Raw genomic sequence first — 120,078 nt, 5'->3', positions numbered from 1 at the left:
ATCAAATCAAATGTCTGTGCGTTTAAACCATTGACAGTCCCGGTCACACAAATATCCTCCTGAATAATAGATACCAATTTACAAAAAATGTTTCTTTATGCTCATGTTGTCTAGTTAATCACGAAGCTTAAACAGGATACCACTTTATCAAACAAAGCTAAGCCCTTCACGTGTCATTGGGGTACTTTGGGTTGACAACTGACCTAAATATGTCTGTTGAAGCTATTGAGATTTCTGTCGGCCGTCAAAGTTTCAATCTTTCGAAATTCTTCTTTAGACATCTAACTAGAACTTCTATTGATTGAAGATACACGTCTTATATAGTAGGTCGCACGCTAGTTCAATCCTAACGCCCTGGGCGGATTTTAAAAGCAATGTCTGATAGCTGTTCTTCCCGCGGAATATTTGCTACTGGTTGGTGACTGTTTAATGCTATTTAAACGAACTGTAAATAACGTCTTTGTGACGTAATTATTGTGTCTTTTGTTAGAAAAAAAAGCCTTTTAACTAAGATATCTAATTTCTTTCCGACAAACAAATATGAAATTCTTAAAACACAATAAATTAGCCCTTTTGCACTAGATGTCCGGCTTTCAGAGTGTATAATTTGTCCGACCAAAGGTCAGTTTAGGAACTCCAAGCAAATCTTATTTTTTGTTCGTATTTTACCTTCGTTTTTTTCGACTTTTAAGTACACTAGAATGTTTTGTTTTTAAAGCTCAAAAAATTATCACCGTACATCTACATGTACCTACTTTGGAGCTTATGCCCTGAACGCTGACGTAATCAAGAGGCTGTCTACCTTTGGTATCGGCTCGATATAAACAAGATCCTTAACGACGGAGACATTAGCCTAGTGGCAAAGATAAGCTTCTCCGACCAGGAAGAAGCCAGAGTACCTAAGAACGCCTGTTTTTCCCCTCAAAATCCGGTCATGCCCTTCAGTTACCCTTCACCGTTGCAAGGCCATGCTATAAGAGCTGTAGATAACTGCTCCATGATAGCACCACGTGTTAACTAAGTTTCAGGAATGTACCAAGGATATTAAAACAACATTGTCACCAATGCAAAATGAGAGTTAGATACGGTCGAGCCAAGAACCATGTGACCAGAGACCCATGTTCATCAACGTTTCTTAACTTTAGGATTTTGTTTGTTTGTTTATTTAAGTTGGGGAATGTTGACGAGACTATGTGGAGAGTCAAGGCTATGACTCTGAAGTGTGCTGGCATTTCAAAATACTATAAACGTAGTTATTTCGTCGAACTAAATTTCAGAGCATTACCATTTTTTACAGATTCATTAATAGATTAATGAATCAATGCACCATTTTTTTCTATAAAACTTTTATATAGAAGTTGTATTTAGCGTAATCATAAATAAGTGTAACGCTTCCAGGGCGAAAAGCGATAACAACCGCACAAATATGTATACATATCACGTTGGCTGTTATAAAAAAAAAAAAAAAAAAAAACCAACTAACAAACAAAAAATAAACAAACATTTTGTACTATTTTGATCATTAAAAACAAAACGCATTTCTTTTATAGAAATAGTATTTGAAAACACGAATTACTTTAGTAATTCTAAACACAATAGACTTGCTAGAGTATATTTCCACCAGAAGATGTTGGTATTGTACCACAGGACAAGAATCACATTTTCCCTTGGCATATTTGCGTCTAGGCAAATATATGTATTTATTGTACATATATGAACTGTGATATTAATTTTAAACATATTTCTCTGCTTGTGATGAACCCAGCCGTTACTTTTGGTCAGGCAGCTGCGACATAAATCTCTGATGTGAAGACTACTGTTGACAATGTCTTCAGATGGATTCCAACCATTGACGGTTGTTACGATCTGTATGTTCCAGGACCTTCCTTGGTTTAGTGGTTAGCGGGTAAGGCGGTTGTGATGAATCAATGCTTAGTGTTGGTCTACTCCATAACAAGCATGGTGTTCTATCCGTTTTGAATGATTTATCATATATTACATAATCATAAAAAATGTATCGTTACCTCACGTGATTTAATAGTATAAGCAATATTCAAATATAAAGTTAATATATACAGAATCTAGAACACGTTAGATTTTCATATGACATTGATCAAACGATTTTAAAAAGTAAGTCACTATCCAAAATGTTAAGAATTAAGACGAATTTCATAAATCATAAACCTCATGCAAAACCGAAACAAAGGAAAGAACAAAGGAAAGAATCAGTTTACCGCAAGACTGGGTTTAAACCACCAGATTTATCCCAACCGATTCGCACTGAATGCTCATCAGCAAATATTCTTTTTATTCAGACAGTTCCGAATGAGACAGTTCTTGATTATTATGATTTCAGTACCCCCCCCCCCCCCCCCCCCCCCCCCCCCCCCCCCCCCCCCCCCCCCCCCTCCCGATTATGAGGTAGGATAGCTAGAGTAAATCCCGATACACAATGTGGACACATATAAATAACTTTGCCATGCGTACGTTTCTAGGTAGCAAATGACAGGTGTAAACCCCATGATAGCCGATACATAAACAAATCATTCACCTAACATAAAAGATACAAGAAAGGTATTTAAAAGGTGCATGTAAATAATATCATTTAAGTATGTTGTTTATGCAAGTAACGACATATTCGTTCGTTATTCGAAAACTAGGCCAGAGAACAAGGGAACACAGTTATCGTACATGTTTTTTTAAAGGATAATTTGATGGAATCATAAGTTGTTGAGTTAAATGAGTGTACAGAAGACAAGATATCATCACTTTTCAATGCTAAATAAGATTTAGATACGGTAGTGCCAAAAATAGAATAAACTGCATCATACAGGTGTCATTGTAGGACTCATCAGTGATGTTAGGGACATCATACAGGTGTCATTGTATGACTCGTCGGTGATGTTAGGGACATCATACAGGTGTCATTGTAGGACTCATCAGTGATATTAGGGACATCATACAGGTTTCATTGTAGGACTCATCAGTGATGTTAGGAACATCATACATGTGTCATTGTAGGACTCATCAGTGATGTTAGGAACATCATACAGGTGTCATTGTAGGACTCATCAGTGATGTTAGGGACATCATACAGGTGTGATTGTAGGACTCATCAGTGATGTTAGGGACATCATACAGGTGTGATTGTAGGACTCATCAGTGATGTTAGGGACATAATACAGGTGTGATTGTAGGACTCATCAGTGATGTTAGGGACATCACACAGCTGTATTGTCCTTGTAGGACTCGTCAGTGATGTTAGGGACATCATACATGTGCCATAGTAGGACTCATCAGTGATGTTAGGGACATCATACAGGTGTGATTGTAGGACTCATCAGTGATGTTAGGGACATCATACAGGTGTGATTGTAGGACTCATCAGTGATGTTAGGGACATCACACAGCTGTATTGTCCTTGTAGGACTCGTCAGTGATGTTAGGGACATCACACAGCTGTATTGTCCTTCTAGGACTCGTCAGTGATGTTAGGACATCACACAGCTGTATTGTCCTAGGACTCGTCAGTGATGTTAGGGACATCACACGGCTGTATTGTCCTAGAACTCGTCATTGATGTTAGGGACATCACACAGCTGTATTGTCTTAGAACTCGTCAGTGGTGTTAGGGACATCACACAGTTGTATTGTCCTAGGACTCGTCAGTGATGTTAGGGACATCACACAGCTGTATTGTCCTAGGACTGGTCAGTGATGTTAGGACATCACACAGCTGTATTGTCCTTGTAGATCTCGTCAGTGGTGTTAGGACATCACACGGCTGTATTGTCCTTCTAGGACTCGTCAGTGATGTTAGGACATCACACAGCTGTATTGTCCTTCTAGGACTCATCAGTGATGTTAGGGACATCACACGGCTGTATTGTCCTAGGACTGGTCGGTGGTGTTAGGGACATCACACAGCTGTATTGTCCTTGTAGGACTCGTCAGTGATGTTAGGGACATCACACGGCTGTATTGTCCTTCTAGCACTCATCAGTGATGTCAGGACATCACACAGCTGTATTGTCCTTCTAGGACTCATCAGTGATGTTAGGGACATCACACGGCTGTATTGTCCTAGGACTCGTCAGTGATGTTAGGGACATCACACGGCTGTATTGTCCTAGGACTCGTCAGTGATGTTAGGACATTATACAGCTGTATTGTCCTTGTAGGACTCGTCAGTGATGTTAGGGACATCATACAGGTGTCATTGTAGGACTCGTCAGTGATGTTAGGGACATCACACGGCTGTATTGTCCTTGTAGGACTCGTCAGTGATGTTAGGGACATCATACAGGTGTCATTGTAGGACTCGTCAGTGATGTTAGCGACATCACACGGCTGTATTGTCCTTGTACGACTCGTCAGTGATGTTAGGGACATCATACAGCTGTATTGTCCTAGGACTCGTCAGTGATGTTAGGATATCACACAGCTGTATTGTCCTAGGACTCGTCAGTGGTGTTAGGGACATCACACAGCTGTATTGTCCTAGGACTCGTCAGTGACGTTAGGGACATCACACAGCTGTATCGTCCTAGGACTCATCAGTGATGTTAGGGACATCACACGGCTGTATTGTCCTAGGACTCGTCAGTGATGTTAGGGCCATCACACGGCTGTTTTGTCCTTGTAGGACTCGTCAGTGATGTTAGGGACATCACACGGCTGTATTGTTCTAGGACTCGTCAGTGACTGGTGCATTCCTAATTACATGTATTCCACCTTAACTAGCATCTAAATTCGTTTAGATAAAACAACTGTTACTAATTTGCGACAATTAATGTAATATATTATATCTAAGCCGTAAGTACACACCGTTGTCATCAAGTTTAATTATAAAAACTGATATTATTTTTTTATCTTTCTTTCCGCCTTGAAATCGGGGCGGAACTTAAGATGTCAATTGGCTCAGATCGAAACAAGAAATATCTTTAAAAAAATAAACGGCATAGTTTTAATGCTGGTGGTATAATGTAAAACTGCTTGTGAAATAAATTAAAGAACTAATGTGTTATCAGCACAGGAATATAATACAATATTACAATAGTGACTGTGAGAAAGACATGTGACATTGGAACTTGAAAAGTAATCCAAAAGCAGACACATTCGGTATAAACTCATTGCATTATGAACGGACGACAGATAACATCATGTCCTTTTGGACGATATGCATGGTGACTATAGTTAAATGTATCAAGGGCGAGGCAAAATAATCCTTTATTACGTATCTTATCTACAAAATATCAGCATAGAAAATAATACGAATGACAGACAGCTAATAGAATAAAAACATACAATGACATACAAGTGTAACAAAACAATAGATAGACAGGTTTATAGAGTAAAGATACAATTATATACAAGTGTTCAATATAGAAAACAATAGACAGGGTTATAGAGTAAAGATACAATGATATATATAAAATACCGAAAAGTTAATATATTGTGGCATATAGATAACCATAGTTCATTACATATCACTAGATATCTAGATATTAATAAGAAGATTGTAATTTCAAACGTCAACAGCGTAATGTAGTAGAAAAGCAATATTATATACTGCATAATATTAAATATTTGTTTGCACCTTCCTTTGTGGTTTGGAGCTTTTAAATCATTCCATGGGCACAAACCTTTATGGTAGGCCCATGCAACAAAAAATATAACAATAATTACTGAATACTTTGTGTCATAATACTAAGGGTTCAATTGTATATACCAATTCATGTTTCGTTATTTCGTTTTGTCGCTACGATAAGACGGTGTTAAACGGAGAGAAAATACGACTTAACGATAGTGTACATTTCATAAAACTGGGAAGGGGACACTGAAATCAGAGACACCTACATTTGGTTAGTACATTTTTGTATCTATAGAAAAAACAAAACAAACCAAACAAACAATAACACTCCAGTAGGAGTAGGGACTCGTATTGTCTTCTATAAATATTAACCAGATGCAAACGACTTTGCTGAAATACAGTATTACGTTTTGGGTTTAAAAATAACAAACAAACAAACACTTCCTTATCATAGAAAAGCCGAGGGCTTCAAATAAATGACCGATATTTTTTGTTGGTATTACGATTATTCTTAAATCCCCGGCCATAAAACTCGAACTCACTATATACAAAATGTATACATCTATGGGTTAGTTTCACTAAAATTTGTAACATTGATAACGCCGGTATTTCATCTTAAGGTGCGAACTTATCAGTATGTCAACGATAATAGTACGTGTAATCCATTACATAGTAAGGTGACATGATAAGTTATCTAGAACACACCCTGATAGACTATAAGATTTGGGTTTCTGTTTCGTTTTTGATTTACAGAAAATAACTGTTCTCTATAAACTGAAGCTAAAACATCTGTTCTATTAAGGATATTAAATTTAAATTACCAAGAAACCGTTAGAAGTAGTTTTTTGAAAACATTAGAGGTGGTTAGAGTGGCAGACGAGTACGATATTTTTTGTTTTTAAGTTATAGTAATTGTTTTTGTACTTCATCGAGATTTATACACATTGTTGTTCACAGTTTTTAAAAAATGCAATAATTTAATTTCCTCCTTCCTTTTATTTATTGATTCTTTCATATGTACATGTACATTTATGTACACTTTTAGTAGATGTCCATATTAAAAGAATCAATATATTATGTTTGTTATGCTTATATGTGGTAAGTTTTCGGACCGGAAGATCTGTAATATTACCCCGAATCTGTACCAGGAATTATGAAGCATAAAAAAGACAACCCCCCCCGAAGCTTAAGATACAAAATGTATACCTGAATGCATTATGTCACCCGTCGAAGATATACTTTACCTGTTAAAGAAACAAGGCGTTCAAAGTTTGATGAGGTCACGTTCCTAAAGAGTGAGAATGTTGGAATTCCCAACAGCAAATCGATATAAATCTTGCGAGTATTTTTTCTGGCTATATTGTGGGTTTGTCCGAGTACTTAAGACTTAGTGCGTTTCCTACTGCGAAAGATAACATTTCTTATTTGATGTTAGTAAACTGATATTTATTAACAAAACCTACCAAGGTGAACTGAACGAGGAATGGATCAATATATTTTTCAATAACAACTCACGTTTTACTTCTTGATAGACCATGTCGTATTATATTTTGAGTCTGTTTTTCTCTCTTATCTTTGTATATATTCTATGTACTTATTTGTTGTCACGTGTCCGTGTATCATGCTTTTATTTTTTGTTTTATATTTGTCATCCGTGCTTTTTATTATTTTTTGTTACACTTATCAAGGGCAACCGCGGTTGATTACACTACGCTTCGCTACGCTACACTTATCACGGGTACCCACGGTCAACTGAACTACGCTATATACACTACACTTATCACGGGTACCCACGGTCGACTGAACTACGCTATATACACTACACTTATCACGGGTATAAGTACAGTGGAGCGTATAGTGTAATCAACCGTGGGTCTCCGACGATGCTTTGTATTTTTCTTTCTAATTCTAGCTTGTTTGTTTATAAAGTTTTCATGCGTACGTGTTTGATTTTCGTTCTATTTGTTCCGATATAAGCACATGTGTCTCTGTGTTCCTCTTTTGGATCAGGATGATCTATACACCAATTGTGTCCGTCAATCGTTTTGCGCCGTCTGTACTTTCTTCGCATTTCAATCTCCTTCTCAAATTCTACTGGTAGAATTTATCTGAAACTTGCCATGAATGATCCTTAGATGGTTCTGATCAAGTGTTGGAAAACTTGTGCCCAATCCCTTTGTAACAAATTGTAAATTACAAATAAAATATGTTTAAATCAATGATCAAGTGTTGTGATTCTTCGGATTAGCCCAAAATCTAAGTTGGTCGCAATTACCACCATCTTGAGAAACGCATTTCAAACTTCTTCGCTAGGTCCACTTGTGCCACTGAGCTAAAATTAGGTGAGGATATCAAAGAACGGTAGTCAACAAAATGTTGTTGTTTTCGGCCTCAACAAAACGTCAACGTGTCAGCCACAGCGGCCATTTTGTAATATGATTGCGCAATCATGGTTTCTCTGACTGACACATATTTTAGTCTAACTTTTCACATTTCAAAATTCACCTCGAGTTCCAACGGTGGGATTTATCTCTCAAACCTGCATTTAATGACTCTAAAAGGGTGCTGTGTTATTAATTGTTTGGTTTATCCTTAAATCCAAGATGGCCGCCATGGCAACCATCTTGAAAAACTCACTTTAAAACTTCTTCTCCAATGTGACTGGTGCCATTATGCTGAAAATTGATGGGGAGAATATGAAACGAGGCCGTCAAACCGTTATTGTTTTTGGCCCGTGAGGTGGCCATTTTAACGTGGTTGCTCAGTCATGGTTTCCATAAAAAATAAACAGATAAAAGAATAAACAAATAAAAATAAAAAGACTTAAATCTTTACTCTGTGTTTTACTCGTTTTTCTTATATCAGTAATTTTCAAATGTTTCCTGTGTGTAATGTTTAAATTTTTTTTTTTTTTTTGCTTTATTTCATTTGTGTTTCAGTTTCGGTATATGACATCCGTACATAAAACTGTTTAAATCGTTTATCAGAAATATTTTCAGTTTATGATAATATGATGTTGAATGCTGACATTTCGCATACGAATAAAAATGAATGAATTATTGCTACAGTTGTACATGTATCAACAATTGTTTATTGTATTCTGATTTTAGGTTACCGAAACCTCGTATCTGTATAGCTATGTAAACTAACTCTTCATTTGATGATAACGATTTCTTTCGATACGTGCGGTGTTTACTTTTCTGACGTCATCAATTATGCTGCGACATGCACCCGTCACTTGAGTTTCATACCCAATGTGGACCTTCCAATCGTCAGGATCCGACGGAAATATGTGAATCTCAAAGTAGCAGTCTACAGTGATTGTGTATACCAAAACTTTTGGAAGTTTAATGGAAATGTGATCTGAAAGAAAGGAATCCGTTCAAATTTTGTAAAAAGTCGTTCAAAAAGGACCAATCGGTAAGTAATAATGTCACAAAATGTTCTCTTGGTCAAATCAATATGTACATGTGTGTATATCTAATGTGTGATTTAATTGTTTTACTATTATTTTCTTTTTACAGATTTGAATATTGATATAAAAGAATAACAAAATGTGAGTTTTATATACACGGTATTTTACATAGATTTACACTCCCGTTGCAAGTCCATATCCTTAAACTACCAATGAAAATTGCGTTTATGAGGCCATACACGTCGTTTAGAATTTTTGACCTCTAACCTCGCATAATGTCGTCAGGTCAACACAGCTAACAAGCTTTACATGTCGCTAGCGAAGATGATAAATACACTTTGACACAGAACATACAAATAAAGAACGGATTGTTTAAACATTCATATAAGTATGAACGCATTCATTCATTCATTCATTCATTTATTTCTTTATTTCCTCCAAAATATGAAGAGTACAAATATAAGAATAAATGACAATAAAGCGCAATAAAAAAAAGAAGAAGAAGCCAAAAACATGGCCACAAATAGGTGCAAGGAATCAATATAAGGTGATAATGATATTTAAGTCATGGATTAAACATTACAGTATGTAAAAACAACAAAACTGTTACCTGAATATTACATTACTGCAAAAATAAGACAGTCTTTAATAAAGAATTCAAATAATGACGGGTCATTTTCAAATAAGTCACAAAATGATTTGCTCGGAGCACCCAACAAAGTGCATATCTGGACATCTCTGTCAGCCTGATCGAAAGACACATATACATGAACAGGATATTTATTAACCATCTCCATCAGAAGATTTTCTCGTAAGTTTGATAAGACAGACTCCCTACAGTCTAGTAGGCAATGGGCGACTGTAACATCATACGTGCCGAGCACACACTAGCTCACATAAAGGGGGGATTATCCACATTTTACCCACGGTTTTGCAAATACTATTGAATTTTTGGTGATGTTTTGGAAATGACCAGATGACAGATGGTACTAAGTCATGATGAAGTTTCCTAAATCTATCAAACTCCGAGGAACCAACAAGCCGAGATTGCCAAGCATGCAATTCCTGACACAGCAGAGTATTTACAAGAATACAGGAAATCAAATAAAAACTCTTGAATGTCATACTTGTGTAGAATATCCCAAGCATCATTAATAAAACCATAATCGGCTTTGTATACACCGAGGCGTTTTTGATGTAGTCGCAACAAAAACAGTTGCTTAGAAGCAAAGTTTCCCTTGGTTCTACACAATACCCCCCAAAAAACGAAGCTTACTTTGATCTACATACAAACGGAGAGACGTCAAGCCTAGCATACCTAGAGCCATATCTGATCTGGTCCTCAGGGGATAATTCTGAATGAGTTTAGCACAAAGGTGATGAACTGCTTCCAAGCATCGCCAATCAGAATTGGACAACGAGCACCACAGCTCACATCCAAAACAGCTTCTAGAAATTACCATAGAGAGATAGAGATGAACCCCTGTAAGAGGATTTATACTAGGACCAAATAAATTACAGTTTAACAGGGCAAAACACTGACCACGCAATTTGTTGATAACTTCATCAATATCAGGTCGACCTGGGTTTAACTTATTCAAGTAAATACCAACATGCTTAGCATTTGTCGACTCCAAAATATCATTGCTACCCAAGTACCATCTGCGGCAAGAATGTGCCCGAGTATCAAGTCTTTCGTTAAAAACAACAATTACCGATTTGGAGGCGTTATATTTGAACCTCCACTTACAACTGTATCAGTGACAAAGATCTATAAGCATATCTAGGTTGCGTTTAGTTAAGCATTGAACTGTTTTTGTATGGTATTTATGATCTATTTGAACGACAGAGCTTTGCAAGCAAACAACATAATGCGCACTACTGGAACAGCCTTCATGTCTCGTGCAGATTGGCAAACAAAATCGGCAACAAAATAGTGCTTGAAAAAAAAAACCAACAATTTATTATATTCTACATTTATTACAAACAAAGTATATGGCATGTTTTCTCATAATAAATTATTTGACAAAAATATGTATTTTTTCTCAAATTTATCTATAACAATGCTTTCAGTATATTGGCCCGGAACAAAATATTGCGCAGGTCTGTGTTGTATTACTACGCTGATACTGTCGCGTGATGCACGGCACTTAAACAAACATCAACGACACAACTCTCAAAAAGGCTTTATAGTGACAATGCCATACAAATGTAAATATAAAGATATAAGAGACATATATCATCCGCTTCATAGGACATGAAACGTTCACATCAGAAATAGTTAGTACATACTGTGAGTTACAAATATCGTTCAACAGATCGTTGATATAAACTGAATACAGCCAAGGGGAGATAATACTGCCCTGATGGTTCCCTGGCATATCTTAAACGTATTTGACATGAAACTTTGATGTATAACAACACTAGACATATCTCTGTATAAAGACATAATTACGCTTACAAATGTTCTACTGAAACCTAAACGTAAAAGTTTAATAAACAGACCGTCAAGCCAAACACAATCAAAGGCTTTTGACGCATCCAAAAAGCAAGTGAACAACTTACTATTATATTCAGCTGCGTACGCAATAGTTTCTTGCACGATGTATGAGGTCATTGTACTACTAACTTGTTTTTGAAATCCATGTTGTAAAGGATTAACATCAAACAGATCGGAAGACTCTAATCTTGCTAAAAGTAGCTTCTCGTAAACCTTTAATATAACCGGTAAAAGTGAGATTGCTCTATAACTATTAGGATCTCGTTGCAAGTCCATATCCTTAAACTACCAATGAAAATTGCGTTTATGAGGCCATACACGTCGTTTAGAATTTTTGATCTCTAACCTCGCATAATGTCGTCAGGTCAACACAGCTAACAAGCTTTACATGTCGCTAGCGATGATGATAAATACACGTTGACACAGAACATACAAATAAAGAACGGATTGTTAAAACATTCATATCTGTATGAACGCAATTCTGATTCATCTTTATTTAACAAAACACGAAGACACAGAGGGATTCATGTAAAATAAATGTAACCGACATATGCTAATACTAAACAGTGAGAATAGGAATAAAATGGGCCGTGAAGGCTCAATCGGTGAGAGCGCCGGCCACGAAACCTCAAGTGAGGGGGCCGCGATAGCCCAGTCGGTGAGAGCGCCGGCCACGAAACCTCAAGTGAGGTGGCCGCGATAGGTCAGTCGGTTAGGGCGCCGGCCACGAAACCCCAGGTGAAGATCCGAGGTGCGTCGTTCGACGCCGGTTTCCAACTCCTATCGGTTCGTGTTTCTCGGGAAGCAGAGAAACGTGCTGGTCTGTGCTATCGTGCTTGTGCATGGCTGTTCACGGGACGATAAACCAAGCAAACAAACAAACAGGAATGAAATCATGCTATGGTCACAAACCCTCAAATACCCAATTCTCTCACATTCACAAATGGAACATATATTTGTAGATCAAATCCATGATATAAAATAAGCACTACGTTTGATCCATTTAAGATAAATATCATTTGCCTTGAATCTTTTAAATCCAATCTTAGTTATAAAACAATATATCAATGTTACCACGATTCAACCTGAATTAAACAAATTTGATTAAATATTAAAATAATATTAAAATGATGAAATTGTTTGATTTTAAATGTATATTGAATTCATTTATTTGACATTGACAGTGGTTCACAAACTTGAGCTTAATACGTAAATGATAACAATATAAATGAAAGTTATTGGAGTATAAAATTGCCAGTAGACATAACAAAAGTAAATTTGGAATGACTTCATACGTAAGTGTTTAAAATAGGTCACGGTAAGAGTCATTTAAACCTCCAAACACTCACAATGCTGACACAATTAAGTCTCGTTTAGAAATATTCTATTTCCTTAAATTAAACTCGATTGACATGCCTAGTGGTTCCCTTGTCACCAACCTAGTTCTCATTTTGACCGATTTGACCTAGATTTGTATGACGGTTGTCGTCGATTTGACCTACCTTTGTATGACGGGTGTCGTCGATTTGACCTACCTTTGTATGACGGGTGTCGTCGATTTGACCTAAATTTATATGACGGGTGTCGTCGATTTGAACCAGATTTGTATGACGGGTGTCGTCGATTTGACCTAGATTTATATGACGGTTGTCGTCGATTTGAACCAGATTTGTATGACGGGTGTCGTCGATTTGACCTAGATTTGTATGACGGGTGTCGTCGATTTAACCTAAATTTGTATGACGGGTGTCGTCGATTTGACCTAAATTTGTATGACGGGTGTCGTCGATTTGACCTAAATTTGTATGGCAGGTGTCGTCGATTTGACCTAAATTTGTATGACGGGTGTCGTCGATTTGACCTAAATTTGTATGACGGGTGTCGTCGATTTGACCTAGATTTGTATGACGGGTGTCGTCGATTTGACCTAGATTTGTATGACGGGTGTCGTCGATTTGACCTAGATTTGTATGACGGGTGTCGTCGATTTGACCTACCTTTGTATGACGGGTGTCGTCGATTTGACCTAGATTTGTATGACGGGTGTCGTCGATTTAACCTAAATTTGTATGACGGGTGTCGTCGATTTGACCTAAATTTGTATGACGGGTGTCGTCGATTTGACCTAAATTTGTATGACGGGTGTCGTCGATTTGACCTAGATTTGTATGACGGGTGTCGTCGATGTGACCTAGATTAGTATGACGGGTGTCGTCGATTTGACCTAGATTTGTATGACGGGTGTCGTCGATGTGACCTAGATGTGTATGACGGGTGTCGTCGATTTGACTTAGATTTGTATGACGGGTGTCGTCGATTTGACCTAGATTTGCATGACGGTTGTCGTCGATTTGACCTAAATTTGTACGACGGGTGTCGTCGATTTGACCTAGATTTGTATGACGGGTGTCGTCGATTTGACCTAGATTTGTATGACGGGTGTCGTCGATTTGACCTAAATTTGTATGACGGGTGTCGTCGATTTGACCTAAATTTGTATGACGGGTGTCGTCGATTTGACCTAGATTTGTATGACGGGTGTCCTCGATTTGACCTAGATTTGTATGACGGGTGTCGTCGATGAAGTAGAAGACACTTACTCTCCGGATCATCCACCGGGGACAAATCTATATTTGATCGTAATATGCCTCAGTTTTACCGATTGTTGGTTGCTACGTTATCATGTCCGTATTCTCATTTTTTTCTTTCAGAAATAATGACGAAATACTTGAGGACAATGTTTTTTGTCAAAACAGAATATATATATTTTACAGTTTAAATGTTTAAATGGTAGAATCCTAGTTGTGACGTCATTTCAAAGCAATTAAAATGATATCGTAGTTTGTGGCGTCACAATGCACGCATCATGTTATACTAGGTACATTTTTTGTATGACGTCACGATTAACACATGAAGGTATACCCGTTGTGACGTCACAGTAAAGTATTCTAGTTGTTAGATAATTTGACATCACATTTGCAACTTTCATCCAGTCACTCGGCTCCGTTAGGTGTTATTATTACTCGTTTTTCGTTACTTATGTCGTGCCATTAATAGCAGAGTATTGTATTTCTTTTAATAACATAACCAAGCATAATGTTAGTATGGTAATAACGTCCATTAGATAATTTGCGTTATGAATCTTCGTGAAAGAGAACCTAGCGGAGCTGTTATTGTAGACTGATTCAATTGTGACGTCATAACTTCTTGACGTCACACGAATCGTAGCGTCAACTTAGGAAAAAGAATGTAGATAGAACATTGCACAAATGCTACAAAATGTCCAAGTTGCATTCATTTGAGTATTATAAAGATTGACAACATTCTGGAAACGAGCCTAAGAATTGTGCATGCTACCCAGCTTATGTACGATGTAAATAGTTAATATTTTACCCTAATTTTATTGTTTCATTATTAGGGAGTTTTAATCCAGAGAGAAAGGAGTGAGACCACTGAAAAATAGGATGTTCCGCAGTAAGTACATGTATCAAACACGCCGACAGGTGTTAGAATCGAGTCCTTATATGATATCACCTTCTCATGTTCACTTCTATACACACGTATTTTATAAAATACCATGGTATATTGGTTTTGAGTGTTTTTCTATCCACAACTGTGGAAATGAAGGTAGAACAAGCTCTCTACAAGATTATTAATCCAAAACAGTTTATTGATCAGCTGCATTTCATAAAGGAATAACTTTTCTAAAAATTTGATGCATGCATAAATAAGAATTGTAGAAACTTGGCAGGGAGGTTAAACTGTACCATAGTATATTGTCCGGTATTGGGAGGTATAACTGTATCGTTGTATATTGTCCGGTATTGGGAGGTATAACTGTATCGTAGTATATTGTTCGGTATTGGGAGGTATAACTGTATTGTAGTATATTGTCCGGTATTGGGAGGTATAACTTATTGTAGTATATTGTCCGGTATTGGGAGGTTTACCTGAATCGTAGTATATTGTCCGGTATTGGGAGGTATAATTGTATCGTAGTATATTGTCCGGTATTGGGAGGTATAACTGTATCGTTGTATATTGTTCGGTATTGGGAGGTATAACTGTATTGTAGTATATTGTCCGGTATTGGGAGGTATAACTTATTGTAGTATATTGTCCGGTATTGGGAGGTTTACCTGAATCGTAGTATATTGTCCGGTATTGGGAGGTATAATTGTATCGTAGTATATTGTCCGGTATTGGGAGGTATAACTGTATCGTAGTATATTGTCCGTTATAGGGAGGTCTAACTGTATCGTAGTATATTGTCCGGTATTGGGAGGTTAAACTGTATCATAGTATATTGTCCGGTATACGGAGGTATAACTGTATTGTAATATGTTGTCCAGTATTGGGAGGTAAAACTGTATCGTACTATATTGTCTGTTGTTGGGAGGTACAACTGTATAGTAGCAAATTGTCCGGTATTGGGAGGGTAAACTGTATCGTAGTATATTGTCCGGTATTGGGAGGTATAACTGCATAGTAGTATATTGTCCGGTATAAGGAGGTTAAACTGTATCGTAATATATTGTCCGGTATAGGGACGTATAACTGTATTGTAGTATATTGTCCGGTATTGGGAGGTAAAACTGTAACGTAGTATATTGTCTGTTGTTGGGAGGTATAACTGTATAGTAGCATATTGTCCGGTATTGGGAGGGTAAACTGTATCATAGTATATTGTCCGGTATTGGGAGGTTTAACTGTATGGTAGTATATTGTCCGGTATTGGGAGGTGAAATTGTATCGAAGTATATTGTTCGGTATTGGGAGGTAAACTGTATCGTAGTATATTGTCCGATATTGGGAGGTATAACTGTATCGTAGTATATTGTCCGGTATTGGGAGGTATAACTGTATCGTAGTATATTGTCCGGTATTGGGAGGTATAACTGTATCGTAGTATATTGTCCGGTATAGGGAGGTATAACTGTATGGTAGTATATTGTCCGGTATTGGGAGGTGAAATTGTATCGAAGTATATTGTCCGGTATTGTGAGGTATAACTGTATCGTAGTATATTGTCCGGTATTGGGAGGTATAAATGTATCGTAGTATATTGTCCGATATTGGGAGGTATAACTGTTTCGTAGTATATTGTCCGGTATAGGGAGGTATAACTGAACCATAGTGTATTGTCCGGTATTGGGAGGTATAACTGTATCGTAGTATATTGTCCGATATTGCGAGGTATAACTATATCGTAGTATATTGTCCGGTATTGGGAGGTATAACTATATCGTAGTTTATTGTCCGGTATTGGGAGGTTAAACTGTATCGTAGTATATTGTCCGGTATTGGGAGATATAACTGTATCGTAGTATATTGTCCGGTATTGGGAGGTATAACTGTATCGTAGTATATTGTCCGGTATAGGGAGGTATAACTGTATAGTAATATATTGTCCGGTACTGGGAGGTTAAATTGGACCATATTATATTGTCCGGTATTGGGAGGTATAACTGTATCATAGTATATTGTCCGGTATTGGGAGGTATAACTGTATCGATGTATATTGTCCGGTTTTGGGAGGCATAAGTGTATCGTAGTATATTGTCCGGTATTGGGAGGTTAAACTGTATCATAGTATATTGTCCGGTATACGGAGGTATAACTGTATCATATTGTCCGGTATTGGGAGGTATAACTGTATCATATTGTCCGGTATAGGGAGGTATAACTGTATCATATTGTCCGGTATTGGGAGGTATAACTATATCGTAGTATATTGTGTTGTGTGGTAAGGTTTAACTGTGTCTGAGTATATTGTCCAGTTTAAGGGAGTTTAACTTTGAGTATATTATCAAGCATAGGGAGGTTTCGTAGTTTATCAGAATTTCGGTAAAGAACACGTTATGCCAAACATTACTTTTGATCTAATAAAATTTTTTTTGTATAACACATTTTTTGACGTGAATTAATGTGCCTTGATTTTGCCGGTATTTAATTTAGGTTAATTAAGAGAACATATCTTCTTAAACTCCAAAATCAAAAAAATTGATATCAATGTCTATTTAATTTCAGTATTTATACAAGCCTTGCTGGTGTTACAATGCCTGTACATGGTGAATGCTATTGATTCAACTCGTTCTGCAACCACACAGAATTCATTGCCAACAACAACATCTACATCAACACAACATACAACAAGACGCCACACGACGACAACACCGACGACAACACCGACACCACACCGGCGACCACACCACACCACACCGACGACCACAACCACGACCACAAACCCACGACACACCACGACAAAACCCACGACCACACCGACACCACAACCCACGAACACACCGACGAACACCGACACCCACACCCCGACAACACCTACGACCCACACACGACAACACCGCACCTACCACACCGACCACAGCGACGACCACACAAAGACAACACCTACCAAACCCACTACCACCAGCGACTACCAAACCAGAAAACCCAACACAACTACCACCCCACCAAAGCGACAACACCAGACCACCCCTCCCACCTACTACCACCCTTTTCCCCCCCTACACCACACACTCAACACTACTACCCCACCTACACCACCCCCGACAAAACCCCACTCAACACCTTACCCCCCCACACCACCCTACTACATAACCACTACAACACCTACTCCGCACTACAGTATAAGACTACCTAACTACTAACACCTATACAACCTACTACAACACCTAAACCAATCCACTACGACAACTCTAAACTACAACAACAGTCTAGTACATCACCGGAACAACACCTACTGAACCAAACATTACCTTACTAAACACTTACTAACCACACTCTCCCACACCTACAAAGCCCTATCCACTATCTAATAGACAAACCTACCAACTCAAATCAAAAAAACCTACACCACACCTACTACACACTTACTACCATCTGTACCTACTACACACCTATACAAACCTCTACCACACCTCATCCACACCTACTACCCCAAATCCACCCACACACTCGACATCTGACTACAACACCTACTACGACACTGACTACAACACCTACTACCACACCCTACTACCACACCTACTACCACACCTACTACCACACCTACTACCACATCTACTACCACACCTACTACAACACCTACTACCACACCTACCAAACCTACTACCACACCTACTACCACACCTACTACCACACCTACTACCACACCTACTACCACACCTACTACAACACCTACTACCACACCTACTACCACCTACCACATCTACTACACTACACCACACCTACTACCAACCTACTCGCACCTACTACCACACCTTCTACCACACCTACCACATCTACTACAACCTTTACCACACCTATACGACCACTACACCACTCTACTACCACACACTACAAACACTACTACCACACCTAAAACCTACTACAAACACCTACTACAAACCTAATCCACTTACACAACCTACTACAACACCTAACTACCACCTACTACACACCAGACACATCCTCCACAACCTACTCACCCCACTACACACCTCTACCACACATGACTACCGCACCTACTACCACACCTACTACAAACACCTACTACAACACCACTACAAACACCACAACAACCTACACCAAACCACACCACACCTAGACAACACCAACAACACGGACCACCACACACAAACACGAACACACCTACACAACAACCAATCCAACACCTACACAACACCACACACACCTACTCCACAACCTACACACACCTACTACAACACCTACTACAACACCTACTACAACACCAACTACAGCACCTACTACAACACCTACTACAACACCTACTACAACACCTACTACAACACCTACTACAACACCTACTACCACACCTACTACAACACCTACTACCACACCTACTACAACACCTACTACCACACCTACTACCACACCTACTACCCCACACCTACTACACACTGACTACAACACGAACAACACCTACTACAAACACCTACTAACCACACCTACAAACACACCAACACAACACACTACCACACACACAACACTCACACACACCACACGACACAACACTACTACACCACATACTACAACAACACCTACTACAACACCTACGACCACACCACTACCACACCGACAACAGACCACAAACACCAACACAACACTACTACAAACACAACACACACGCACCACACACACACACACCTACACCACGACAACCCTACACAACACACTACACCAAACATACACACACACACAACACCACTACGCCACCAAACTACTACAAAACCTACTACAACACCTACTACAAACCACCTACACACTCGACACCAAACCTACTACACACCACACAACACCACTACCACACCTACCACCACACCTACTACCAACACCTACTACCACACCTACTACAACACCTACTACCACACCTACTACAACACCTACTACAACACCTACTACCACACCTAATAAAACACCTACTACAACACCTACTACCACACCCTACACACACACAACACACACACCGACGACAAACACCTACTACAACACCTACTACAACACGCTCCAACACACCCAACACACCCAACACACCCACCACCACACCTACTACACACCTACTACCACACAAACACAACACCACTACAACACCACACACGACACACCACACAACACTGACACACACAACACAACCACCGACACACACAACACAACACCTACTACCACACCTACACACACCACTACAACACACAGTACTACAACACAGCACTACAACACCACTACAAACCTACTACACACACTACACACCACTACCCAAACCTACTACCACACCTAACTACAACCCACCTACTACAACACCTACTACAACACCGACTACAACACCGACTACAACACCTACTACAACACTGACTACAACACCAACTACAGCACCTACTACCACACCTACTACAACACCGACTACAACACCTACTACAACACCAACTACAGCACCTACTACAACACCTACTACAACACCTACTACAACACCTACAACACACTACAAAACCTACTACAACACCTACACACACACCAACTACACACCCTACTACAACACCTATCAACAACACCACACAACACCTACTACAACACCTACTACAACACTGACTACAACACCTACACAACACACACTACAACACCTACAAACACTACAACGACCTAAACAACAACACCTACTACAACCCTACTACAACACCTACACCACCACACAAACACCACACAACACCTACTACCAACACAAACACTACTACAACACCTACTACCACACACACCTACTACCAACACTACTACAACACCACTACACACCTCACCACACAAAAACACCACTAAACACACAACACCACACAACACCTACTACACACCAACACGACAAACTACACAAACCACCACTACACAACACCGACTACAACACCTACTACAACACCCACTACAAACACCGACACAAACACCTACACACACCTACACAACACACATACACAACCTACTACAACACCTACTAACACACACAACCTACTACAACACCTACTACAACACCTACTACAACACCTACTACAACACCTACTACAACACCACTACAACACCACTACAACACCTACTACAACACCTACTACAACACCTACTACAACACCTACTACAACACCTACTACAACACTGACTACAACACCTACTACAACACCTACTACAACACCGACTACAAACCTACTCCACACCTACTACAACACCAACTACAGCACCTACTACAACACCTACTACAACACCTACTACAACACCGACTACTACAACACCTACTACAACACCGACTACAACACCTACTACCACACCTACTACAACACCTACTACAACACCTACTACCACACCTACTACAACACCTACTACAACACCTACTACCACACCTACTACAACACCTACTACAACACCTACTACCACACCTACTACAACACCTACTACAACACCTACTACAACACCTACTACAACACCTACTACAACACCTACTACCACACCTACTACAACACCTACTACAACACCACAAACTACCGAACACAACTACCATACCTACTACAACACCTACTACCAAACCTACTACAACACCTACTACAACACTACAAAAACCTACTAAACCAACAACCACTAAACACCTACAAACAACCTGAAAAAACCACACACAACACGACCAACACCACAAACACAAAACAACCAATTACCAACTGACTACAACACGAACAACACCGACCCTACAACACTACACCAACCTACAACACCTATACAAACCCACACTACACAAACACCACACAACACAAACTACACACACAACACCACTACACAAACACCACAAGCCTAACACTAACAAACACCTACTAAACCAACACGCAACACCAAACAACACTACACACACCCAAACGAACCAAACAACACCACACCACCACGACAACACCACTACAACACTCTACAAACCTACTACAACACACTACAGACCACTACACACGCACACAACTAACAAACACACAACCACCTACACAAACTACACAAACCGACCTACGAAACACCTACACAACTACAAAACCAACACCTCACAACACTAATACGCACTACACTACAAACACCTACTACCAACACTACAACACCTACTAACAGAACACCTACACAAACACAACACATACAACACCGACAAACACACCTACACCAACACGACACAAACAAACAAACGACCTACACGAAACACACTACAACGAACCAAACACGCTGAATAAAGAAGAAACACACGTACAACACCAACAACACATACTAAACACGACTACAACACCTACACAAACACCTAATACAACACACAACAACACCTACAACACTACACAAACACCAAACACAACCACTAACAACACACTACAAAACTACTAAAACACATACTACAACACACTACAACACCTACTACACACCACACTATACAACACCTACAACACACTACTACAACACCTACAACACCCCACCCTACTACAACACCTACTACAACCACACCGACACAACACACACACCTACTATCAACACCTACTACAACACCTACTACAACACCCTACAACACCCACACACACACACACAACACCACTACAACACCACTACAAACACCAAACACCTACTACAAACACCTACACACACACAACTACACCACTACTACAACACCTACTACAACCCTACTACAACACCTACTACAACACCTACACAACACCTACTACCACACCTACTACACACCCTACAACACTACTACAACACCACACAACCACCTACTACACACGACTACACACCTACTACAACACCCTACCACAACCTACTACAACACCTACTACAACACCTACTACAACACCGACTACAACACCAACAACACCACTACAACACCTACTACAACACCTACTACAACACCTACTACAACACCTACTACAACACCTACTACAACACCTACTACAACACTACTACAACACCTACTACAACACTGACTACAACACCTACTACAACACCTACCTACACACATACAAACAAACACCACTACCCACACCTACTACAAACCCAACACCACGACAACACACACAATCCCACACACTACACCAAACACTACTAACAACCCAACACCTACACCCGAGACACACCAACAAACCACCTACACACAACCACCCCTACACACCTACTACAACACCCTACACAACACCGACTACAACACCTACTACAAACCTACTAACACACACACAACAACACACACTACAACACGCAAACACCTACACAACCCAACAACACCTACTACCACACCTACTACAAACACCTACACACACCACACCCCTACTAACAAACACACACAACAACCACACACAACCACACAACACCACTACAACACACACAACACACGACAACCCACGACACTACACAACACCACGACCACACTACTACAACACCTACTACAAGACCAACCACACACCAAAAACAACAACAACACAAAAAACACCACACCACACCACGAACACACCGCACGACAAAACCGACACAACACCACACAACAACCAAACCACACCACTACACACCTACACAACACCTACTACAACACTGACTACAACACCACTACAACCGACTACAAACACCTACTACAACACCTACTACAACACCTACTACAACACCCTACACACCACACAAACACGACTACACAACACAACACAGCCGCTACACAACACCTACTACAACACAAACACAACACTACAAACAACACCAACTACAGCACCTACTACAACACCTACTACAACACCTACTACCACACCTACTACCAACACCTACTACCACACTACTACAACACCTACTACCACACCTACTACCACATCTACTACCACACCTACTACAACACCTACTACAACACCGACTACAACACCTACTACAACACCTACTACCACACCTACTACAACACCGACTACAACACCTACTACAACACCTACTACAACACCTACTACAACACCTACTACAACACCGACTACAACACCTACTACCACACTACACAACACTAATAACACCAACTACAAACACCTACAAACACCTACTACAACACCACAAAACGAACACCACTAACACAACCTACAACACCACACAAAACACTACGACAACACCAAAACCACCACACAACACCACTACAACACCACTACAAACACCTAAACACAAAACCACAAACACACCGACACAAACACCTACAAAACACACACAAACACAAACCAACACCACACAACAACTAACACACTACAACAACACCACAACAACCACACTACAAAACACCGATACAAAAACACAACAAACACCTAACGACAACACTACAAACACAACTACACAAACACACGACAACACACCACCTACACAACACCACTACAACACCTAATACCAACCTACTACAACACAACCAACAAACACCCACACACGACAACACCACGAACACACACACCACACAACACCTACACACCTACACAACACAACACCCACCATCTACCACGCACACCACTACAACCACACATACACATACTACACAAATCTACAACACACACACAACCCTACCACAACCTACCACACCACTACCACACCACGTACAACAACGACTACACACCTACCACACGCACACACACCACACCACTACAACACCACTACAACACCACACACCCACCACACCCACACACCATTCCCCACCACACGACAACACTACACACCACACCACAACCACACAACGACACTACAAACCTACAACCACCCTACACAAACACCTACTACCACACCTCCCACACCTTACACCACTACACACACACAAACCTCCACACACACAACACTACACCCACTACTAACCACCACTACAACAACCACTACCACCCTACACACCTACTACCACACCCTACACAACACCTATACCCACACCTACTACAACACCTACTACAAACACCAACAACACCTACTAACACACCTACACACAACACTACTACAACACCTACTACCACACTACAACAACCTACACAGCACCACTAACACACCAACACACCAACTACACCACACAACTACACACACACACTACAACACCTACTACAACACCTACTACAACACCTACTACCACACCTACTACAACACCTACTACAACACCTACTACAACACCTACTACAACACCTACTACAACACCTACTACAACACCTACTACAACACCTACTACAACACCTACTACAACACCTACTACAACACCTACTACCACACCAACTACAACACCAGCTACAACACCAGCTACAACACCTACTACAACACCTACTACCATATCTACTACAACATCTACTACATTTACTACAACATCAACTACAACACCTACTACCACATCTACTACCAAAATAACCACTGTTTTCAAGCCAACAAATACAATCACACTGACGCATACGAACAAATCTACTACTCTTACACACTCTGTATCCGCTCCGCCCATTACTACACCTATAACAACACTGACACCTGCTTCTCCGAAACTGACAGACAGTACTGATATAGTTATACCAAGAGGTACGTTTTGTTTCAATATTCATTTCAATAAGTTATTTTCCTAATACTTTTTTATCATGAAAATATGCCATCTCTTCTTGGAGCTGGATTACGACATTTTTGTCCTGTCTGGTTATCTATTCATCACACACTTGTCGTTATAAAGTTGCACTTACACATTATTGTTTTGCATTAAACACGTATTTAAAAGCCATGCTCACTTTTCTTTAAATATAACTAAAGACACTTAGTTCTATAGATCATGCATATTGATTGTTTGAAGACTGGATATTTGTGTTTGCCTTAAACAAATCCTTCTTAATTTCGAATATCGGGTTGTTCAAGTTTCAAGGCCGCTGTTATCTAAAGACAGTGTTTCGTAAGTATGTTTGTAATCGTTCGTCCGAGTGTACTCCAGCTGTCCGCCTATTTCACTGTCCGAAATATCAAGAAAAAATAATCGGTCTGTCAGCCAACCGAAGTATTCCACTTCCGGGACGATGAACCCTATATATATTCAGTGTCAGAGATTAAAGGTTTATGCAAAATAGTAAATTAAACAGAATGAGTTCAGTGTAATACATGACGAAATTCGTGTAATGAACGATAAAAAAGTTTCCCACGCTATTTCTTTTTACTCGAGATAAACCTTGTGTATTCCCAAAGCGCTTGCTGCTTCAGCGACGACACCCGCCAGATTTAAGGGGCACAGCAAATCAAAACAGTGAAATTGTACAGGCCTATGAATTCCTACTATGGTGCGATTGAACAGAATTAGCATAATGAACTTTTAGTATGTGTCATGGCAAACCGTGGGACTTGCTGTTGATATGTAATTTGTTAAGCTGTTTTTAAATTTTACGAAACATGAATGTTTCAGGGGGACACAATTAGTTAATTTGTATCGTATATATTGCACAAAATAGCCATGTCGTTGTGCTCACAAGTGTCTAAAGCACAAAATAGGAGCATTGGTTTGACCGGATTCGACTTTATAATATGTATAAACGCTGTTTTTATTTTTACCTTGAAATGCAAATGGCGGTCGTAAATGATATCACACAAAAATGACATAATGAGGTATTTATAACGTCAAAAATGGTCTTATTAGATACTAAAAAGAACTCTAGACATGGAAAGAACACTGCTTTTAGACAAACATGTTCAACTATCGAGTTTGGGGTAAAAAATGCCTATTTCACAAACGCATCATTTTAACAATTTGACTTTAAAAGGCTGTTCTTACTATGATCAGATGTCTTAAAAAGTATGATATCTGATCATCTGTATTGATTGAAATGCCTTCCAATATGTCATATTTGTTTAATATTATTTACAGCCCCATTTGGATTTCAAGGTCAAAACAGATTAAGTGTTTATACGTACAATGTACATAAAGTCAAATATTGTCAAACAAATGCTCCTACCCTGTGCTTTAGACACTTGTGAGCATAACACCTAGGCTATTTTTAAGGTTTGGTCATTTTTGTGACTCGGAATCAATCCATGCTACACGTTACCACAAAGTAACTCTGTAGAAGAAACCATCTACATCATCTACAGCAAAGTCTTGGTGATTGTAAGAAACTATATGTCCTAACAAACATTTTGGTATATTACATGACTATTTTTGTGCACATTTATATATATATATATCTTCGTCTTTGAAATTCAACATTATTTTGCTATATAGATGACCCTTAATCCCATTTACATCAGGAAAAAATCGTCACGATTCAAGAGTCTAGTTCACTTATCTTATGATATAAAATCAAGAAATAAAAGAGAGATAAAGAAGTTAAAAGCGTGTCTTCCTGGCAACCATGTTGTAAAAGATCATAAAACGTCACTCGTCTCTTCCACTTCATAAGGAAATGTGTTCCATATTTACTTATATCTTTGAAAAAAAAAGTACAAAATTCCTCTACTCGTTCAATCAATACTTCGTACAGATTTCCAATGGAAAATACCATTTGTTAGTCAATTTACAATCAAATCAATTAAGGTAATCGTATTTAAAGTTCATCTCAAATTTCGAAACAGAATTTAGATTAAAGCTCAAGCGGATGATGATTGGATGTTTAACTTAAATTTAGCCCAAAACATGGATGACCCCTCTCAGTTACAGATATTTTAGAATTGTTCTCATTGCTTCAAAAAACGAAACAAAACAAAACGCACATACATTTCGTATATATCCTTTAGGAATTAAGTACTGACGTTTTGACATTGTTGATTTTCAGAACAAGTTACTATCGCTATTAATCTGGCGGTTGTTGTGGAAGCAACATTTCCTAAGGATCTGTCAAACAAAACGTCCAAGCTTTATCACGATTATCAAACAGCATTCCGGAAGATGGTAAGTATCGATATCCTTGCTTTCGGAATACTATACAATAGGAATGTTATACAATAGGAATGTTATACAATAGGAATGTTATACAGTAGGAATGTTATACAATAGGAATGTTATACAATAGGAATACTATCAAATAGGAATACTATACAATAGGAATGTTATACAATAGGAATGTTATACAGTAGGAATGTTATACAATAGGAATGTTATACAATAGGAATACTATACAATAGGAATGTTATACAGTAGGAATGTTATACAATAGGAATGTTATACAATAGGAATGTTATACAATAGGAATGTTATACAGTAGGAATGTTATACAATAGGAATGTTATACAATAGGAATGTTATAAAATAGGAATACTATACAATAGGAATGTTATACAATAGGAATGTTATACAGTAGGAATGTTATACAATAGGAATGTTATACAATAGGAATACTATACAATAGGAATGTTATACAATAGGAATGTTATACAATAGGAATGTTATACAGTAGGAATGTTATACAATAGGAATGTTATACAATAGGAATGTTATACATAAGGAATACTATACAATAGGAATGCTATACAATAGGAATGTTATACAATAGGAATGTTATACAATAGGAATACTATACAATAGGAATACTATACAGTAGGAATTCTATACAATAGGAATACTATACAATAGGAATGTTATACAATAGGAATGTTATACAGTAGGAATATTATACAGTAGGAATACTATACAATAGGAATGTTATACAATAGGAATGTTATACAGTAGGAATACTATACAATAGGAATGCTATACAATAGGAATACTATACAATAGGAATACTATACAATAGGAATGCTATACAATAGGAATGTTATACAGTAAGAATATTATACAATAGGAATACTATACAATAGGAATACTATACAATAGGATTGTTATACAATATGAATGTTATACAATAGGGATACTATACAATAGGAATGTTATACAATAGGAACACTATACAATATGAATACTATACAATAGGAATGTTATACAATAGGAATACTATACAATAGGAATGTTATACAATAGGAATACTATACAATAGGAATACTATACAATAGGAATGTTATACAATAGGAATACTATACACTATGAATACTATACAATAGGAATGTTATACAATAGGAATACTATACAATAGGAATGTTATACAATATGAATGTTATATAATAGGAATACTATGCAATAGGAATGTTATACAATAGGAATGTTATACAATAGGAATACTATACACTATGAATACTATACAATAGGAATGTTATACAATATGAATGTTATACAATAGGAATACTATACAATACGAATGTTATACAGTAGGAATGTTAAACAATAGGATTGTTATACAATAGGAATACTATGCAATAGGAATGTTATACAATAGGAATACTATACAATAGGAATACTATACAATAGGAATGTTATACAATAGGAATGTTATACAGTAGGAATACTATACAATAGGAATGTTATACAATAGGAATGTTATACAATATGAATACTATACAATAGGAATGTTATACAATAGGAATGTTATACAATAGGAATGTTATACAATAGAAATGTTATACAATAGGAATGTTATACAATAGGAATGTTATACAGTAGGAATACTATACAATATGAATACTATACAATAGGAATACTATGCAATAGGAATGTTATGCAATAGGAATACTATACAATAGGAATACTATACAATAGGAATGTTATACAATAGGAATGTTATACAATAGGAATGTTATACAATAGAAATGTTAAAGAATAGGAATGTTATACAATAGGAATACTATACAATAGGAATACTATACAATAGGAATGTTATACAATAGGAATGTTATACAGTAGGAATACTATACAATAGGAATGTTATACAATAGGAATGTTATACAATATGAATACTATACAATAGGAATGTTATACAATAGGAATGTTATACAATAGGAATGTTATACAATAGGAATGTTATACAATAGGAATGTTATACAATAGCAATACTATACAACAGGAATGTTATACAATAGCAATACTATACAACAGGAATACTGTACGATATGAACGTTATACAAGATACTTGGAGGTATTTAAGCCAATTTAGATATAGCTGACACAGTAATAATTAAAACACAACATCATTTAATTTGAATAAAGAATAATGTAGTTTTGGTATTAAAATCTTGATGAAGTTAGAGATACATAAATGATACATATATTTTGTTTGTTTTGAATTAAAATCTAAATAAGGAAGTATTAATATACTAAAGTTAAGATGTATGAAAGTAAGATGGGACTTAGGACGTCACGCAAACAATACAATGACGCCACGTCAACAATTCAATCACGTCACACATTGTCTTGCAATAACGGCAATATGAGTTAAGCATTGATGTCTTTTTTTTTAGTTTCATCGTAGCGGATTCTTACAGAAGTTTGCAAACAAAATTTGTTTCATACCCCGATGAAACTAAAAAAAATTGACATCAACACTTATAATTAATTTTTGAAAATGATTTTCTAATTCAAAACATGTTTTATGTACAATTTTACTGGTTTTAAATGGGATTCTTTTTCTCAAATCAATACGCAACGTCAATTGTCGTATTGTGACGTCACATTTTTCGCGCCATTCTCGGAATTTCTTTCATAGAAGAATGAAAAGAATTTTTCCACCAATCTCATTTGAGTATTTACCATGATCTCAACTCTCTGGTTAAGATTCTTAAACTGCCAAACAAGCCTCGTGTTTGGCAACTTAAGAATCTTCTCCTCGGATTGAGATATCCCGGTATCAATCCCCTGGGAGTGAAATATTCTTTTATTCTGTGATGTTTTCGGGATTTTGAATAGTAATGTACAGCCCTTAATCTAGACGTATTGTTGATTCGTATGTTTAAGTGATATTTTATTGCTTCCTACAGATAACTAAACAGTACGAAAACACAACAGATGGATTTCTGTATGTGAAAATCATCGGTTTCAAGTAAGTCTTCGTCTGCTTGAACCTAATTTCAAGATTTGGTTCGTTACACTGATTTACATTTCTCACATACTTAACAGGGTGATCTTGTTGTTGCTAGGGATGGGATAAATACGATCTCACACGGGGTAGGGAATGACAGCTGACTCGCACTATAACGCTACTCATAATAGCGTAACTCGTCACATATTGATAAGGTCATCAATTTTGCCGCACTTTCGTGACGGCGCGATTAAAAGGCTCCACATCTTACAATATGCTACCTTTCTTAATTATATGAGAAAAAATGATCAAACGTAAGCCCGTGTCGCGGACATGGATATCTCAGCCCGCGGGTAAGTGTTTGGCTGTTGACAAACTGTCACACTGTAGTCAAGATATCCTTGCCCACGGAACAAATCCATGTCCGATTCTTTTAATCAAAGAACTGAGAAATACAATGTAAATGTTTTCACTCTCCTTGGCTTATTTTAAAATCCTTATTGAAATCTGCAATAATGAATGAAAGTGAATAGATATATTAAACGAAATGTAAGTCAATGTAGTGATGTTATCTGTTCTGAAGATAAAATGAGGTTTTTGAAATTATATTTTCTATCTTTTGGTTTTCTAATGTGTCTTAAAAAATAAGGACAGCTTCAAAAACGTTGTTTTGCCGGATATGCTCCTTTCTAGTATAGAAGAAAAGACAACATCGACGTGCTGGAGGATTTTTTTCTCCGTCCAACTCAATCGCTCTTCATTTATCTCCTTTCCTTAATTTCTACTTACAATGAGAATAAGAACAGTCGTTTCGGAAAGGTGTTCGTTTATGTGAAATTAATATTATATCACTGAATGAATTTCGCATCCTGCGAGCATACAAGATGTATGTTCTCAAGGAACTTGGATAGCACATATTATACAATATCTTGTTAGTGTTTGTTATATGGCTGTTGATGATATACTCAAACAAAACTGTCCTCAAAAGAAACGAGTTCTTGCGATGATTTATTTGATAATTTCATGGCATTTTGTTTTCTTAGATTATCCTTATCTGTTACTATAGGCGATGTTACACCTACATTATGTTTGCTGTTGTTTCGTTTTGTTCCTCAGAAAACAGCCAGAGTAATTTTTAGACGGTGTTTCGTTGTAGTAGCTCCCGGCTACCTCACTGAAAGAAAACATACAGCATTTGTTTTATTTCACGTTGTAGGGAAGGAAGTGTTCAATGTGACTACAAAGTAATTTGTATAGGTGTACAAATAAACGAAACCCTGGGTAAATTTGAGGAAACGGAGTGGACAAACAATTTGACCGTTGGCAACAAAACATTTCCCGTAAATTCTACGAAGACGAACGAAATAACGACGGAACGAATAAAGCAACGTAAGACACATTCACATTGTACTATACACTGTTTACTGAAATGCTATAAATACGGAAAAAAAAATGAAAGTAGAGCACATCAGGTCATATTCAACACAGTACATTTTACGACAGGAAATTAAAATCTTGACCTTCGGATCATCATAATAACACATTGTGTTGATAATTATAGATATTACATAACAACACAACTGACGAAGAAATTGATGACACATGCTTCAGGTATTTCTGACTAGGCGATTATAAATGATCAAGTATGGAAGATCGTGAGTTCGAGCCCGGTCAGAGCACGAGTAATGAAAATGTCTTCCTTCGTCATATGTGTTATGTTTAAACAAAAAACGATATATATATATCTATTTATAATCATCGAGTACAACTAGGACAGGAAATTCAAATATTTATCTTCGGATCACCAACTCAAAGTGCATATGATACATTTTGCTGATATATAGCATAGTAACACAATTGACGAAAGAAGACAACTTTATGACTCGTGCCCAATCTAATTAAAATTAGACTTGTAATTTCCACTCCTCTACGATACTCTACGATAAACTTTTAATTAGATTTAATTAGATCGAATTAGATTGGACTCGTGCCCTGACCGGGCCTCGAACTCTCGATCTACGGCCCCCAATCGCCTAGCCAGAAATACCCGCAGCTTATACCGCTGCGCCACATCGGCGTTCTTAATAAAGAACGTGTAATTTTGTTTTGTATAATACATACATTTTAATAAAGGAATGGACAGCCAGGGAAATTTGACAACTTACTTATTCGTACTGTTGTCATTGGTAATATATGAACGGCTTCATTATATTAAGCGATAAACAATAACAGTATTCCGTATCTGTTGATTCGTTATCTTTCAGAACGAAGTATGAGTTTGTGCGATATGCAGCCAAAATGCGATATATATCATACCTGTGAAAGTGGCTCCGCTGGTGGTGTTATATGTAGATCCAAATGCACACATGATAAGTGTGGTGGAGACAATGGGGAGTGTGTACTAACAACTAAGGGGGATGCCATATGCAAGTAAGTGACCTTCTCCAGGATTTTTTTTAAAAAGGTGGCTTATGTATTGGGTAACAGTCGAGCCTTTATTCTTCACTTCCAATATTCGTTACTAATTCTGGTTATAACATTCTCCCTCTATTTTCCCGATTTTAGTTTAACATCTGTATGGTGTCCCTAACATCAATGACGAGTCCTAGAAGGACGAAACATCTGTATGGTGTCCCTAACATCACTGACGAGTCCTAGAAGGACGAAACAGATGTATGGTGTCCCTAACATCACTGACGAGTCCTAGAAGGACGAAACAGATGTATGATGTCCCTAACATCACTAACGAGTCCTAGAAGGACAAACAGCTGTATGGTGTCCATAACATCACTGACGAGTCCTAGAAGAACTGAACATCTGTATAGTGTCCCTAACATCACTAACGAGTCCTAGAAGGACGAAACATCTGTATAGTGTCCCTAACATCACTGACGAGTCCTAGAAGGACGAAACAGATGTATGATGTCCCTAACATCACTGACGAGTCCTAGAAGGACGAAACAGATGTATGATGTCCCTAACATCACTGACGAGTCCTAGAAGGACGAAACAGATGTATGATGTCCCTAACATCACTGACGAATCCTAGAAGGACGAAACATCTGTATAGTGTCCCTGACATCACTGACGAGTCCTAGAAGGACGAAACAGATGTATGATGTCCCTAACATCACGGATGAGTCATAAAAGAACGAAACATCTGTATGATGTCCCTAACATCACTGGCGAGTCCTAGAAGGACGAAACAGCTGTATGGTGTCCATAACATCACTGACGAGTCCTAGAAGGACGAAACAGCTGTAGGATGTCCCTAACATCACTGACGAGTCATAGAAGGACGAAACAAGTGTATGGTGTCCCTAACATCACTGGCGAGTCCTAGAAGGACGAAACAACTGTATGATGTCCCTAACATCACTGACGAGTCCTAGAAGCACAAAACATCTGTATGGTGTCCCTAACATCAATGACGAGTCCTAGAAGGACGAAACATCTGTATGGTGTCCCTAACATCACTGACGAATCCTAGAAGGACGAAACAAGTGTATGATATCCCTTACATCACTGACAAGCCCTAGAAGGACGAACAGATATATGATGTCCCTAACATCACTGATGAGTCATAAAAGGACGAAACATCTGTATGGTGTCCCTAACATCACTGGCGAGTCCTAGAAGGACGAAACATCTGTGTGGTGTCCCTAACATCACTGACGAGTCCGAGAAGGACGAAACATCTGTATGGTGTCCCTTACATCACTGATGAGTCCTTAAAGGACGAAACATCTGTATGAAGCTGCATTATGTCTCTAACATCACTGATGAGTCCTAGAGTGACGAAACATCCGTGCGATGTCCTTAACATCACTGATGAAGCCCAGTAGAACGAAACAGCTGTATGATATCATTTACATCACCGACGCGTTCTAGAAGAACGAAACAGCTGTATGATGTCCCTAACCTCACTGACGAGTCATAGAAGGACGAAACATCTGTATGATGTCCTTTACATCACCGACTAGTCCTAGAAGAACGAAACAGTTGTATGATGTCCCTAACCTCATCGACGAGTCCTAGAAAGACGAAACATCTGTATGATGTCCCTAACATCACTGACGAGTCCTAGAAGCACGAAACAGATATATGATGCAATCTAATCCCTTTGTTCTGTTCTACTGTATCGTACTCTTTATTTGTTTTGTAAAGTACAATATGCTATGTGTCCTTTGTTTAATTCCACTTAAGTAATAAATCATTGATAAATATTTAAATATATAAAGTTGATATATTGGTTATTGTTGATTTTATAAATTAATTTGTAATACCATGCAAAGGTATAAAATGATAGATTTGACAGTTAGTTTCAGAATAATTGAATATTCTTATGACATTCATCTAAAATGAAAGCTCCTTCAAGTTTCAAAAAGGTGTTGGAAATTAGTTTGATGAGAATTAAAAGAAAATTTGGAATTATTGATTCCATCTGGATCATACTATGATTTATGTACAAAAATCCCGTGACATATGTCAAGTACTGCATCTAAAACTTTAGATATCTTTAATTGTTTTATTGTTGTCTGTACCTCTATGCAGTACAACATCAACAAAAAATATCCAGATTTGAATCATGCATGGACTATTTAATCAATACAATAGCTAAAAGTGTAGATACATTTTCCATGATAGTGTATTGATTTTGTTTCTGAATTGGTCATAGACATTTTTTCTAATTGAAAATTAAAACCACAGAGTTAAGAAAGGTATAAAACGGAATTGTTACATCACTCATTAGCCATAAACCTTTCTTTACAGGTGTCATCCAAACTCAATATTCGAGTATAACAGTGATTCCTGTCTGAAGTCCATCGACATGGCCGTGATCGGTGGTGTGGGAGGAGCGGTTATTATCATAATCGTCGTTGTCGTCATTTGTTTCTGCAGGAACAGAAAGGCGAAAAAAAACACGCAAAGTAATTCTAGGTAAGTGACTTTTTGTTAGACAGACACAGGATAATACACTATCTATGTATATAACAGTTTTCTAACTATGATTTTTTAAAACTCTATTCAAATTAAAATCGAAAATGAATGTGTCGAATATGCACATTTGTAACGCTATACATTTTTTTTATCGCATGGCAAAAACATTTTCAGACGTACTCCTTAAGAGAAATATACTGCCTGATTTGGTTCTTTTGTGTCCATTATGCTACTTACATCTGGGTCAGAGATCGACAACTTTTAACAACTTACAAAGCTCGTGTTGGTCCAAAATAAGCATCCTAAATAAACCCGCTTTATATTTTTTGCATCTCGTTAGATACCATTATATTAACATGATATGATGCGCTTTAATACTAAACCATATATCCTAGTCATTCAGTTAGAGCGTCGGCCACGTCATCCGAGGGGCGTGGTTCAACTCCTTCTACTCTCGTCGGTTTGTGTTCTCGTGAAGCTGAGAAATATACCGGTCAGTGCTATCGTTGATTGGACAAAACACTTAACATTAATTGCCCTTGATACCATACGAGGAACTTCCTGTATATGTTTTAGTGAGTTGTAGTTACCAACTACAACAAGGAGACCCTGCCTCAAAATGACCTTGTCTGTTCACTTGAGGATAAGCCCAGCAAACATACGAACAAATCCATCTTTTCTTCCGCGTTATTTGTTATTTCGAAAAGGTAGAAATTCCTAACGTCCGCCAAAGGCATCACGTGCATAATCGAAAACAAGCATTGTGTTTCCTTGCCATATGAAACCGACATATTGGCTCACTTGAAACAAATGTTTCCAAAGACACAACTACAAATATGATTTACTTTGTAATGAATAAACACATATTGTTTACGTCTAATCCGAAGGCACAATGGAGCGTATGGTAGCGAGTTCAGCATGCCCACAAAAGTAAAGAAATGGAAGGCGAATAGGGCGTATAATGTTGGAGAAAGGGCTAGCCGGAGACGACCGAATTCTAGTCCTGAATATATATGGGGAAGCCCCGACAATGATCGTCCTAGTGGTTATTACAACGGATGGGAAGGAATCAATGAATTCGAATCGGAGTCGGTAAATTGCCTTTAGTCCCTTATATATTATTCGCTTATGAATGTGAATTCATTTTTCTAGTTCCTGTCATTGCCTTCTTGAAACGATTTTGAAATACGAATATAAAATTGTTAATATCTAGGTATAAATGCCTTTGCCTAATATTGACGAAACACATCATAGATATGATAAGTATGATAAGATATACCATCCAAAGTAGTTTATTGTTTAAATACACAATACAATTTATTATAGAGTGATTAAGCTACGAATAGATTGACAAAATATACATGTAGCAAAGTGATCGGAAAACATATATGGCATATATAAGTCTTTTCTCGAGAAATACTCCAATAGAAAGTTAAAGATATTATAGCAAGGCTATTGGTTTTCATTCACACATCCACACATATTCATAAAGTTTCACTGATAAAGATGCTGGCAATGAATGTTATAGAAAGATATGTCAGAAAATGTTAAAAATTAAGAAACCAAAAATGAATCATTCAAAAATTTATGACATCAATTTATAATAATTTTACATTTACATAATAAATATGATTTACATTAATTACAAATGATATTTTTAACGCAAGCCTCGGATGTATATTCCAATGACCGTGACAAACCCGCCACGTGACTATCATTCCTCGGATGCGCATGTGCAGAGACGACCCGAATACAATGAGCCTGGCGATGCCTACAGGTCACTTGATACAGAAAATCAGGTCAGTGTAAGATGAATTATTATAGATAACTTTATCAGATGAACCAATTATTTGGGTGATGTATGGTGAAGGTTGTTCAGTTTGGTGAAAACAATATTTGAAATGTAGTTTACCTTAAACACGAACACTGATTAAATAACCAGCTGGTAAATAAATAGCTTTCGAAAACGTCTTTTAAGTAAATTGTGAACTTTCGTAAAGTATCAGTAATCTGTACTCTTTGCTTAATGCAGTGAATTTTGTAAATGAACCAATTTTGGCGCAGTCAAATTTTCGCGCATCACAAAATCATTACTGCGCAATGAAGAATTAGCACATCTAGATATTTACTAATGAAAACGTGAATAGAAATTGTAATTAGCGCAATTATAATGTAGCACAATGTCTCTAATGCAAAAAGCGATAAAATAAGGTTATAACTAAAATATGCACAATTACAGAAAGTCATTTCTAAAGCTCAATTCAGTTTTTTAAATACATTTACGGTGATTTTTGCTGAAAACAATTCAAGCTTGATTGTGATTGATTAATCAGGATACACTTACACTACCGTAAAATCCGGCCTTATTATCCATGTACTATCTGTCCCGTGTAAATCTGTAACTTTTTATATGTATTTTGCGTCCGTTTTTTCGTTTAGAAATTGGATGTGTTACCAGGAATACATGAATTTAATTCATATTTTGAAATATGTTTTGTTGCATGCGGGAATGTGAAGTATATCAGGTTTCCGCCTTTGGTTTCAAGAATTACTCTTGCTTTTCACTGGTTTCACTTCCTTTTTACATTACTAGTTAGTTTATTGGGTGGTCTGTCTATACGTCTACCCTTTGGTAATGTTTTCAGGTTTTATTATCGCCTAACTGTTTTCAGACGGGACAATTCAAAAGAGTTATTGCCCTTTGATCTATTTGGTATTTCATTCTTGAAGAAGGATCATGTTGTTTTCGATTGATCTCGTAGGCATCCTGTGACTCTTATTACTATAACATAAGTTTACATCAATACAATAATTATAGTGGGGATATTGATTTAGTTATGCTTTTTGTTAAATTACTATATACTTGTTCATTTTGATGCAATAATGTATGCGACTTTTGTTAATTTAAGACATATATTAATCAGTGGTACTTAGGTTTTAGTAACATATCAATTTTCTATACTATATATAATTAATTTTTCTTTGTTTTCATGGTAAATACTCAAATGTGATTGGTCGAAAAATTCTTTTCATTCTTCTATGAAAGAAAAATAAATAATGGCGCGAAAAACGTGACGTCACAATACGACAATTGACGTTGCGTATTGATTTGAGAAAAAGGATCCCATATAAAATCAGTAAAATTGTACATAAAACATGTTTTAAATTAGAAAATTATTTTCAAAAATTAATTATAAGCGTTGATGTCAATCATTAAAATTTGTTTCATACCCCGATGAAACTAAAAAAAAATGACATCAATGCTTAATTCATTTCACTTTCTCCTTGTTTATTGATAATAGCATATAGAAATTTCAATTGTTATATAAATACATTGCCCTGGGTCACGCGATAAACGGTTTGAAAAAAGGATGTCTCCCAAAGTAACAAGTGCACCCACTTATTTATGCTGTAACAAAAATATTGCAATATGTTCAAATGCTACACATCCATTTATGTGAATTTGCGTAATAATATATTATTTTCCTGTTTCCTGTGAACTATAAATCCATACCATTTGTCTGCATTTCAAAGATTTTATTGTGAATGTAGCATGTGAAATATCCAAACAGAGGCAAACTGTCTTCCTGTCAATTCAGGTCAGTTACATGCCAATACTTTATTATGTCATATTGACATGAAAAGAGCAAAATAGTCAATTCATGTCAAGAATTTGACGTGAAAAAAATTCTTCATGTGAAATTGATATCAATTTCAGATCAATATTTTCAGGTCAAATTGAGCAGATTAGTGAATTCATGTGAAGAAGTTGACCTTAAACGACCTAAAAAAATTTCATTTAAAATTAACCCCGTGTTTAGGTAAGTTTCAGTCAATTTTAGGTCATTATTTTTTTCATGTAAAATTAACCTTCAAACATTTTGCCCGTGTAGATGACATAATAGCTGATTACGTCATCCACAGTTAGAGCAAAAATCCACATTTTGATAGTTACCACCAGTGATGACAAGTGTGGTCATTCATTGCTTTAATAAAATGCGTCCACTTTAATATAAAAACATAAACTCTGCACAAGTTTACCTTAATTGTGAAGGAAGTTATAAGAACTTGTATCAAGCATAGGGGCCGCGGTGGCCGAGTGGTTCAGGTGTCCCGACACTTTATCACTAGCCCTCCACCTCTGGGTTGCGAGTTCGAAACCTACGTGGGGCAGCTGCCAGGTACTGACCGTAGGCCGGTGGTTTTTCTCCGGGTACTCCGGCTTTTCTCCACCTCCAAAACCTGGCACGTCCTTAAATGACCCTGGCTGTTAATAGGACGTTAAACAAAAAAAACAAACCAAACCAACCAAAGTATCAAGCACTCTGCTTAGCCAGGAATTGACACATGTGAACGGATAAATAGAGGGAGTAAGTACGAATATCACGGAGAAACCCAAATCATCAGACAGGGAGACCCCTTTACCTTTTAATGTCTGATCGGTCGCATTCGCTGCTGTTGTACAAGTATAATTAACGCTCCTGTTAATAGAATTATATCAATACTTTGTACATAAGCCCAATGTTTCTTTGTGTCTTCAGCTTTTTATCCGACGCCCAAGGCTGTCTACAAGTTACAGTGATATGTTTGGGTATGTATCTCCTCTGAAAAATGATAACGATCTAGTAAACGTCGTTTTTATATATTAAAGTATATTGCAGTGAATTCATTTAAAGAATACATTTTTGATAATTAAATGCACCCAATTAAACAATACTAAATGCATCACATGAGTTTGTCTGATAACTAAGACAGAAGAATGATTGTATAATCAAATATTTAATCAAAATTGGTGTTATGCCTCCTTCCAAATTGTATTATATTTATTGAATTAAGCTGTCAGGACAAAGATATATCGTGGTTGCATTTTGCTTTTTTTTTTTTGGTTTTGTTTTGTTTTGCATTGGTTCTGTATAACTCCCATACATTGTTTATTTACAGTTATTTTCTTACATTTAATCATAAGATAAATTGAATTCTTAATATTCTAATATTATAATGGACATGCTATAAATTATAAAGAAAAAGATAGCGCTATTTTCATATATTAATAACAATAAACACAATTCATCAATCCCTATATATAGCGAATCCCGCATGCGCTAATTAGCGTTAAACTGTGATAGCGATGTTTCTAATAATACCATAGATCGTTAGCGCATGGAATATCTATATAAATATCACCCTTTATGAATCGTTTATCATAGAGTTAATATTTATTATTATTTTGTTTTGCAAACAGCTTCATAACACGAATAACATGACACTTTTGTTCCATTACTTTGCAGGTACCGGGAACGTTTTGTCTAAGATGTGTCATATTTGAATATTTTCATTCGTATTTTTGAGAAAAATTGTTTTCAAACTGTGATAATTATTGTCTGATTCTCATAAAACTGTTTTAATTACTTTTTAGTTTAAACATATTTTATTGGCATATAATAATGACAAAGGGATTAGTCAGCAAGTTTTTCCAACTTATAAACGACTTCTCCCATAATAATAACAAAATAATAAACAATAACATAGTCACATGATGGCATATACAAATATTCCGAAATTCGATAAAGAAACGAAAATATAATGAGGAGAGAGAGAGAGAGAGAGAGAGAGAGAGAGAGAGAGAGAGAGAGGCGGGAAGGAGGAGGAGATAGGTACATATAAAGTTAAATGACTGCATCGGGAAAGATCACGACATATAAATGTTTGGAATGAATTCAAATATACTTAATCGATAAGAAGAAAAAACATTTATATATTATATGGATAAATGGAGCGTTTTGGATTAAGTTTTTTTTATTATAGGAAAATAGTATGAAAAGAAGGGGGGGAGGGGGGGGGGGGGGGGGGGGGGGGGGTAGGAAGTGATGATTAGTCGAATCTTCCCGACCTACTCAAGAAGTTTTGCACAACTTTGGCGATTTTTATATTGTCAGTTGAGGAGATATTCGTGTCACCATTGCAAAGTATATTTACATTAACAGGACCGTACCAGGCTAAATCAGCAATAAGAGTTCCTCTTAAGTTGTTATACAGGGGACAGTTAAAGAAAAAATGATAGGAATCTTCACAGGGATGTCCACATTGACAAGCAGGTGAATCAACGAGATTGGCTCTAAAAAGATCATAGCTTAGTGCACTTGCTCGATTTCTTATTCTGTTGTGTAGAATATTTAGTTTTCGAGGACCATAACTGATAAAATGCTTGTCATATATATTGTTTACTGTCATAGATTTTTTTAGATTAGATTTGAAGGAACTTAAGGTAGGCGAGTTTCTGATAGTGTTATGTAAATCATTCCAAAGTTTTGAAGTAGAAGGAAAGAAGGAGTTATTTGATAGTTGTAGACGAAAGTGTTGTTCCCTAAATAAATCTGCATTTCGTAAATTATAAGGAGCTATGTTGCCAATATACATTGGTAGTAGGTCGATAAGAAAAGTAGGTGCCAGATTATTTACTATAGAATAGAATAAGGAAAGTTTCCGAGCATCTCTTCTCTTCGAAAGGGGTAACCAACCGGTTTCCAGATATAAGAACTCTTTTTTTGTGAATATGGGCAGCCCTGTGACTATTCTTGCGGCCTCTAGATTTATCTTTTCTAATAACAATGAGTTTGTTGTACCGCAGTTGTCCCATACTTCACATGCATATTCAAGTAATGGTCGTATATATGTAAGGTACATTTTTTCTAATGTGTTCCTGTTTAAGATAAGTTTTAATTTACGGAGGGTGGCTATATATTTAGTTACTTTATTTACTATAGATTCTACATGTACGTTCCACTTACAATCATCAGAAAGAATGACTCCTAGGTGTTTATGGTGGTTTGTTATTTTAATCGGGGTATTGTCGAATGTAAAGGACGGAACAAAAGGAAGTTGTCTAGTTGATATTACGAGGGCCTCGGTTTTATTAGGATTAAAGGACATAAGCCATTCATTGGACCAAATTTCAAGTTTTAATAAGTCCTGTTTAGCCTCCGTCTCAATAAGGTTGAGGTCATATGACGCGTAGGATAGAGAAGTATCGTCAGCGAAAAGCCTAGATAGAGATGAAAGATTACAGGAAATAATTACTGTGTTTGTATGGAGGTTAAATGTCTTGTGTTTAAGTATTTTATTGTCGGGCTCTGAGTGATATCAAAACAGTCTATTTGAAACAAAAATGAGCGAAGTCTTCTATTGCCAGGCTGTGAACGATATCAACAATCAAATTTAATATATATATATATATATATAGTAATAATAATAAAAAACACAAACCAGAAATTCACACTAGCGCCTTCACATGCTTTGAGAGCAAGCTCTTCATGTGTAATGAAAGGATTTATTTGTGACGTCATCACTGTGTGTCATGGTTACGTCAAAAATATATATATATATATTTGAAATCATATAGAAATATTGTGATAGCACAATCACATGTAGTTATGAAATACAAATTCACTTTAAATGTGTTTCGCTTTTAATTTTGATTTTAAAGTGAATCCAGTATTTCCCTAATGATTTACCTTCCCAAATACTTGACATATTGTGAAGACGTACTTTAATACATGTTCTATTTATAGGAATCAGAGTCGATTCTTCATATCACCCTGTGATCACGTGATGATATGTTGTCTATAGACTCACGGATATGTCCTAAAAGGATACTGAAATAATTATTACAATTATAAGAAATGTATTAATTGTCATACAAACATGTAAGTACCAGGTGTAGAAAAGTGATTCCTATTTTGAGACGGCATGTATTCAAGGCTAAAATCTTTTCAACTGAAATTTGTCATCAGAAGAATAAGAGAATTTCATGTGATTTAGGGAATTATAAAAACCAGAAGGACGACTGAAAACAGGTGTGTGGTATATATCACCTTAACACAAGGGGTCAGTAATTCTTACCTACCAGCCTTTTGATCCTGTGTGTAATATTGTATATGTGACTTTTATGCCCCTCCACATATATCAAGAATAACTCAGACAAGTATATGAAATTGAAATGGCCACCCACCAAGGTGACATTTAAATTTATTACTAAAAAAGTCACCTAGTGGCTTCTAACATGAAATATTTTTTTATGATTGCAAAGTAGTTGCACCCATACAATAATGGCAACTACAATCAATATCAAAATGTAGATAAAAACATACAAGAACCTATGCTAGCCTTAGTGGGGTTGACATAAAAACCGCCGCCATGCTAGCCTTAGTAGGGTTGAAAACCGCCACAAAATATGACATAAAGATCCAGTCCTGGGCTAAAAACCAGAGATAAAAAGACGATATAAAAAAACTCTGGAAAACCGTGGACTGAACTGAAAGCAGGGTGTACATTTGAATTTTTTTTAACTTGTACATAAACATTAAACAACATTAAAGGAATAATACATGTCGCCAATATGGCACCCACTATACGAATATAATCAACACATAAAAAACTACAACATTTTCATCATATCAATTATCAATAGTGACAATATAGTACCACTTATTTATTGTAACCCCAAACAAGGGGAGGAAGAGAGGTGGGTTTGAAAAAACTTTGCCAGTATGTATGTGCGATCTAATAAATCCAATATGGCTGCTGAAGGGAGAAAAGGGATGCGTCCCCTCAGGCCAATTCAACCAATCAGAAGTCAGATATTGAATTCCGTCATCAGCAGCCAACAAAAAAATTAGTAACAACCAGTATTAAGGATACATGTTCCCATAAATATTAGCCTAGAAATATTGGCATAATCAAAGAGTCATGTACCATTAAATTATACAAAATAAAGACACGAAAAAGAATTAAAGAAAAGATCTTGATATGAGTTACGAGCTTAAAAATAAGCTAATTGCTTAGCTAGCATTTATGCCCCTCCACATATATCAAGAATAACTCAGTATATGAAATTGAAATGGCCACCCACCAGGGTGACATTTAAATTTATTACTAAGAAAGCCACCTAGTGGCTTCTAACATGAAATATTTTTTTATGATTGCAAAGTAGTTGCACCCATACAATAATGGCAACTACAATCAATATCAAAATGTAGATAAAAACATACAAGAACCTATGCTAGCCTTAGTGGGGTTGACATAAAAACCGCCACAAAGACCTTCATAGTATACCATATCATGAATGTCTTCCCCCTGTGACTTTATATGCCTGCCATATAGACAGTGAATCAAAGGTCTCCGATGCAGAATGGCTGCTGAAACTTGGTGACTGTAGCAAAAACTGCTTGCTACTTGGCCGGACATGATATAAAAGAAATTATGTTTGGCTAAGCATTCGTATATTGACATAATTTATGAGACTTTTATCATTCATATTGTTTATTTACTGACGTTATTTATTTGCAATGTTTTCGTTAAGTTATATATTATATAAAATATTACATATACATGTATATCTGTGTGTTGTCATCATTTCCGGTTGTAAAGTTATAATCAGAACGACGTATTCTATGCCATATTGCATTATCATTGTTTTGGAAACAATTCTAAAATAAGAACAATTAAACAAGTCATCAGTTATAATATATGTTATAATATATGTCATATATCATTTTTGATAATAATGTTGTTGAAATATGTGTTTAATATACTTCATTTGTTACCTTTCTGATTTTATATAATCGTTTATATATATACATGTATAACCGCACGTTCTTGTCTTGTATACGATACTGTCAATCTTGATCATTGTTGAATAAGCGAATAATGTTTGTAATCTTCTTTGAAAAACATTTTAATGCAATGAATATGTTGCATAATACGTTTTTAATTGTTAATTGATATAATATGTCAATTACAATAAAGTTATTCATCGTTTTCATTTTCGTATTTTTGTAATCTGACATTGAAAATAGAACTTACGCTATAACTTTACTTCATGAGCATATTTAAATCCTGAATTCGTATCAAAAGATAAAATTGCGGTGTCAGTTACTGACACAATTTTACAATATGTTGGATTGTAGCGTCTAATTTGCCCTAAAATGTCATGTCTAACTGTGACATTTTGCCGCAAATTAAAATGTCAACAAAGACTATGAAGTGGTATTTAAGATATGTCACAATGTATAACAAACAAATAACAAAAACCAGTATGTCCTGTTTCACCCATCTTCAATATCTCCCGGGATTCCTTGTTTTATAACCAATTACAAAAACAAGTCTGTCCTGCTTGAACCCTATCTTCAATATCTTCCAGAGTTCCTTATTTGTAATAAATAACAAAACCAAGTCTGACCTGTTTGACTCCATGTATTCCTTGCACAAGCTATAAACACGGACAGTTGACTTCGAGTTAATGCGTAAGTAATTCACGAAAAGAGGAAACGCACATGCGGAAATAGCCAATTCTTACTGCTAAACGAAGTGCTTGAATTGGTTAAGATCAATGTCATAATATATCAGAGAACAATATTAAGTGGTGGTTACGAAACAATATAATGTATATCCGGGAGCGACATTTAATTTGAGAAGGTGCTAGCGAAATAGCAGGTGAGTTAGACACCGCAAAAGCGGGTCACTATAATTTCTATAAATATGGGACCAGTGTCAAAAATGTCTTAGAAATCATAGAACTGTGGATAAAACGGACTGTTAACTCACAAATATGAATGCAAAAATGATATGATAAAATAAATTGATGAATAATGTGTTATTGAGAAGATCGCGTTCTACTTTGGCAGACATTGTGTTACTGAGAGGATCGCGTTCTACTTTCGCAGATATTGAACTTCATTTGATCTGAAGTTGTATAATATATGGGATTTGGGCCTATACATTATATATACAGAATATCTTTACTTAAGGGTGATTCTCCGTTAGTTGTCTGTTCTCATTGTTTTTTTTCATGTTGTTTTCCCCTCAGAACTGCTCGTTAGTATAATACTTCTACATGTATGTAAACTGTGGTATACTATCTTTCTATTTACGTAATGTAACAGAGATACTTCAACAAACCTAACAGGACACAAATGTTATCAACTCTTCATTTACTCGATAATAAGAGAAGGCAATCATGTTTTGCTGTATTGAACATAGTATAAAGGCCTAGGATAAATCCATGTTTGAGTATATCTCTTAATTTGTTTTCACATAAACTTTCTGACGTTAATTGGACTCATCTTAATGTCATGTTGTGGTTTTTTTTGCCACATTTCCCAAACAAAAATATTGATAACCATATTATTTATCAATAACAGCATTGTCACGGAAAGGACATGCAACAGTATTGTAGCGAAAGGTATAAAATCATCGCTAGCCTTGTGTTGGATGTCCGCGGTATCCGTCAGGTTTTCAGTTGTCTTTGGATCGAGTAGGGTGTCTTGTTGGGAGCCTCTGCCCGTAAACTTCAGTGGGGTAGCACTGTAGTGTCGACATCAGTTCCGCGCTATCACATGGAGACAGATATGAACATACCGCAGCCTCCTAAAATACAAAAATCACCACATACATTTCTCACAAATCAAGGAGCATGATGGTATCAGCGGAGAAAATAAAGCAAATATTTAGCCAAGTTATCTTATTATCCATCCATAATTTTCAAATCCAAACCAGACATAAACTCAAATAGAATACAGCAGAAATAATTATTTCGATCAGATTTGATTTCTATTTCGATACTAACAGGAAATATGAAACAAAAAATAAAGATGATTTCATAAACGAAAAGATAAATAAAAAGAAAAAAATAGTGAAAAATAAATAAAGTAGACAAGGCAATGAAAGAAAAAAAAACAATAATAAGAACTAACAGTTACATCCAACATGTCGAAGACAGCCCTACCCCGAAATCAAATCTGTGTAGCCAAAAATAAAAAAATAAGACAAAAGAAATGAAACAAAATCAATGACTTTATAAAGGCATAAGATGATATTGTTAACGAAAAAAGCAAGGAATGCAGTATAGAAGGAAGGACTACAGCTTACTCAGACGTACATTAAGGCATCTTTCCGTAACACTGATTCCAGTTGTTGACGTCTATGGCAACGGGTACATCTAGACGTGGAAATGTCCATGGCTTTCAAGCATCACTAACTCCGCCGTTTGAGTTGACTGGTTCAATGTTGTCGGTGATGAGTAGATACACGCCTGAACATACAAGACAACAAAAGACAAATATCTGCTACACCTAGCATAAAGGTTGCGTTATCATAGCATACTTAAGAACTAGTGTTTTCCATATATTCATTTCAATATTAATCGCGAGTAATGTATTGCAATGAACGGCAGTATATATTGATAGGTAACAAATGCTTAATAGTAATGATAGTAATGGTGGTATTGTTACCAGTCTCCACAAGTACGACAAACTGTAAAAAACAAAAAGATGTATATCAAACATGTCAAATATGATGCAGTTATGAATATTTCACGGATTTTCATACCACATATATGTCTGTTCTTCAGATAAATAAACATAACTCTACCGATGAGCATTTCGAAAAAAAAAGTATTTTTACGTTGCACATATTGATAATCAATTGAGTCTTATTTCTTCGTTTGGATATTCATTAATTAACATTATAATACTTCAAAACATTCGTCATCAAAGAATGTTCAGTAAGGAATATACCTTAAACATATGGTATACAAAGAAACATAATTATTAAAGTCTTCATATATATCTACAATAAGATATAACATGTAAATACACTGCATTAGAATATATTTATAGTCGGTATAGATATATATAATAAATAAATATAAAACATGTAAATACATTTTATAGAAATAACATAGTGAAAGTCGCTATAGATATCTATAATAAATATAAAAATGTAAATACATTTTATAGAAATAACATAGTGAAAGTCGTTATAGATATCTATAATAAATATAAAAATGTAAATACATTTTATAGAAATAACATAGTGAAAGTCGTTATAGATATCTATAATAAATATAAAAATGTAAATACATTTTATAGAAATAACATATTTGAAGTCGTGATATATATCTATAATACATATAAAGCAACAACAACAGCAGCATTAACACCATCATTTAGAAATCTAAATGTATATTTTCGACATCAATATAATAGGGCACCACTTTTACACCAATAAGACATCTCTGCGACAACATAAATAAGAAAACCACTTCAGTGACATCACTAAGATACATTTCGATATTAATAAGTCACTACTGCGACATCAATAGGACACTAAAACCACTTCGACAACATCAATCAAGAAAACAACATCGGCATCAGTAGGACAACACAGCGACGACATCAACAGGACACAACTTTGTCATTAATAAGACAATACAGCGATGACATCAAAAAGACACCACTTCGACAACATAAATAAGAAAACAACTTCGGCATCAGTAGGACAACACACCGATCAGCAGGGCATCACTTCGACAACATTTATAAGAAATCAACTTCGGCGACATCAATAAGATACATTTTGATATCTATTAGATATCAATGCAACATTATCAATACGCAATACTGAGACGACATTAATTAGACATCACTTCGACATCAATAAGACACTACTGCGACGACAGCAACAGGGCACTACATCGACGTCAATATTGCAACACTGTGAAGACATCTTTATGACACTATTTCGACATCAATATGATATCACTTCAACAACATGAATAAGAAAACCACTTTGACAAATTTAATATACATGTAGTATAACTTCGACATCAATAAGACTACTGCGACAACACCAGTAAGATACATTTTATGTCGAGGTAATGTCTTACTGATGTCGTAGCTGTGTTATCCTATTGGTATTGTAGCAGTGATGTCTTATTCATATCAAAATGATATCTTATAGATGTCGTAGAAGTAGATCTGTGTTCATGTTGTCACAGTGATGTCTTATCTATGTCAAAATATTGTCCTATTAATATCGAAGATTAACCTTTTTGATGTATAAATTTTAATGTGAAGTGTATATCATGATGTCAAATGTTGTTTATGTTGTTGTTGCTGCTACTGTTGTTGTTGATGATGTTTGAACGTTGACTTGAAACACATGATTTTTACTCTATGAATGAACATTGATAGTCAACACAGATAAATTATGATAAATTCGTAAAATGACCTGGAAAACTTTATTTTTATCACTAAGACGCCATGTCGACAAGAAGAATATCACAAAACCTAAATCAAGTTTGATATTTCTTTAGTAATATATGAATATATAACACATTGAGAATTATTATTTATTTCGGAAAACCAAGTATACACAACGTGATTAGGACAGGAACAAAACATCATTCTGACATCAATAAGACACACGTTTGAACACTGAGATCTTAATGCAAATCGATAGCTGAAAGAAGCCAACATTGATTATTTTTGAATTCAGAAAAATATTATAACAAAACATGAATTCGACACGTCATGTCGTCATAAAACGACACCACTTCGACAAAAAGAACATCACCAGAACTAAATTTAATGTTATAACTGAAAAAAATAACAACACATAAAGTGTTATTAGTGATTTCAAAAAAAGATTATTGCACATGAATCGGACACCGCTTTGACATAAACTGGAAATTATTTCGATATCAGTAAGACACAACGTGGAAAACAGTATATCATAGACCCTAATCAAGGTTGGGATTTTGAAATATATATAAATATATATATACATACATAGTATCGATATTGGTTGCTGAAAAAAAAATTTAAAAACACTAACAAGACATCACCTCGAAATCAACACGACACCACTTCGACATCGATAAGACATCATTTAGACATTAAGAAACCACTTTCACATCAATAAGACAACACTTCGACATCAATAAGACATCACTTTGACATCAATAAGACAACACTTAGACATCAATAAAACACAACTTCGACAAAAACAACATCACCAAACTTAAATTAAGTCCTACATCTGAAAAAAACAACACAATTAGTGTACTTATTGATTTCTGAAAAAAAACAATTGCACTATAAGATTTCGACATGAAATTCGTCATAAAAAAGACGCCACTTCGACATCAAAAAGACGCCACTTCGACATCAATAAGACAACACTTCGACATCAATTAGACAACACTTTGACATCAATAAGACAACACTTCGACATCAATAAGACATCACTTTGACATCAATAAGACAACACTTCGACATCAATAAGACAACACTTTGACATCAATAAGACATCATTTTGATATCAATAAGATAATACTTCGACATCAGCAACATCATCAAACATAAATTTAGTGCTACATCTGAAAGAAAACATAATTAGTGTACTTATTGATTTCTGAAAACAAATTGCACTACATGGTTTCGACACAAAATTCGTCATAAAAAAGACGCCACTTCGACATCAATGAGACAACACTTTGAAATCAATAAGACACCACTTTGACATCAATAAGACACCACTTCGACATCAATAAGACAACACTTCGACATCAATCAGACATCACTTTGACATCAATAAGACAACACTTTGACATCAATAAGACATCACTTTGATATCAATAAGACAATACTTCGACATCAATAAAACACCACTTCGACAAAAACAACACAGTGATCCTCGGGATCACAAAATGTGGTAAAACCCTCGGCAAGCCTCGGGTTTCACCACATTTTGTGACCCCTCGGGTGGAATATCCCTATCCTACATATACACATATGAAAGAGTCTTATATTGTGTTATACTACCTGTAATTACGTTTGTTGTGTTATACTACCTGTAATTACCTTTGTTGTGTTATACTACCTGTAATTACCTTTTTGTGTGATACTACCTGTAATTACCTTTGTTATGATATACTTCATGAAATAACCTATATGTGCTATAAAAATATACATTAGACAAAAATGACACTTTATGTTAAAACCAGACTGATATTTCAGAATTAAGGAATTCTAGCAATTTTATAAAGGAGAAAACCATAAAGAAACTGGAAAGTGTTTGATCGTCTACATTGGTCTTACTTCCTGTTACTGAGAGTGTGATTTGTCCACTTGTCCCGGTCCCTACAGCATTTGTAGCTGAACAGGTATAAACCGTGCTGTCATTACTACTAGCATCAGAGATGGTCAGGGATGGACTATTGACTGTAGATCCAGAGTATTTGGTTCCGTCTATAACTAGTGTGGAAGCAACACCATTGTCTATACGCTCCCAAAACACATTGGTATGGGAAGGTGTGGCAGACACTGTACATCCAAGTGTTACAGATTGTCCTGTGAAAACTGTGTAAGCGTTCTCGGCAATTGCAACAACTGGTAGACCTTGGTATGAGAAAGATAGATTGAAATGTATCAGTTTCAATGTCATTACATGCAATGTAGCATTTGAAAATATACCAAAATTTCAACCATTGTAGACACACCATATCTTATATTCCTCTCAGCGATGTGTCATAACCTTCAAACATTAGCTCAGAACAATGGTGATATATAGGTATTAGGTAATGGTCATTATCGATATTTCAATGTTTGATTCATGCAACGATGATAATACATCTATTGGATTTGAGAGATTGAACCTCTTTTGTATAGGTAAAAAAACAATACACGGGACGGAAAAGTGTTTGATCGTCTACAATTGTCTTACTTCCTGTGACTGTTAGTGTGGATTGACCACTAGTTCCGGTTCCTACAGCATTTGTAGCTGAACAGGTGTAAACCGTGCTGTCATTACTACTAGCGCCAGAGATGGTCAGGGATGGACTATTGACTGTAGAGCCGGAGTATTTGGTTCCATCCATGGTCAGCGTAGAAGCCACACCATTGTCTATACGCTGCCAGAAAACACTGGTATGGATAGGTGTGGCAGTCACTAACATAGTAGTGTTACTGTTTGTCCGGTAACAACTGAGTAGGCATTCTGGGTAATGGTGACAATAGGGAGACCTGTATGGAAATGAGGCGATGACCATCATCTACAGATTGGCATAATTAACAACGACAAACAACATCGGCAATGACTGAGAAAACAGAAAACAGATATACAATGGTGCTACTGACAGCTTAATTTACTCCTTCATGCTATATACTACACCGATTTGTTATCATGTGCCAGTCTATTGTTATACACAAATAAAACTTTCAGCATGTAGGTCACTGCTTCTGTTATCGAACACACCAAATCTATAGCATAACTCGCCTTTCAATGATGACCTAAATAAGAAATGTTAAAATCATACATTCAGTGGTTCTAGCGTTGTATTATTTTGAATAAAAAGGGATGGATAAACGCCATTACATTAACTAATAAATGTGATTAAGACAAAGGGATTTAAAGAAACTTTTACTTATTTCGGGGTCAATGTACATATACAGTACCAAACGACGGTCCAACTTGGAGAGCTTGAACCGTTTCTAACACAGGAAGAAAAAGCAATTGGTCCTTACTTCCTGTAACAGTGAGTGTAGTAGTACTGGCTCCGGTTCCTACGATATTGGTGGCATAACAGTAGTACGTTGCCTGATCACTGGCAGTAGCGTTTGTAATTGTGAGGTCTGGATTGTTTACTGTAGCACCTTGGTATTTGCTGCCATCAATGGCGACATTATTGGTGACCCCATTGAGTGTTCGTCTCCAAAACACCGTTGTGTGACCTGGCGTGGCCGTCACGGTACAGCCAAGAATGACAGTCTGTCCAGTAAATACAGAGTATTGGGCCTGGTCTACAGTTACCACAGGGATACCTTTAATGTAAAGAAAGAGAAGTCACAAGTTGAAAATCTGAAATAAACGATGTTGTTAGCAATTGTTAATTGTAACAGGGCCCATAACAAAGGTCCCCAAAACTACCCAAACAGTTCATATTGAAGTTTAAAGAAATTACAATATTGTTCCTTTTGTGATAATACCTTTAAACACAATAATTATATCATCGAAATTGAAAATAAAAATTTCAAACAATGATAGGATATAAAATGAGTACCATTTTTTCTTGGAAGTCATTGTTGTATTTGTAGAATCATGAATCACCTACACACCAAACTTCATCGAAATAGGACAATATTAATTTAGACCAATTAGAGACTTCCAATTCAATACCACGACAACCAAAATGTTGTTAACCATAATGTTAAAAAAGAAGAAGAATCCGATAAAAAGAATAATTTGACGAAGACAATGTAAGCCCTTATTATATCCCAGTGTTTTACTTCGAATTTTAGTGTCTAGTTTGTTGTTAAGATATGAACTACGAACTTCCTTATTTGTAGTACATATCTCTGATATCCATAATATCCTGAAAAATATATGTGCTATTTCATATATGAAATAACATATTTTTTTTTACATAAAAAATATAGCAATCATCTTTTTCTGGTGTCTAAGATTATTATTGCTATTGAATTTTCATGCAATGACCAATCAACACAGAACTTTTCATTAGAACTATCAATCCAGATGACGCTGCTAAGACAACAACAGGAATTCCTTACAAGTTGGAAAACACAGAAACAAATGCAATTGAAAAAATGAAGAGAGGAACAAAACAAAACAGCAAAGCTTTCTTAATAACCGTCATTCTTTTGTAACCTTTGACTTCTAAAAGCTAATGGTGTTCATGCTGTCATAAAGGCAATACATCAGTTAAGTGTAATTATCCGTCAAACCATGATTTTCTCTGAATTATTGTGAACCAATCATTACATTTAACCATCTTCGTGAAGGGATTCACCAAGTATATGGAATTCAATTCTAATATTTCATGTAAATCAGGGTAGAACTGTAATGACATGGGAACATTTGCTTACTTCCTGTCACTGACAGGGAGACCTGAACACTCTGTCCTGTTCCAACTTGGTTGCTGGCAAAACAGACATATGTGCCCTAGTCTCCACTGTTGGTATTGAACACGACCAATGAAGGACTGTTGACAGATGCTCCTCCATAGTTGACATTGTCTATTGTCAGTGTAGTCGTCCCGCCATTGGTGGGAGTGAACTGCCAGAACACACTTGTATGTGTTGGATTGGCAGAGACGGAACACTGCAAGGACACTGTTGTTCCCGTGGTTACAGAAATAACAGTCTGAGCAACAGTAACAGTTGGTATACCAGTACGAAAACAAGGCTAACACATTAACAAATAGCTCTCTAATGTTAGTGACAAACATTGATGGATAATTATTACTACCACTTCTTATTTCGTTATTCTGTGGTAATCATTATAACCGATTTATATCATATTATAAACGAGATTTTAGACGGATATTGCTATTATTATGATAATAATTACAACCCAGTAAATCATATTAGAAACAAGATATCTCAGAAGGATATTGGTATTACTATAATAATAATTATAACCCAGTAAATCATATTAGAAACAAAAGATCTCAGGGGGATACTGGCACCTACCATTCAATTATCTTATTGGTCTAATGACAAACTGACATTTTCTCTATTTTTCTCTTCTTTCCTCGATTCCTACTAATCATTTAACAATACTGGAGACTACATATGCATCCTAAGAGAGCGTGACGAAGATCATTTGTGAGAAGCATTTTTTTTAACTGTCAAAACACAAGATCCTGTCGATCTTCCATTACATTTTCATGACTAATGTGAATACTGTATGGGCACAACTAGGAAGAAAAGCAACCTACTCATAGATTTTCAGAAATATCCATTCAGTATTTCAAGAAAAAAGGAATAGCAACCTCATTTTCCTAATAAACCTTAAAATTGAATTTACCTATAACAACAGGGCAATCTACTCATCAATTTTCAGAAATACTCTTCAAGCACTTCTCAATATTTTCATTTGGTGCTGCCTTTTCAATAACACCAATGTTATTATGGGCTATATCTAGTAGCACATAGATGCTGTCATGGCATAATTGTTTCTTCATTTTGATCAATGTCAAGCTTTGGTACTGTGTGCCAGATTTGTTGCGGATCAATCATCAATCTGGGTTCAATTCCCTGACCAGATGTGAAAAAATATGGGGTCACCTGCCAGACCATGTGGGTTTTCCCCTGGTACTTAGGTTTCCTCTCACAGTTAAACCCCTGCTTCCAACCGGCCCAACAAGAGTGATTAATATAAGTTGGTATAACTTGTTTCGAAATTGTTGTAAAATAAAGTTTACATTGAAATTAATCACAGAAACAAATTTGATTTAAACAGGAAAAAGGGTTAGAATAAAGCATGTATTTATCAAAGACAAATAGGGTAAAACATAAGTTAATGTAACAAGAGGCCCAATGGGCCTGTATTGCTCACCAGATTCTACAGCGATTTTTAGGTGGATCTTGGTCATTTCTACAGATACTAAGGCGATTACTACGTTAAATGTCAGGGTAGGCTAGGTATATTCAAGTCAGTAAATTGTCTAGTTCTTCATTCCAGAATACTACTGAGAAGAAGTAGTTGAAAGATTTTAGCTTAATTGACCCCTGTGACCTTGAACGTACGCCAAGGTAATTTATTTCATCCAACCATGCCACAGGAGCAATATCAAGTCCTTTTTTGGCCTCTTGGTTATTGAGAAGAAGTTGTTAAGATATTACAGCATATTTGACACTCCATGACCTAGAATGTAGGCCTAGGTCATTCATTTGAACAAACCTGGTAGCCCTTTACCCCAGCATACTACAGGCCCGACATCAACTCCCTGGACCTCTTGGTTATTGAGAAGAATTTGTTTCCAAGAGTTTAGCCTATTTGACCCCTTTGGACCTTGAATGCAGGTCAAGGTTATCGATATGACCAAACTTGTTTGCCCTTCACCCGCATTGCCACAAGAAGAAATATCAGGTTTCTGTACCTCATGGTTATTGAGAAAAAGTCGTTTAAAAGAGTTGACACCAGAGGGACAGACGGACGACAGACGACGGACGCTGCACCACGGCATAAGCTCACTTGCCCTACTGTCAGGTGAGCTAAATATTAGGTTGTATTTATTTATGTATTTATTGTCAATATGAATGCAATTTAAGACACTGATAATATTGACAATAAATTCAATCTAACAAGTGTTTAATTGTTAAAAAAATAGCAATAACAAACTTCAAATATCAACATCCAAGATGGTCATTTGTCAGCTTTCTTTTCTCAATCAAATTCAAAATGAAATGGGTAAAAGTAGAGACCAAGGGGAACCTACATTTTTAATCTAAGATGAATCCTTCCAATACTTCACAAGGAATAGCGATACCAAACTTTGACTGTTAAAATCAATTATGTCTACCTGCTGGTCATTTTGGGGGTTTTTTGGTTCAAAATCAAAAGGACACAACTAGGGAGCAGGGGGAACCTATAGATAAAGTTAGAGAAAATTCCAATGGCAGAATTCTTTACCTCGAGGTTGTGACAGGTAGTTTTCAATACAAGAGGAAGATTCTTTACAAATATGATTTCGTCCACTGACCTCAATAAATGACATTATATTCCGCTGTCTCCTCTTCAAGCAAATGGACATTTATATTATATGCCCTTCACTAATATAATTGTTTTCTCAGACACTGTTAATAATATCTAGAAATGAGAAATAGGTGGGACAAACAGCCATGCACTAAGGTGTTATTAATACTAAAATAATCTTCTACGATATTGATTGTAGTTTTTGGTTGTTCATGCGAATTTAGTTTGACTGTTCTAACCGTGACCTTTCCCAACATATATTAATTTCGAGTTTTTTTTCCTAAAGTCTATGATTAACTGGTTTAGCCCAGGAAATGGTTGCAAGATTAATTAACTTGTAATTAGGGTCATCAAAAAGGCAAGAGTGCACATAAATACATCAACTCAAAGGTGTTCTTACTTCCTGTTACCGTGAGTGAGGTCTGACCACTAGTTCCGGTTCCTACAGCATTTGTAGCTGAACAGGTATAAACTGTGTTGTCATTGCTATTAGCACTAGTGATGGTCAGGGATGGACTACTGACTGTAGATCCGGAGTATTTGGTTCCATCAATCGTCAGTGTGGAAGCTGCACCATTGTCTATACGCTGCCAGAAAACATTGGTATGGGTAGGTGTGGCAGACACTATACATCCCAGTGTTACTGTATACCCTGTGGTTACTGTGTAGGCGTTCTGGAAAATGCTTACCACTGGTAGACCTTGGGATGAAAAAGATTGACATGTATCAGTATCAATGTCATTACATGCAATGTAACATTTGAAAATATACCAAAATATATACCATTGTAGACACACCATATCTTATATTCCTCTCAGCGATGTGTCATAACGTTCAAACATTAGCTCAGAACAATGGTGATATATAGGTATTAGGTAATGGTCATTATCGATATTTCAATGTTTGATTCATGCAACGATGATAATACATCTATTGGATTTGAGAGATTGAACCTCTTTTGTATAGGTAAAAAAACAATACACGGGACGGAAAAGTGTTTGATCGTCTACAATTGTCTTACTTCCTGTGACTGTTAGTGTGGATTGACCACTAGTTCCGGTTCCTACAGCATTTGTAGCTGAACAGGTGTAAACCGTGCTGTCATTACTACTAGCACCAGAGATGGTCAGGGATGGACTATTGACTGTAGAGCCGGAGTATTTGGTTCCATCCATGGTCAGCGTAGAAGCCACACCATTGTCTATACGCTGCCAGAAAACTCTGGTATGGGTAGGTGTGGCAGACACTGTACATCCCAGTGTTACTGTTTGTCCGGTAACAACTGAGTAGGCGTTATGGCTAATGGTGACAACTGGGATACCTAGAATATTCAACATGATTTAAGTTTGATCGGTGCCTGAAAAACTAGTTACTTAATTGTCATCTCAAGGTTATAGTACCAATTGACTTAAAATTACCACATATATCCAGAAGTCTCATTTTCTATATAAACTATAAAAAAAAATCCCCCTTCTTCAATTATTCGTTTTGTATAAATAATGATGGCAATACTGATTGAAAGACGATTACAGAAGCTTCTCCATAATACTTTGTGAAGGGATTTATCGAGTATAATGAATTCAATTCTAATATTTCATGTAAATCAGGGTAGCACTGTAATGACACGGGAATATTCGCTTACTTCCTGTCACCGACAGGGAGACCTGAGCACTCTGTCCTGTTCCAACTTGGTTGCTGGCAAAACAGATATATGTGCCCTAGTCTCCACTGTTGGTATTGAACACGACCAATGAAGGACTGTTGACAGATGCTCCTCCATAGTTGACATTGTCTATTGTCAGTGTAGTCGTCCCGCCATTGGTGGGAGTGAACTGCCAGAACACACTTGTATGTGTTGGATTGGCAGAGACGGAACACTGCAAGGACACTGTTGTTCCCGTGGTTACAGAAATAACAGTCTGAGCAACAGTAACAGTTGGTATACCAGTACGAAAACAAGGCTAACACATTAACAAATAGCTCTCTAATGTTAGTGACAAACATTGATGGATAATTATTACTACCACTTCTTATTTCGTTATTCTGTGGTAATCATTATAACCGATTTATATCATATTATAAACGAGATTTTAGACGGATATTGCTATTATTATGATAATAATTACAACCCAGTAAATCATATTAGAAACAAGATATCTCAGAAGGATATTGGTATTACTATAATAATAATTATAACCCAGTAAATCATATTAGAAACAAAAGATCTCAGGGGGATACTGGCACCTACCATTCAATTATCTTATTGGTCTAATGACAAACTGACATTTTCTCTATTTTTCTCTTCTTTCCTCGATTCCTACTAATCATTTAACAATACTGGAGACTACATATGCATCCTAAGAGAGCGTGACGAAGATCATTTGTGAGAAGCATTTTTTTTAACTGTCAAAACACAAGATCCTGTCGATCTTCCATTACATTTTCATGACTAATGTGAATACTGTATGGGCACAACTAGGAAGAAAAGCAACCTACTCATAGATTTTCAGAAATATCCATTCAGTATTTCAAGAAAAAAGGAATAGCAACCTCATTTTCCTAATAAACCTTAAAATTGAATTTACCTATAACAACAGGGCAATCTACTCATCAATTTTCAGAAATACTCTTCAAGCACTTCTCAATATTTTCATTTGGTGCTGCCTTTTCAATAACACCAATGTTATTATGGGCTATATCTAGTAGCACATAGATGCTGTCATGGCATAATTGTTTCTTCATTTTGATCAATGTCAAGCTTTGGTACTGTGTGCCAGATTTGTTGCGGATCAATCATCAATCTGGGTTCAATTCCCTGACCAGATGTGAAAAAATATGGGGTCACCTGCCAGACCATGTGGGTTTTCCCCTGGTACTTAGGTTTCCTCTCACAGTTAAACCCCTGCTTCCAACCGGCCCAACAAGAGTGATTAATATAAGTTGGTATAACTTGTTTCGAAATTGTTGTAAAATAAAGTTTACATTGAAATTAATCACAGAAACAAATTTGATTTAAACAGGAAAAAGGGTTAGAATAAAGCATGTATTTATCAAAGACAAATAGGGTAAAACATAAGTTAATGTAACAAGAGGCCCAATGGGCCTGTATTGCTCACCAGATTCTACAGCGATTTTTAGGTGGATCTTGGTCATTTCTACAGATACTAAGGCGATTACTACGTTAAATGTCAGGGTAGGCTAGGTATATTCAAGTCAGTAAATTGTCTAGTTCTTCATTCCAGAATACTACTGAGAAGAAGTAGTTGAAAGATTTTAGCTTAATTGACCCCTGTGACCTTGAACGTACGCCAAGGTAATTTATTTCATCCAACCATGCCACAGGAGCAATATCAAGTCCTTTTTTGGCCTCTTGGTTATTGAGAAGAAGTTGTTAAGATATTACAGCATATTTGACACTCCATGACCTAGAATGTAGGCCTAGGTCATTCATTTGAACAAACCTGGTAGCCCTTTACCCCAGCATACTACAGGCCCGACATCAACTCCCTGGACCTCTTGGTTATTGAGAAGAATTTGTTTCCAAGAGTTTAGCCTATTTGACCCCTTTGGACCTTGAATGCAGGTCAAGGTTATCGATATGACCAAACTTGTTTGCCCTTCACCCGCATTGCCACAAGAAGAAATATCAGGTTTCTGTACCTCATGGTTATTGAGAAAAAGTCGTTTAAAAGAGTTGACACCAGAGGGACAGACGGACGACAGACGACGGACGCTGCACCACGGCATAAGCTCACTTGCCCTACTGTCAGGTGAGCTAAATATTAGGTTGTATTTATTTATGTATTTATTGTCAATATGAATGCAATTTAAGACACTGATAATATTGACAATAAATTCAATCTAACAAGTGTTTAATTGTTAAAAAAATAGCAATAACAAACTTCAAATATCAACATCCAAGATGGTCATTTGTCAGCTTTCTTTTCTCAATCAAATTCAAAATGAAATGGGTAAAAGTAGAGACCAAGGGGAACCTACATTTTTAATCTAAGATGAATCCTTCCAATACTTCACAAGGAATAGCGATACCAAACTTTGACTGTTAAAATCAATTATGTCTACCTGCTGGTCATTTTGGGGGTTTTTTGGTTCAAAATCAAAAGGACACAACTAGGGAGCAGGGGGAACCTATAGATAAAGTTAGAGAAAATTCCAATGGCAGAATTCTTTACCTCGAGGTTGTGACAGGTAGTTTTCAATACAAGAGGAAGATTCTTTACAAATATGATTTCGTCCACTGACCTCAATAAATGACATTATATTCCGCTGTCTCCTCTTCAAGCAAATGGACATTTATATTATATGCCCTTCACTAATATAATTGTTTTCTCAGACACTGTTAATAATATCTAGAAATGAGAAATAGGTGGGACAAACAGCCATGCACTAAGGTGTTATTAATACTAAAATAATCTTCTACGATATTGATTGTAGTTTTTGGTTGTTCATGCGAATTTAGTTTGACTGTTCTAACCGTGACCTTTCCCAACATATATTAATTTCGAGTTTTTTTTCCTAAAGTCTATGATTAACTGGTTTAGCCCAGGAAATGGTTGCAAGATTAATTAACTTGTAATTAGGGTCATCAAAAAGGCAAGAGTGCACATAAATACATCAACTCAAAGGTGTTCTTACTTCCTGTTACCGTGAGTGAGGTCTGACCACTAGTTCCGGTTCCTACAGCATTTGTAGCTGAACAGGTATAAACTGTGTTGTCATTGCTATTAGCACTAGTGATGGTCAGGGATGGACTACTGACTGTAGATCCGGAGTATTTGGTTCCATCAATCGTCAGTGTGGAAGCTGCACCATTGTCTATACGCTGCCAGAAAACATTGGTATGGGTAGGTGTGGCAGACACTGTACATCCCAGTGTGGCTGTTTGTCCGGTAACAACTGAGTAGGCGTTATGGCTAATGGTGACAACTGGGATACCTAGAATATTCAACATGATTTAAGTTTTATCGGTGCCTGAAAAACTAGTTACTTAATTGTCATCTCAAGGTTATAGTACCAATTGACTTAAAATTACCACATATATCCAGAAGTCTCATTTTCTATATAAACTATAAAAAAATTCCCCCTTCTTCAATTATTCGTTTTGTATAAATAATGATGGCAGTACTGACAGAAAGACGATTACAGAAGCTTCTCCATAATACTTTGTGAAGGGATTTATCGAGTATATTGAATTCAATTCTAATATTTCATGTAAATCAGGGTAGCACTGTAATGACACGGGAATATTCGCTTACTTCCTGTCACCGACAGGGAGACCTGAGCACTCTGTCCTGTTCCAACTTGGTTGCTGGCAAAACAGACATATGTGCCCCGGTCTCCACTGTTGGTATTGAACACGACCAATGAAGGACTGTTGACTGTTCTCTATACAAGATACAATTATATGAATACTGGTGTCTATATCTCCATCACATATCTATAAATACTGATGTCTATCTCTCTACCACATTTATATAAATACTGATGTCTATATCTCCACCACATTTATATAAATACTGATGTCTATCTCTCTACCACATTTATATAAATACTGATGTCTATATCTCCACCACATTTATATAAATACTGATGTCTATCTCTCTACCACATTTATATAAATACTGGTGTTTATATCTCCATCACATATCTATAAATACTGATGGCTATATCTCTACCACATTTATATATATACTGGTGTCTATATTTCCATCACAGATCTATAAATACTGATGTCTATCTCTCTACCACATATACATAAAAACTGTTGTCTATATTTCCATCAAACATACATCAGCTCTTTGGTAACCGATATACCTGTAGTGATAGGAGTCATTTGTACCTGATATACCTGTAGTGATAGAAGTCATTGGTACCGGATATATACCTGTAGTGATGGGTGTCATTGGTACCTGATATATACCTGTAGTGATGGGTGTCATTGGTACCCGATATATACCTGTAGTGATGGGTGTCATTGGTACCCGATATATACCTGTAGTGATGGGTGTCATTGGTACCCGATATATACCTGTAGTGATGGGTGTCATTGGTACCCGATATATACCTGTAGTGATAGGTGTCATTGGTACCCGATATATACCTGTAGTGATAGGTGTCATTGGTACCCGATATATACCTGTAGTGATAGGTGTCATTGGTACCCGATATATACATGTAGTGATAGGTGTCATTGGTACCCGATATATACCTGTAGTGATAGGTGTCATTGGTACCCGATATATACCTGTAGTGATGGGTGTCATTGGTACCCGATATATACCTGTAGTGATGGGTGTCATTGGTACCCGATATATACCTGTAATGATGGGTGTCATTGGTACCCGATATATACCTGTAGTGATGGGTGTCATTGGTACCCGATATACACCTGTAGTGATGGGTGTCATTGGTACCCGATATACACCTGTAGTGATGGGTGCCATTGGTACCCGATATACACCTGTAGTGATGGGTGCCATTGGTACCCGATATACACCTGTAGTGATGGGTGTCATTGGTACCCGATATATACCTGTAGTGATGGGTGTCATTGGTACCCGATATATACCTGTAGTGATAGAAGTCATTGGTACCCGATATATACCTGTAGTGATAGGTGTCATTGGTACCCGATATATACCTGTAGTGACAGGTGTCATTGGTACCCGATATATACCTGTAGTGATAGGTGTCATTGGTACCCGATATATACCTGTAGTGATAGAAGTCATTGGTACCCGATATATACCTGTAGTGATAGAAGTCATTGGTACCCGATATACCTGTAGTGATAGGTGTCATTGGTACCCGATATATACCTGTAGTGACAGGTGTCATTGGTACCCGATATATACCTGTAGTGATAGGTGTCATTGGTACCCGATATATACTTGTAGTGATAGAAGTCATTGGTACCCGATATATACCTGTAGTGATAGAAGTCATTGGTACCCGATATACCTGTAGTGATAGGTGTCATTGGTACCCGATATATACCTGTAGTGATAGGTGTCATTGGTACCCGATATATACCTGTAGTGATAGTTGTCATTGGTACCCGATATATACCTGTAGTGATAGGAGTCATTGGTACCTGATATATACCTGTAGTGATAGGTGTCATTGGTACCCGATATATACCTGTAGTGATAGGTGTCATTGGTACCCGATATATACCTGTAGAGTTAGGTGTCATTGGTACCCGATATATACCTGTAGTGATGGGTGTCATTGGTACCCGATATATACCTGTAGAGTTAGGTGTCATTGGTACCCGATATATACCTGTACATGTAGTGATAGGTGCCATTGGTACCCGATATATACCTGTAGTGATAGGTGTCATTGGTACCCGATATATACCTGTAGTGATAGGTGTCATTGGTACCTGATATATACCTGTAGTGATAGGTGTCATTGGTACCTGATATATACCTGTAGTGATAGGTGTCATTGGTACCCGATATATACCTGTAGTGATAGAAGTCATTGGTACCCGATATATACCTGTAGTGATAGAAGTCATTGGTACCCGATATACCTGTAGTGATAGGTGTCATTGGTACCCGATATATACCTGTAGTGATAGGTGTCATTGGTACCCGATATATACCTGTAGTGATAGGTGTCATTGGTACCCGATATATACCTGTAGTGATAGAAGTCATTGGTACCTGATATATACCTGTAGTGATAGGTGTCATTGGTACCCGATATATACCTGTAGTGATAGGTGTCATTGGTACCCGATATATACCTGTAGAGTTAGGTGTCATTGGTACCCGATATATACCTGTAGTGATGGGTGTCATTGGTACCCGATATATACCTGTAGAGTTAGGTGTCATTGGTACCCGATATATACCTGTACATGTAGTGATAGGTGCCATTGGTACCCGATATATACCTGTAGTGATAGGTGTCATTGGTACCCGATATATACCTGTAGTGATAGGTGTCATTGGTACCTGATATATACCTGTAGTGATAGGTGTCATTGGTACCTGATATATACCTGTAGTGATAGGTGTCATTGGTACCCGATATATACCTGTAGTGATAGAAGTCATTGGTACCTGATATATACCTGTAGTGATAGGTGTCATTGGTACCTGATATATAAATGTAGTGATATGATTCATTGGTTCCCGACATACTAATGCCAATCGGTTATTTTAACTTCGTTACACCACGTTGTAATGCCAATCGGTTATTTTAACTTCGTTACACCACGTTGTAATTAGAAGTACAATGTATTTTAAAGTTACCTTGCGACAGCGTCCCTGGCAATGTAACTGTTATCAGGAACAAGAGAAAAAACATCCTTTCTAAGATTGGAATATTGGTATGAAACTGAATCTAATGATTTTATCCTCCTGGGAAAACACCGCTCAATCCATCTTGGCCCACCTGTAAAAAATGAAAATGAGATATTCTGATCTGACAGTCCCATAGGTATCTAAAAGGGTGTCAAAATGCTGAATCAAGCAAAGGATACGTGAAAGGTACTAGTAGCTAATTGCAGCGCATTAATATTTATTTCAAATACATAAAGATAGAATAAGCCAGACTTGATAGGTCTTTGAAGCATTTAAAGACTGATTAAATGATAAGTCAAAGATGTAAAATTGTATTCTACCACAATACCCCGTGTTATTCAACTCTCAGACCACCAGTTAATCATTACAGCTGTTGATTAACAATCTGTTTATACCACACGTGGTATAAACTCTGTACGCATTTCGATTGGCTAACACGGTGAACTTTGACCCAAGCTGCAATTGTTATTGACGTCATCAATAATCTAATGACGTCACATCACCGGGTCCCGGACGTCACCGGTACACTTTATTCGATACGCGAAATTATACTTGGCCGCGTTTCCCTTTGATTCAAGCCGATATTATTGTGGTAGAAACAGGTCACACGACTCGAAATTGTTGGATATGGAATTTATTTCACACTCGTACGTTATTTTTTAAAAGTTGCAAAAAACACTCGCTAAAGCTCGTGTCTTTTGTAACTTTTAAAAAATAACTTACTCGTGTGAAATAAATTCCATATCCAACAAAAACTCGTTGTGTAACCTCTATTTCTACCACAATACCCTGTGTTATTCAACTCTCAGACCATCAGTTAATCATTACAGCTGTTGATTAACAATCTGTTTATACCACACGTGGTATAAACTCTGTACGCATTTCGATTTGCTAACACGGTGAACTTTGACCCAAGCTGCGATTGTTATTGACGTCATCAATAATCTAATGACGTCACATCACCGGGTTCCGAACGTTACCGGTAGACTTTATTTGCATACGCGAAATAATACTTGGCCACGTTTCCCTTTGATTCAAGCCGATATTATTGTGGTAGAAACAGGTCACACGACTCGAAATTGTTGGATATGGAATTTATTTCACACTCGTAAGTTATTTTTTAGAAGTTGCAAAAAACACTCGCTAAAGCTCGTGTCTTTTGTAACTTTTAAAAAATAACTTACTCGTGTGAAATCAATTCCATATCCAACAACCACTCGTTGTGAAACCTCTATTTCCGTCGTGCAATGCAGTTATGTATTTAAAACTTCAATTAATATAGAATACTGTTATACATAGAACATATTTGTTTAAATCATACTTTAAATACTCAGCACTTCAAACTACATTTTTTTCACATAGGTAATTATCAGTGTGGTTAATCAGGCACAGGTGAGGGCAATTTACAATAACTATGTACACAAAAACATGTTTTAGTTACCTGGCCATGGAGGCAGAAATCACACCTAAATACATCGAATATAGATTTGACAACACTTGCGTAATTGTCAACGCATAATTTAAATATAGAGTATGGCCGCGGTGGCCGAATGGTTAAGGTGTACCGACACTTTATCACTAGCCCACCACCTCTGGGTTGCGAGTTCGAAACCTACGTTGGGCAGTTTCTAAGGCATTGACCGTAGGCCGGTGGCTTTCATCCACCTCCGAAACCTGGCACGTCCTTAAATGACCCTGGTTGTTAATATGACGTTAAACAAAAACAAACAAGTATGGCAGAAAACATAATGTTCCAAGGGCTACCATATTGTACGCTTGTTGTAATACAGGTGAAATTGAAGAGGAGTATTATTTTTTGTTACAATGTCCATTTTACTCTGATCTTCGTCAAAAATATATGCAGAATTAATATTATAGAAACCCAAGCGTTTTCAAGTTAGTAAAACTATTAAGTGTAAACATTGTAAAAGAACTTAATAAACTAGTACATTTATTCATTTAGCTTTTAGAAAATGGACAGAAAAATTAAATACTTGAATATTGTTTCGTTAAACTACTGAGGTGCATGTTTTTTAGAATGAGCTTACAATACCATGTTGATCACTCTCCGTTTTTGATGTAAATGTACTGTGATATATATTTATGTATAATCACGTGATTGGTTTATATATAGTTTATGGCCTTAAAATGACAAAAAAATATTAGGCACAAATTCTTACCTTCTTCTAACTTAAATACATTTTACCTACATCATGGATGTCTTAACATGTACATTTAAATATAATTTTGGATTAAATACACTGAATTAACAAAATAATTTGTTATAATATATTGACAGTTGTTTCGCTGTACCCTGAACTACTCAGGAGGATTAACCAAAGTTTTCACTCAAAAACATAATGTATTTTTTGGTAATTAAGACTTCTAGAAACGGTTTGTATGCTTAATGTACTTACATAAAAAGTTTAATTATTTTGTTCAAAAGTGATATCTTGATTTCACCAAAGGTGTTTGTGTCAGTTAGAAGGATCTCTGAAAGATTTGCGATTCCTAAGATTTCTTGCCAGGTGATTTCTTACAAAAGAGTAAAATGGACATGTATAGAAATATTGATGTGCATTTTCTACATCCCCACATAAACATAGAGGGTTATTACTGAGGTTAACTCTATATAACTCTATAAAGGTGATATTGTAGAGTACTGCATCCATTCCTAAGTCTAGTGTGGACAATTGTAAGCTTTCTATCTCCTACTGTTAAAACCTATGGAATAGAAATAATATCATGTTGTACATAGCTTATAAATGAAACAAGAGACCGAGATGTCTTATAGAAGAGTTAAGGGAATTCCATTGTGTTACAGATGGAGGTATTTTCTCAGTAGTTCAGTCCTACATCTTGGGATAGTGAAAGTCATTTTGGTTTCGAGTAGGATATGCTGATGTTTCTAACAGATAATTTGGTGTCATTTCATTTTTCTATTTTTAAAAGTGTTGATAGCTTAATTTGTTTGCGACGTTCAGATAAAAGTTCCCATCCTGTCTCAAAGTAAAGTTCTTTTGATGCTTTATGGGTAGGCAAGTAACTAACTGAGCTGCAAGTAACTTGACTTTCTCAAGTATTTTTCAGAATCTTGTTGAGAACACCCATCCCAGACAACAGATGCATACTCCAGTAAGGGACAAATTTATGTTTTATAAAGAACAAATAAAGAATGTCTAGACACTAAGTTTTTTAAGTAATACTAGTTTTTTGTATGCCGTCTTAGAAATAGAGTCGAAATGGTAAGACCAGCTGCCATCACTGGAGATATTAAGACCTGGATGTTTGTGATGTTGAACAAATGGCAAGGTAATGTGTTAAAATACATCAGGTAATGTTTTACGTCTTTTTGAAAAAAAAAGATGATATCTGTTTTTTTCTGCATTAAATTTCATTAACCAATTCTTTGAGCCATTTTCCAAAATAGATAGATCATGATTCAAACAAGTTTCTATTTCTCCAGTGGCTGCGGATGCTTTACCCATGGATGTGTCGTCAACAAATAGTCTGCTTACCCTAAACATATTTTCAGCAACATCATTTACATACATGCATATAAGAAATAAGAGAGGACCCAGTACTGACCCCCGGGGCACTCTGCAGATAGATTTAGTGAGTTTGATTGACTAGATTTATAAACATTTCTTTGTTTTCTATTCAATACATAACTGTTCAACCAATTCAAAATATTACCTGTTATACCACATTTTTTCTAATTCATATAATAATCCTCTATGCCAAACCCTAAAAGCTTTGGATGGATCGCAATAAAACTATACAACAGTCTTTTGATTGTCCAGAGAAGAAACAATACTGTGATAAATTTCCAAAAGTTGGAATACTTTTTTTTTTTTTTTGGTTCGTTTTTGTTTAACGTCCTATTAACAGCCTTGGTCATTTAAGGACGTGCCAGGTTTTGGAGGTGGAGGAAAGCCGGAGTACCCGGAGAAAAACCACCGGCCTACAGTCAGTACCTGGCAACTGCCCCACGTAGGTTTCGAACTCGCAACCCAGAGGTGGAGGGCTAGTGTTAAAGTGTCGGGACACCTTTTCCACTCGGCCACCACGGCCCCAGTTGGAATACAGGTGAGTAAGAACCCCGTCTGATATTTATGAAATAAGTTGTGGTTATGAAGGAAGTTATAAATAGTCTTAAAAGCTATGCGTTCAAAACCCTCACTGATACAACTTAGCAGCGATATTGGTCTGTAGTTTGAAACCAGGCTAGGACTATCTTTCTTAAATAAAGGTACAACATTTGTTATTTTCGATGTACTAGGGAAGCAGTTTTCAGAAAGAGATCTGTTAAAGAGGATACACAAAGGTTTACATACTGAGAATGCTGTCGTTATTATCACTTATTGGCCGATAGGCCATCGGATTAAAATGAACTTGAACTTGTGACAACATTGACGTAATAAAGAGACTTTGAATCACAGATAGCATAAAAATTAAAAGAGATTCAAACACAATTTAGTATCGCCTCTATCTTTTCAGATACCAACATGTATAAATGATGCATTTCAAGCGTTGTACTAAAGTACCATTTTTATATGATAGATTATATAACGGAGAAATTATTGAAAAACATAATCTTTTAAAGTGTGAAAAATTTGGTAATTTGATTAATTACATTGTAAATGTTTGTAATAGCAATGACATTTATTTAATGTAGTGTATACATTGACTTGCCCCCAACAATTTATTAAATGTGTACTTTTCTATTTCTGATCGAGACAATAAATCTTCTACTTGCGTCCACTAAAAATAGCCACGAATTCCTACAGACATGTCTATTGTGTATTGTACTTTTATCTGAGAAGAGAGACTTTTATCTTAACTAGACATCTTTTCTCATGATCTCACAATTGACAAGTGAACAAATAGACATACCTGTATTTCAAAAACACAAACGACGAGTAGCTTTCAGATAAAAAGATCGGTTTATAAAATACATGTTTTTTGTTCTTTTTTGAGAGATTGAAATGTGCACCCTTTTAACCTGATATATTTGAATGCATCTCGCACTACTTAAATAATTTAGTTTCATAGCATGGAAGCTCTGGCATTTAACTTATGATTCGACAAGGGTAATATATGTTACGAATGGGTTTTTTTTCTGTTTCCTATATATGATTTCCCCCCCCCCCGTTTTTTTTTTGTTAGCAAATTTTGCATCTGTCTCGCTCCCAATGTCTTTTGAAATTTGCTCCTTTGAAATTGCAGGTGGTAGACACTACTGGTGGCCTTATCATAACCCGCTCGTCGCGTTTTACTTCATTGAAATAAATAGACACAAGTACCTAGCGTTCTTTCGAAATCCAATAAAAGGTATGATATTCATCGATGTATGTGTCTTTAGTACCTCTCCATGCAGATTTGAACATTTTTGCTTGACCATTTTGAATTTTAGTCGCCTTCAATGTTTAACGCTTGAGGCCTTTAGCATCACTGACGAAACCTAGATAGACGAAACAGGTGTACTGTGCTGTTCAATTCATTTTAGCTCTACAGTATCTAACTCGCTATTTCTTTTAAATGAGGCTACATTTGTATCATCATGTGTGTCTTTTGAACAATGCTGGTTCTCTTATCGCACTGAATGTCCCAAATGTTGTATCCAAAACACAGGACATCGGGAAAGCCTATCAAAATACATTAATTATGTTTGGTATCAGTTTATATTGGAAACAGTCTAACCAATTTCACGATTTGAGATAACCTGATTTAGCTGTAATTCAGGGCCCGGGACGTGTGGCTTGTCGCTTTAAAACACAGGATAGTCGCCTACCATATACTATCACTTCCTCTTTAGTCAGGTTTTGTATTAAATTGTATGCCATTATTTTTCAAAGGTTCCAAAACTTAAATTTAAAATTTTTTTTTAGATCATTATAACAAATTACAAACCAAAATTATACCTATAGCAGATGAAAACTGAGACTTAAATTGAAGACCGGTAAATAGATAACGATTGGTCAATATCTTTGTGAAAAATAAAGTAGTCAGCAAACAGGTTGAATTTAGAAAATTTAAAATTCTTACGACATCAAAGATTAATCTGGGTATTTGAACGATATTAGAGTATTCAGCATAACAATATAAAACAATTTTAGTGCATGACTACATCGCCATCCACGTATCGCTTACCGGTGTTCATGACCTCGATGATTATTGACTCGAGCTTAATTTAAATTGCTTAACAACTTAAGCATTAAAACGACCTTGTATGTGCAAACCTTCAGGGATACCGATTATCTGAAACACTGCCTAATTTGATAAAACAGAAAAAAAAAACAAAAACAAAAAAACAAACAAACAAACAAAAAAAACAAAAAAAAAATGGGAAGGTTTTGAAGAGGGGAAGTCAATTAGAAAGAAGTTGGTAGGGAATTTGTGGTGAAAAGTATTATCCTATAAGTACGTTAGACACGCATTATGTAATGTCTCGCCGCGATAGCCCTTACAGTGTAACCATGAACTAATGGAATAAGGGTACATGTAATATGTTTTAGTGAATTAACCCAGCAGTATTAGACAAACAGTATTACATCATCAATGCTATTTATGCCATATATTAAATATATATATATCTGTGAAACATTGTACATTTCGGAATACCATGCACCGTGTTTACGGTTTAAAAAAGTCTGTTTGTATGTTAGTAAGATACGTCAAAGTGTATCTAAGAATTAGTACAACACTGTACAGAGAATGTGCAAATCACACAATCATAATTTATCGCAGAGCATCTCCCACAAAAATCATTAAAATAAAATAACAGCTAAACCAATGTAAGATTACAATTACATTTTTTTAAAGTTGAAACGAAGGGAATGATGATTATTTTTTACATTTCATTTATATTGTCAACCGCAGGAAAGATCTTTGTATATCTTAACTTCACGACGGCATGTGTCATATTCGTAGTAGATGAGCTCATAGGCAGATCATTAACCGAGTAAAAATCTTATTCAGGATTGTAGAAAGAAACTAGAACTGTCGCCAGGATGGCTCACTAATACCCCCGCAATCTACACGAGTCAATTGGTAATTGGAACTGTTAATTAGAGACTAACTAAGATAACCCAGTAATATAGTGACCAGTTGCCATAGCAACCATAATTTTGAGAAAAAGAAAGTGGCATGCACATCTACACATGGTCCTCTATATTTTTGTGAAGTTTCATTGAAATCGGCCTTTCGGTTTAGGAGGAGTTGTCCGGACAAACTTAAAGTTAATGGTTCTTATCACAAAACCTGTTTATAGTGACCAGTTGCCATAGCAACCATAATTTTGAGTGAAGAGGACCAGTTGCCATAGCAACCATAATTTTGAGAAAAAGAAAGTGGCATGCACATCTACACATGGTCCTCTATATTTGTGTGAAGTTTCATTGAAATCTTCCCTTCGGTTTAGGAGGAGTTGTCCGGACCACCTTAAAGTTATGGTTCTTATCAGAAAACCTGTTTATAGTGACCAGTTGCCATATCAACCATAATTTTGAGAAAAAGAAAGTGGCATGCACATCTACACAAGGTCCTCTATATTTGTGTAAAGTTTCGTTGAAATCGGCCCTTCGGTTTAGGAGGAGTTGTCCGGACAAACTTAAAGTTATGGTTCTTATCACAAAACCTGTTTATAGTGACCAGTTGCCATAGCAATCATAATTTTGGAAAAAGAAAGTGGCATGCACATCTATACATGATAATTAATATGTGTGTGAAGTTTCATTGGAATTGGCCCATCAGTTTAGGAGGAGTTGTCCGGATAAAATGCGTCTACAGACAGACGGACGGACGGAGGGAGGGAGGGAGGGACGGACGGACAGACAACCTGATTCCAGTATACCCCCTAACTTCGTTGCGGGGGTATAATTACCGTAATATGCCTTTAGATGATCCAATCAGAAACGTTACCTACAGGCGATGATAATAACCGTTTACATGTTGTCCTCTGTAATATGGACAGTAACATTTGATGTAATTTCCTGTTTCTTTATCTCAATTAGAGATAATAACAAACAGTGATTGTGAAAAGGGTCAATTCAATAAAATTTAATTCAATTTATTTCAATCAATTAAATTAAATTAAATTAAATTCCATTCAAATATTTCTTATTAAAGTGTCACACATTGTACACAAAACAAATACACAGTGAAATAAGAGTGAGTATAAAAACAACACATTCTCTTATTTACATCAACATAACACTTTACTCTGACGTCCATTACACATTGGAATTATGAGACACTATGGGTTGAAACAGTTTCAATAATCTATCATAATTAATTACTACCTATATATAATTGATCTACATCTACCTGAAATATTACAACAGGTTTTGGCAGTAAAAAGTAATACACTGGGATTACTGAACACAAAATAACATACTCACAGCCTACCTGAGGTATAGTGGTGATATGTCGATGTCTGACGTCGCTCCTCTGTCTAAGTAAGGGAATGCCTAGATGAACTTATGTAAACATGTAAGCATACGAATCACATTTACGGGTGAACCGTGACTGTCTACCGAGACAGTAAACGTATGAAAGAGTGGTACGGCGTTTTTTGTAGGGTATGCATACAGCTGAGGCTATTTATAGCCTATTACAGGTATGCTTCTACATTAGATTTGTACATATTTGTCTTCCCCATGACAAAATTATGATATAAGACGGCGGCGACTCCATACAAACATATTCCGGCTAATACCAATTTGATACAGGAAAGTCCCCAGCAGTAACTCACATTTCTGTTAAAATGCCAAGTTTCATTTTCAATTGAATGTGCGTATTTTTTAAAAATATTATCTCAGGCCCAAGATCAATAATAAGTAAACAGGGGATCCGATCTTTTCGTCAGAGAGCTGAAGACAGAGGTCCTCTTCAAATCCTACGCCATCAAATATCATATCAATTATGTATATATATGTATATCATATATAATCAAATACTCTATCCCACAGGGACTTCCTTATATCATATATAATCAAAGACTCTATCCCACAGGGGGCTCCTTATATCATATATAATCAAAGACTCTATCACACAGGGAGCCCCTTATATCATACATAATCAAAGACTCTATCACACAGGGGGCTCCTTATATCATATATAATCAAAGACTCTATCACACAGGGGGCTCCTTACATCATATATAATTAAAGACTCTATCACACAGGGGGCTCCTTACATCATATATAATCAAAGACTCTATCACACAGGGGGCTCCTTACATCATATATAATCAAATACTCTATCACACAGGGGGCTCCTTATATCATATATAATCAAAGACTCTATCACACAGGGGGCTCCTTACATCATATATAATCAAAGACTCTATCACACAGGGAGCCCCTTATATCATATATAATCAAAGACTCTATCACACAGGGGCTCCTTATATCATATATAATCAAAGACACTATCACACAGGGGGCTCCTTACATCATATATTATCAAAGACTCTATCACACAGGGGGCTCCTTATATAATATATAATCAAAGACTCTATCACACAGGGGGCTCCTTATATCATATATAATCAAAGACTCTATCACACAGGGGGCTCCTTACATCATATATAATTAAAGACTATATCACAAAGGGGGCTCCTTACATCATATATTATCAAAGACTCTATCACACAGGGGGCTCCTTACATCATATATAATCAAAGACTCTATCACACAGGGGGCTCCTTATATCATATATAATCAAAGACTCTATCCCACAGGGGGCTCCTTACATCATATATAATCAAAGACTCTATCACACAGGGGGCTCCTTATATCATATATAATCAAAGACTCTATCACACAGGGGGCTCCTTATATCATATATAATCAAAGACTCTATCACACAGGGGGCTCCTTATATCATATATAATCAAAGACTCTATTACACAGGGGGCTCCTTACATCATATATAATCAAAGACTCTTTCACACAGGGGGCTCCTTATATCATATATAATCAAAGACTCTATCCCACAGGGGGCCCCTTATATCATATATAATCAAAGACTCTATCACACAGGGGGCTCCTGATATCATATATAATCAAAGACTCTATCACACAGGGGGCTCCTTACATCATATAAAATCAAAGATTCTATCACACAGGGGGCTCCTTATATCATACATAATCAAAGACACTATCACACAGGGGGCCCCTTATATCATACATAATCAAAGACACTATCACACAGGGGGCTCCTTATATCATACATAATCAAAGACACTATCACACAGGGGGCCCCTTATATCATATATAATCAAAGACTCTATCACACAGGGGGCTCCTTATATCATATATAATCAAAGACACTATCACACAGGGGGCTCCTTATATCATACATAATCAAAGACTCTATCACACAGGGGGCTCCTTATATCATATATAATCAAAGACTCAATCACACAGGAGGCTCCTTATATCATATATAATCAAAGACTCTATCACACAGGGGGCTCCTTATATCATACATAATCAAAGACTCTATCCCACAGGGGGCTCCTTATATCATATATAATCAAAGACTCTATCACACAGGGAGCCCCTTATATCATATATAATCAAAGACTCAATCACACAGGAGGCTCCTTATATCATATATAATCAAAGACTCTATCACACAGGGGGCTCCTTATATCATATATAATCAAAGACTCTATCACACAGGGGGCTCCTTATATCATATATAATCAAAGACTCTATCACACAGGGGGCTCCTTACATCATATATAATCAAAGACTCTATCCCACAGGGGGCTCCTTATATCATATATAATCAAAGACTCTATCACACAGGGAGCCCCTTATATCATATATAATCAAAGACTCAATCACACATGGAGCTCCTTATATCATATATAATCAAAGATTCTATCCCACAGCGGGCTCCTTATATCACATATAATCAAAGACTCAATCACACATGGAGCTCCTTATATCATATATAATCAAAGACTCTATCACACAGAGGGCTCCTTATATCATACATAATCAAAGACTCTATCACACAGCGGGCTCCTTATATCATATATAATCAAAGACTCTATCACACAGGGGGCTCCTTATATCATACATAATCAAATACTCTATCACACAGGGGCTCCTTATATCATATATAATCAAAGACTCTATCACACAGGGGGCTCCTTACATCATATATAATCAAAGACTCTATCACACAGGGGGCTCCTTATATCATATATAATCAAAGATTCTATCACACAGTGGGCTCCTTATATCATATATAATCAAAGACTCTATCACACAGGGGGCTCCTTATATCATATATAATCAAAGACTCTATCACACAGGGGGCCCCTTATATCATATATAATCAAAGACTCTATCACACAGGGGGCTCCTTATATCATACATAATTAAAGACTCTATCACACAGGGGGCTCCTGATATCATACATAATCAAAGACTCTATCACACAGGGGGCTCCTTATATCATATTTAATCAAAGACTCTATCACACAGGGGGCTCCTTATATCATATATAATTAAAGACTCTATCACACAGGGGGCTCCTTATATAATATATAATCAAAGACTCTATCCCACAGGGGGCTCCTTATATCATACATAATCAAAGACTCTATCACACAGAGGGCTCCTTACATCATATATAATCAAAGACTCTATCACACAGGGGGCTCCTTATATCATATATAATCAAAGACTCTATCACACAGGGGGCTCCTTACATCATATATAATCAAAGACTCTATCACACAGGGAGCCCCTTATATCATATATAATCAAAGACTCTATCACACAGGGGCTCCTTATATCATATATAATCAAAGACACTATCACACAGGGGGCTCCTTACATCATATATTATCAAAGACTCTATCACACAGGGGGCTCCTTATATAATATATAATCAAAGACTCTATCACACAGGGGGCTCCTTATATCATATATAATCAAAGACTCTATCACACAGGGGGCTCCTTACATCATATATAATTAAAGACTATATCACAAAGGGGGCTCCTTACATCATATATTATCAAAGACTCTATCACACAGGGGGCTCCTTACATCATATATAATCAAAGACTCTATCACACAGGGGGCTCCTTATATCATATATAATCAAAGACTCTATCCCACAGGGGGCTCCTTACATCATATATAATCAAAGACTCTATCACACAGGGGGCTCCTTATATCATATATAATCAAATACTCTATCACACAGGGGGCTCCTTATATCATATATAATCAAAGACTCTATCACACAGGGGGCTCCTTATATCATATATAATCAAAGACTCTATTACACAGGGGGCTCCTTACATCATATATAATCAAAGACTCTTTCACACAGGGGGCTCCTTATATCATATATAATCAAAGACTCTATCCCACAGGGGGCCCCTTATATCATATATAATCAAAGACTCTATCACACAGGGGGCTCCTGATATCATATATAATCAAAGACTCTATCACACAGGGGGCTCCTTACATCATATAAAATCAAAGATTCTATCACACAGGGGGCTCCTTATATCATACATAATCAAAGACACTATCACACAGGGGGCCCCTTATATCATACATAATCAAAGACACTATCACACAGGGGGCTCCTTATATCATACATAATCAAAGACACTATCACACAGGGGGCCCCTTATATCATATATAATCAAAGACTCTATCACACAGGGGGCTCCTTATATCATATATAATCAAAGACACTATCACACAGGGGGCTCCTTATATCATACATAATCAAAGACTCTATCACACAGGGGGCTCCTTATATCATATATAATCAAAGACTCAATCACACAGGAGGCTCCTTATATCATATATAATCAAAGACTCTATCACACAGGGGGCTCCTTATATCATACATAATCAAAGACTCTATCCCACAGGGGGCTCCTTATATCATATATAATCAAAGACTCTATCACACAGGGAGCCCCTTATATCATATATAATCAAAGACTCAATCACACAGGAGGCTCCTTATATCATATATAATCAAAGACTCTATCACACAGGGGGCTCCTTATATCATATATAATCAAAGACTCTATCACACAGGGGGCTCCTTATATCATATATAATCAAAGACTCTATCACACAGGGGGCTCCTTACATCATATATAATCAAAGACTCTATCCCACAGGGGGCTCCTTATATCATATATAATCAAAGACTCTATCACACAGGGAGCCCCTTATATCATATATAATCAAAGACTCAATCACACATGGAGCTCCTTATATCATATATAATCAAAGATTCTATCCCACAGCGGGCTCCTTATATCACATATAATCAAAGACTCAATCACACATGGAGCTCCTTATATCATATATAATCAAAGACTCTATCACACAGAGGGCTCCTTATATCATATAAAATCAAAGACTCTATCACACAGCGGGCTCCTTATATCATATATAATCAAAGACTCTATCACACAGGGGGCTCCTTATATCATACATAATCAAATACTCTATCACACAGGGGCTCCTTATATCATATATAATCAAAGACTCTATCACACAGGGGGCTCCTTACATCATATATAATCAAAGACTCTATCACACAGGGGGCTCCTTATATCATATATAATCAAAGATTCTATCACACAGTGGGCTCCTTATATCATATATAATCAAAGACTCTATCACACAGGGGGCTCCTTATATCATATATAATCAAAGACTCTATCACACAGGGGGCCCCTTATATCATATATAATCAAAGACTCTATCACACAGGGGGCTCCTTATATCATACATAATTAAAGACTCTATCACACAGGGGGCTCCTGATATCATACATAATCAAAGACTCTATCACACAGGGGGCTCCTTATATCATATTTAATCAAAGACTCTATCACACAGGGGGCTCCTTATATCATATATAATTAAAGACTCTATCACACAGGGGGCTCCTTATATAATATATAATCAAAGACTCTATCCCACAGGGGGCTCCTTATATCATACATAATCAAAGACTCTATCACACAGAGGGCTCCTTACATCATATATAATCAAAGACTCTATCACACAGGGGGCTCCTTATATCATATATAATCAAAGACTCTATCACACAGGGGGCCCCTTATATCATATATAATCAAAGACTCTATCACACAGGGGGCTCCTTATATCATATATAATCAAAGATTCTATCACACAGGGGGCTCCTTACATCATATATAATCAAAGACTCTATCACACAGGGGGCTCCTGATATAATATATAATCAAAGACTCTATCACACAGGGGGCTCCTTATATCATATATAATTAAAGACTCTATCACACAGGGGGCCCCTTACATCATATATAATCAAAGACTCTATCCCACAGGGGCTTCCTTATATCATATATAATCAAATACTCTATCCCACAGCGGGCTCCTTGTATCATATATAATCAAAGTCTCTATCACACAGGGGGCTCCTTATATCATATATAATCAAGACTCTATCACACAGGGGGCTCCTTGTATAATATATAATCAAATACTCTATGGCACAGGGGGCTCGTTATATCATATATAATCAAGACTCTATCACACAGGGGGGCTCCTTGTATAATATATAATCAAATACTCTATGGCACAGGGGGCTCCTTATATCATATACTATCAAAGACTCTTTCTCACAGGGGGCCCCTTATATCATATATAATCAAAGACTCTATCACACAGGGGGCTCCTTATATCATATATAATCAAAGACTCTATCACACAGGGGGCTCCTTATATCATATATAATCAAAGACTCTATCACACAGGGGGCTCCTTATATCATATATAATCAAAGACTCTATCACACAGGGGGCTCCTTATATCATATATAATCAAAGACTCTATCACACAGGGGGCTCCTTATATAATATATAATCAAAGACTCTATCACACAGGGAGCCCCTTATATCATATATAATCAAAGACTCTATCACACAGGGGGCTCCTTATATCATATATAATCAAAGACTCTATCACACAGGGGGCTCCTTATATCATACATAATCAAAGACTCTATCACACAGGGGGCTCCTTATATCATATATAATCAAAGACTCTATCACACAGGGGGCTCCTTATATCATATATAATCAAAGACTCTATCACACAGGGGGCTCCTTATATCATATATAATCAAAGACTCTATCACACAGGGGGCTCCTTATATCATATATAATCAAAGACTCTATCACACAGGGGGGCTCCTTATATCATATATAATCAAAGACTCTATCACACAGGGGGCCCCTTATATCATATATAATCAAAGACTCTATCACACAGGGGGCTCCTTATATCATATATAATCAAAGACTCTATCACACAGGGGGCTCCTTATATCATATAAAATCAAAGACTCTATCCCACAGGGGGCCCCTTATATCATATATAATCAAAGACTCTATCACACAGGGGGCTCCTTATATCATATATAATCAAAGACTCTATCACACAGGGGGCTCCTTATATCATATAAAATCAAAGACTCTATCACACAGGGGGCTCCTTATATAATATATAATCAAAGACTCTATCACACTGGGGGCCCCTTATATCATATATAATCAAATACTCTATCCCACAGGGGCTTCCTTATATCATATATAATCAAAGACTCTATCCCACAGGGGGCTCCTTATATCATATTTAAGTAAAGACTATCACACAGGGGGCTCCTTATATCATACATAATCAAAGACTCTATCACACAGGGGGCCCCTTATATCATATATAATCAAAGACTCCATCACACAGGGGGCCCCTTATATCATATATAATCAAAGACTCTATCACACAGGGGGCTCCTTATATCATATATAATCAAAGACTCTATCACACAGGGGGCCCCTTATATAATATATAATCAAGACTCTATCACACAGGGGGCTCCTTACATCATATATAATCAAAGACTCTATCACACAGGGGGCTCCTTATATCATATATAATCAAAGACACTATCACACAGGGGGCTCCTTATATCATATATAATTAAAGACTCTATCACACAGGGGGCTCCTTATATCATATATAATCAAAGACTCTATCACACAGGGGGCCCCTTATATCATATATAATCAAAGACTCTATCACACAGGGGGCTCCTTATATCATATATAATCAAAGATTCTATCACACAGGGGGCTCCTTACATCATATATAATCAAAGACTCTATCACACAGGGGGCTCCTGATATAATATATAATCAAAGACTCTATCACACAGGGGGCTCCTTATATCATATATAATTAAAGACTCTATCACACAGGGGGCCCCTTACATCATATATAATCAAAGACTCTATCCCACAGGGGCTTCCTTATATCATATATAATCAAATACTCTATCCCACAGCGGGCTCCTTGTATCATATATAATCAAAGTCTCTATCACACAGGGGGCTCCTTATATCATATATAATCAAGACTCTATCACACAGGGGGCTCCTTGTATAATATATAATCAAATACTCTATGGCACAGGGGGCTCGTTATATCATATATAATCAAGACTCTATCACACAGGGGGCTCCTTGTATAATATATAATCAAATACTCTATGGCACAGGGGGCTCCTTATATCATATACTATCAAAGACTCTTTCTCACAGGGGGCCCCTTATATCATATATAATCAAAGACTCTATCACACAGGGGGCCCCTTATATCATATATAATCAAGGACTCTATCACACAGGGGGCTCCTTATATCATATATAATCAAAGACTCTATCACACAGGGGGCTCCTTATATCATATAAAATCAAAGACTCTATCCCACAGGGGGCCCCTTATATCATATATAATCAAAGACTCTATCACACAGGGGGCTCCTTATATCATATATAATCAAAGACTCTATCACACAGGGGGCTCCTTATATCATATAAAATCAAAGACTCTATCACACAGGGGGCTCCTTATATAATATATAATCAAAGACTCTATCACACTGGGGGCCCCTTATATCATATATAATCAAATACTCTATCCCACAGGGGCTTCCTTATATCATATATAATCAAAGACTCTATCCCACAGGGGGCTCCTTATATCATATTTAAGTAAAGACTATCACACAGGGGGCTCCTTATATCATACATAATCAAAGACTCTATCACACAGGGGGCCCCTTATATCATATATAATCAAAGACTCCATCACACAGGGGGCCCCTTATATCATATATAATCAAAGACTCTATCACACAGGGGGCTCCTTATATCATATATAATCAAAGACTCTATCACACAGGGGGCCCCTTATATAATATATAATCAAGACTCTATCACACAGGGGGCTCCTTACATCATATATAATCAAAGACTCTATCACACAGGGGGCTCCTTATATCATATATAATCAAAGACACTATCACACAGGGGGCTCCTTATATCATATATAATTAAAGACTCTATCACACAGGGGGCTCCTTATATCATATATAATCAAAGACTCTATCACACAGGGGGCCCCTTATATCATATATAATCAAAGACTCTATCACACAGGGGGCTCCTTATATCATATATAATCAAAGACTCTATCACACAGGGGGCTCCTTACATCATATATAATCAAAGACTCTATCACACAGGGGGCTCCTGATATAATATATAATCAAAGACTCTATCACACAGGGGGCTCCTTATATCATATATAATTAAAGACTCTATCACACAGGGGGCCCCTTACATCATATATAATCAAAGACTCTATCCCACAGGGGCTTCCTTATATCATATATAATCAAATACTCTATCCCACAGCGGGCTCCTTGTATCATATATAATCAAAGTCTCTATCACACAGGGGGCTCCTTATATCATATATAATCAAGACTCTATCACACAGGGGGCTCCTTGTATAATATATAATCAAATACTCTATGGCACAGGGGGCTCGTTATATCATATATAATCAAGACTCTATCACACAGGGGGCTCCTTGTATAATATATAATCAAATACTCTATGGCACAGGGGGCTCCTTATATCATATACTATCAAAGACTCTTTCTCACAGGGGGCCCCTTATATCATATATAATCAAAGACTCTATCACACAGGGGGCTCCTTATATCATATATAATCAAAGACTCTATCACACAGGGGGCTCCTTATATCATATATAATCAAAGACTCTATCACACAGGGGGCTCCTTATATCATATATAATCAAAGACTCTATCACACAGGGGGCTCCTTATATCATATATAATCAAAGACTCTATCACACAGGGGGCTCCTTATATAATATATAATCAAAGACTCTATCACACAGGGAGCCCCTTATATCATATATAATCAAAGACTCTATCACACAGGGGGCTCCTTATATCATATAAAATCAAAGACTCTATCACACAGGGGGCTCCTTATATCATACATAATCAAAGACTCTATCACACAGGGGGCTCCTTATATCATATATAATCAAAGACTCTATCACACAGGGGGCTCCTTATATCATATATAATCAAAGACTCTATCACACAGGGGGCTCCTTATATCATATATAATCAAAGACTCTATCACACAGGGGGCTCCTTATATCATATATAATCAAAGACTCTATCACACAGGGGGCTCCTTATATCATATATAATCAAAGACTCTATCACACAGGGGGCCCCTTATATCATATATAATCAAGGACTCTATCACACAGGGGGCTCCTTATATCATATATAATCAAAGACTCTATCACACAGGGGGCTCCTTATATCATATAAAATCAAAGACTCTATCCCACAGGGGGCCCCTTATATCATATATAATCAAAGACTCTATCACACAGGGGGCTCCTTATATCATATATAATCAAAGACTCTATCACACAGGGGGCTCCTTATATCATATAAAATCAAAGACTCTATCACACAGGGGGCTCCTTATATAATATATAATCAAAGACTCTATCACACTGGGGGCCCCTTATATCATATATAATCAAATACTCTATCCCACAGGGGCTTCCTTATATCATATATAATCAAAGACTCTATCCCACAGGGGGCTCCTTATATCATATTTAAGTAAAGACTATCACACAGGGGGCTCCTTATATCATACATAATCAAAGACTCTATCACACAGGGGGCCCCTTATATCATATATAATCAAAGACTCCATCACACAGGGGGCCCCTTATATCATATATAATCAAAGACTCTATCACACAGGGGGCTCCTTATATCATATATAATCAAAGACTCTATCACACAGGGGGCCCCTTATATAATATATAATCAAGACTCTATCACACAGGGGGCTCCTTACATCATATATAATCAAAGACTCTATCACACAGGGGGCTCCTTATATCATATATAATCAAAGACACTATCACACAGGGGGCTCCTTATATCATATATAATTAAAGACTCTATCACACATGGGGCTCCTTATATCATATATAATCAAAGACTCTATCCCACAGCGGGCTCCTTATATAATATATAATCAAAGACTCTATCACACAGGGGGCTCCTTATATAATATATAATCAAAGACTCTATCACACAGGGGCTCCTTATATAATATATAATCAAGGACTCTATCACACAGGGGGCTCCTTATATCATACATAATCAAAGACTCTATCACACAGGGGGCTCCTTATATCATATTCAATTAAAGACTCTATCCCACAGGGGGCTCCTTATATCATATTTAAGTAAAGACTATCACACAGGGGGCTCCTTATATCATATTTAAGTAAAGACTATAACACAGGGGGCTCCTTCTATCATATTTAAGTAAAGACTATAACACAGGGGGCTCCTTATATAATAGATAATTAAAGTTAATATCGCTACTGAGAAACCAAATAGTTTAGGTATTTCAAAAAGTAAGCCTATTTATCAATAGAAAATATTTTCGTAACACAATAGGATATACACAAGGTAGACACAACAGGATAGACACAAGGTAGTCACAAGGTAGACACAACAGGATAGACACAATGTAGACACAACAGGATATACACAAGGTAGACACAAGGTAGACACAACAGGATAGACACAAGGTAGACACAACAGGATAGACACAACAGGATAGACACAAGGTAGACACAACAGGATAGACACAACAGGATAGACACAAGGTAGACACAACAGGATAGACACAAGGTAGACACAACAGGATAGACACAAGGTAGACACAAGGTAGACACAACAGGATAGACACAAGGTAGACACAGCAGGATAGACACAAGGTAGACACAACAGGATAGACACAAGGTAGACACAACAGGATAGACACAAGGTAGACACAACAGGATAGACACAAGGTAGACACAAGGTAGACACAAGGTAGACACAACAGGATAGACACAAGGTAGACACAACAGGTAGACACAAGGTAGACACAACAGGATATACACAAGGTAGACACAAGGTAGACACAGCAGGATAGACACAAGGTAGACACAACAGGATAGACACAAGGTAGACACAACAGGATAGACACAAGGTAGACACAACAGGATAGACACAAGGTACACAACAGGATAGACACAAGGTAGACACAAGGTAGACACAACAGGATACACACAAGGTAGACACAAGGTAGACACAATCTGTGCGAAGACACCAACAGGTGATGAGCCACAAAGGTATGGAGGAACACCAGATAAACACAAGTGTAGACAGCAGCAGGATACACCGCGAGTGGACTACACCCCACAACAGGATATACAGCTAGGTAGAGCACAAGGGTATAGTATACAGGCAGCATAGTAACACAACAGAATATACAACAAGGTAGACACAGGTGATAAGATAGAAAGAGAAGTGGGACTATCGTTAGTTTATTAAGATATACTGGATAGTCCCTTACCTTGCTGGAAAACACAGCATAAACACAAGGTGTAGACACAGCAGATACACACAATATGGTACAGCGTCGTGCGAGATATACACAAGGTAGACACATCATCATATAGACACAAGGTAGAACCATCCAGGATATACACAAGGTGACACACAAACAGGATAGACACAAGTAAGACCAACACAGGATGGGGGAGGGTGGGAGTGCAATAATCACGGGGGGACAAAGGGCCAAAGCCAATGTAAGATAGACACAACAGGATAGAAACACAGAGGTAGACACAACATATAGTAACACCAATGTCGGTACATCCGTACAAAGGGATTACAACAAGGTAGAAAGACAACAACAGGAACATGGTCTGACAAGGTAGACACAACAGGATATACACAAGGTAGACACAACAGGATATACACAAGGTAGACACAACAGGATATACACAAGGTAGACACAACAGGATATACACAAAGTAGACACAACAGGATAGACACAAGGTAGACACAACAGGATATACACAAGGTAGACACAACAGGATATACACAAGGTAGACACAACAGGATAGACACAAGGTAGACACAACAGGATATACACAAGGTAGACACAACAGGATATACACAAGGTAGACACAACAGGATATACACAAGGTAGACACAACAGGATAGACACAAGGTAGACACAGCAGGATATACACAAGGTAGACACAACAGGATATACACAAGGTACACAACAGGATAGACACAACAGGATAGACACAACAGGATAGACACAAGGTAGACACAGCAGGATAGACACAAGGTAGACACAACAGGATATACACAAGGTACACAACAGGATATACACAAGGTAGACACAACAGGATAGACACAAGGTAGACACAACAGGATAGACACAGGATAGACACAACAGGATAGACACAGGATAGACACAAGGTAGACACAACAGGATATACACAAGGTAGATACAACAGGATATACACAAGGTACACAACAGGATATACACAAGGTAGACACAACAGGATATACACAAGGTAGACACAACAGGATATACACAAAGTAGACACAACAGGATAGACACAAGGTAGGACCAAGGTAAGAACACAAGGTATAGAAGTCTAACAGATATATCACAGTTGTAGACACTACAGGATTCATACACAAGTGAGACACCGAAGCAGGCTACTATCATCAGTAGATCAAACGAACAGGATTACACCAATGTGATACAACCAGTGGTAGACCTCAACAGATATACACAAGGTAACACGAGGACTCCAGGATAATACTACAGAGGTAGACACAACAGGATGTACACAAGGTAGACACGGGGTAGGCGCGGAGAGGTATACACCATGTCATGACACAGGATATTGTAACACAAGGTATCAACAACAAGGGTAGACACAACAGGATATACACAAGGTACACAACAGGATAGACACAGCAGGATAGACACAACAGGATAGACACAGCAGGATAGACACAACAGGATAGACACAGCAGGATAGACACAACAGGATATACACAAGGTAGACACAACAGGATAGACACAGCAGGATAGACACAGCAGGATAGACACAAGGTAGACACAACAGGATATACACAAGGTAGATACAAGGTACATATGTAGAATCACAACATATGATAGACACCACAGGACATAAAACCCAAAGGTAGATACTAACCTGGACATAACACATATCGGTTATACACAACAGGAATAGACCAGGGGGTGGGTAGACACACACAGGATAGACACAGTGTAGATACACAAGGTAACGACAGCAGGATATACACAAGGTAGACACAAGGTAGACACACAGGATATACACAAGGTAGACCCAACAGGATCTACACAAGGTAGACACAAGGTAGACACAACAGGATATACACAAGGTAGACCCAACAGGATATACACAAGGTAGACACAAGGTAGACACAGCAGGATATACACAAGGTAGACACAGCAGGATAGACACAACAGGATAGACACAAGGTACACACAACATGATAGACACAAGGTAGACACAGCAGGATAGACACAAGGAAGACACAAGGTAGACACAAGGTAGACACAACAGGATATACACAAGGTAGACACAACAGGATAGACACAAGGTAGACACAACAGGATATACACAAGGTAGACACAAGGTAGACACAACAGGATAGACACAAGGTAGACACAAGGTAGACACAACAGGATAGACACAAGGTAGACACAACAGGATAGACACAAGGTAGACACAGCAGGATATACACAAGGTAGACACAACAGGATAGACACAAGGTACACAACAGGATAGACACAAGGTAGACACAACAGGATAGACACAGGATAGACACAAGGTAGACACAAGGTAGACACAGCAGGAAAATAACTCTGTATTGGTTACCGACCAAGGCTAAATTTAGTTTGCTGTAATTGGCCAATTATATGAAGACATGCTTTTTGTAGAGCATTTTAACACGTCAATTATGTCAATTTACTTCTCTTAATATAGCAGTATATTTTGATGAAAGAATAAATGTATATCGTAATAGTGTTTTATATAATAACAGTTTACAAATAATAAAAACAATTTGATAAAACACGTTGATGCAAAAGGAAGATATTGCTTCAATGAAAAAACTTCTATTAACCTTAAAATCTTGTCACAGTACACATTGCAGATATCATGACAGACACGTTCTTTGTCAGAAGGCAGCACTAACAAAGGGCACAGATCATTATTTTATCAGTTGAACATTGAACGTGTAAGTAATACACTCAGCACATGTGGTTCAGTAAGTGTGACAACAATTGATATTGAGGTAACATTGAAATAATGAATAATGTTAAAGTAGAGTTGTGTCCCTTTAAATATACGGTGTAAGTTAATCATACATAAGGTTATCTCAATGTACAAATATGTTATTTTTGCTCAGTATCCAGTCCAGACAAACGTCCGCAGATCCCATAAAACACGTCAACTAAGACAGGCAAGTTTACATTTGTTTAAAACTGTAAACTTTTCTTGATGCAAGACCAGCAGCCATGGGCAATACATCAAGTCAATTGCACTCAGTCCCGTCAAAATCTTTGATGGCATATATAATTATGAGTTATGTTCTGTCCGTACGTCCATTTGCATAAATGGTTCGTGTGCATTTCATACCCGTCAACATATCTGGTTGCACCTAATATGTCTGTCCGTACGTCCGTCGGCATAAATGATGTGTGTGAATATCTCATCACTTAGTCTTCAGACTATATAATTGTGATTTTCTGAGCGAGTTTTTTTTCGAAAGAGTTATTGGCCTTTGCTCTACATTTTTACTGGATATAATCCTGACCAGTGATCATTCAGTGAGTTCCTCCGCCATCTTCAGCTGTTGAGAGCTGTATTATTCAAGTACTTGTATATAAAAAAAAATGTTGAAAATAAATATTTTGGTTGTTTCTTAAGTATGATTTTTCGCGATAAGACACCCTATACCTACCTTTTTTATGCACTCATTTCCTGGATTTTTTTATGAGATCCCGTATACATATGTATCCACAGCAGATTCGTCTGGATTGCTACAACTCTCTACCTTCTGGGAGGTGAAATATGGAACGAAAAGGCATATCATAAAACTTCCTTATGGTCCTTATGTCGGTCAGTTCCCCATCAACCAGCACCTCTCGAATCCTTATGTCGGTCAGTTCCCCATCAACCAGCACCTCTCCAATCCTTATGTTGGTCAGTTCCCCATCAACCAGCACCTCTCCAATCCTTATGTTGGTCAGTTCCCCGTCAACCAGCACCTCTCCAATCCTTATGTTGGTCAGTTACCCCATCAACCAGCACCTCTCGAATCCTTATGTCGGTCAGTTCCCCATCAACCAGCACCTCTCGAATCCTTATGTTGGTCAGTTCCCCATCAACCAGCACCTCTCCAATCCTTATGTTGGTCAGTTCCCCGTCAACCAGCACCTCTCCAATCCTTATGTTGGTCAGTTCCCCATCAGCCAGCACCTCTCCAATCCTTATGTTGGTCAGTTCCCCACCAACCAGCACCTCTCGAATCCTTATGTCGGTCAGTTCCCCATCAACCAGCACCTCTCGAATCCTTATGTCGGTCAGTTCCCTATCAACCAGCACCTCTCCAATCCTTATGTCGGTCAGTTCCCCATCAACCAGCACCTCTCCAATCCTCATGTCGGTCAGTTCCCCGTCAACCAGCACATCTCGAATCCTCATGTTGGTCAGTTCCCCATCAACCAGCACCTCTCGAATCATTATGTTGGTCAGTTACCCCATCGACCAGCACCTCTTGAATCCTTATGTCGGTCAGTTCCCCATCAACCAGCACCTCTCGAATCCTTATGTTGGTCAGTTCCCCATCAACCAGCACCTGTCCAATCCTTATGTTGGTCAGTTCCCCGTCAACCAGCACCTCTCCAATCCTTATGTTGGTCAGTTCCCCATCAACCAGCACCTCTCCAATCCTTATGTTGGTCAGTTCCCCATCAACCAGCACCTCTCCAATCCTTATGTTGGTCAGTTCCCCACCAACCAGCACCTCTCCAATCCTTATGTCGGTCAGTTCCCCATCAACCAGCACCTCTCCAATCCTTATGTTGGTCAGTTACCCCCATCGACCAGCACCTATCGAATCCTTATGTCGGTCAGTTCCCCATCAACCAGCACCTCTCGAATCCTTATGTTGGTCAGTTCCCCATCAACCAGCACCTGTCCAATCCTTATGTTGGTCAGTTCCCCGTCAACCAGCACCTCTCCAATCCTTATGTTGGTCAGTTCCCCATCAACCAGCACCTCTCCAATCCTTATGTTGGTCAGTTCCCCATCAACCAGCACCTCTCCAATCCTTATGTTGGTCAGTTCCCCACCAACCAGCACCTCTCCAATCCTTATGTCGGTCAGTTCCCCATCAACCAGCACCTCTCCAATCCTTATGTTGGTCAGTTACCCCATCAACCAGCACCTCTCGAATCCTTATGTCGGTCAGTTCCCCATCAACCAGCACCTCTCGAATCCTTATGTTGGTCAGTTCCCCATCAACCAGCACCTCTCCAATCCTTATGTTGGTCAGTTCCCCGTCAACCAGCACCTCTCCAATCCTTATGTTGGTCAGTTCCCCATCAGCCAGCACCTCTCCAATCCTTATGTTGGTCAGTTCCCCATCAACCAGCACCTCTCGAATCCTTATGTCGGTCAGTTCCCTATCAACCAGCACCTCTCCAATCCTTATGTTGGTCAGTTCCCCATCAACCAGCAGCTCTCCAATCCTTATGTTGGTCAGTTCCCCATCAACCAGCACCTCTCGAATCCTTATGTTGGTCAGTTCCCCATCAACCAGCACCTCTCCAATCCTTATGTTGGTCAGTTCCCCGTCAACCAGCACCTCTCGAATCCTTATGTTGGTCAGTTCCCCATCAACCAGCACCTCTCCAATCCTTATGTTGGTCAGTTCCCTATCAACCAGCACCTCTCGAATCCTTATGTCGGTCAGTTCTCTATCAACCAGCACCTCTCCAATCCTTATGTTGGTCAGTTCCCCATCAACCAGCACCTCTTGAATCCTTATGTTGGTCAGTTCCCCATCAACCAGCACCTTATGTTGGTCAGTTCCCCATCAACCAGCACCTCTCGAATCCTTATGTTGGTCAGTTCCCCATCAACCAGCACCTCTCCAATCCTTATGTTGGTCAGTTCCCCGTCAACCAGCACCTCTCCAATCCTTATGTTGGTCAGTTCCCCATCAGCCAGCACCTCTCCAATCCTTATGTTGGTCAGTTCCCCATCAACCAGCACCTCTCGAATCCTTATGTCGGTCAGTTCCCTATCAACCAGCACCTCTCCAATCTTTATGTTGGTCAGTTCCCCATCAACCAGCAGCTCTCGAATCCTTATGTCGGTCAGTTCCCCATCAACCAGCACCTCTCCAATCCTTATGTTGGTCAGTTCCCTATCAACCAGCACCTCTCGAATCCTTATGTCGGTCAGTTCCCTATCAACCAGCACCTCTCCAATCCTTATGTTGGTCAGTTCCCCATCAACCAGCACCTCTTGAATCCTTATGTTGGTCAGTTCCCCATCAACCAGCACCTTATGTTGGTCAGTTCCCCATCAACCAGCACCTCTCGAATCCTTATGTTGGTCAGTTCCCCATCAACCAGCACCTCTCGAATCCTTATGTTGGTCAGTTCCCCGTCAACCAGCACCTCTCGAATCCTTATGTTGGTCAGTTCCCCATCAACCAGCACCTCTCCAACCCTTATGTGGTCAGTTCCTTATGTCGGTCAGTTCCTTATGTCGGTCAGTTCCTTATGTTGGTCAGTTCGCCATCAACCAGCACGTCTCGAATCCTTATGTTGGTCAGTTCCTTATGTCGGTCAGTTCCTTATGTTGGTCAGTTCCTTATGTCGGTCAGTTCCTTATGTTGGTCAGTTCCTTATGTCGGTCAGTTCCTTATGTTGGTCAGTTCCTTATGTCGGTCAGTTCCTTATGTTGGTCAGTTCCTTATGTTGGTCAGTTCCCTATGTTGGTCAGTTCCCTATGTTGGTCAGTTCCCCTTAAGCAGTCAACATCTGTCCAGAAAATCGTGATAACGGGAACATGACCCTAAATATGGAATCGACTCGGGCATGTTAACACCGAAGATAGGGAAAGCAGGGATGTTACTATCTAGAAATAGGAAAATTAGCAACGGGGACATTGTTATTGCACCACTTAGCTGTTTGCTGTTGTAGATGGTTATATTGTAAGAAAATATCGAGATATGGGGATTTATTGAAGAAGAGTCTTTGGTGTCCTTAGTTTCACGTTCTACAGGGTTTACCCATCGACAAGGCCAATAAAGAGTTTCTAATTTAAACATAACACATCGACAACATTCACACCTAAGGGTGAAAATGAAGAACTTTCCCAAGTTTCTGTTACACGTACCTGTATTTTTAATGATATACCAGTGCAAACGTTAAACGTATGATATATCATTGCACACAAAAACACAATAACCGGATTATTGTTCGTATCATATCTTGAAACCATTGTTATTTGCTTGTCCTTAATCTCTTCCTTACACAAGGTAAACACATCTGTAAGCGCATCGGGAATTGTTTCAGTTGACCTCGAGGTCGTAGGCATTCATTTTGATTTAAATTCGCAGCCCAAGTCTAATTCTAACCATGCCGTCAACAATTATTAAAATAAATATTGCTGTTTGTCTAAAAATTAAGTACCAAGTTTGTCATAGAATGAGTTCAGAATTATTATCATGGGTGGTGATCGATAACAAGGCTATGAAGAGGTCAGCTGAATTATCTTGGGAATGATATGGTAAGTTGTACACTAGTCAGCTTTCAACTGATAAAAAAATCATAATCTTCCTGAACTCGTGAAAATATACACAACCGCATATCGCTTTAACATAACAAAAAATGAAAAGAATTTGTAAATAAAAAACGCATATGTTGTTAGATTTTTTAATACTTTATAAGTACAAAAACAATATAAAACAACAACATAAAACCGTAATTCATACTTTTAAGTCAAGACACCAGTATTTCTCTGATAAAACAAGGAAAATATAAACAAGAATTGTTTTACATGGTTTCCCTGAAATAGGGAGAATACAACGATGCGCCTTGAAATGGCGTGTTTTCTGCTTCATCAAAGACTTCCGCCATGCAGATCTAGGCCAAATGTCATATTCTCATAATGAGAACTAGGGTGATTACCACTAATTAAAATCACCAGTCGATGAGACTAATCAACTATTGAACAGAACACGTCTGACTTCATGTCAATTTCCTTGTTATAGGGGGCGCGGTGGCCGAGTGGTTAAGGTATCCCGACACTTTAACACTAGCCCTCCACCACTGGGTTGCTAGTTCGAAACCTACGTGGGGCAGTTGCCAGGTACTGACCGTAGGCCGATGGTTTTTCTCCGGGTACTCCGGCTTTCCTCCACCTCCAAAACCTGGCACGTCCTTAAATGACCCTGGGTGTTATTAGGACGTTAAACAAAAACAAACCAAACCTTGTTATAGATATAACATAACGTATTACACCATTCTGGGACAGATATGTATTTCTGTTTATGTGAAGGGATATATTGTAATAGGCGCGAAATGAATCATACAGGAAACTCACGTGCTAAACAACTTGTTACGTTACGTACATTCTGTGAAGTGTAAAAAAAAAAATATCACTTGTGTTGACGAGAATAAGACACTTCAACTGAATATGATTAAATTCGTTATAGACTTTCAATTTCAGAGGAAATGATTTAAGTGGATTATCCGAGTAGGAGGAAATCCTGCTTTTCAAACACTTTTGGTTAAATTAACAAACGTCTGTTTGGGTATTGATAATGTCTTTACATAGAATAGCTGAATGAATTTAGACGGTGTGTGTTTTAAACGATGATACATCTAAAATAAGGAAGATGAAGTAAAACATATGTTGCGGGGTAACTGAGTGTGAATGAGCGATGATATGATATCAAATTAATTTGCTTTAAGATAAGATAAGATATGACAATGTCGTGTATGATATATTATATAAAAGAGTTATGCAACATCATAAAGTTCGCAGCTGTGGCCGAGTGGTTAAGTTGTTCAGACACTTTATCACTTGGCCTCCAACTCTGGGTCGCGAGATCGAAACCCACGTGGGGCAGTTGTATGCAGGAGATATCAGATGTGGAACATGGCCTGGATAAGTGATATGGTATAAACTATTAAAGACACATGGTAAAGAACATATGTATACGTTTAACTGACACGTTTGCACGATTTTATTGTAGTAAGATTTCTATGAGTTTCATTTTCTACTGTATTGCTTAAGGGCTTCGTTAGTGAAACAGATGCAACTAGATTTCATTAAATGATATTTAGATGCAGTGTACGTCATTTTCTTATGTATTGGTTAGGGGCCTCGTTAGGGAAACATTCAACAAGATTTTATGAAATGGCATTCGGATATAGCATTTTCTTGTGAAACACGTGTAGCAAGATTTTATTTGATGATATCCATATACATTTTCAAGAAAAACAGATTAAATATGATTTTATTTAATGGTATAAGATACGACATTTTCTAGTGAAACATATTCAACAAGAGTTTGCTAAATGGTATTAAGATGTGACATTTTTTACTATTTTGGTTAAAGCCACATACTCCCGAAGTAACATATATCAATGTTTACATTTTGAACTTTTTACAGTTTTCGGACTTGATACATATATGACAGATTATCATGAATCAGAAACTGAGAGAAAATGTGTATTTATGAAAGTATACGGGGAATTCCCGAAAATAATAACTGTGACTGCCGGACCAAGTTTCTCTGAAAATTAGTCCCACAATGCCAACGGCGGGTTTTACAGTCCATACAAAAGGGTGGAACGCCGCAAGCGTGGACCTGCGAAATGCAGACATATTCTTCCAAAAAAAAAGACGCAAAAGCGAGTGGAATCGGCAAAACCCGAGTATTTCCTTAGGAAAGGAAATGATTTGTTGGAACTTTACGAGAAAAGGGAATAAACTCGAATTCCGATTTTGCCGGACGTCTATTGGATTGCTGGTTAGCTTTTGAATATTGTCATCTTCACCGATCTAAAATGTATCGATGTTTTGTTGTATGCATATTGCTACAAGTATTTAAATGTAAGCTACCGGTATGTTTGTTTATTTTGTTCAGTACCTGAGTATTGCGCGAATATTCTGTTAATATGTTTAAATGAAAGCATTATTATAGGCAAAGTTCACGTATGCTCGATATGTAAACAACGGCCATGTGTGTGGTTTATGTGCAGTGCATGTTGTTATAGCCTCGTTCTCGACTCGGTGACAAATCTCGCGATAAAAATAAATGCGGCGAGTTATTTTTATACATTGATGTCTCGAGGACTCCTCCTGTCAAGCGTGGAGGCCAGTGGTCATTTTAATGTTACGGGAGCTTGAATGAGCATCTTGGATTGCCATTAATATACGTGTGGAACTCGAATTTTAGGTTGTTTGGGAGTATGTGGATTTAAGGGTCTCGTTAATGACATATATCAAAAAGATATTAATTATCATCCAGATACGACATTTTCTTTCGGCTGTTCTCAAAGTTTGTTGTATCGAATAAGGAATCCATAATACAAGTGTAGATGTTAACACGAGGGAAACACACTCGGTAACAAAGTTTAGGTGTAAACAGAATTCATTGTAGATTTTATTTGCTTATTAAGTTTGAAAAAACATCAAATCGTTGTCGATTTTGTCGTTATTACGTTTTAATAATATTAAATATATTATCTGTTTCCTGTTTCCGTTCGTGGTATATTGTACCATACACGCCCATTTCATGCAGGCAGCAGGCCGAGGGAAAAAGTGCATTCGGTTTTTCCAACATTTGTTCAGGTCGACTCAGCTGTGAATGCGTGCGTGGTAAAGGCAATGCAACAAAAATGTCGTGTGTAAACTGTTAACGCCGAAGTGGCAGCTCCGGCTGTATGCTCCACAGGGAGTTAAGCTGCTATGTTGTTGGAATATAGCGAGATATCAAACTCAAAATTATTATCATTATTTCAATCATTTGAATGATTGGGCGCGTTTGGATGTCCCACGCCAGTCAACATTTTGCAGTTTTCATTAGAAACAGTTAACATACTTAATTTACATTTGCATAGATAGTCACGTTACAATACAATTGGGGCCGCGGTGGCTGAGTGGTTAGGTGTCCCGACACTTTAACACTAGCCATCCACCTCTGGGTTGCGAGTTCGAAACCTACGTGGGGCAGTTGCCAGGTACTGACCGTAGGCCGGTGGTTTTCCTCCGGGTACTCCGGCTTTCCTCCACCTCCACTGGGTGTTAATAGGACGTTAAACAAAAACAAACAAAATTACAATACAAGTTTCTTCCATTTATGATCATACATATGTTCACAGTGTAACAACGCGAATGATAAGTAGATAACAATGTTTATACAGTGACAAATACAAATCATCCCGCCCTTGATATTGAGATGGTGATACATCGCTACATAGATTACCATGCTTAAAAAAACTACTCCTCCAGACGTATTTCAATATTATAGTCATCTTCATCACCATATGGCTTACATTTAGTTACGGTCCCTACGTTTGTCAAGTTTAAAATTATGAAATTTATTGAAGTTATGTGTATGTTGCCCCTCCTATCTAGATTTGGATATTTCTTTTGACCAATTTCGAGTTTTTGTATGCTCTCGTACAATCACCGAGAAGACTTAAACGGACTTTACAGCTGTATGGTGTCCCTAGCGTCACTGACGAGTCCTAGAAGGATGAACAAGCTGTATGATGTCCCTAACGTCACTGACGAGTCCTAGAAGGAGGAACAAGCTGTATGATGTCCCTAACGTCACTGACGAGTCCGGAAGGACGGGCAGCAGCATGATGTCATTAATATCACTGACGAGTCCTAGAAGGACGCAAAAGTTGTATGAAGTCAATAACATCACCGACGAGTCCTAGGAGGACGAGTAAACTGTATGATTTATTTCATATGGTGATCAAACCATGCGTGTCTTCTGTAGGTGACCGGTTATATCAAATGTAATACCACATATGGGGCAATAACCACTTCCGGTGCGCATGATTGCGTTTTCTTTTTTAGTTGTAATGAACGAAAATTGGTAAAAGACCTCTCTTTAGGTTGTTCTGCTTTCTGTCGATAAGGTATATTACTTATTTCAAAATCTTAATATCGACTACACAGTATATGACATATCATGTGAACAACTTTATTCATATCTGTTAAATTAAGCTGAGTATAAACTCCAGATAGATAAAATGTTTAAAAAGCAGGAAGTATCTATGTTCAAGGACTAACATTTATCTTCCTACATTCTGTAGTATACAGTTCATCTATTTACCAAAAACGTCTGAGGTCATGACCCGCGTTACCTGTTGTTAAGATACACGGTAGCGTGGTAATGCAAGGGTCTGAAAGGTTTACTACATACATACTTGTCTGTATAGAACTATGATGGTTCAGATTTTATTTACACTCAGACACATGACAATGTGTTACATGAGGTACATTTATAACGAAATTCTTTGACATGACAGGATGGACAGATATAATATATAAATTATTACACTTTTATAGTTACAAATAGCAGTGAAATGCTGCAGAAACTTATATTGCAATACACATGATGTATATGTTTCCTTAATTACCAGTAACAACTTATTAATATGATAGAGAGGACACATATAATAATACATGTTGTATACATCTTTCATAGTCCAAGTCAACACTTTATGGCAGATACATATATTACAGCAAAATAATACAATCATTTATACACATACGGTTTGTTAAAGCTTCATAATAAAAGAGATAATTTTAAAGAAAAATGGACAATCCGTTTAGAACTTGTTTGTTACATACTGACAATAGGCCTTTCATTTTCATCTCATTTGGATTTGTACGAAAATAATTTGGAATATATTTATTTTGCAAATTTTTAACTAGCTCATTTTTACAAGAAAACAGATAGTGATATTCATCTCCAATACTTTCTAAACATAGGTTACATATTCTTTCTTCTTTCGGGATTCTTTGCCATCTACCCGTTTCAATAGGGAATTTAAAATTGCATGTACGTATTTTAGTTATATATAGTCTATTATTTTCTGACAATGCTGTCAAATATTTTTCAAGACCAAATTGAGATTTACATATTGAGTAAAAATTGCCTCTTGAAAAGTTATCTATTTCTGAGAACCACTTTTGGATAAATTGATCTTGGAGTCTCTGCTTCAGTTGATTTTTAAAGAAAAATTTATTCATACTAAATCTATTTTCAAAAATAAATGAAAAGCCAGATTCATCATATATGTTTTTAACTTTGTTGATCCATTTAAAAGAAAGAGTTCCGGCGTCATGCAGTTTAATTGCTAATTTAAGTAGAATACTACTAAGTTTATTTTCATTACAAAGAAGACTGTTCCAAAAACGAGCCATTCTAAGTTTAATATTCAGTTCTAGTGGGAAACGACCCAGTTCACCATATACCATAAATGATGGAGTACTTGATCTCACTTTTAGCACTCTTTTGTAAAATTTGAGATGGATTTGTTCCAATGCACGCAAGTTTTCAAATCCCCATACTTCGGATCCGTATAACAAGATTGGTTCAATTACAGTGTCAAAAATATGAAGTTGTATATCAATAGGAATAGCATGATTACGAATTTTTTTATACAATGCATACAATGACTTTAGTGCTTGTTCAATTAATTTATCCCTTGCTTTTGCAAAATTTCCATTATAATTAACTACTACACCAAGATATGAAAAACTATCTACAATTTCAAGTGTTGCATCCTTCAGACGAAATTCAAGGTTTTGGTTACATTTTCGTTTACTGAAAATCATGACTTTTGTTTTGTCAACATTTACCTTCAGTTTCCAAATTTCACAATATCTCTTGAAAATATCCAGTGCTTTTTGTAGCCCTTCTGGTGTTTCTGCAAAGACAATGGTATCATCAGCGTATAGGAGTACAACAATTTCAACAAAAAGATGCAATTCATTTGAAATTTCATCTGCGATTTTGTGTAACGGATCACTTTTCATAGATTTAAAAAACATTTCTAAATCATTTATAAACATAGAAAATAATATGGGGGAAAGATTGTCCCCTTGTCGTACCCCAATTAAACAAGGGAAATATTCTGATTTTTTCCATTGTATTAAACACAAGACTTGATATTTTGATACATATTTTTTATAACTTTAAAGCATTTGCCTTTAATATGACATTTTTGCAATTTCGTCCATAGCCCAGCTCTCCAAATTGTGTCAAACGCTTTTCTGAGATCAATAAAAGCACAGTAGAGTTTCTTACCACTATTCAGGTATAATGTAATTAACATATTTAAAATAAAAATATTGTCAATTCTTGAATGATTTTTCCGGAATCCAGCTTGGCTAATTGAGAGTACATGATTATGCTTAACAAAATTATTTAACCGATTATGTATAATAGATGTAAATAGTTTCCCTAAAGAACTTATAAGGGTAATTGCTCTATAGTTATCGGGATCTTTTGGATTCCCCTTTTTTTGTAAATTGGTTGTGATTATATCAATTGTCCAGTTTTCTGGGATAATTCCCGTATCCATGACAATATTAAAAAGTTTACAATATATAGAAATCAACTCTGGGGATGAGTGTTTCAAGTATTCATTTAATATATTATCTATTCCTGGCGCTCTACCATTTTTCAGTTGCTTAATTGTTTTTCTAACTTCATCTTCTGTAATTTCGCTACTTAATAAATCCTCCTCCTCCTCCTCATCATCATCATCATCATCATCAATAACAACGACGTCATTAATATTGATGACGTCATCATCATCATCATCATCATCATCATCATCATCATCATCCTCATCATCATCATCATCATCATCATTCAGAGCCTTGAATTACTGGTACAGTGAATCTAATGGTATATCAACCGTCTTTTTCTTCACTGATGAGAATTTGTTATTAGTTTTCCAAAATTCTTTCGAGTTGTTTTTTGACAAAGAACGAAGTTTCTTACAACACTTATCGTGGAATTTCATATAGCTTATTCGGAGCTGTTTTTTGTACTCGCTACCTTTTTTTTTTTATTCATATCAGTTTTATTAATGGCTGACTTGTTAATCTTATATTTATTCCTACTTTTGTTAAAAGCAGTTCGTGTCAATCCACATTCTTTATCAAACCAGGGTTTACTCCTGTTTGTTTTTTGTTTATGTCTTATCGTCTGAGACAGAAATGCTTTGTTGGCCGCCCCTGTCAGAACTTGACAAATACCGGTGACCACATCATTGATTTGTTCAATATCAACCTCATCATTGATAACCAACTGGTCTATAGAATTTTGAACTGCACGCAAATTTACATTTTCATTCAAATTTAAGGCTTCTACAAATTCATCTTTTTTAGATTTATCAAATTTCACATTTTTAACTGTGTAATACATATCAGTATCATTTACTATCGCATTGGCTAAGCACGACATATTCAGAATACAATGGATTTGGTTATGTACATCTGAAAATAAAGGATTAAAGTCACATATTACAAATTCAGAGACTAGTCTGAAGGCCTGACTACTTAATAGGAGATAATCAACTACACTTATGTCCTTACATGTCACTCGGCCTACGTGTTTATCTTTACCTAGTCGACCATTGGCAATATAAAGAGACGATCTTTTACAGAGTTCAATGAAGAGATTACCATATCTATTTGGTCTGGCCTTGTCTTCACTATATCTTTGTAAGGAAATATTTTGCTCAATCAATTCGTGTGCAGAATACAAATTATCTACATCATCGTTTCTCTCCATTACATTTAAAATATCAAATAATCCTTCATCAGGTAATATATAATCAGGTATTGTAGAAGTTCTACCATTAAAATCTCCTATCAACATCACATTGTTTTTTCCATTCCCATAATTAAGAAGCTCTTCTTCTATTTCTGTAAAGGCAGTTTCTGATGAATAAACAGTATTTTCCGGTGGAATATACGTACAACCGATTAAAATGTTTGAGCTAGCATTTGCTATCTGTTGAGATATTTCACACCATTGAACAAATTCAGAATCAAATTGATAAAATTGTAAAATATTTGACAAGCTGGATTTATATATTATAACAATACCACCGGACTTTTTCTTACATTTCTGTCTGTGTTTAGCATGGAACATATAACCATCTGGTAAGTTAATATCATCAAATACATCAGTTTTAGATTTCACACATAATATTAAATCATATTCAGAAATTAAGTTGTGAAAATCTGGATTAAGTCATTTAGATTTTAAACCACACACATTTAAGAAGCATAAACTTAATTGTTTATCATTAATTGGTTCCTTAAGAACAGTGTCTGAGTGATTGTCCTATTCACGATTTACTGGCGGTCGAGGGTCGTGGTATGGTCGAGGCGCGTAGTGGGGGACATTGTTTATATATAGCGTATCGTAGATCAGTTTTGCTTTTTCACCCCTACGTTTAGCTTCCCTTAGCTGTGGAGTCAACGCAGATCTTCTCTCGACGATCTCAGGAGCGAATTGTTGAAACACCGTGAAATGTCGTTTATCGCGGAGTTTCTCGGGTACGGCCCTCAGCACGCGCTCGCGATCCGAGTTTTTAATTTAAGGAAATCTTCATTCAAATGATCGTTCTCTTCCATTAGTTCCCTGTTTCTATGTTCAAGGGCAGTGACTCTATTTTCGATGCCATAATGGTGGCTTTCCTCCTTTCCCAGTATACAATAATGTGTTTTGACAGTTTCTTTTAACGAGTCAACTTCCGACATAATGGTTCCAATGCGACGAGATAATTTCGCGAAAAATGTCAATTTAAACACATATTTGTTAAATTTTGCCGGAGCCGTTGAAAACACCAACCTGCCATCCTGTCATGCGCACTCCACTTGTTAGATGATAAATATACTTCTGATTCGTCACCTCAAATCATCGTCATATTCATATATGTTAAAATTGAACACACTTTTATTTGGAAAGAGGCACAACGGCAAAACAGCGTTAGTAAGGTCAAGTTATGGTAACAATTTGGCAAATAACATTTATTTTTTGACAATTTATGATAAAAACATCGTCAGTGATCCTAGGGATCAAAATATGGGAAATCCTGAAAGGATGTAAGGTAAACCGAGTGATAATTAATTAACGGGATGTAATGCAGCAGTTGAAATAAAAAAAATATATATAAATAGATAAATAAAATAAAAATATAAATAAATCGTGGACTTGACTCTGATCACCATGTGAATTTGTCTGTTTGCAATAAAAATAGGATTTTAAATGAGTTTTCATCTGATGTGAGATTTTAAAAACGAGCCTTAGAAGAAAAAAGAACCTGTTTCACAGGTTCAAAGTTAAAATGCGTGGGGCATAATCAAGCGGGACAGTCATTTTTTCGTCACTCACAATACCTGAGGTCACAATCGATTTCTTTATCAGCACAGCCAATGTAAACACTCTAGGGCACAGGCGCTTGCATAGAAAATGATAATTAAAAAAATGATATCAGTGGTATGTGTACTGTGTAATAGGGTACTTTACAGAGTACACATACCACTGTCATATAAAAAAATAATGAAAATCACATTTTCTATGCAAGCGCCTGTGCTCTAGGGTACATGTATGTTACACTTGCGACATATGCAAAAAGTAATACAGAGACGAATTCACTGAATAACAAGCCGATTATGTGATTGATAAATCGTCGAGTATATTCTGACCTAGTTGTATGATATTAGAGATCGAATGTTCATCTTGTGATTTTTAACTTATAACCTTGAATTTGTTATTTGTGGAACATCGATGTCTTATCGACGGTTGCCAAAAACACGGAGCAAATCTCAGAATTGCTAACCCATACCGTATCGTCGTGGCCTTATCAGCCACCAATTTCCTTAGAAAGGGTAAACTCGAGAGGTCACTGCCCCTGATCGAACATAATCCCCATTCATCGAATTCTGCTCTCGGGATTTGACGTAAATAGATAACAATTATGTAAAGATGGTGTCAGCCCTTCCATCAGTGAATTAGTTAGATGTTTAGAAAATGTTTCACTCACTTATACTTGATATAACTATAATTGTTGATAAAAATACCCATAGAAATATACCAAGTACTAGAATTAATGAATTATTAGTCTTCGAATGTAAAGTTATGTCTACGTTACACAATGTCTGGTGTGTATGATCTCGGCTATAGATATTCATGTGTCAAAGATAAGTTTTTACTTAGAATATGTCAAGATAAAACTAAATGTTGGTCATTTGGCTCTATAATTCCATTGTATGCAAAAGAAAAAGGTGAATCCCCAAGAGATACCGAATGATTCATTTAAAATCGTTAACTAACTTAATCGGTATTACATAACGTACCTTACATAATAACTAACTAACGTCAATGTTGTAAATCTTTTAACGTATCTCGTGTTATTAATCGATATGTGTTTTGACTCAACATACCAGCAGGTAAAGAAGGGTGTTACGTGTATCTTGGATACAAAATCAGTATGTAATACGCCGGGGTGATCGACTGACAGCTGATGTGTGCACCATACTGGGATGAACGACTTCCGTAACGGGTCTGACTGTGTTTCATATCGAATTTAGTGAGGAACGCCCTTTACCTGGACAAGTGTCCACTATCAATGCTGTTATCTAGTGATATGACATTGTATAGAGCAAGGACAGTGAGGCTCTTTACAGGGATATTCATCCCGACAATACACATTGATATATATTATATCCTGAAAACACCTGCAATTGACATTTCTTTTGACCTAATTCGAGGTTTTGGTCGCCTCATCATCACTGACGAGTCCGAGAAGGACAAAACAGCTATATAATGTCCCTAACATCACTGCCTAGTCCTAGAAGGACGAAACAGCCGTGTGATGTAATTATAACATTGATATAAGATACTAATTTGTACAATAAACAAGTGTATTCGTGTAATATAGTAAGTTGTACTACAAACAACTTATTATTTATTCGTACAGGTACAGACACTATTTATTAAGAATAAAATAGTAGCTTGTGGGTACATGATTAATCAATTTTGGTCGTGGCCCTTATACGTCGCTGTACTTGCATCGTGCTTTAGAAAGGAAGTATTTAGTAATTAACAACGGTCTCCCTTTGATATATATTTAACACAATCTATTTTTAGTTTTTTTTCTTTATTAAGAGACTTTCTATTTTAAATACAGGACCAAACACTAAAAATCTGAGGCTAGTATTAAATGTGTACATTTCCGTGTTCGTCATGAAATCATTATTAAAAGTCAAGATAACAAACTTGATAATAAATCTAACAAATCATGTCAGGAACAAATTGAAAAATGCCAATTTTTTATATATATATATATATATAATAAAACTAATTATGAATGTGACAACTGACATAATTCGATTGATTGATTATCTGATAATTAGGTTGATTGTCATAGCAAAGAAACGACAGAAAAAGCTTTTTCGTGTAGATGTACGTTCAATTGCTTGAACTTTTGCCAAGTTACCACAGCTATTTACATTTTCAAAGTCTGGATATCTTTTTATCGAATTAGAAGTATGGTACGCTTCAGTTTAATGTTTACCCACTGTCTTTGTCGCTCAGTAAATACCCCCTGTGGTGTGCCCCAGAAGAGCTGATAACGATGAATGAACAAGTATAGATATGATTCTTAAAATCTTGATGATACATTTCCGAGATTATCACGCCGAGTACTGCATGTGAAATGGATATGTGTTGTTAGCCGCAATCGGAATCCCGAGGATTATTGAACCTCTAACACTAATTTTGTGAACTTCATCATGAAGGGTAAGTTATTCAAGTGTATGAAAATATATCTATTAAGCATTTATACTTGTGAATATATAAGTACCACAAACACTCTAATACTGATGTTTTTCAAGTGAATTTAACATATTATATAAGTCATATATGAAAATAAAGTATCGGATGTACCAGAATATCAACAATTGACAGCAAATAATATTCTCATTGGCTAAGACATGGAAGTTGATTTTTGTTATATCCACCCGATGCTTCTATTTTTAGACACACAAAGCTAATATTGCCTGTATGCTATCATAATCATTGTGACGCCATAATTAATGCCCAAGCGTCAATTTCCTTTTATTGGGGATAAACATAATACATGGAGGATATCTAACAGTGTCTTCAGTAATACCAAATATATTTTCACGAGTGGGGCTAATATTTTGATATTTTTCACGAGTGCGCAGCACCCGTGAAAAATATCAAAATATTAGCCTCACGAGTGAAATATATTTAGTATTACTGAAGACACTGTTAGATATTCTGTTTATTACATTTTTTATCAACGAAAAACCTACCCCGTATGCTAACTAGGCCTAATGTTCCCTAACAAACGTAGTTCCCCCTGTCCAGGTGCTGACATATATGTCGGGCTTCCTGATTGGTAAATTATTTTGGTATTTTCTAATCATTAATTTGATTGGTCAAATTAGCAAAAGTGATATTTTATCACTTTTATAGAATGAATATTTTTTGATATTTCACTGGTAAAAATGTAATAAAATTCCATCCTTTAACATTAAGGACCTCTGAGTCGGTTAATATGGTGTTATAGTAACCTGGTCGAATCTTCAATATTGACCTCGGACGACTTAACCAAAGTTCTGTAATGATAAATGGCAGCTATTTTGGCAAATATTTGACAATATGACAGATCACATCATAATTAACTGCAATGTATCTAAAACAAACTAACAAATGACCAATACACAAATCTAAAATACTGACCCCGGACGATTTCATCGAAGATCTGAAATTGATAAATTGAAACTGTTTGGGTAAACTACATTGTATCGTACACTATGACAGATCTAGTCATAATTAATTGCAATATATCTAAAACAACTAACAAATGACCAATATTCAAAAACAAAAGGGCAATTCCAAAACATTTGACGCTACAATAATATCATTGTCATCAAAGACCCAATTCAGCATCGCAAAACCAATAAAGAGTTATCATAAGGGAGCTAATCGTTTCCTGATTTTTTTGATAATAATCTTTTTATTCAGGTTTTTCATCAATGCAGGTACATGAGAGACAAATACTCCTTTACATACTCGTATATACATAAAAAAAACTTATATATATATATATATCATTCACATGCTCGCACATACGTACGGAAACAATTTAAAGGACAATGTATGATATTGAGCATAGTGTAAATGATTTCATTTGTTGTATTTTAGGTCAACAGTCTGTTCTCCCATACGTTGTATGTAAGTACTTTTGCTTATTTTTCTTTTCTATAATTGTTTTTGACGTTTCAATATTGATATAGCTATCGTTGAAATTATACTTACACATTATAGTTTAAATTGATAGTATCAACACGACAATACCATAGAAATGAAGACAAATGTTTTCTTTTTTCGGAGTAAATACAGCAATATAAGCCACATTAAAAGTTTCACACAACATATGATATTACACGCCGTTTTCCCACCGTGTAATCAGCTCAGGATAACAAAGGTTCTACAATAGACACAGATAAAAACACATATCAAAACAATTTTAGGACTGGATACAGTGGAGCAAGTAGAATTAAACTACGTCATACAGAAGTTTCTCCTTTCTTGTATTCGTCAGTGATGCTTTGAGCATAAAATGCTGATATCTAGGAAGTGAATCAAAATATAGGTCGAAATATAGATTGTGTATATTTTTGAATAGTGTCATTATGTAAGTTTATTTAAACATGACTAGCAAGTTGCCGCTGGGACACAAAATTTCAATGCTATTGTTTTCAACCTGCAATCTCAAATGATTGTACAATAGACACACACGGCATTAAAGATACACTTAGAGAGAAAAAGAAAAAAAAAAGAAAAAGAAAGAAAGATACACTTAGAGTCGTATTTGCAGGAACCAGTTTTTAACTTAAGTGACTCCTACAAGACCGTAACCTTCTTAAACAGCATAAACTTAAAATGAATAGTTCACAGCGGACAATGATGTAACAACTCATCATAAGTTATGACTTTTAGACCAGTACCATTGAAACAAAAACCTGGTTGAATTTATTTTTACATCATACGGAGTTTTCAGTTTTGATAAGGCGCCTATCAAATTAACATACTTATGAATAGTGTTTAAGATGGAAAGTTTGCCAGTTCCACTGAACTAAACTTTGAATCTAATATGTCCATACGCTATCTAATCACTATCCTATCCATGGTGGATTGATTGGTATATTCAGCTGATCTTATCTACACTATCCCCCCCCTAGAGCTACAACGTCTGTATAATAGGCTATGCAAACCGGTTCGGGAGTGTCTTGAACGAGATACTACATACTTATAACCAAAATCAGGGCCCAGTTGTTTAAAAGGTTATAAGGCTAATCACACTTTAACAACAATTTCATAGTCCTGATAAAATAATTTCTTGTAAAACTAATTAGACAACATTTCATGAAACTATAGCCGTAGACAGTCTCTTCCTACCTGCCTATGTTAAGGAATACACACACTCAGGTTTTGAATAAAAGGAGATTTTTGCTATTCAAGTGATTAAGCTATTACAAACAAGCAGGCCAAATCTTATTTACATTTTTAAGTTATAGTTCGATACATTTTTTTTCTGCCAAATTTTACTGATCAGCAATAGCAAAACAATTCCTAAAAAAAGACCATTGAGAGTATTAATGCAATGTACTTCTTTCCAGTCGTATTGTTGTGTTTGGGGTTTGCTTGGCTGTATGTGCAATATAGAAAAAATCTCTAACACGTGCTGCCTCCAACTTATATTTTATTCTTCTTCAACTAAACATCAAAACAACTTCCGGTGATGGACGGACACAAATTACGGAACAATTAACATACTAACATAAAAAGATGATATTGATTAATTCCGGATACACACTTGATGGTTGATAATGTATATACATTGTATATACCATATATATAACAGTATACTTAACAGCCAATCATGATATGACACATTGTATTTTCAATTGTTTTAAATTGTAGGCCTGATTGTGATGGTTACTTTAAACACCGCAGAGCTAACAATGGAAGGTAAGACAATTGATCTATATCCGATTAAAATTTAATTTCACGTATGTACTCACTTTAAAAATGTAGTTCACCTAGTCCGAATGGCTAGAGGACTTAATCATGGTGCGATGTCCGTCGTGCGTCAACTTTTCCTGTCGAAAGCATCCTTCGCTAAATGAGAACCAATATTGTATAAAGTATGGGGCAGTCCACACAGTGGGCATTAAAAAAAGATTTTCTTCTGTAAGAATGAATTAAATGATTTCGTTCATATTTGATCTGAAGTATCCTCCGGGTAAGATTAACAAATTTTGTATGAATGGTGAGTTCTGAACCCTATATATATATGCCTGAGGCGAGGGACCAGATAGAGGAAACTTCAATCTAATTAAAATCTAGAGGGTCATTCTCACTACGCTACATGAACATCTAACGACATCACATAAGGGGTCACGTCAGGATGACCTTTGTTATCTCAATATTTCACTTTCAATTGTCAATTTTTTGGTGTCATCGATCTCAGCCATGCATCACATCATGCATCTGAAGCTAACCATTTCGGTACATCATGCTATCACAGCATCACTCTCCGTACATGCTTGTAGCCTACCGCGAAGTCAACGAATTCAATATCAGTTTTAGTTCTCTGGGGCTATTTATAGCCCCGAGAACTGTATAGCTAGCGGTCGAAATATTTGCTGCTTTGACCTTGTCAACAGATTTTTAGCCTAACTGTGCGTTCATGGCTGTATGTTGTGATGCCAGATAATAGGTATTGTAAAGTTGTTGAGTTGATAACAGTACGAATATTAGATATCAGCTGAAATTCTTTTAATTTAAGAAAAAATAATTTTTAATGTTTATTTTTAGTAACAAAGCACATGTATACCAGTGTATGTACCTCCTACTAGGCACATGTTCACATGTATGCATGGCCTTACTACATTTCCCTTATCAACCACAATTAGGAGCGTACGCAGTGCTCCAGTTCAAATAAGGATCGTTTTGACTGTTGTTCCTCGCTATCTGATTCTTTTCTATAAAAGTAGTAAATATGAACGTATCTTGAATAATTTTAATTCCCTCAAATGTAAACATGCAGATACTCAAAATGTCCGTTATAACTATAGTTTATAACGTACAAATATTGACAACATTAACATCATTCGGACGACGACAACTATAGAAATAAAACTAATCATAAATGGTCACAGGAAACTAATTTTAGATTGTAATGTATGATACTGTGATACATCATAACCTTTTTAGAAATTGTTCAAAACAGATTATGCGTTGGTGATCAATTATTGATTTTCTTCAGATGATAATTTAATCGGTTATTCGGTTACAGATAGATTGATGGTCGGTTAATTGTTGATTTACGGTTGTCGACTGAGCGGAAACGTTGAAAGTCGTAAGAGCTGCACTGTAAAAGATCGTTTACAGTTGAGATGTTGGTTCTAACAAACAAATTATAATTACCAAATGCAAGAAAATTGACAACAATAAATAGAATAATAATACCATGCCCAGAGAACTACGTGGCCCTTGGCTTCTTGTTTATCAGCTTTGCAGGTCGCGCGTTCTTACTTTACATGTAAGGCTTCTCAATGTGACTCCCGACACATCACGGCTAGATTATTCAATATGATGAATGATAATGAATAAGGTTACAGGCCGGAGCTCTCATTTTCTAAACCGTTCCGAACTTTTTAATGCTATTTATGTTATAATCACGACAACTGGTCAAGGCTTGAGGTATCTTTTTGGATGCATATATATATATATATATCAAGAACAAGGGAGAAAATATGAATCCAGTAAATTTCATTTATCACTAAATGACGAATAACGTAGAAGGCATGTCAACCACAAAGTCAGCCATGTTGCATAAAACATATTTATAAACATAAACAATATTGTGATTATTTATTTGTAGCCGGAAAGGTGGCCGATAAAAATAAGCAAACTGACTTTAATGCTTTTAATCAATTCAGTCTAGCGTCATTCCCAGTCGTGACTTAGAGATAACGTACTATATTTTTGAATTACAAGATGCACAATTATTGATACGAATATAACGAATATTAATAGTAAAATGCCCATTCCATATCAAAAACTTTATATACTGTCTTTAGATGTTTGGTTTGGTTTATTTTGTTTAACGTCCTATTAACCGCTAGGGTCATTTAAGGACGGGCTCCTGTGCGTGCGACATGCATGCGTGTGGCGAGTGCGAATGTGTATTTGGTCTTTAGATGTAAACATTCCCAATATGCATATAATAAGAGCAAGTTCATAGTCATATGGTAAGAGTAGGAAACCCTATTAAGTTCAGCATCATAAGCATGGATCATGCAAATGATGTTGTGAAGTACAATGTACCAGAAATATGTTTGAGCAGGCCAATGTCTGGCTTCTAAGGACGATTGACAGCCTTGTCATAGATACGAATTTTATCGTTCAACTTCATTATGTTTCCAACGACCCAGTTTTTGCAAAATGCTCTCTGAATAACCAACTTTGGCAGCTTCTGTGGCCGTTCCTTTTCTGAAGCTATGGCATTTGTACAAGGTTGGATCAAGCTCAGCGAAGTGATTGCTTGATTGAGTTGCGGTGGCTGCCCACTTGTCGTCTCAAAGAATTTGGTTTGGTTTATTTTGTTTAACCAGCTAAAGTCATTTAAGGACGGCCTCCTGTGCGTGCGACATGCATGCGTGTGATAAGTGCGTATGTGTGTTTTGGGAGGCTGCGGTATGTTTGTGTTGAAGTCTCCTTGTGATAGGCCGGACCTTTTGCCGATTTATAGTGCTACCACACTGAAGCATACTACCGAAGACACCCAGCAGGACACCCCACCCGGTCACATTATACTGATAACGAGCGAACCAGTCGTCCCACTCCAAATTTTCGACCAATCAAAACAAGCGTTACCGATTTACTTCATCGGTGATGTTTACAAACACACATCGAGGTTTGGTGTCATTTCGATGAGATATGTGATCAATGACTTATATGAATTGATCAAACACTGCGAATGTTCCCCCAAAGATCGTGATTTTTGTATTTAGGTAAAATGCCATGACATAGTCGGCAATGTAGCTCTGTACTGGGTGCCGCATTTTTTGTTTACTGCGAAACCAAGTCAGAATGTAAAACGCGATTTGATTGGGTGCCCTGGGATTCCAGGGCGCGACGGTTTGAACACGACTATATCCGCCAAGGGTTCGTGGAGTGTAACGTAATCAGAAGCCTTGGCTAGCGAAGATGACTCCAAATATGCTGAGCGATAAGCAGGAATAGCAACTACCATTTTTTTTAAAGACTCTGGTATGTCTCGGCTAGGGGACAGAACCCAAAGCCTTCCTCACAGCGGCGAACGCTCAACTAAAGGCCAAAAGTGAGGCATTGTCAAGGGAGACATTAGGAAGAAGAAAGTTGTCCAGAAAGAAGAGAAAAGATAAGATCCCAAATTTAGTCGCCTCCTACGATCAGGCAATGGGGGCAGCAAGTACAATTCTTACGCCCTACCTGCAGGGATGTCTCAAAGAAGGGACCCTCTGTATGTGTGAAATGTGAATACATGAATGTATTGCTAAACAGTTCTACAGGGCAGGGCAATACTTTGAGGATGCATTCTTTGAAACAAGATTAAATGAAACGGGATGATGATTCAAATTGGTTTTGTCGTTGTAATACTGTTTATCATATGACTACCGTTATATACGGTGTCATAAACCCATCACATAAATTTTCTTTATGACACTAGTGTAATAACACCTTTCGCTACGCTGATTGGCTGGTTCCGTGAGAACTGTATTCTTACGCGTGGGAACGACCTACTTCTTTTTACTACGACTCGTAAAAATGGCGACTAGTGCTTGTAAACTTTGAAAAAAAATCAACTGAACGACAAATTGGTCTATTAACATAACATATTGTACAATCAAAGATAAAATCCAAGATGTAAACATCCTAAGTTTTTTAATTATATTTATACTATAAGATGTTAAATTAGGCCTGGCAAACATCTATTTTATGACCCCTAGTAACCTATTTCAACTCCGATAGAAAATTGCGGTTGCGTTGTCCGATGAGACATATCTAGTCTAGATTCTTTTCAAATAAACAAATAATAACATTATTTAATAAAATCCTCATGAAAAACGGCAATGTAGTTTGTTACAACTTGCCTTCAACGGTTACTCAGAATAACATGCTGACACTGTCGTCGACAAACACGTGTAATGTCAAAACAAACAACACTGCCAACAAATCGGCATCCAAAGTCGCTTTACACGGCAGTCTGAACACAATGTTCAGTGGGAATATTCACGGTGGAACATTTCACATCTCCATAAACTCCCGCGAGGACGAGGATAAACACAAAGCAGTGAAAAGGCGCCGTACAATGGTTCTGTACGACAGCGACAGCGAATAGACATTTGTACAACGAAGCCTCCATTATCGCGCCAAGTGACGTCACGGCTTCGTCACATCAAAAACAGTCGCTCATGAACTTTCAAACTAAAATATTTTCCTCATTGTTTCAAACACCAAGGACAATTTATCTATTATAGATTAAATGAAAAAATGCTGAAATTTTGTTTTGAGACGTGTATTTAATAAAATGAATCCTTTTCAAGAGTCAGTTGTGTTAGAACTATTTCTTCTCTCGTCGGTATAATTGACCTACTTCGAAGGTTCGGGTGATTTGGTTGAGATGTGACGATTCAAGGCAAAAGAGAAAATCAGTTTTTGATGGGGAACGATGAAAGAAAACGTCATATGATAAAAAGAATCTGTCATTCGTTTCCCTTCATATTAGATTTATGATACTCGTTTAGAATTTTTTATTTTTGCTCGCCAGAGGCTCGCAAAAATAAAAAATTCAAAACTCGTATCATAAATCTAATATGAAGGGAAACTCATGACCGATCCTCTATATATGCCTCTGCATGAGATATACACACACGTTCACCTAAATCATACATACACTGAATACAAACAAACCGTTGTGCGTAAGAATGGTCTGATGTGAGGATTATTTACTATAAAACCAAACACATTGACAACTTTATACAAAATGTCTAGTTGCCAGGTACTGACTGTAGGCCGGTGGTTTTTTCCGGGTACTACCTGCTTTCCCCCACCTCCAAAACCTGGCACGTCCGTAAATAACCGTGGCTGTTAAACAGGCGTTAAACAAAACAAACCAAACTTTCTTGTAACTGGCAGTCTTGTCTTAATTGTATATATTTTCAACGGTGTTGGCGATGTAGAATCATTAATGCAAGCGAGATTTCTCGTAGGCATATGTTGATAGAAAAAAAAAACATGCACCGCCACTGAGATAGATAACATTATATGTATGTTTATTTTCAGCAAGATTATGCAATTGCAGTGAAACGACAAGTTCAACAATGTTTTATACCACAACCAAACCACAGGCAAATATAACAACCAAGGAATCGGGTAATACAACAGTCAAGTCACCGACAACAACATCAACCATGACAACGTCATCAACACCAACCAAGACACAGATAGCAACATCAACCCCGACAAAGACAAAAACATCAACAGCGACACTGACAACAGCATCACCGAGGACAATGACAACAAATGTTACCACGACACTGACAACATCACCAACAGCGACACTGACAACAGCATCACCGAGGACAATGACAACAAATGTTACCACGACACTGACAACATCACCAACAGCGACACTGACAACAGCATCACCGAGGACAATGACAACAAATGTTACCACGACACTGACAACATCACCAACAGCGACACTGACAACAGCATCACCGAGGACAATGACAACAAATGTTACCACGACACTGACAACATCACCAACAGCGACACTGACAACAGCATCACCGAGGACAATGACAACAAATGTTACCACGACACTGACAACATCACCAACAGCGACACTGACAACAGCATCACCGAGGACAATGACAACAAATGTTACCACGACACTGACAACATCACCAACAGCGACACTGACAACAGCATCACCGAGGACAATGACAACAAATGTTACCACGACACAGACGACAATATCAAACACGACATCAACAACACCAGCATCCTCTATAGGATCGAGTCAAAAAAACAGAGCACGTTATATAACAAAAGGAAGTGATCAACAAACAAACACAAAACGTAAACAATCGACGAACACACCAATCAAATTGGAGACACCGAGTAAGACACAGACAACAGCATCACTTGGGGTACAAAAAAGATTAATTAAAAGTTTGACAACAAAGAAGACTGATGTTGGTTTAACGAGTTCAAAACTTAACTGCGATGTCGTGTGTTCAAAGTACCTAAAGAAAAAGGAATCAAAGTATCCTACACCCCAACCAATCTGGGGTAAGTATCCAATAACCAAACCAATCTGGGGTAAGTATCCAATAACCAAACTAATCTGGGGTAAGTATCCAATAACCAAACCAATCTGGGGTAAGTATCCGATAACCAAACTAATCTGGGGTAAGTATCCGATAACCGAACCAATCTGGGGTAAGTATCCGATAACCAAACCAATCTGGGGTAAGTATCCGTAACCAAACCAATCTGGGGTAAGTATCCAATAACCAAACTAATCTGGGGTAAGTATCCAATAACCAAACCAATCTGGGGTAAGTATCCGATAACCAAACTAATCTGGGGTAAGTATCCGATAACCGAACCAATCTGGGGTAAGTATCCGATAACCAAACCAATCTGGGGTAAGTATCCGTAACCAAACCAATCTGGGGTAAGTATCCGATAACCAAACCAATCTGGGGTAAGTATCCGTAACCAAACCAATCTGGGGTAAGTATCCGATAACCAAACCAATCTGGGGTAAGTATCCGTAACCAAACCAATCTGGGGTAAGTATCCGATAACCAAACCAATCTGGGGTAAGTATCCGTAACCAAACCAATCTGGGGTAAGTATCCGTAACCAAACCAATCTGGGGTAAGTATCCAATAACCAAACCAATCTGGGGTAAGTATCCGTAACCAAACCAATCTGGGGTAAGTATCCGACATTCGGGTCAATCTGGCAGTACATGTATTACATATTTAGTAAATTGTACTTCACTTCTGTTTCATCTTTAATGATCTTTTCGTCAAGATGAATAATAACCCGGCCAAACACTTGGTATGAGTTGGTATGAGTTTGAAATATTATCTTCAAATGAATGCATACAAATTATTTCATGACTGCATTTTTTCGAAACAGCACCGTTTGTGGTGATATTTTGTTACAATAGATACCTCGAATTATGCAGCTAAAAAATATTTTCATAAGCGCATTAAACATCTCGTTGATTTGATTTTTTTTATAAGCTCTAATGTCGCTTAAATTTATTTCATTCGTAAAAGGAAATGCTCATTTGGAGTTGTATATAACGTTCGATCAATGTATGTACCTGTTGGTTAAATCAGCAGACACTAGACATCATTGTTTTCTTAGTGATACAATGGAATATGGCATTTATATCATATCATATATCATATAATAAGAAAAATACTTATATGTAAGTGAATCTCTAATCCACGGCCGAAACGGATTTGTTATTTGAATCCAATCGTCAAAATGTCAATAAAAAGAAACATAATTTAAGCCTAAAAAACTGAATCCCCAATCCGCTGCTGGCAGCGGCAGCGGATTTCGTTATTCGAATCCCCAATAACGAATAACGAATCCGCTGCTAACTTCAGCCCGCTTACAAATGTATCACCTAAAACACATGTTAGACTCAATGAAATTATAGATTAAACCGAAAAAAATAGTATTCTTCAGTCGATATATTGTGATACTATTATGATTTAATGCAATTTTGAGTCTTTATTGCTACTTTGCTATCAAAAATCATATTTACAACATTACTTAATAAATACTGTTATTGATTTATTGCAGATCTTTCAAACGTTTCAATACCGCTATCAATCTATGTGGAAGGAAGCTTCTCACAGACAACGTTAAGTAATAAAAGTTCACCACAGTACACGCTGTATTCCGGAAAATTTCTTACAGCTGTAAGTTTTAGAAATCATGGTTAATACATTTTGTTTAATATGTTTTAGCGTACATGGCAAACGAGAATACGAGCTTTTGCGATTCCGCGGCAAAGTCTATTACAAATACTGTGGCAAACAATGCATATTACACAGTTGCATTTTTTAGTGCAATGGCATATTCAATTGATTTTTTTTCTCTTGAATACAGTAAATATATATATATTTATTTATTCAAAATTGAAATCACAAGGCAGAAAATTTACTACATTTGAAATCGTGTTTGATTTTTTGCTAATAATAGAAATGTTTGATTTCGATTTTCTTGTACGATACCTAAAATGTCATGATTGAAATAGAAAATAAAATTATGTTCCGTTATAAATTACAGCTGTGCAAGACATACGAGAATGTAACCGGTTTTATAGGTGTTGAAATTACAGGATTTAGGTAAGTGCAAAATAATCATAATTTAGTACAAATGAATATCGATTTATTTCATCTGAACAAAATTTATTTGAGACGGGCATTTCCCTCCTTGGTAGGTTAAGAAATCCTATTTTTCATAGTTTAAAAAACCTTCGACGAACCCGTTATTGGCGATTTCAGTGTATTTTAAATATTTGACATTAAAATATATGTTATACCGAGGAGCTGGGTTGTTGGACCAATATTTTTGTAAGAAATAATGGATCGATGATCAGCAAATTTCAGGACTATTGCGAGTACGTCTGTTCCACGGTTAGGTCGTACCGCGATGGCGTTTCGAGCATGGCCCAAATTGTGAAGATTATGCACGAAATTTGTGTCACAAAAAGAGACAAATAACAAATGCTTTGTACACTTCTCAAAAAGTGTTAAACAAGATTACTTATATCCGTGATCTTGACTTTCAGATCACAGATTTCAAGCGTAATCTAGTCCTACTCGATTAATATATGTACTAAAATAACACAATGTGTATCTGAGAAGATTTTTTAAAAACGCAATGACTCAGATCACGGACATCTGCACATCCCCGCCCAGTATAACATGCCTCTATATCTGAGATCGAGGTCTTTTCCGATACCCGTAAAATCACTACAATGTATACTTGGAAAGTATTTATTGATGTAGTTTTGAATAAAAGAGTTTGTTTTTAAATATATTATGATATAGATTGACTACACAAAAATGGCAATGTCAGATAATCTGTTTGGATGTCCCTGGAGGTCTACGTCCACCAACATACTCGAGTCGTGCGGTCAAAATACATACAATTCTTGTAAAAATTGTTGCAAATATTCACGGTAAACCTATTCTGAGTCAACACAAAACAACCTAATTAATTGCCAACTACCAGTATTGATATAGAAAAAGCAGAAAAATATGTTTGAAGTCGGGTTAGACCTACTCTCGCAATACTGGCTCTAGGCGACTCTCACACATGTGACGTCACAGCTTGGAATCTCGTGACGATCACCCCCAGTGCTGATTGGCTTCTGGCAGACGAGTGAAACAAAGTTTTTTTGAAGGCTTATGTCTGAGGGAAAGAGAAGGTGGTTTTGGATGCAATTTTCGATAGTTTCTAATGTTAAAGCAAACGCAGTTAGAATATTAAAAGTCGTTCTGGTAGACTTTTTGAGACCAATGCGTTTCCTCCAGGGATGGGTAAATCTATTATCAAATACGCATTCTTTTTTTTCAGCGCAGGTTCAATTAAATGTGACTTCATCGTGAACATGACATCTGATAAATCAGTAGATCCCAATATCCAATACAAAGAACTTCAAGGAGTAAGCTTTGACAATTTCCAGGTGAAAATTAGAAATACAACTTCGAAAATTGAACTAAACAAGACAGTGTCAGCAATACATATGAGTAAGTATATTGTTTCTTCTCCTGAAAGATCAAATATGCCCGTCAGATACGTTAAACGATCCCCCCCCCCCCCTACTGGGAAAGAAAATGACCCAGTAGTGAATTGTTCCTTTTAACAATGAAGTTAGTACGACACATGTATTGCATTTTTACAAAGGAAAATTTTTCAAAGTAGGAATATGTGTTTTACATGTGCAAATCTTACTTATAATAGACCTATGAGCACATGTATAGAGTACTGACTGTGCCATTTTAGATTGGCGTTCCCCTTACCGGCTGCCTGTAGGCTATTATACTGTAATGATTTTTAAATGGGTCATTTGGTGTTAATTTTGGGAAATGAAAAATATACAGTTAGTTTGTAACTGTTTTAATATAATGATACAAGACATTATAATGTCAGCATTTCGACTGTGGAATTTATGAACTAAAAGTGGGATTTTCTGGAGAATTAAGTGACGGTGACCTTGACCCAAAAACCTTGAAACTGATATATCAAATTCTTTAATTAATTTGCGAATTTCAATAAAATTCCCTCAGGGATTGAGGCAGCGATAGCGCTGACAATGAATTTTCTCAAAACAATGACAGTGACCTTGACCTTGAACTGATAACCATGAAACTGAAACTTATTTGAGATATAAGATCCTTAACAGGAGTCTGAAATTTGGTGAAGACACATCAAGGAATGAAGCCGCAAGAGTGCTGACACGGATTTTCTTAAAAAATGTAACGGTGGCATTGACCCCGACCCGAAAATAAGGAACGCCATTGCTATCACATGTGACATAACATTACTATACAGATTGATGTGGTTATGATATTATATGATTACATCAATATAGTTGACGTAATCATAATATATGATGCCATAATCATATGATTTGGTTTGATCAATATATCCTTTGATTTTATATCTATAATATACATTGTATGATTCAATTTTATCATGATATGGTATGATCTTATCATTACGTTGTATACTTTTATCATTATATGTTTTCATGTTATTGTTATTTGATAAGTTAACGCCATTATATTGTATGTTTTTGCCGTTATATAGTTTGGTTTTATTGTTATAATATACTATTTGTTTGATAAATTGCTTCTAAACGGATTTAAATTTAGGCATTATTCTAGTTTAAATCTATATATATAGCATATAAGAAA

At 36.8% G+C, this 120,078-nt stretch overlaps 4 protein-coding genes and 1 long non-coding RNA gene across 5 annotated transcripts in view; 3 read left to right on the top strand and 2 right to left on the bottom strand.

Annotated features, from left to right (window-relative positions):
* The first annotated feature begins 12,091 nt into the window (after positions 1-12,091).
* LOC117317409 (mucin-2-like) lies at positions 12,092-24,093 on the top strand. Its single transcript, XM_033872220.1, is given in 6 exon segments — positions 12,092-12,193; positions 19,115-20,031; positions 21,172-21,553; positions 22,833-22,955; positions 22,958-22,966; positions 23,446-24,093. Coding segments are annotated over 6 exon segments (2,181 nt in total).
* A 7,080-nt stretch (positions 24,094-31,173) lies between these two features.
* LOC117317408 lies at positions 31,174-41,213 on the top strand. Its single transcript, XM_033872219.1, has 7 exons — positions 31,174-31,222; positions 33,134-33,299; positions 35,643-35,810; positions 36,698-36,902; positions 37,478-37,609; positions 40,352-40,401; positions 41,099-41,213. Exons 1-7 carry the CDS (start codon positions 31,174-31,176, stop codon positions 41,118-41,120), a joined length of 792 nt encoding a protein of 263 aa, XP_033728110.1. The 3' UTR covers positions 41,121-41,213.
* Positions 41,214-43,796: 2,583 nt separating this feature from the next.
* Positions 43,797-48,396, bottom strand: LOC117317886. Its single transcript, XR_004530267.1, has 2 exons — positions 47,746-48,396; positions 43,797-47,234 (listed from the first exon to the last, which is right to left on the bottom strand). It is a non-coding gene; the product is annotated as an uncharacterized LOC117317886 (long non-coding RNA).
* A 4,688-nt stretch (positions 48,397-53,084) lies between these two features.
* Positions 53,085-90,630, bottom strand: LOC117317407 (hemicentin-2-like). Its single transcript, XM_033872217.1, has 6 exons — positions 90,184-90,630; positions 62,423-62,552; positions 61,803-62,102; positions 58,168-58,467; positions 57,547-57,846; positions 53,085-53,470 (listed from the first exon to the last, which is right to left on the bottom strand). The coding sequence occupies exons 1-6, from the start codon at positions 90,628-90,630 to the stop codon at positions 53,085-53,087; spliced, it is 1,863 nt and encodes a 620-aa protein (XP_033728108.1).
* Positions 90,631-118,746: 28,116 nt separating this feature from the next.
* The window catches only part of LOC117318174, a 6,414-nt gene continuing 5,082 nt past the window's right edge, over positions 118,747-120,078 (top strand). Inside the window, exon 1 of the mRNA XM_033873197.1 lies at positions 118,747-118,908. Within this exon, the coding sequence (XP_033729088.1) occupies positions 118,770-118,908 (139 nt within the window). The 5' untranslated portion in view covers positions 118,747-118,769. The remainder of the gene's footprint in view (positions 118,909-120,078) is intronic.

This window comes from Pecten maximus, chromosome 19 (genome assembly GCF_902652985.1).
Source record: "Pecten maximus chromosome 19, xPecMax1.1, whole genome shotgun sequence".
NCBI lineage: Eukaryota > Metazoa > Mollusca > Bivalvia > Pectinida > Pectinidae > Pecten > Pecten maximus.
Note: the sequence above shows the minus strand (reverse complement) of the source record. Positions and strands in the feature narration are given on the sequence as shown.

Coding starts and splice junctions, on each gene's coding strand:
- LOC117317408 (XM_033872219.1), top strand. CDS start 31,174: ATGATCAAACGTAAGCCCGTGTCGCGGACATGGATATCTCAGCCCGCG. Junction 36,903..37,477: donor ATGAATTCGAATCGGAGTCG/GTAAATTGCCTT, acceptor TTTTAACGCAAG/CCTCGGATGTATATTCCAAT. Junction 37,610..40,351: donor CACTTGATACAGAAAATCAG/GTCAGTGTAAGA, acceptor TTGTGTCTTCAG/CTTTTTATCCGACGCCCAAG.
- LOC117317407 (XM_033872217.1), bottom strand. CDS start 90,630: ATGATTCGAGAGGTGCTGGTTGATGGGGAACTGACCAACATGAGGATT. Junction 58,468..61,802: donor CTCACTCACGGTAACAGGAA/GTAAGAACACCT, acceptor TGAATATTCTAG/GTATCCCAGTTGTCACCATT. Junction 53,471..57,546: donor CTCACTCACGGTAACAGGAA/GTAAGAACACCT, acceptor TTTACATTAAAG/GTATCCCTGTGGTAACTGTA.